General features: G+C 36.5%; 1 long non-coding RNA gene and 1 pseudogene across 1 annotated transcript; one reads left to right on the top strand and one right to left on the bottom strand.

The window, feature by feature from the left end:
* Positions 1–82,707: 82,707 nt before the first annotated feature.
* On the top strand, positions 82,708–143,880 carry LOC140160890 (sodium- and chloride-dependent glycine transporter 1-like; annotated as a pseudogene).
* LOC140160891 (uncharacterized) lies at positions 115,127–116,438 on the bottom strand. The gene is made up of 3 exons (XR_011860025.1): positions 116,238–116,438; positions 115,453–115,575; positions 115,127–115,221 (listed from the first exon to the last, which is right to left on the bottom strand). It is a non-coding gene; the product is annotated as an uncharacterized lncRNA (long non-coding RNA).
* Positions 143,881–144,179: the final 299 nt, after the last annotated feature.

Here is a 144,179-nt window from a genome sequence, read left to right as displayed (position 1 = left end):
GGCAGAGGGTGATATAATTTGATGTATAATTTTTATCATCACACTTTGAGGTGAAGATAGCTCATTGGTCACACGGGCGTATGAGTTTGAAATGCGATCTGCAACTGTGTTGGGAGTCACAACAATTAACAGATGAATTCTCGACCGATCCATCCAACCATGAACCAAACATTGTTACCGTTACCAACCAAATCCCTGTGAATTAATCAGATGTACCATTTAAAGTGACGGGTTTGGCCACCTTAGCTAAGACAAACCAATCTGTAGAGATTCGGGGTCAGCACACCATCAACCAATTCCAGGACGGCTGTGTACGAACATGTTGTATTAAACATCAATGGTTCCAACTAAATATGACGTATAAAAATGTCGGTATTGAATTTTAGTACTAAATAATGGACTTGAACTGAAATGAACTGAAATGAACTGAGAACTCCAATATTCAACTTAACTCAGGTACTCATCAAACGAATCGGTTGAATTTTGTAAATCATTGTCAAAGATATTTAATTATTTATGTGAAATCGTTATTTGTGTGTATGTTATCTATTTAATATCGAAATACACGAAAAAGTTACTCATCGAACGAAGCAGTTGAATTTTGTACATCATTGTCAAAGATATTTAATTATTTATGTGAAATAATTGTTATTCGTGTATGTAATATATTTAAGATTGAAATACATGAAAAAGTTACTCAACAAAACGAACCATTTGTATTTTGTTAATCATTGTCAAATACCTTTAATTTATTTTAAATTGTTATATGTGTGTATATTAAATATTTGATATTGAATTGCATAACATTCATTGAAAATTTGTCTTGTGTTCATAATTCTTATTTGTGTGAACAGTACCGCTGTTTTTAATTATAATCCAACACGTGGTATTTTTCTGTAGTTGCCAATAAGCAAGATGTTAAATATAGCCATGGAAATTTGATACAGAAATTGCATTATGGGTTTGTTAATTAAAACCTTATTATCAATTCAATAAAGGTTGTTTCAATTGACCGTTTGATTTGTGTATTTGTTTGTTTGTGTTTGTGTCCGGGTTTTTGTTATTTGCTTATTGTGGACTTTGAGAATTAGAAGAAGATTATGCGTTTGAACTTCTCTACGGAATACATATACATCTCGCATGTTTGTATCAAATTCAGCAATTGCTTGCCATTCACATTGCTTTATGCGGGTATAAATATGTCCTTAGTCTCTTTGCACTTTTCAACATTTTCTTTGTTATAGGGTGGCCAAATATTTTCGAGCTGTGCTCTCTTTTGACCATCCTTCCATTATATATTTATATTTATATTTTGTATGACTTAGTGGATAAATAAATTATACTGAACTGATACTGAACTGATAAAAGTAATGACAACTGCTTCATATGATTATGTCGTATGTGGCGGAGGAAGCGCTGGTTGTGTGGTAGCAGCGCGTCTTACCGAGGACAAAGACACTACTGTGTTGCTTCTAGAAGCTGGAATATCTGATCTTGATTGGCCAGCATCTGAAACACCTGCTCTATGTGGGACATTGCAAAGAACTAAGGTCGATTGGGACTATAAGGTCAGTGATGAATGTACTACGTTAGGAACCAAACGATCAACTAATAGGTCTTCACCCACAAATTTAGTATCAATCTTAAAATCAGACGCGCACACTTTTAAATCGAGATTTGCCTTTTATGGATTTTAAAAAGTGTCTATTTCACCCGCAGTATTATATTTGCAACCGGATTTCATGTGTTAAAATGGTAAATAAGAGCATTCTGCCCTTTATACCGTGTTACTTTCGTTTTTATCAAAGTATTCGTACTGGAATTAGAATTTTGGTTTACTCTGTACACGAATCTTGCTTGCTTTGATGTTTGTTTCGTTGCTTGGTTTTTGGACTGTTAGTATGTTAGTGTTTTGTTTCATCTATAGCTTTTAGATTTATCAATATAAAGACCAATATTTCATTAACTTATGAAATTATTTTGTATTCTGGTTTAGTGTGAACCACAGAAAGTTGCTTACAAGGGATATGAAGATGTCACTTGGTCAAAGGCAAAGGTAAGTTCCAAACAAGGCAATTTCAATGGGTTTTTTGAAAATGTTCATCTCTATCTGAGCAGGTGCATCTTGTGCCCTTGTAATGCTACTTTCTTGTACCAAGTGTATGAAAATGTACCTACCATACCTCACCTCTATACGTAACATTATGAAATGTGGCATACCGACATCGCCCGGTTAATAATTACATTATACAACCAGAGACACTGAAATGAATACACGGGATCGATACACGTAAATGTGCTATGCACGATTGATATTCAGACGATAAATCTTTGGATACCGGGGTAGAAAATGATGAATATCTCCCGTAAATGATTTCGTATAAAGAAACCAGATCTGGTTCCTTGCATTTGAACATATATGTTCAACAGATATTATCGTCGTTAGCTAGCGTCTTGAGAAACTAGCGTGCGTCTTGAGCTGAAAAAGTGACCAAAATTCAGATTTTAAATAGCGCAGCGTAGACCTTCGTGGAGGTAGTCTCGGGCCGGACTGTATGTGGCTATCACGAACATACAGGATCGACGAGTGTTAGACCGACTGACACAAACTGGCTGTGTAGGAGACCATCGTAGAGGCAGTCTAAAGCAGATAACAATGGCGTATGTATGCTCGCTGACCGTACAGAGGTCAGTCACAGGCTAATGTCATTAGCCTAAGTCAGATGTCCTTCAGCCTATTATGCGTTTAAAACTATTAAACAGGTGGGAACACAATACCCATGCGTGGCTGTGGATTCAACCTACCATGGCATTTTCTGCCATGATGATATCGGGGCGATGACACTGTGTGTGGCCCCTTGGCTTTTTGAATCACCATTTCACTGATCATAATAACGAGGACAACTGAGATTTGTTACTAAAATCCAAAATGTTTCACCTATTTTTCGCTACCTCCAATAGATGTAGGGTTGTAATTGTATTGCCCGCTTTACATTTAGATGCTTGGTGGCTGTTCATCTCATAACTATATGATATTCACCCGATGTGCTGCAGAAGACTACGACTCGTGGGCTGACAAAGGGTGCTCTGGGTGGAGCTGGAAGGAAGTACTGCCATATTTCTTGAAATCAGAAAACTATATATGGTAATATTATAACATCTGATTAAAGGTTGAAAAAAATTATGAACCACTTACCGCAACACAGCTGAAAATTAATTTAAAAAGGTTAATAAATGAGTTATACTTAGAAAATAATATAATAATAGCACATTTTATACAGGGTGTCCCAGAAAAGTCGAGAAGTAGACATCAGAATCAAAAGATTTAAAAAATGTAGCGCATAGCCTTTTTATTGTGCATCACGAGAATTTTATTTGATTCGGTTGACTGGTTGCGAAGAAAATAATGATTACATAATGCGCGCATCAATACAGTTCATTCCAAGTTTGATCAACAGGCGGTTTTTTCATACTCGCTCAGCGCTTCCTAAAGTTTGCGTATCTCATTAAATTTAGTCCACATTATCTATTTTATAATCCGACGGTGTTATGTTATTCATCATATGCTTTCACTGAAGATAAATAACAGTTTGTCCGAGAAAACTTTCTGCAATCATGGCAATTGGAAGCTTTCCAACGTTAATTCTTTAGGTTGTGTAAATAACTTTAATTCTTTAGGTTGTGTAAATAATATTTAAACTTTCCAAATAACATTTGAGAGAAGAATGACAATGATCAAGTCATGTGTGATTTTTGATACCTTGCAACATTAATGTTGAAGTTTTAAAAGATTTAAACTTTTTCCAAAAACATTAATGTATGTGAGAATTTTTTTAAGCCAGCTGGAATTCTTTGTGCAATAATTCTTTATGCAACATTTATATCAACATTAACGAAAAAAGATATTTACAAGTACCGAGCATCATCTTACATGCAAGCTTTCATTTTCAATATTGTGCAAGTTTTCAAATTGAAACAAAACCTAATATTAAGTGTTTTGCAAGAAACAGATTGTTTAGAAAGAACGAAAAGGATGTCACCAAACAAAATGTGAAGCACATTACGCATTGTATTGAATGATCTTTCTTTCAAACTTGGAATGAAGTGAATTGACACATGTGTTATGTAATCGCTCACTTCTTCGCAATCAGTCAACCGATTCCAGTAAAATTAGCGTATAAGATGCAAAATAAGATGGGCTACTCGATCATTTTTAGATTTTTGGATTCTGATGTCTATTTCATGACTTACGTCCAAATGTATTCGCCCGGTAATTTTTTTTGTACACCCTGTTTATTATTAACGAAAAAAGATATTTACAAGTACCGAGCATCATCTTACATGCAGCCAGAGGATGATTTAAGCACTACCCAGCAAGTCTTGCGGTTAGCATAGCTGTGTGAGTGAACATGACACCACTACCCGTCCACTGCATACACGTGCATGGTTAAATTTGAATTTTGACAGATATATTTACAATAAAAACACCTTCAAAAAGCTGGTCGATTTCACATTTTATGTTATCTACAGAAGGTGTGAATTATCCTTTATGCATACATCACTTTAGATCTGAAATCGACCAAGTAATAATGACACACACACAATTCTAAAACATCATCTTTTGCACAGAATTCAATGGGATTTGAAAAGTAAAGTGGCAGTTGAAACTCTGGTGATAACACTTTTACAGTGCATGATGGGGGCTTCCTTAAATCCTCCTCTGCATGCAAGCTTTCATTTTCAATATTGTGCAGGTTTTCAAATTTAAACAAAACCTTATATTAAGTGTTTTGCAAGAAACAGATTGTTTAGAAAGAACGAAGGGATGTCACCAAACAAAATGTGAAGCCCATTACGCATTGTATTGAATGATCTTTCTTTCAAACCTGGAATGAAGTGAAGCTCACTTCTTCGCAATCAGTCAACCGATTCCAGTAAAATTAGCGTATAAGATGCAAAATAAGATGGGCTACTCGATCATTTTTAGATTTTTGGATTCTGATGTCTATTTCTCGACTTACGTCCAAATTTATTCGCCCGGTAATTTTTCTGGGACACCCTGTATATTATTTATAAGCGTCAACAAATAGGTTATATATTAGTTTAATTGGTTTTTGTATAACGCACGAAAATTGTGATTTTTACTGCAATTTCAGCCAGTATTTAAAATGACGTATATCCACAAGCTCTTTGATAATTTTACGACCCCCAAGTTTTGACCCCCTGCTTATATATTTGGGACTCCCTTACGAAAAAAAAACGAGCCTAAATTTGTTTTCCTGTTGGCTCGTAACGAAAGACCAATATTTCGCCAATGATCCACCTATTATTTATCCGACTCAATTCAGCCGACTCAATACCTTCTATTTTGTCATTTTAGCCCAGACTTCGCCAATTCAGAATTTCACAATACAGGAGGACCATTAACGATATCCAAACCCAAACCGATGGCTACCACAAAGGCATTCGTGGAAGCAGGTATTATGATCTTGTGCACATTAGGCAACTGTAGTTTTGCAGTATTGGAAAATATTGAGAGTATTCAGAAAATGTGGAGAAGAGAAAAGTGACGCCGTGGCATTACAAATGCGGTCGAAGCACGTGAACATTTTGCCATATTGAAGCTAAACTGATGAAATATGGTGCAAAAGTGGGATAAATGTTCAGTATCGCACTAACAGGCGTCAACATATGGGGGGGGGTGATTGTATGTACAATCCGCCCTGGCAAAATATCTACGTCTATCAGATAAAACATATTGAGAAATGATACACCTTTACCTGACACCTATTGCTACTCGAGTAAACATATTATGATTTTGATATTTCTGTAGGTGGACAATACTAGTGTGATAATACAAAACTAATTTGAGTTTTGTCAGATAAATACCAGTTTATGTTTAATCTAATCAATTATTTACACAGGTAAAGAACTTGGCTTCAAACAGATTGATGCAATGTCAGGAGATTTGGTAAGTTTTATCAAGTTTTATGCCATGCTTGAACAACATAACTTTTTTTATATCACTTAAGGCGTGGGGTATGAGCGACCTTGAAGTACAGGTATCTGGAGAAGGGAAGCAACGAGTTACCCCAAATCACAGCGACAGGTAGTGACTTGGCCGTCGAGTGTTAATATATATTTATTTTGGAAGGTTCGTGTTTGTTTTAAATTTTGGGGCGTTTTTCCAAAATTTGATATTTTTGGTGATATTTCAAAAAAGCGACATGCCAAAGACAAATCTTTTTGCACATACTTTGTTATTGCCAATACAACTCTTTTCTGCATACCTACGTTACAATTCGTTTTGGTGATTTACTTAATATTATTAATTTTGTGACTGCTTTTTGGCGATTTTAGGCTTACCGTGATTTAACGGTGATATCTGGTCTTGCTCCTTTTATAATTTCACTTTGATCGTCGGCTTTTGTAAATAACAGAATGTAGATTGGCTCTGAATAAGTCTCGTAGTCCTCTTGGTGGGTTTTTTCATGATATATTTAGTTAGTATTTGCGTGTAACAACCGACCTCTGATTTCAGGGTTGAAGGCTGTTTTTGGAATAACCGTGGACTCAAACAAGTGCACGAGTGGTGACTATGGTTTTATACTTCCCGCATTAATGATTGCGTCAACGCCTAATAATAAACTTCTTTGTATAGGTTGACTGTAGCTGGCAGAACCCTGGTATACAAAGAATTGGTCACATGTCAATAACCATTAACTTCAAGGATAGACCCTTTGTAGGGCCTACGCCTTTCAATCATGCAGTATCTTTACCCGCAGACATGTGCCCGTGTCATGTGCCAATATTGCGTAACATTAAAAGTTAATATATTTTTTTGACATTGGGAAGACTGTGTGCTTCTATGGCCGAGTGGTCTAAGGCGTTGTGATGCTGAGCGTCGCTTCTTTTCTTTTCTTATGCTGCTTTATTTTTCCAGCGTAGGGCCTAGAAAAACTAATTTATAATTTCTTTTTGTATTATTTTTTTATTTATTTATTTATATTATTTATTAATTAATTAATTAATTAATTAATTAATTAATTTATTTATTTATTTATTTATTTATTTATTTATTTATTTATTTATTTATTTATTTATTTATTTATTTATTTATTTTTCGATTGATTATTTGATGATTGAGTGAGCAGATTTATCGATTGCTACCTTAGTTGTGGGATTTCTATTTGATTTTGAATGACATCGTACATTAGTATTGCTTTTTTCCGTTAAGCATTATCAAGAATTAATATCACAGGTTTTAGTGCAGATAGAAAGTTGGCTTAGTGATACTATCCGTTGATTCAGAACCGGAAGGTGCCGGGTTCGATTCCCACCTATGCCTATTTTGTTTAAGACTTGGAAAATTTCTGCAGTAAGTTTATTTGGCGCGCGATCTCAGTTATTCATTTTCTGATGGCTGTGCCTCTTACAGACACCCTCCCTCTGGAATCCAAACCACGGTTCGCTCATTACACCTCCCTTAAACAGCTCGCTTTTTAAATAACTGTTTAAAACACATTTGCAACTTTGCAGCTTATGCGTGATTTAGCGTAAATATGACAGTTATAATGCGGTGATGGTGATGATGCAGGACAAACAGTATCTACGAGATCAACAAACTACCCAAAGGGTGTAAAAATAATAAATGATAATGTTTCTCTCATCCAGATTGGGGTTGGCTATTTGCCTGTCAGTATCGATGCCGACGGGAAAAGATCCAGTACATCGCGTGCTTTCATTCACCCAATCACAGATCGAAAAAATCTCACTGTTCTATGTGAGGCGCATGTATTAAAGGTTGGTGTTATCTGGTTACACAAACACAAGTGATAATATTAATGTCTTTTTGGTAAACTCCAATCGAAGGCTACCGTAGTGACTTTCGTATATTCACATGGTATTTCAACACAAATTGACCTTTCGGTAAATCCCATAAGCCTTTGTGAATACACCTGAGATGTCGTCATTTGAAGTTGCGCCGATCAGCGCTGATGCGCACATCGTTTATCGAACATCGTTACTGCGCAATGCAAGTTGGCGTGATGTCAAATGACGACATCTTCGGTGTCCTCGGACAGGCTTATGGGATTTCACGAAAAGGACAATTTAGAGTTTCAACGGGTTCGTCATCAAGCAAGTAAAGTTAAGCTTTCTTGTCAGAATACTTGAACGACTCTTTTCAGAGCCACGAAATCTTCAGTATGTGAGGTACACTTAATACAACGGCTCGTTTCAGAGCCAGTGGCAAACTACTATATCATTGGGCAAGGATCAGTCTACAATGATACTATGTAAAGCATTCCCAAGCGTTTTGTCCTAAGAAAGTCGGTGCTAATCCTGACAAAAGCTTAAAAGTTTCATAATTGTCCAACGACGAACCCGTTGTATCATAATTGCCTGTCGTAAAAGCCTATCGTGCATGTGAGAAGAAGTTTTGATGACATTTTTATTCATTTTCAATAAGATCGAAATACAAGATGAAAAAGCCGTCGGTGTGTACTTTGTCAGAAATGGAGAAAAGAATTATGTGACCGCTAACAAGGAAATTATTATCTCTGGCGGACCAATCAACTCACCACAGGTAAATATTCCAGTATCCAGTCAACAAACATACTACTTAATTGAAAACAAAGAGTCGGAGTTTACACACTTTTATTTCTATTCTTTCAGAGCAACGTTTATCCTGACAATGAAATTTCAAAAGTAGTCATTTTATTTTATATAGTAAAGCGCGTGTCGTGCAACTCGGTTTTACTTTGATGCATATGTTATGTCCTTAGATTTTGATGCTCTCTGGTATTGGACCAAAGAAGCACTTGGATGAGTTTGGCATTGATTGCATTCGTGATTTACCGGTCGGCAAAAATCTACAGGTAAGAATGTACACAAGCGTGGATTTCAAGGCTGATTGAACAGACCCAAAAGAGTGGCGTTGCTGTTGGTGTTGTCAGACGATGACAAAGTCAAAACGCAAGGCCAATGTGCCCAGCTTGGGTCAGCTATGTACTTTAATTAATGTAGTCCATACAAAACAATTCGAAAACAATACTTACTCTGGAGGTAATTCTCTGATTCCAACAAATTACATGAATTAAGAATGAGAAAATCTTGCTTGACAACATGTTACAAATTTGGAATAATTTGATAAAGCTTTACATTTGTGTTATAAACCAACGTCAATATTTAGTGTATTTTGACCCCTTCATCTTGATGGGTTTGTTGGTGGTAGTGGTGATGCATGATCGTAGTATAAAAAACTACATGGTGATATGCCCGTATTTACCTATTTATCCGATATAAACCATGTAATATTTTGTTCCCCGGATTTGTTCAAGAATCGGCATTACAAGGATTCTGTTTTTAGACACTGAAGTGCAAATATTATTTTTCAAATCTGTCGCCAAACTTGGTTGGATTAAGGTTAAAGGGAAATAGTATACAAATGTTGAGAACTATTTCCCGAGGTGATCTTGAGACCATGAGTGTATTATTTCCCCAAGACCCTCAGGTGACAGAATAAAAAAGGATGAGGTGTATAATATGCAAATATAGACTGCTGATGAGGGAGGTGGTGAAAACTGGGTCCCCCCCCCTTGGTGATCTTGAAACCACGGTCTCGTGGAAAGAGTAGACCCACGGTCTCAAGATCACACAGGGCAAACAGTTCACACTCGGATCCCAGATAAAGGGCAGTCTATATTTGTTTTATACACCTCATACACATTTTTGGTATCTGATTGGTTAAGAGCATTTTGTATTCGGACCCTGGGGTTTGGCTTGGGAAGTATATGCCCTGATAAGTCTAGGTGGTATTGGATGCATTTTCTAGAAATTAGAAAATGCTTTGAGCATGTTTTAAACAGATTAATTGAGTAGGGTAAAGTACACTGATCAATATGCCTTTTGTTTGGAGCAAATCGGACATACGGTTTCCATAATACATCAATTTATATTTTCTTTGTATCCTATTGTTTTTATCAATAATCAATATAGTTAATGAGCTAAAAGGACTGGAAAGGCTAATTAATATGTAATTTTTGCCAATATTTTGCAAAAATCAATGCATAAATATTCAGGGTACTTTTATTTTGCATACTTTTGCCTGAAACTTGGTCAAAGTGTTTCTAATATGTTCTAATGTATTATATAGTGAAGCCGCCCTATAAAGTGCATAAATGCTAATTAATTATGTTAATATGCAAATTATGGGGTGGCTTCACTATATAATACATTAGAACATATTAGAAACACTTTCCAAGTTTCAGGGCAAAATTATGCAAAATAAAAGTACCCTGAACATTTATGCATGGATTTTTAGCAAAATATTAGCAAAAATTATATGTTAATGAGCTTCTCCAGTCATTTTAGTTCATTAACTTTATTGATTATTGATAAAAACAATAAGATACAAAGAAAATATAAATTGATATATTTTGAAAACCGTATGTCCAATTGACTCCAAATAAAAGGCATATTGATCAGTGTACTTTGCTCTACTCAATTAATCTGTTTAACACATGTTTAGAGCACTTTTATAATGCCTCCATAATCACCTTTAATTAAAAACGCAAGAGACATATGCCTAACTAGGCATCAGTAGCTTAAAGGCAAAATCAAGGCTTTGCCGGCCTTGCTTTGTTTTGTTGATACAATACACATGCATGCAGCACACTCGGTTGGGCGTCTAATGCTTTCCCACCCATTCGTGTGAAGCTTTAATCATGAAAATGTTGCATCTTCTGCAAGTCCAACAACGTCGTAAAATGAGTAACCTGTTTGCTTCCAAATATTGCTCGCCTTGAAGACCACATTTTTTTGTTTGCGAATTTGATTTGCTTTGTCTTTTCCTATAATTCCGAGATTCGAGATGCGCATTAACCATCTCTTCCATCGACTGTCCTCTTTCTCGTTATTATTTACATTACGTGACACACGAAATAATTAGACTGTAAGAGTATCCCATGAACTATCGCAGGGTGATAGTAGATTTGGAAAAGGTAGTATTCAATAAGCCCAATCATCATTGTAACTTCTGGTTTTTGAGAGCAGTTTTGGAACACTTTGACCTCTGACATATCGGGGAAATTGCTGTAATTATTCGTAAATAAATTCATCAGGATTGTCCATAATACATTATTTACAAAAGTTCTGGTGTACAAATCCAAAAGTATTTCGGTATTAAAGATGTTATAAACATACCTCAATGACGTTTCGTACTACATCGTAGTACTTTCTCAAATTGACTGATCAACTCTCACACTCCTAGTCTGTTTCCTGCTGGAACTCATTCAACCGAGACGAGGGCAACCACTGCTGGAACTCATTCAGCCGAGACGAGGGCAACCACTTCCTACCCCACATATACGACCAATTACTCCACTCCAAAACACCACCAACGTCGAGTTTAAAAATTTCATTCTTGTAAAATATTTTAGAATATATTCTGTAAACACAAAAAACAATTTATCTGAATTTTTCCAATAGTGTCCCAAAACTGCATAAACTGTCCCACAATGCATTACAAACTTCTAATGCCGATTTGGCTTATATGGGTTTATTATGTTTTGAAAACAGGAAATGCTAAATATTTAAAAAATAAATAAATTATGTAAATGGTGTTATTACGTTATTTCTCACATCAGGACCATATATGGACACAAATGAAAGTGGCTGTAAAACCGGGCACCGGTGGGTGGTGCTGTGATGAGGTAAATATCTCCTTATGGTTTGTTTACTTGAACGTATATTCCGAACATGATTATAATGATAAAGCTGATAAAAAGGCTAAACTGTTCTGTCCATCAGAAACGAGAGAAAAAATGGATTAAAGCAATACCCATATACCCGAGTTATACCTGTAGAATACTTTTGTGTTTGTTCTTGCAATAATTAGAGAATAAATGTATTGTTTTTAGCCGCTGGAGTGCATCTATCGTCTCATATAACACGGGCGACATCATTATTTTAAGTAAAACAACGAGGCGAAGCCGAGTTGTTTTACGCCAAAAATAATGATGTCGCCCGTGTTATATAAGACGATAGATGCACGACAGCGGCTAAAACAATACCTTTATTCTTAAACACTTCAATTCAAATAAAAATATCATTAAGTATTACAAATTTTTATCAAATTAAATCCCACATTTTGCAAGGAATTATACCTAGGGCTTAAAATCGATTAGTCTTGTTGTTGCTATGCGCCTCCGATTGGTTCAAATAGCAAGTACGCGTATCGCGTCGATGCACACGAGCTGACCCGTGTGATATCGTGTCATATCCAATAAGAACCAATAAGATTGCAAGAATGGTTCTCAAGTGTTTAAGAATGGTAAATAAAAAGAAATTCCAATCAATGTATTATTACTCATGAAGTCAATAGAATAAGTTCCCCCAATTAACTTAATAATATTATTGTACAATTGCAATGCTGGGGAATTTTATTTTCAGGTACCGAAGACGTCCACTTGTTGTGAGGGATCATTTTTCAACAAAAGCAGGTTTCAGGTTAGTTCAGGTGGTGATCGCCGTGCATTCTCTAAATTCAGTAAATTTTCAACGTCAACCGTGTAATTGAATGGGATTCTTTTGAAATTTTAAAACGCTTGAAATATCACAAACAAATAGACCTATGTTAATAAATAATATAAATTAGGTAAAACCGTTGGGGTTCGATAATGAACCCCACAAAACTAACCGAGTATATTGAAAATGCCATACGGCCGGGCGGTTTCACAATTTGCCGGCTCTATCATGCCACTCGCCGCCTGGGTCAGTTTGTATAATTCGCTCTGGTATCGTAATATTAGTTGATATTAACTTGAATATGAGTCAACGATAAAACATCAAAATACTAATTTACTTAATCAATAAATAAAATGAGCTATCCAGCAAACCTTGACATCAACATCACCCTGGTTTTTATAGTGCTTGTATATCATATTGAATTCTAAAGCATGGTAAGCATAGGTCAAAAAGGCCTACTGTCTCCTTTCGAGTGTGCTATTTACACTAGGATCCATAACATGTTCATCTATCAAGGCACAGTTCTTTAACACCAATACATTTGCACATTCATTGAATGGCCTTTGAAAATTTGGGTACAAAAACTCATACTCTGAAACTTGAGGTCAAATGTTGCACTATGATTGTTTAATTGATGTTATTGAACTATGCCATTGGGATGAGGCCATTGTGGTCCATAGTATTACACCACGGCAACATTACTCAATTATTATTTACACCTCAGAATAAAATCCTCACTTACTGACACTCAGAACGCTAGGCACTCGCTGGCTATTGTTAAACAAGGCTCAAGTCATTAGAATTCGGTGTTGAAATGAGCGAAATTGTTAGCTAGTCCTTTTCACTTTAAAATAAATTTTCTTGGTCAAATAAAAGCAATAATTTTCATTCATTCAGTAAATATCTGAAGAAAATAACAATGTTTGATACTATATTTTTATTTTAAATCCTGGTGTGAAATTTAGTCGTCTAGTGTAAGATTTGCGATTTTGACAAGTTTTAACTCCGCCCGTGAGCTCTTTTGGGGTCAACTGTTTTTGCTTTTCAAAGAAATATAATTCTCCAATGAAATTATTTCCCAAATTTCCAAAGGACGTCATACGGGGCTATTATATCATAGTTGTGTCATAATTCAGTTTTGATTGCATTTCACACAGTGACGTTAACTAGGCAATATCCTATACTTCTAACATGATATTCTAATGATGATATTGGCATTTTATTTTTCATTCCAACCTATTTTGTCTAGCATTGTGGTTCAATTACATGTTTCAGATTGAAAATGCCAGTCCAGACTACCAAATAACTTGTACGTCCATATTCTATCCATATGGACCCGATGAACCAAATATTCAGATATTGGCATCCGAAAGGTAATTGTTGTTTTACTTGCTTGTACGACATACTAAGAATGAACTGTGGGCCATGACTTGGATCAATTATTGCCGTCATCCCTTAATGCCAGTAGGTACTTTTCCTTGTACTACCATATGTAGTTGTCTTAAAGATGTATGGGTACTTTATAGTTGCACTTGCAGATACCCCATTAACTATAACATGATATAATATGCCTAGGTTTATTTAATGAATAACACTCATGAGATGAGAGAAAAACTTGAAGGATTTACTTTGACACCAAACCTGCTTCATTCCAAATATGTCGATATAAAGACTGCCAAACCTCTTGGTGTAAACACCCTATATTGTTCAATGCAACTAATTGCCTATTGCATAGTTTTCAATGGACAAATTGCTAATTTCGGGCAATACCAGATGAAACTAGATGATTTAGATGTCAAATGATCAAAACCCTTTCTTGTTTTAACGCACTAAATACCTTAAAATGGCAGTGCGCCCTCGACGCTGACAGTTACAATAGGTAGGGAGCATGTTCATTAAAAACCGATGATGTAAGGATGATTGTTGGTAATATGAGTATTTCAATAAAAATGTCATATAATTACAGAAAATATACCTACCATTTTGAAGTATCAGACCCAAAAATATACTCCGTTTCAGCATGATTTCAGTTATTTTAAAGCAGCCTTTTCAGATGCCACACAAACAAATAATTCCTCGTCGTATTTTCATGCATCGCCCAGACCTGGTGTATAACCTATACATTCATGATGCAGTCATGTCTACAGTAGAATTCATCTCGACCTTTGCAGGACTTAACCCCATTAAAAGCTATTAAACCAAGATAACACTCATTGAAACAGCTCAACTGATTAAATTGGATCTTCTCTGGCTGTGCACATGTGACTGTTTTCATGTGCGATATTGCAATAAAGTTTGTATTATAGCTTCAGTTGGGTAACCGATTATAAAGGAAACGAAAGGAAACAATGGTATGTGTACTTTTGTTCACGAAATGAGACAATGGCGTGCTTTTTGTAAACCAGCATTCTTGAAAATGAGCAACATAATGATTGTTGACTTAACACGGTTTGGAAATAATTTCTTCATATTTTTGGTGTTATCTGTCGTTTACATATCCTTCCTAAAACACAAAAGTACGACCTCTCCAAACACCTAAATTAGCTAAAAATTTAGGACATGTTACAAAACTATATTGTCTAGAATTTTAGAAGAGTACTTTTAATATTGGCCGGTTATTTTCACACAGCGACGTTAATTAGGCAATGTACTATTACTTATATATACAATTAACTAAAACACCAAAGTACGAATATTTCCAAACATCTAAATTAGCTAAAAATTTAGGACATGTTAAAAAACTATATTTTCTAGAACTTTAGAAGAGTACTTTTAATATTGGCCGGTTATTTTTCACACAGCGACGTTAACTAGTCATATCCCCATACTTTTAACGTAGGGCTATTTGTAGAGGTCACGCGTCAATGGGAAAGAGCACTGTGTATTGTGTATATGAAAACGGACAGTATTCCTAGGGCTATGTAATGAAAAACATGTTCTTTTCATTTTTCTTGTTATCAGATTCTATCCCTTTTTAGCTTATGATACATCACGAGAAGAAAGAGAGAAAATTGAAGGATTTACTTTGACACCAACCCTTCTTCATCCCAAAAGTGTTGGAGAAATCAGACTAAAGAGTAGCAACCCTCTAGACTCTCCTGCTATTGATCCTCATTACTTGGAGGATTATCAGGACATCCAAGTCTTGATTGAGGTAACGTCAAATAGATATTGCTCGTCAAATGGTTATTGCTAAAAAACACTGCGATGAAGGTTCTTGTAATGTTATCTTTTTCCGAAATGAAAAGTTGCATTTGTCCCCCACCCCTCAACTTCTCCTGATGCCGTGTTTTCACGTCGGAGTATTAAGGTAAAATCTCAATATTATTTTGAGTTGAAAGAGTGTTTAAATTAACACTATTGTTTAATTACCAATAAACATTTCCTTGAATAAATTTAGTTCATAAGTGATGTGACCAAAATCTAATACAAATGTGCTTTGTTATGTTTGCATTTTTACCAGGCCATTCGAATGTCCAAGAAGATTGTGGAATCTAAGTCGATGGAACAGTTTGAGTATGAATGAACAATTCATTGTTTTGATCAGATTTGTATCGCTAGTCATAAATATCTAATCATGAAGTACATTAAAGAGTATATTTGTTAATTATCGTGCAAATAAGTTTCAAGTTTATTTTTATTTGAAAGCGCTGAAACACCATTATCAGGATTTCCTTGACTTGTTTTGAAGATGCAAGCTGCTCAATTGGAAAATGCCGGAAACTAACAATGACGAATGGTCGGATGAGAATTTGGAAGAGTATCTTCGTCATTTTGCCTTTACTATGTACCATCCTGGGGGAACGTGCAAGATGGGCGCTGAGGATGATGCTACTGCGGTTGTGGACCCACATTTACGGTAAGAATAAAACACGTCTCTGCGCAAATATCGTTCTCATACATCAAAAACGGGACGATATCCTTTGGAAAGCTCCGTATTATTTGAGAAGCTCGCTTACCCTATTAAGTTGTATAATCATGCGGGAAATAAAGCTCTTTGACGGGCCTTTTATTCGTTTCTAAGGAGTGTCAAGACCCAAACGAATTCAGAACAGTACCACGCACCCGGGGGGGCTTCGAAAAAAAATTGACGGGGATGTGCCACGCAGACTTTCGGATGCTGACTTTCTCTATACCTGCTTTTTGCTGTTTTTGCCACCGATCAGTATACCAATTTTTCACAAAAAAAAACACCCAAAATACACCCAAATTTGCCCTAATTGGGTGCTTTTAGGGCACATTTGTCTCCACTGAAAACCCACCCATCGATATACCAAATTTGCTGAAAAGGTACCCCAAAACCGTGGCACATCCCCGTATACCTTCAACCAGGGAGAACCCCCTCCGGGACCACGCAATCCAGACCTGAACAAGATACCATTACTTCTGGTAATAATTTATATGGCACTGTTTATGTTACATGGAAACATTGAGCCCAAAACACAATTTTTACACGAAATGCCTTTGTGCACGCACCAATTTATGTTTTTTTTAGAGCTGATACAACAAAGACAATCAACTGATTAATGTGCATATCGTTTTGCGAAGCCGCAGCGTCTTGTGATATCAATCCCATAATCCTCTTTGGCTTTAACGAGAACTATTTTTTTTTTAATTTCGAAAACTTATTTTTCACCAAGTATTGATACTATTCAATTACTACTATTTCATATCACGGTTATCTTTATAAAGAATGTTTTGATTATAATTTATCAGCCTTGTTACCAGATATGCCAGACTCTCCCAGGAGATGCAGATACAGTGTTTAAAGTTGAAAGCTAATTTAACAAAGACAATGCTCTTTTGGATCCATATTGTATGAACTCTTAAAATTAGGTTTGGTCAATTTTGTACAAACCTGATATTTTGGCATATTTATGCTTACACATGTTCATTCTCTTTTTAAGACAACAGACCATGTTCCCCACTCTTAACTATTCTGACATATTATTTTTTTATTATGAAATTTGTCCAAAATCGTATAGTTTTAAGGGGATGTGGGCCCAATTTATTACAGAGGCCTGTATTGTTAATGGAACAAATCTGAGTAAGAAGAATTCAAAAATGCTTCACCGCCCGGTTAAGAATCCGGAGGCAACGGACGGTGTGAACCACTATGTCTTGCGATTACCGATACTGGACTATTGGCTCAATAAGTATGTTTACATTATAAACACGTGTTTAGATGTAAAAGCAGATTTTGGGCTGAAAAAACTATTGTAATCAGTCCTGGTACAAATCCTAGTAAACATTTAAACAAGACCCACCGGAACATGGACATCTGAGAAAGAAGCTTTTAACAGGTCGTGCTCAGTTGCACTTCTGAAATTTGCAAATTCAGTTGGGTAGACAGAACTTGTTAAGAGAGGGGAAAGGGGAATAAAGGGGCACGGCAACTTTGAAGGGGACATTTGACGACAAATGTCAAAAATGGGCCAAAGAGCAGTGGCGTAGCGTCATAGGGGCACGGGGGGGGGGCACGCGCCCCCAATCGATCTCAAGTTTGAAGAATCCCATAGGAAAAGTGCCGAAAACCGGCTTGTGCCCCCAATCAGACCCGGTGCCCCCAATCATGGTCGGTGCCCCCCTCCCCAGTGTCATGACCCACGCTTCGCCACTGCCAAAGAGTATATGAAAGGCCTAAAATACTAAAATATTAAGGCGGCCACCCATCAGCCCACAGGGGGCCAGAAGAAGGGACAAGACTTCTCAGAGCGGCGCAGCTGACGCTCTTGGCTACGTCATTGTTCAGATTACCTCTGTATACAACAAGTCATGTGTTTGTACTATTGCTTACAGAGTTCGAGGCATCAAAGGCCTGCGTGTGATAGATTCTTCCATCATGCCGTCTGTTACATCCGGGAATACAAATGCACCGACGATTATGATTGGCGAGAAAGGAGCCGATATGATCCGCAACTCTCCGTAGAGGACACACTATCCTATTATCATCATACTCGAACTGGTTCCGTTATGGGTCCGCATGATCCTCGACGAGCGAACTGCATGGAATTTGTTTTGTAACTAATTACCATCTGTCACTAATGACATACATATCACATGTCCAAGTACATATAACTAAACCTCAAGGTAAAGTAGTATTATCGATCTAGCCTCTACGTATAGAAAAATGACATGAACATAGAAAAACACGTTTCACAAATTTTATTATTATTTTTTGCCAATAAAATCCGCCCCTATAGCAATCAGTGGCGGCACCAGGAATTGTTTTTTTTCGGGGAAGGGGGGTGAGATGGGTGGGAAGTGAATTTCAAAATCGCCGCAAAAGGGGGAAATTTACCTAATTTTCGGGGTTTGCCTCAAAATGGGGGGGGGCAACTTGGGGGGGCAAGAAAAATATTGTGGGGGGGCACATGCCCCCCTTGCCCCGTAGCACCGCCACTGATAGCAGTTAACTAATTGCGAAGTGTGAGAAAGGAGTGACGTATTACTAATGTTGGGTAAACTGAGCTGCACGAACTGACTTGGCCATTTTATTAAACGTCATTCCTTTTGCAAAAGCTACAAGTCTGATGCGGTGTTTATAATGGACGTTCAAATGACTTTCATCTGGACCTTTGTATAAACGCCTTCCCTATACATACACCAACCTATATATTTGATAGATATTGCTTGTTCGGACTTACTGACTTTGTTGAACTTTACTAACTTTTGTTAACACACAAACCGGTCATCAAAGGTTTTCAAAATATTGATGTGACATGTCAAAAATTCTAATTTCCTAAGACTCTGGAATTAATTATGTTCCTTAAATTTGGTTCTGGTTGTTTTGTTAGAGCGTTTTAAAATATTTATCAACGAAAACGTTGACAATATAATCACAAAGTTGAACAAATCAGACAATTTTGCCGCACTGTCTCGCGTTGTTTACCGCCTTTGCATTCAATTGTATAGGAAGACTACCCACTATGTACAAAGGACACTTCGAGACCTGTCTATAAGCTGTTATGGCAGCGCGTAGGTGGTCACATGCGTATTTATAAATACGCATTTATTAATATAGTCGAAGCATACTGTTGGACGGTCATTTTCCAGATATGGCTCGAATGATCCAATCTGCCCCTGGCCTGTAATCTGCAACGAATTGCTCATTTGATTTTATCTGGCACCAATGTCTGCGATCTGAATTCCACCACATTTATATGGGAACTTTCACTGCCAATACAGCTATCATGGTCGGCCTTGGGTACCTTCGACTGAACCCGACTCTGTCCAATGTCCTGTTATAAATATGGTCATAACAACAATTTTTGTAGTGTCAACAATTATATTTTTATAACCCTAACACTTGCCTGGCTGCTTTTCTAAAGACTTTATTCTCCAGCAATAAATAAATACATTCCAGGAACAGTTCATAAGATATATCAATATGGCGGAAGGTACCATCCAAGCCGTCAGGCCGTTCTCAAAGTTATTGTAGATAAACCAGCAAATAATAAAAGGCAACCACCCGATGTAATAGCCCAAAGTTACTAGAATAACGCTCATCTCGGCTTTTCTGCTGCTTATAACTCTTGCCATGCTTGTTCTCAGTTCCACATTTCCACCTGCTACACTTCGACATTTATTACGTTGTTGTTGGGAAACGCGATAGAGCTTGATATAAATAGCAGTAATGATGAATGCAGGAGCCACACACAGTAAAATGACATGAACATAGAATATTGCCAGAGACGTTGTGTTATTGACCTCAGCATAGCACAAATGAACTTCAGGTCTGTATGTTACTGCTTCTTGATTCATTCTGTTCACGATCATACTGGCTGTCACCCATATTGCGAGTGCCGACCAGGTGGTAACACATATTGATGTAGCTCTTGTACCAGTCATAAGCAATGGATATCGCAGTGGTTTAAGGATGCTGAACAAAGCATCGATATTGACCATTAATATTGAGCATCCTGCAGTTCCATTGAAAAATGATGAAGTAAAGATATTACCGTAGCAAATGTTTGGCACATTCCACTCAAGTTCAAAATCAAGAATGGCAATAGCAATTAAACTAGCAAAAAGACCATAGAATAGGTCTGATAGCGCTAGGGATGTCATAAACACTTTAGTAGAAGCACGGATTTCTTTGGCGTGACGAAGGACAATAAGAATGAAGATGTTTATACCGACGACTAATGGGGAAAAGAAGCCGATACATGACACGTAAATAAAGTCTTCTGAAGCCAATTTCTCATTTGTTGTAGGTGTTATATTGTAATTTTCCATTCTTAACAATGCTGTTGCTACACCACACCGTTAAATAAACTGGTAACTATCAGTCTACACCATGCTTTTGAAATGCTAGTTCTCTTCACACATTTCGTCTATCGGTAGCTAACGTAAAATCCCGAAAACCCCAGGACATTTATGAAATAAGTAGGAAGTATTATAAATTGTCGTCAGGAGAATACATATCCAGGATATACATATGCTTCTATTTAGAAGAAAATATATCCAATCTACAGGTTGAGTAGCGTTTTTATCTGAGCAGTGGAAAATTATGTTTGAGTTAATGAGAAACACGTTTCACACATTTATTTGCCGATATTTTCTGATCGATATCCGCCTAGTATATGACGCACTATACCAAACTTAATATTACAACCTGGTCGCCCTATTAAACTATCGTATATAGTCAGTCTACAAATGATCTTAAGCTGATCATATATGGCAGTTTAAGATATCTAAAATAGCACCCTCTGTTGAATTAGAATGGGGTTTTTTTCGCAATAGAATAAAGCAAGTAAAAAAGCTGGATCAGGTATGGGGCTGGCCGGGGTGGCCACGGCGTGTTAGCTCAAGAACCACTAACTGCGAAATGTGGATATCCAACTATTGGCTCCCGCTAGAGGGCATAGCCTGAAGAGTGAGGGAAATTATGGGGTAAAAAGTAAGAAAAAGAAAAAATATGAAATGGGTGAAGGGAGCACACCACTAAATCAATGCACCATTTGTGCAACCCTACTGAGTTCCGATAAAATACGGAGAGTTTTTGAGGTATTATGGGCTGCTCTTGGGACTATAAATAATCAAAAAAATGAATGTGTAAAGCCTGTACATGATTTTGAATCAGCAAAAATTTTTATAATTATCGAGAAAATAGGTCCGCGTATTGAAAAATAGGCAGAAACAGGTTTGCAGTCTTGAGAGCATGTCAACACAGTGAGGGCGCTGTTTAGTAGCTCATACCGGGAAAACATACATTGAAACATATGTTAAACTTTAATCGATTTGCAATCGACTGATTATCATAAAATATCTCAAAAGCCGAAAAAGCCTCAAAACGAGCAAAGAAAATTGGTGTTTTTACACGTATTTCAATGGGGCGCTTGGTATTGCTATCTCATTGGCTAAAAAGCTAATCGCTATTATCTCAGCGATGTGATTAAATTCAGTTATGAGTTGTCTTTTAAAATACCCAACCCTATCCAATTGTTGAATGTCAAACAAATCAGCTTGTATTTACACTGTTTCTGAAAACTCAAGTGCATGCCACCACTTTTATATAGGAACTTTCACTGCCACTCCAACCTTCGCGACCGGCCTTGGGTAGCTTCGACGGAACTCTTCTGAGTCTGTTCAAGGGCCTAGCTGTTATAAATACAATACAATTATTGTAGTGTCAACAATCATGTTTTTCATAACATTAAAATCTGCTTAGCTGCTTTTTTAAAAGACTTTATTCTCCAGAAATATATTCACTATTGCGACAGGCGTCATCCAAGCCGGTAGAGCGTTCTCAAAGTCGATATGATTACAGATAAACAGGCAAATAGTAAATGGCGACCAACCAAATAATAGCCCAAACTTACTTGAATAACGCTCGTTTCGGTTTTTTTGCTGCTTTTAACTCTTGCCATGTTTGTTCTTAGTCCCACATTTTCACCTGCTGTACTTCCACATAATTTATATTACGTTGTTGTGGGAAACGCGATAGAGCTAATTATAAATAGCAGGGATGATAAATGCAGGATCCACACAAATATATTCACTATAGGCCTCAAACATGAATGCATTGTCTTTAGACTATTTCCTAGTGCATGGGCCTACAATCATATTGATCTGGGAAATTTATACAAATATTTGGTTAAATTTACAAAATTTGATGCACACATTATTTAATAACTCTGATGTTAACAGAAACAGGTCCATGTAAAAGATCTTTGCAGGAGCTTAATAGTTTGGCACCTTTTAAGACTTAAAAGTGTCCTGATAGGACATTGTATAGTGCAGCTACATGTTTTTAGTTCGTCCAATTTTCGCTAATTAAATATGCAAATTGGAGCAATTTTTGTATATTTCATTATATACCTGTTACTTTAGTCCAAGTTAGATATTTCTATGATCTTCCCACAGAAAGTGTCAATTAAACCTGTCCCACTTTAAACCCTCCTCTTCCGTCTCTGTTTTAACCTAATCAGTTCGATGCGCAAGAAATATTGTGAGGATTACAATAAGTCATGTCATGCTGCTCAATATTTACAAGCCATCGAAATGAAACAATTGCAAAAACAATGGCTTCATGTGTACAATGATAAAAAAAAACCCGCCAAAAATACTGCAATTTCTTGATCTACTTAATAGCCATACATTGCCTACACACTAACGGTTCGGTTGCCTTGGTTGCGTTTCCTGTCAAACCAACTTTAGGAGCATTAATAGACTTCCATGAGCGAGCAGAGCAATGATTGTTGACGGTGCTCTCTATACGTCTGAAACATAAACAAGAATTCACCCGCAATTATTGGCGTAACAAGGCTGAAAATTGGTGTGAAACGTATGATGGAAAAAATTTCTTTTAATAAAAGAAACTCATTTACCAGACCCTTCTATGAAACCAATAAACTACCGTATAAACGACAAAATCATTATGGTGTTTAAGTCTCTTTAGCTTTCCGATCTAGCAGAGTACCTCAATAGCCTGCAGTTACACAGGGAATAATAATCTGCAGAATAATACCACGCTTCGTCGCAGAGTCACACCTTATCTACGCGTTTCTTTGACATGTTTGAAGGTGTGATATATATATATATATAACAGTTTGTTTATAACTAATATTGGAACTACATCTGCATACCATGGAAGATTACTATACAACACCTGTTACAACTCCAACATTGACATCAGAGGATTTGATTTACGTGTCATGTATTGGCTTCTTTTCCATGTTAGTTGTTGGCATCAATATCTTCGTTCTTATTGTTCTTCGTCACGCCAAAGAAATTCGTGCTTCTACCAAAACTTTCATGACATCTTTAGCACTCTCGGACTTGTTATATGGAATGTTCGTTGGTTTATTTCCCGTTGCTACCCTGGATTTTGAACTTCGTTGGAATTTGCAAAACATTTGCTACGTTAATTTCTTTACTTACACATTTTTCATTGGAACGGCAGGTTGTTCGATATTATTACTCAATTTTGATACTCTTTTCAGCATCCTTAAACCACTGCGATATCCATTGCTAATGACTGGTAGAAAAGCCGCTTTAATCTGTGTTGCCACTTGGTTGGCACTTGCAATCTGGGTAGCAGCCTTCTTAATCGTGAGCAGAGTTAATCAAGCAGTAACATACATGCCTGATCTTCGTTCGTGCTTTGTTGACGTCAATTATTCCACAATATCTCTGGCAATCTTCTACATTCACGTCATATTTCTGTGTGTAGCTCCTGCATTCATCATCACTGCTATTTATATCAAGCTCTATCGCATTTCCCAACAACGTAAAAATAGAAGTGTAGTAGATGGAGATATGGAACTTAGAAGAAGCATTTCCAGAGTTCAAAAAAATAGAAAAGCCGAGATGAGTGTTATTTTAGTAACTTTTGGCTATTATATTGGTTGGTCGCCTTTCACTGTTGGCTTATTTATCTACAGTGAGTTTGAGAACGCGATAACGTCTTGGATGGTACCTTTCGCCTTAGTGGTATACCTGATGAACTGTTCCTGGAATGTATTTATTTATTGTTGGAGAATAAATTCTTTCAGACAGGCCGCCAAGAAAGTTTTAGGGTTATGAACAAATATATATGAGATATTTTGTGAATTAGATTGTAATGAGTAGTTGCACATTTAGAGCTTTCGTAGAAACGCTAGTAAATAAAGGTGAATTGATTTTGACTTGATCCTGTTATGTCAATATAACCCACATGCGGGCATTATTATATTATGTTACTAATATGTATAATAAAGCAAGCGCTTGGAATTCACTTTAACATTATACTAATAATGATCACATTAATATAGCGCCGACATTTAACAAAAACTATTCCGAGGCGTTGACAAAGAAAACAATATAAAAACAAACTTAAAATATTAATTATCAATATGCAATACATTATAGTCAGTTCTATCCTGGCAACAGAGACCAACGTCATTGTCTTTTATTACGAAATAATGATTAGATTGAAGACAATAATTATGTACACAAACAACATGTTATATAAATTAGTCGCTAACATTGTTTTAGGGGTACTACACCCCTCGATAAATTTGTGTCTATTTTTGCATTTTTCTCAAAAACTAATAACACAGTGGTAACAAAAGTTATGTATATTATTGGGGCAAGGAATCCAGTTACTACACTGAAATTTCAGTGACGCAAGACAAGCGGTTTGTTATTTATGATAAGAAAAGAGGTACCGCTAGGATGTACCTCATTTCCTATCATATATACTGAACCGCTTGTCTTGAATCACTGAAATTTCAGTGTAGTAATTGGATTCGTTGCCCCAATAATATACATATCTTTTGTTACCACTGTGTTATTATTTTTTGAGAAAAATGCAAAAATATTCACAAATTTACCACAGGGTGTAATACCCCCTTAAGTGATATTAAAATATAGTCTGGATCAGGATCTGGATCTGGATAAGGTTTAGTCGGCAGCTTAAACCAGCAAAAGTCGTACTATCGCCAACTTTGGTGGAATTACTTTAGGTCAGGTCGAAATGTGCGCGCGATTAATGTGCGAGCAATACCAGATGTGAGTCACAACATCTGGTATTGTAAGCATGGTAAGGCAGATCATTCCAGAGCTTTGGTGCAATAAATGAGAATGCGCGATAACATATTTTGAACAGAGCTGGCGGCTAACCAGACATCTAATGGTTTAATGTAAAGAGGAGGGGAAAATGAAACGAAAGATGAAAAGTCAATCAAACAATGTGACTACAATAAGAGAAAAGAAAGAGCAGACCAAGCCAAGCCTACAGTGGACAAATGCAGAAAATTAACACGAATTTGCCAAACAATATTTTGGAACCGATGACAGTGCTGACACTTGCTCTTGTAGGCGTTGAACCCGAGCATTTTTAGCCCGAGCACCACTTTAGTATGGACACAGTCTGTCGAAACAAATATTAAAACAATGATTTTGCATGTGTATATCAAATCATATCAAGTCCACACAAAGGCTGGTTCACACATTTAAATTTGGTATTACAACAGTGTTCCATTAAGGAACTCAGGTGCGTATCCATCATTGTCAGTCCGGGGTGTGGGGGAGGGTGGCAAACGTCAGTTTCGTTGCTTTTTCCCTCTTCTTCCCCTTCGTTCTCTCTTCCCTCATCATGTGAAATGGCATGGGATAGCACCTGCTCGTTTACCGGGCGGGTGCCTAGCCTCAAGGAGGGCATTCCATCAATAGCCCGGGCATTAGCCCCTCCCCTGGTACTACAATGCCTCTACCTATTGCAAGTGCCTAGTCCCTACCTCCAAGTAGAGCACCGAAGGCAATTGTTAACTAAGGGGGCTGGCATTTTCTTCGGAAGGGGGGGGGGGTCACAAATATGTCAGTGACCGGAGTCAATTTTTTATGACCCCCCTATCGTGGGCAAAAAATTTTTACGACCCCCCTATCGCGGGTCGAAAAATTTTATGACCCCCCCCCTTCCAACTACACAGACTCAAGAAAAATTATTCATTGCCGGAACTAATGCGCGGAGCGCGTCAAAACTTAAAAGTGAAAAAAGTGTGTGGAGCGCGTTAAAACTTTTATTGTAAGTGTAAAAAAGGCCCGCGGAGTGTGTAAACATTTTGCATAGATTGTATGCACATTTCGATTGCGAAGTTGAAGAATGCGCGCGCAGCGCGCGAAAATTTTGAGTCACCAGCCCTTAATAATTCTATAACCCCCCTATTTTGGGTGTTAAAAAATTATAACCCCCTATTTTTGGTCTGAAAATTCTATGACCCCCCCAGTATTTTTGGGACCCACCCCCCCCCCGAAGAAAATGCCAGCCCCTAAATAGCAGGCCGAGTGGAAGAGGCGACTGGAATCCATGCTCCTAGAATAAAATGCAGGCTAGAATAGACCAACTTGAAGAAGCGGCTGGTTACCACCTCAATGTTTATCATCTTAAGATATCACTAGACTGGGAAGTCACTGACCGAGAGCACAATATGTAAGCAAGTCATAACTCCTTTGAAAGATATATAAAGTTAACCCCCCCGAAAAGGTCCGTGTCCCAGTGGCTGCTACTCAGAGAGGCAGGGGTGCTACGAATCTGCCGGATGATTTATTGCTAACTTTACAGGTAAAGAAGGAGACGAGGGCAACCACATCGTGAAGAAACAAGTCATCAATCGTAAGTGAGGGAGTGTTCATAAATACTTTGGTGGGAGGAGTTGGAAAAGTTGGAACCTCGGACTTCCGTAAACAGATGCATCGGTAGGATTGTAGATCAAATTGTTTGGATTTTAGTGTGCCAAATCCAATAAATATATACTCACTGACTTGAGCTTTCGCCATCCAGGCTGATCGCTTGATCACAAGTGATCTGGTCCACTGCATTTTATATCGACATCCTAAGCCTCTGTGAGACCCACCGTTAAAATTTCGGATACGCGTTATTATTAATAATATTAAGGGTCCGGATAGCAATGTATGCACAGTATTTTTGTGAGGCATGAGCGAATTGCACTCTGAATACGAGGAATGTCCTTAGGCCTATGCTTCATAAATTCACCTAGCTCCATTTCTCTAAAAATGAAATTGTCAAAAAAGCTAGTTTGGCAGAGGTGGGCCTCGAACCCATGCCGCTTGCCGCTAGCATGACTATCGAACTAAAACGTCAGTATACGCTTCCAATGGTCACCTGCAGATTGTTAAGTTCACCAGAGAGGAGGAGGAAGGCGGGCAACTTCCTTTCCTGGACACTCTGATCGTGCGGGCTAACGATGACAGTGTGAAGGTCAAGATCTTTAGAAAACGTGATTCTGCTTTTCTAAATTAATCAATACATTTTGTAGCGATTTGTTACGCAGTCTAGCATTCAGCGTCGCCATTTTGCAATGAAAGAAATAAAAAAGTAATTGTAATCGCATAAATGTTATTTAAACCATTTCTTGAAGTATTGGCAAAGAATGGTATTCCAGTACATGATGATAAAAATCTCAAAATCCAAGTAAAGCAGGCTAATCTTTCAACAAGCGATGCTTTAAGAAAACGTTCACCAGAAGCAAGACAGACAACACTGATTGAATATATAACGCACCAAACTGCTACAAAATTCAGAACCTTGTCGATAACATCCAAGACATGGGTTGAAAATTGAAGTGGTAAAGCAATAAAGTTAATATGGCCGAACAAGCAAGATTGACCAAATCAATATAAGTTGAAGTGTAAAGAGACGTATTATGTGCTAATGTCCAGATGAACAAGGCATTGCTAAGTAATCCAAAGAGAATGAGACATGGCCAAGCAGGGTGATACAGTATCCATTTGTTTGGCCGAATTAGAACATTAAGATCCGTATGCACAAACGAGTTAGAACGGGTCTCAAGTTAGACCTGGTCTAAGTGGAATTTAGTCCCAGGAGAAAGGTAAGTTTCCTTTACATTTACTTAAATTAGTTTGCATTATTTTTGAACTTTGCATTTAAATCTTTAGAATTTGGTAGCTACTCTAAGAAGGAAATAAGAGTAAAGGACCATTCCTGATGAAACAAAATTCACTTAGTTCTAACTTTAGACCTGGTCTAACTCTTTTGTGCATATGGAGGTCTCAGAACTGTTCGTAAATTTGATGAGTAGGTAGACTTCATGTCTATTCCATGAGACATTATTACGATATGACTAGACTGGGCTGAATTTTGTCAGAAATGGTTGTCAATATAGTTGAACAAATTCATCAGGATCGGTAGAGTAAAGTCAATCAAAAGGTTCTTATTTCTGATCCAATAAATTGCACTTACTGTGTACGTTTCGATAACCACTCGGTTATCTTTATCAACACTGAATGAAGACTGCTACTGTGAACTGGTCATCCAATCAACTATTGCTACCTATTGCTCAAAGAGGCTATAGAGATCAGGAAGAGAAGGGGCGCCACCATGAACAGAGATGAAGGTCAATATCAGCTTTCTCACATTTTTGATGAACTGCTACATCCTGTGAAAAATCCACCAAAACATCCAACAGAAAAAAAATCAACTGGCAACACAGTCAACAAGTCAATCACCAAGAAATCAATAGGTGGTTGGATGACCAGTTCACAGTAGCAGTCTTCATAGCAGTCTTCATTCAGTGTTGATACGTACACAGTAAGTGCAATTTATTGGATCAGAAATAAGAACCTTTTGATTGACTGTTGTGTTGTCAATATACAATCTTAGTACAAAGGCCACTGAATCTGGGCCCACACAGAGGTATGTTACCGGCTCGGAGAAAGTTTATTCTATAATCACTGCAACAATTTCGTACGTCGTGAGCTTTGATTTTGTTCAATAACTAATTTTATCCATAAAAAAAAAAAATATTAGCTATTTGTTGCTACAAGCAATAATGGCAGGATTTGAATTTGTAATATAAAGCACAACCATGTAGATATTGATTTGAACTCTGTTTGACGGGACAAATGGCAGACTCTACAATAAAAACGGGTAAAACGTGAATTCTATTACTACGCAAAACGTGGGCGTGGTAGGCAACTGTAAGCAATTTATAAAATGAATAATGTAACACGCGCAGATAAGGCACATCCCATTCTTATTGTTTGACTTGAAATTTCTGTGGATTAAATGACCAGGTGGTGGCAGCATTGCATTCTCTAAATTCAGTAAATTTTCATCGTCAACCGTGTAATTGAATGGGATTATTTTGAAATTTTAAAACGCTTGAAATATCACAAACAAATAGGCCTATGTTGATAAATAATATAAATACAAGCTAAAACCGTTGGGGTTCGATAATGAACCCCACAAAACTAACCGAGTATATTGGAAAATGCCATACGGCCGGGCGGTTTCACTAGTTGCCGGCTCGATCATGTCATCCGCCGCCTGTGTTTGACAGGACGGAGCCCGGGGCCAGACATATGCCTAAGCACGATTTTATACGTGTTGTCACTTAAAGCTACTAATATATCGAATAATTTTTGCGTATGCATTATAATTAACACTTTGAGAAGGAGCACAAAGTACTGAACAAATCTTAGCGGGAAATCAAGCCCGAGAACCGGAACACGTGACGTGTGCCGCAATTGAAAAACGCCCACAAAAACATTGGACCATACGGTGGCTAGACCAGGTGCAACGTCTATGAGGGCGATTTTCCGTTCCGTTGCTATACTGCAGAAAATGGAAGACGCTGCAGAACTTGTAGCCGCTCCGGAAGACGCTGGCGAAAAATAAGCCGCGGGGTCTGTTGCAACGGGAAAACGCCCGCAAGACGATGGACTAGTAACAACAACAACAACAACAACAAAACTGCATTTATATAGCGCCTTACGAAACACCTCAAGGCGCTTTACAGAGAATAGACTAAAATACTTAACTTACAACTTTTAAGTTGTATTAAAATACAACTTAAATTACACAACTATATTACAAGACGCATTTTAAAATACTAGTTAAAAGACAAATGTATGAACAAAAATTACTCTTAAAAGAGATGAATATACGCATGAAAAATACATTAAAGAAACCAGATAAATAACCATGCAGGAATTCGATGTCGCTCAGTCAGGAAGGTGGAAAATTCTGGAGGCAAACACGATATGGAGAGCGCACAAAACAGAAAAGGCATGAATGAATGACATCGAATCCCCAGCAGAAAAACAGATACATTATAAAATAGTATAAACCCTTTTCCCTATTTCCCATCATGCACTATTCCAAGGGGTACTTTCGCTTGTCGGGTGTCGCAAAACGCATCATTCCCACGGGGTGTACAGTGTTCTGTTCATTACATTCCCGAATACGGACATTCCAGCTGGTGCCGTCATCGGAAAAAGGAATCAGGAATAATGCCGCACGATGACTAATGCTTTTCGGGGGAAAAACAAACAAACAAACAAACAAACAACATTTCTATGCGTTTGTATTTAATAATCGATGATCTTTACGAAAATCCACATAATAGGATTCAGTATGCCCATATTAAGACAAATGATTTACAAGACCATCGGATGCACACGATCTATGAGGTTGAAGGACTACGTCATACCCATATATCAGCCAAAATATAGTCAAAATATAGTCAGACGTGACGTTTGCCGTTCTTCGCCACGACTTTCTGTTATTCATCGCAACCTTCGGATCGTTCCGCTAAAATAGGTTTTGTTTGATTTTTGCAACGGACGACGCTCGTAAATTTGACTGCAACGGCAGACGCTGCGGTAAATTAAGCGCTACATCTGTCGCCACGGTAAAAACGTCCACATAGCTGACCATTTGAGTGGAGAAAACGAAAGGTCGCAACGAACAGTTGAAAATCGTAGCAGAAATTCATGAAAATGGAAACGCGACATCTGGCGCAGCGGCAAAACGCCTGCTAAAACGTAGGACTATATTTTGGCTTAAAAGTCAAAATATAGTCGGACGTCTTGCCGGCGATATACCGTTGCGATAAACGCAGCGGCTAATTTTCCGTCAACGTCTCCCGTAGCGGGTACAATTTCCGTTGCGTCTTCCGCTGCAAAAGACGTATATAATTATAAAACGAACAAAACTGCGATCAAAACAAATAAAATTGAAGGTCGTAGCGGAAAATCTAGCGGACAACGCGACGTCTGAAGCAACGGCAAAACGCCCGCAATTACGTCGGACTATATTTTGGTCCCCGGGTTTGTTTCGGGCTTTGTTTACCTTTATCGACGTATTTTGCAGCGGGAAACACTGCGGCCTAGCCGCTACGACTAAACGTCTGCAAGATGTCGGACAATATCTCAGCCTTTATAGGCCACCGTACACTCCAACTTCTTGAGAGTTATGTCCGCTATGTCAGTTGTCCGCTACGACCTTCACTTCTTTCCGCTTAAATGTTTAGCTTTTCAACGTCTTGTTACGACAGACAAATCGATTAATTCGTCAGCGTTGTCTGCAGTGGCTAAAATGGTCCGCTGCGTATTCCGCCCTAGAAGACATCAATAAGACGAACATATTCCCCCCCCCAACCAAGCTGATCAGTTGATTGGAACGCACAGAAGGTCGCAGAGGACAAGTGAAAATGGCAGCGGAAGACGACTGTAAACTCCCGCAAAAAGTAGTATGTGGTGGTCACGGTGTTTTACAAAGTATCCGGGTTAATTGAAATGCTGTCGGACAAGTTGCAAATAGTAACTGGTAATATCTGGGCTAACAAACAAGTTGGTGGAAAAATGTAATATGAGCTTCGATTAATAAAATATTCCATAACATATTTGAATGAGAAACAAAAACTACAGTTTTGTCTCGTTGCTTCCCCCGACACCTGCAATCTGCGGTTGTCTCCTATTTCGAGAATTTGAGTTTTTAGACCATTTCCTTGAAAACGCTTTTCTGAAAGCTTCTCGATAACGGGAATTTGTCAGACTATATACCAATGGATTAATAGAGGCGTTTAATGCTATTGACAGTTCATCACAACCAAAAAATATCAGTGTTTGATACGGTGATAATAAATTTAATCCAAACAAAGGTAGTGCCAGTAAAATTTGCCCAACCAATTTCACTGAACATAATAAATAGAATACCGTTCCGTTGGAAATCAGCATAACCAAAACTTGACGGTATTGTGATTCTAAATGGTTGGATATGTTTTGTAGCGAGCTGTTGTACAGTCTATCATTCAGAGTCGACATTATTCGATAAAAGAGATAAAAAATTTAGAAAAATAAGGAAAGGCCATGCTGTTATGTATATGAAAGTAAATATCTTCAAATATATGTTATTTGAACTATCTGTTGAGATTTCTGAGACGAACGGTACGGCAGTACATGCAGATATGAAACTGAAGATCCAAGAAAAACAAACTATTTTTATTGTTCTTTGTGATCCTTTTATAAATCGATGCTGTAAAGGGTGACATATTGCCAAAAAACGTTCTACAGAAACAAAGCAAACATTATTGATTGAACATAGAATACACCATAGTTTTATACAATTTAGAATTGCCGACATTAAACTCGTTTCATCGACATTTTGATCAAACCTTTGAAGACCGGTTTGTGCGATAATTGCAATTGTAAAGGTCAACAAAGTCAGTATGTCCGAACAAGCAAGATTTATCAAATAAATAAAGGTTGGTGTATGCAAGGAAGGCGTTTGTACAAATGTCCAGATGAAAGATATATTGTTGAGAAATCCAAAAGTGATGAGACATGGCCATACCAACTGGTATAGTATCCATTCATTTGGCATATACTCATATTCATTGGTAAATGTTTCAGAAATGTTCGTAAAGTTCGATAAATACGTAGAGTTCATATTTTATCCACAAGTAATTTGGATTATGTATCAATGCTTGTCGGACTTGTATTCGTATTGTAAATAAAATAACTGATACATTCAAGTCGTCTATAATTCCATACAACCTGGCTACTGTATTAGTTATACCAAGTACTCTGATGTCATCTTCTCTCCGAATGGTGATTGTATTTTGCAGTAAACCCACACATGACTAAGGATGTGTCGGGAACGAGATAAATTGATTCTCATGTCCACTCTCAATATAGTCTCAATATTAGCATCATCGACTTCACAAAATGGGTTTGCAGTCGTGTCAGAGTTGTAACTTAGGTAAAATGTATCTCCATAACAAATTGACAAACTGAGATTAAGCGGTATTTAAAACTGCACACGTCATTCCTTTCTCATATCCGGGAGTATACTTGAAATCACAAACACTAGTATAATAATTTATATTGATCAGGTCGGCGGATGTCAATTAGAAAATATCGGGGAAAATATAGGCAAATAAACGTGTTTCTGATAAACCCAAACAGCAACGCTGTTGCACGTCGAAACTATAAAGCAAAGTGTTTTTAAATTTAATAACCTTGTAAGATGAGTTGGTATTGTGGTCGTCGTATAACAGTAAGCTGAGTCTCTGTCGTCTATTTCATCTGATACCAAATTTGTCATTGTAGCACTTGTACTTTCAAAGTTCTGACCATTTTTCATGTTTTGAGACATGTACCTGTTGACGTGGAATCGCCCACATTAATAGTAATCATTCGTATGTTCAATATACTTGACTGTCTTTGATATATTGTAAAACGGATCAAATTTGTGCATTTTCTAAGTTGTCCGCGCGTTCATTTCGAAAGTGCCGAATCTTCAATACTGAGATTAAGCGACATCACTCCGTCACATGAGAGTGCATTTGGATAGATAAGCTGGCGTATGATCACGACATTTGGAAATCGCAACCTCTCTATTATATCCCCAAAATGCAAAATCTGGGTCAGTCGTACAACAAGTTTTTGTGATTACATCATGTACATGTATATTATTGGACACCAGCTATTTGGCTATTTTAGCTATTTGGCGCCCTAGTGGTTGCCACACCTTGCTAACTGCTCCTACTGTTTGTGATGATTTTACCTGTTTGTAGACCTTGTATCTGTCTATAATTTTAACTGTGAGCTGATTTTACAGTGCTGCTAACACTGGATGTACTGTGAACTATGTATTTGTCTTCATTTTGGACAATTTTGAGGTAAAATTTCTTGGATTTCTTGTATTCTAAAACTATACTACTAGCGTGTGTGTGGACAGCTACTCTACCTGCTCAGTCAACCTAACCTAATCTCCTGTACCAACTAGGTGTACCAGGGCTATGACACTCTATTCACGTGGTTTCTTTTCCAACGCTAAAAGATTACGAATTTTGGTGGTTTGTAAATGAAAAGTGTCCGCACTATCGATTGATTACGTAACTGTTATGAATAATTTATTAGTTTTTCAATGCAATCGCCTCGACCCATTAATACATATTATCTGTATTTATCAAAGTACTTGGAATAGCAATCTGGTGAGTTCACTGAACTACGCCCAAATACTGATGGAGTTTTAATGGCGCTAATCCTCTCCATACACAGATGAACAAATACAATAGGAGAAGGTCAACACATATGACCTCCTATATGACATGTCGTCGTCCGTATTCCATAGTGGCGTATAGTGGGGCGCCGCGAATAAACAACTTTTCGAAAAATCGGGTTTGAAGAAATGCCAATTTAAAATCGAGTTGTGTAAATCAGACATTCATTATATTTTGTAAATGATGTGAAATTTATGTAGTAAACTAAATAGATTTTATTGTTATATATTTTTCAAAAGAAATAAATACATACTATTGCTGGCAAACTGACAATAAAACTATACGTCACTATGGAAAACGAACAAAACGCAATACCCTAACCTTACGTTAACCGTACGCCACCTCGGTCGCCGTGTAATCCCTATGGCGTTACTTTTCATCGTTCGTATTCCATAGTGGCGTATAGGTCCGATACGCGTACACGCCACTATGACATACGATGTTTTTCATTTTTGCCGATTTTTCATAATTATAAAAAAAAAAAAAAAAGTGGCGTATGGTCGATACGCCACTATGGAATACAAAAAATGTCACTTTGTAACTATACGCCACATTTAATTAATTAATTACCAATTAATTAGCTAATTAAGACTTATGAGACTTCGAAAAAATGAAAGAAAACATCATTAAAAACATATGTGCCAATTTTCAAAAAAATGACCAAAAATCACTATACGCCACTATGGAATACAGCCGACGATGTTATATGAGATGTACAACAACCTGAATATCATAAAGATCAGTGTTCGTTTGTGCATATGAACTGCATATTTACAATACTAAATATTATTCGTTATATATTATGTCAAATATTGGTATTATGACAACACGGTATATACATTGTATATAAAACGACTAATAGATCCTACTATCATGGCGTCAGGTCATTGGTTCATCATATCCCGTATGTTTCTTAAAATTCATTCATATTTGAGACAAATTTCTGTGCCCATTTTATAGGCGTACAGGTGGATCCGTTTTTTTGTTGTCATTTTCATTTCTTTTTTGATGAAAGAATTAAGGTTTTCCACTGCACGGAGGCCACTATGTGATACTAATTTAATGCTATTTGTAAATGAATGCGGATTCCCGGTTGTTGTTTTTCCACAGCGTGACAACTGTCCACCCATCCAGACAACATCATCACATAATAAAACGTCTGTATTTGTACGATGAGTAAATATTAAACTGAACTTTGCCTTGGAACATTGTGTAAGACGGTGTAAGATTTTGTGGGCGCCCTCAACATTATTATCCTCTTTGTATCCGTAAATGACATGGCATAGACTGTGTGAATTCTATGAAGACTACTTATACATGGGGTCATATCCATGGACACAAGTAACGATAATTAACAACACGATACGCGACTGTATTTAGGGAGGCTAACCACTAATAATTAATAATGCCGGGTAGGGCCTACTCCTGGGCGACTCGTGTGGGCAAGGACGCTTAGGACGGTGACCAAATGAGTCTCAAATTTCACCGGGGAGGGGGGAGGGGCACTCAAGTATGATAATGAAGGCCTATACGCATGTGTGGCCAACTTTTTTAAACACCCCCCCTAAAACGAGTTTTACCCTACCAGCAAATTTAGGATCAATAGGCCTAAGCTAACTTAATACACTAAAGGAAGTTTTGGATGAGAAAACGGACATTTTGATGAGAAACGGCCAAAATGGTGAGAATTTAAATTTTCTCATTCTTTTGGATGAGAAACTTCCTGGTGTGTGTGTCAATCATTATTGTCTTATTAAAATCCGGGACTTTGGTTGACCTGTGCTAGACTCCAGCACATGTTAATGACGCAAAGACAGTTGTGGTAACACCATGGTCGCAGACCTGCAAAAAAGCTCAAAAACAGATAATAATGAAACCAGTTTTTATTTTCCTTGCTCTAGCGAGTTCACAGAGAAGGTGTTTCTAGTACAATGCAGCGTCGGACTCTAGCTGAGAGCGTAGCCTGAGTCCAAACGGACTCCAAGAAGGGCTCTCCATACACAAATGAACAAACACAAAGGAAAGTAGTCTCCTCCGTGACCAGCTTGATTTCGATGGAGCGAAACCAAATTGGCTGCAGAGGAGACGGGTAGTTTTGCCATGCAAATGAGGTGAGTGCCCTCTCAAGAATAACTACTCTCTGGGTGTACCAAGAACTTAAGGCTGGTTCAAAGTGTATATTCGAAGGCGAATATTCGGCTTCGAATACTTTTTGGTCGTCAAAATATATGCGGCTTCGAATATAAAACTATGAACCGGAGAAAGATATATTTCTACAATTCACAGCGTTGCCCGACTGTTAACAAGTATTGCCCGTTGACCTAGGTAAGCAAAAATTAGAGAATTTCTATAACGTAGTCAATACAATAATAGGTAAACTCAATATTGAACTACTGTCATGATTTAATGTCTGAAAATAAAAATTAATTAATTAATTAATAAGTTATTAAAGAAATAAATAAGTCAATAAATAAGTCAATAAGTGACCATGCGTTTTAAGTGGAGATGTAACATTTTGGGGTTCATAATATAGGCCTACCCCGGGGAGGCCTACAGCCTATGTAGTTAAATTTGGTGTCAAACTAAAGCTTGTGATGAGACCAATACAGTAAGCATAATAAATATTGTAAACATTATTAACATTTGCATAATTTGCGGGGTGCAGGATGATCAGGAGGAGCAAATTGAATATAAGTGACCCCCAGTGGTCATATAATGCAAGAGGGTCATTTCTTTTTTCACATTTTGTTTACAATTCACTTTAAACTGCATACTTTAACACCATACAATTATATTCCAGGTAATATAATTTGCTTTGAGAAGCAATTTTGCATATTTAATTTTCTGTAATTATCAAACACATGGCTAATTGTTATCTAATCAAGTATAACATTATAATTATAATTATAGGCCTAGATAGTAATGCGTTGAGTTTTTAAAAAGTAATATCCGTCCTTTTTTTCTTTCTTTTTGAAATGACATACTCGTTACAAAAACAAATCAGCATGGAAAACATTTTTTTCGTCAGAGGCAGATATTTGGTCTATTCAGTGTCATAAAGCTACAAATAGACGATCTTTTAAATTCATTTTTAAATGGCTTTTTCTTTTTCAACCTTATTGTTTGTATTTGTAATGTTCACACAATCTGACAATGTCCCAACTTATACCTAATGTGAATCGAGCCATTTAACATGTGCTTGTAGGACAACGATTTTGAATGAAACATATTAATTGTGATATTTTAATTCCCCTAGAACACCACAGTTAAGCGTCAAGTCCAAAATTGTAAGTGGGTTTTCTTTTATTTTACCTCATTATTTCGTTAAAATTACTCGAAAACCCTCCTAAGAGTTGTTACTGATATACATTTCATAATTTTGGGCAAAGAATAGCCAAATAGTTGACCGAAATCGTATATTTGCACCAATATTTGACTGAAATCGTATATTAGCATTACCGCCCCTTCGTGACTTTATTGCTGCTAAATGTGAAACGAGATTACTTGAAATATATATTTCAAGAGTTGAACAAGTTTCAACTCTACGAATATATTTCTGAAATATGTCTATCTGATTGGTTGATGGTCAAGAGGATTACGGCATCCTCAAAGTCTCTTGCTGTAATTCTCTAATCGATATCTATTATAGGACCGATCTTTTGAAATCCATATACAACCGTGTCAAATGAAATAGTCTCGGATCATAATTTGTGCACGATACAACGTTGATACTTCAGATTTCGGAATTTTATTTAAGGGGGTACTACACCCCTTGATAAATTTGTGTCTATTTTTGTATTTTTCTCAAAAACTAATAACACACTGGTAACAAAAGTTATGTATATTATTGGGGCAAGGAATCCAATTACTACACTGGAATTTCAGTGACCCAAGGCAAGCGGTTCGTTATTTATGATAAGAAATAAGGATTCCTTGTCCCATCATAATATACATAACTTTTGTTACCTGTGTGTTATTATTTTTTGAGAAAAATGCAAAAATAGTCACAAATTTACCACAGGGGTTTAGTACCCCCTTAAAATAGGCATAAATCACTTTGAACAGGTTGAATGCTGGCAAAATTTAGATAAAATAACTATGGGTCGAATTTACATTAATCAGTGTCCTGGGCCAGGATAACATGTAGGACTCCTTCGCACTCTAAAACAATACTTCACCAAATGTCCTTGCTTTCATTTTCTCATTTAATTTATTTTTATTTTTATTAATTTCTTTATTCAATGCCTATGTGGTCAATCCGGTATTGCCAAACATTTCTCGTCCATTACCCGTGTTAATCTATTTATTTATTCAAATGCACCATCTATTAAATTCCTGTAATACAATGTATAGTCCTAGTGTATTTTGATAACAAAGTTGTTTTTATTTTTGATTGGAATTTGGGGTTCCATAGATTTACAAGGGGTCAGTTTTTACACGATTTCATATATAAAATATGTTTGGGCATGGCGGAATTAATATATGATTAAAAATAGACATACTCTTAGGCCCCCTTTTTTTAATGTTTGTACATTATTAATATTAATGTACAAAATGCAAACGAATGTATATATATATATTTGACTGTTTTGTAAACATTAATTTTGATGTTTACTCATAATTATGTCTGGAAAGTCAGGGAAAAAAGGAGTATCGATATTTCCTGGGAAAGTGGATCAGATGAGCAGTGAGTTAAAACATTCGCTCTAAATGTTTATTTGATTTTTATTTTTTAAATGAATTTATTAGGCCTACTGGTAGTGAAGAAAAAAAAAAAACTCCAAACGCACTCTAGGATTTTTCATTAGCAGCAGTAGAAATTTCTCTTGCATAGATTTTCGGGTGATCTCGCTTGGATTTAGCAAACAATGAACCGTTCACTTGTACATTTGTAGGTTATGTTTGTAAGCCTAAATATCATATTATTTGCATAAAACATAACTTACCATCACTACAGCATTGGAATGCTATTGCCTGCCAGGCATTTTCCTTTTTCTGGACGTCTGTATATAGTCCCTTACTTTTATGTCATATAAAATGGGTACGCTTGTACCGCACTAATAACGTTTTCTTTCAGTTCGTTATCAGCCATTTTGGAACTATCCAGACGTATTTTGCACAACTGTGCAGGTTAATTTTCATTGGGGATTTTTGAAATCATCGTTCGTCGAACGATATTCAGGTGACCTCGAGCCTTTCATATAAATCAATACTATCTCGCTATCAGTTGCGCGATATTTAATCCGACTCAACTCGGCGTGTCATCATATTTTATTCGTTGCCGTATATATTTTGACGTCACAAAAAGTATTCGACAACGAATATTCGCCTTCGAATATTCACTATGAACCGACCCTTAGTGGAGCAAAATCAATGAATTATTGATTATGTTATCATCTTTGCAATGGGAATTATAGTAACTGATTTCAAGTATCTCTGGTTGCTTGTTTTGTTTACATGTTTGCAAGCTGATCAGAGGTTTACAACAGAGACACAACTTCAGTATAGCTATAGACCTAATGTGACTGGAAAAACTTTTAATCACAAAAAGTTCCTAACTTCCCGTGTTCAACTGTATCCAAACACCACAGCTTCATTCCAACTTGATCTGCTTATCTGTGGCGACATAGAACTGAACCCTGGTCCTTCATCATCATCTGATGAAAACAGTAAATATAGCAGATCTGAATTATTTCACATAGGCTCAAAATGTTCCAAATTGCCTGTGTCCTCTACCGTCTGGGCTACAATCAAAGGACTTGGTATTCAGGGTAAGCAGTCTACTCATCGGGGGTTCCGTGGTGGTATTAGACAAGATCAAAGTTTTTCAAATAGAACTATTAACCATCGGCGGAATGACATTCCTGAATTGGGGACCACAGATCAAGAACAGCTTGCAAGCCCTGAAGTATCAAATGATGGAAGGCACTCACCAAATTATGAAGCAGATGAAGACAAGTTTGACTGTTTTAAATCAAGGGTTTACATTTTATTCATATAAATACCCAATCACTGCTACCTAAACTTTCTGAATTGAAAATTATTGTAAACAAAACTAGAGCTTCAATAATTGCAATATCCGAAACATGGATTGATGATTCTGTTACAGACTCTGAAATTGAAATAGAAGGCTTTAATGTTCTTCGTAATGACAGAAATAGACATGGAGGGGGAGTGTGTTTGTACATTAAAGATAACATTGCCTTTAATGCAAGATTAGACCTTTGCAATGATCAGATCGAATCGATTTGGGCTGAATTATTGTTCCCCAAAACAAAACCAATTGTTGTAAGGGCTTGCTACCGCCCTCAAACTAACTCTCACTTTTTTGACATATTTGAAGACACTTTGTCTAGAATTCAATCTGATTTGGAACTCATTATACTTGGTGATTTTAATGTCGATTATGCCTTAAAAATCTTTTGTCAAAAATGAAACATGTGTTGCAAATGTTTGATTGTAAACAAGTTATTGATTCCCCAACTAGAGTGTGTAAAACAAGGTCTTCTATTCTGGACCATGTCATCTGCAATAACCTTGACACTATCACCCAATCAGGTACAGTCGGTGTAGGCATTGGCGATCATCAGTTTCTTATTTATTGCACTAGAAAGACAAAGAAGGTGAAGTTCAATAAACACAACGTGGTCAACGTGCGTTCTCTTAAGAATTACAGCAAAGATGATATGCTGGTTGCACTGGCTGATACTGACTGGTCACATGTTTATTGCAGTGATGTGGATTCTGCTTGGAATGTATTTAAAATGAACTTGTTGCGTGTCATTGACAAAATAGCTCCTGTCAAAGAGGTTCGAATAAAAAATAAAACCGAACCATGGATGAATAATGACATCTTGGATAACATCCGTACAAGAGATAAGCTTTTGCACAATTTTAAACATGATAACAATCCTGAGGTTTACACAAAGTTCTGTAAAATAAGAAATCAAATTCAACGGGATATTAAGAAGGCAAAAGCTTCATATTTTTCTAACAAAATTGAAGAAAACAAAAACAATCCTAAAGGTCTTTGGAAACAATTTAAATCTCTTGGCTACAGCTCCAAAGGTAAAGATCATTCTCAAATTGTTTTAACTGTGAATGGTGAAGAAGTGTTTTAATTCTTAAAAAGTCGCCAATTGTTTTAATGATTTTTACACTACTGTTGCTGGCAACCTAGTGAAAGATCTCCCACCATCGAAAGGTCTTTTTTCGACTGAGTCTGAAGTTTTTAAAAAATTTTATAAAGAAAAGGATGTGAAACCAAACAGTTTTAGACTCTCATCCATCACTTCTGATTTTGTTTTTAAAGAACTCTGTTCATTAAACACATCTAAAAGTACTGGGCTCGATGGTATCCCAGCAAGATTTCTTAGGGATGGAGCCTTGGTCATCAAAGATCATTTAACGCACATTATCAATTTATCTATCAGTTCAAGTTCAGTTCCAACCGAATTTAAAATGGCTCGTGTTAAACCACTTTTTAAGAAAAATGTAAGAACAGAAGTTGGTAACTATCGTCCTGTGAGCAATCTTAGTGTCACTTCCAAGATCCTTGAGAGGGCCGTCTATGTCCAGCTTGAGAACTACTTAACAAAGAATAACATCCTTTACAGCTTCCAGTCTGGATTTAGGGGGCTTTTCTCAACGGACACATGTTTGACTCACCTTACTGACTATATTCATAGTCAGACCGCTTCTGGCAATTTTACTGGTATGGTTTTGATTGATCTGCAAAAGGCTTTCGACACTGTTGACCATGTCATTCTTTTGAAAAATTAGAGGCCTTGGGAGTGTCCTCGGTTGAGTGGTTTAAATCTTATTTAACTGGTAGGAGGCAAATCGTCAATGTCAACCAGGTTGATTCTGCCCCACTTGATATTTCCTGTGGAGTTCCGCAAGGCAGTATCCTTGGTCCACTCTTCTTTCTCTGCTACCTGAATGACATGCCCACCAGTGTCGACTGCAAATCACTTTTATACGCTGATGACAGTGTCTTGCTTGTTTCTGATAAAGATCCCCAAAAGATCGCTGATAAACTGAGTCTCGAATTAGACTCTTGCAGGCAATGGATGATAGATAATAAGCTCTCCCTTCATCTTGGTAAAACTGAGGCCATCTTATTTGGTACCAAAAGGAAGCTAAATTCTGTTGATAGTTTTACTGTTGCTTGCAATGGAGAGCTAATTAATACCTCTCTGTCTGTGAAATATTTAGGGGTCACCCTCGATAACACTCTTTCAGGTGAATCAATTGCTTCTAATATTATCAAAAAAGCAAACGGGAGACTCAAATTCTTGTACAGACATGCAGACTTTTTATGCATGAAAACACGCAAGACACTGTGTTCAGCTTTAATTCTTTGTCATTTCGATTATACATGTTCTTCATGGTATACAGGGTTATCTAAAAACTACAAAAACAAATTACAAATTATGCAAAACAAGATCGTTCGTTTTATTTTGGATGTGGGGCCACGTACTCATACTGGGCAGAAAGAATTGGATTTGGTGGGTATGCTATCAAGTCAAGACAGAGTAGTTCAATTAAAACTTAGTCATGTTTTTAAAATTTTCCATAACTGTTGTCCTGAATATATGAAAATGCATTTTACTAGAGTATCATCTCTTCATAATTACAGTACCAGGGGTAGTCCATTCAACTTTAAGGTTCCTCACTCCAAGGGCCAAAATAGCCTCACTTTCTTTAATAGTGCAATTCATCATTGGAACTCACTGCCAAATGAAATCAAGAACATCAATGATTTCAAATTGTACAAACAATCTGTCAAACAGTTTTTAGCTGATCAAGGGTCCATTTGATTTTTTGAGTTTGAGCTGGTCTCACATTTCTGTTTTTTTGCGTCCTTTGTGCACGTTGTCTCTGTTCTTGTTTTTGTATGGCAGTTTGTTCCTATATTTCTCTTGCTTGTAAAGGACCCCAATGGAAATAAGCTTTTCCCAAGGCTTTTTGGGCTATCCTTGGTACTTGTGTTGATTTGTAATTTCGTTATACAATTTTGATGTGCAATATATTTTATTTTGTTATAATAATACTGTATAATTATGTAGTGTAATTTGTATGTTATTCTTATAGTACCAAATAAAATCAATCAATCAATCAATCAATCACCATATAATTATTGTTATAAAATTTATTAACTACCTAAAAGTACTTTGGTAATGTAAAATTCCACCCGCTTCACCTATAGTGATTTTTAATTTGTGTTTAACTATGCTATAATGATTATATATCTAATTAAATTATGAACCTTTTGAAATACACCTTTTTTATTATTTCCCGGTATTTGCCACTTCAGTCAAGATTTACACGGTGGTATTTACCGGTCAACTCTGACATGATTATTTTCATCCTAAAATACGTCTCAAAATGTCATCAGCTAATTTAAAAGATCTCAAAATATTGAAATAAGGTACAATCATGACAATGTTAAATGTTTTTACCTACAAAAACGAGTGGTGTGGCCGGTGATGTCATAAAGTGGTTCAATTTTGGGGCATCACTTTCAACATGAAAAAATTGTCGCTTTTTCGACTGGAATAAGTTCACTCCGTTTAAGATTTTTACCGCCCATAAACCATAGTTCACCCATTTTAAGATTATTTACACCCTAATTTTATCCAGAACATGTTTGCAAAATATAGTATGGTTCTTTCCCTGCAACGCCGGTACACACGAAATTGTAATTTGTTGACCCACAAGAGACTGTCGTGTACAGACGATATGTGATCTACCAATGGTCCATGATTTACCCAGCTCATCACCTGACCTAATGCGCCTATAAATGAACCTCTGTTCGTGCATCTTACAGATAGATCTGGATACGTTCCATAGCGCTTGGTCGGTCATTTTCCCGAGCCGGTGGGTTCAATCAATGAGCCAATCCCCCAATGTGCAACGAATTGCTTTATTTTATCTGGCACCAATGTCTGGGGTCTGCATTCCATCAATTTAATATAGGAACTTTCACTGCCACTACAACCTTCGTGGCCGGCCTCGGTTACCTTCGACGAAACTTTTCAGAGTCTGTTCAATGTCCTGTGGTAGATATGATCATAACTGCAATTATTGTAGTGTCAACAATAATGTTTTTCATAATCCTAAAACTTGCTTGGCTGATTTTCTAAAAGACTTTATTCTCCAGCAATAAATAAATACATTCCATGAACAGTTCATTAGGTATATTATTATGCCGATAGGCACCAACCAAGAGAGTACAGCGTTCTCAAACTCACTGTAGATAATCAAGCCAATAGTGAAAGGCGACCAACCAATATAATAGCCAAACGTTACTAGAATAACGCTCATCTCGGCTTTTCTGCTGCTTATTCTTGCCATACTTGTTCTTAGTTCCATATTTCCACCTGCTATATTTCGAGATCTATTACGTTGTTGTTGGGAAACGCGATAGAGCTTGATATAAATAGCAGTGATAATGAATGCAGGAGCCACCAGCAGTAATATGACATGAGAGTAGAAGATTGCCAGAGACAATGTGGAATATTTGACGTCAACATAGCATAAACGAACTTCAGGTCTGTATGTTACTGCTTGATTCATCACAGTTGCTGTCACCCAGATTGCGAGTGCCAACCAAGTGGCAACACATATGAATGTTGCTCTTGTACCAGTCATAAGCAATGGATATCGTAGTGGTTTAAGGATGCTAAATAGAGCATCGAAATTAAGCAATAATATCGAGCATCCTGCTATTCCATTGAAAAATGATAAAGAAAAGATATTAACGTGACAAATGTTTCGCACATTCCATTCAAGTTCAAAATCAAGAATGACAAAAGCAATTAAACTAGAAAAATACCATAGAACAGGTCTGATAACGCTAGGGATGTCATGAACATTTTGGTAGAAGCGCGGATTTCTTTGGCGTGACGAAGGACAATAAGAATGAAGATGTTTATACCGACGACTAACATAGAAAAGAAGCCAATACATGACACGTAAATCAAGTCTTCTGAAGACAATTTCCGATTTGTTGAAGGTGTTGTATTGTGACTTTCCATTCTTAACGAAATAGAATGTACAGATGCCGTTGTTACACCAGACCGCTAAATAGACTGGGAGCTATCTGGCTACACCATGTATTGCCGTCCAGTTGTTTTTCTATATAAAATATTTACCACATAAACCCGCACAATTTCATGAATATTTAGACGGTATTATTATTTGTCTTCAGGATAAGGAAGAACAACTGCGATGGCTTCATCTATGTTGGGAAAATAAAATCCAATCTACAGGTGGAGCAGCGTTTTTTAGCTGACGGTAACCGATATAATTATAATTATTTTAAACGTGCAGCGTAAATATTAATATGGTTGAGTTAACCAGAAACACGTTTCACACATTTATCTGCCCATATTTTCTGATTGATTTCCGCCTTATTATATGGTCTACATACATTTTATATGTATACCTAATATTCATATCGTTGTTTGTGATTTCAAGTCTGTTTTATGATTATACACTCACGGGTATGAGACAAGAATGACGTGTGTAATTTTTGATAATTATAATGTAAACTGAACTAATGCTCGATCTTAGTTTGGCAATTTCTTATCGAGATATACTTTACCGAAAACTTTGATACGAATACAAGCCAAAGTTTATAAGATGCTAATTTTTATAAGATTTTATAAGATGCTAATGTTTTATAAGATGCAAAAGATGCTTGCCTCCACCCCCTTTTAGTCTGCCAAAATATTTCCCCCTAAAATTCACCACCCGGGGTACACATAATTATTGCACCACCCCTTATGGAGTCAAACTTGCAAAGGAATAATCATGATAATCATGATAATAGGTTTGTAGATGTCGTGAAATTTAATATTACTTTTGCAACACAAATTTTGCTTGATATAAAGTAAGGATAAAATGAAAAGAACGAAACGAACACGATCCATAAAATAGGTACAGAAATTGCTGCTATGCTTGAGTAATAATGATCTAAAATTAGGTTATTATCGTAAAGGTTTGAGGTTACGAGAAACACGTTTCACAAATTATATGCCTATATAACTATCTAAGGTTCTACCCAATATTAATATCGCTAATCCAAGTTTAATTACAAAATGTAATAAAAGGAGTGACGTGTATAGCTTCAAATATTGTGTAAACATTTAAAAATACTGCTCAAAGTCAAGATACCAATTTATTATCCGCATATATTGTGTCAAAGCTACAATTCGGATACGGTAAGGTGATAAAGCTTATAATAGACATCAGAATCAACTGCATTATATCGAGACCTTCTACCTGAGCGCATGTAATGTCCGGTTCTACTGTGAAAATCGACGAGAAAGAAGGACATCAGAGTACTTTATGGAACTTTAATATTTGAAAGAATTTTAGCTCAATCACGAACGTTTATAGACTTGTCTCTAGCGTGTTAAGAAAATTGCCAGTTAGCATTGATGTAGTGCAGAAGTCTTGATTCGATAAACTAGTTTTGTATTATTATTTAAATAAATCTTGCAAAAATCGTTACATAATTATCGAAATTCTGGATAAAATATGAACTCTACGTATTTATCGAACTTTACGAACATTTCTGAAACATTTACCAATGAATATGAGTATATGCCAAATGAATGGATACTATACCAGTTGGTATGGCCATGTCTAATCACGTTTGGATTTCTCAACAATATATCTTTCATCTGGACCGTTGTACAAACGCCTTCCCTGCATACGCCAACCTATATTTATTTGATCAATCTTGCTTGTTCGGACTTACTGACTTTGTTGAACTTCAGCATTTCAGTTATCACACAAACCAGTTTTCAAAGTTATAATCGATATGTTGCTGGTGTGCCATTAATGTCGACAATTCTAACTTGCCTAAAAATCTGGAGTCAGTTATGTTCTATAAATTGGGTTTTAATTGTTTCTTTAGAGCGTTTTTTAGCTATATGCCACCCTGTAAAACATCGATTTATAAAAGGATCGAAAAGAACAACAAAAATAGTCAGTTTTTCTTGGAGCTTCAGTTTCATATCTGCATGTACAGCTATACCATTCGTCTCCGAAACCTCAGCAGATTATTTAAATGACATTTATCTGAAGATATTTGCATCCATCTATATAATAGCATGGCCTTTGTTTGTTCTCATAAATGTGTACATTTTTTATCGTATAATGTCGACTCTGAATCAAAGACTGCATAACAAATTGCTGCAAAATGTATCGGTCAATTTAGAGATGCAATATCGCCAGGTATCGGTTATGTTAATTGCCAACGGGACGGTATTCTTTCTGTTATGTTCTGTGGAACTGGCTAGTCAAATTCTTATGGTATTTCCTTTATTTGGATTAAATCCATTATCACCGTATGAAGCTTTTGTAGTTTTTAGTTGTGATGAGCTGACAATAGCGTTAAACGCATCTATAAATCCATTAGTGTATACTCTTACAAATTCCAGTTATCGACATGCTTTTAGACAATCATTTTCAAGGTGCTGGTCCCAAAAGTCACAGTGTTTAAATAAAAGACATATTAAAAAAGAATCTGTCGGAGAAAGCGACGATACAAGTACAAAACTGTAGCTCACGTTGCTTGTAAGATATGGCCGAAGCATATGTAGTAATATCAGCACGGGACACTTTACACTGAATTGCATTAGACCGAAGGAGGTGGAAACCATATTGCTCCATACCATGCAAGGCCGACGTTGAACGACAGGATATTTGAGGTCTCAACACACAGTTATTACGTTTTCACATTTTGTGGATTTCTACAAGTCAAAGTCTTGGCCAGAGACCATAAGTCAGGTTACTTATTTGTTATCCGGATATATTTTGTCAAGGCTACAATTCATGCAATTCTGATACTGTAAAGTGCCAATGTTTATAATGGACATCATGCCAGAATCAGCTGCAGTACATCTTTTTCGAGACAGCTACCTGAGCGCATGTAAAATCCGGTGTTGTGTTACTGTGAAAGCGAAGAGAAAAAGAAACATCAGAGTACTTTATGGAACCTTTGAAGGAATTTTAGCTCTAGTGTGTCTCAAAATAGTCAGTTATCATCGATAAAGTGTAGAAGTCTTGATTCAATAAACTGCTTTTGTACAATGTTGTATGTTTCAAATGACATCTTTTAAAAATCATTAAATATCCGAATTCTGGATAAAATATGAACTCTACGTATTTATCGAACACTACGAACATTTCTGAAACATTTACCATTCTTATTCAATGGGTGCGTCTTGTAAAGAATTCACGTAATTTGATTGGTTTTCTGGTGTATAATATCTCACAATAGTTGATAGTGATATTAGTCAGGGCGCGCGCCGCCACGCAACGGCGGCACGCTTGTTGCTCCTCAATGATCGCGCGATAATACGTTCGCGTTATACACGTGCGAGAACTAAGAACGCGATTCGGCGGTTAAGATGTTCGTGATGGTTTCGTTCATTTAAAACAACGGGGATGTCCTCACAAAAGTAACTTTACTTTTAACTGAATAAGAAGTGGACCTGCGCCGGCATCCACTACTCAAAATATTGGCCAGCCCATCCATTATGATAAGGATAATGAACTGAGTGCAATGCATTCGTCAAGATAATCGCACGCGCCGTGGAGTTATTGCATTTAGCTCGAGAGCCGATAGGCTCAAGAGCTAAATGCAATAACTCCATGGCAAGTGCAATTATCTTGACGAATGCATTTGCACGAGTACATTATCCGTCATACACTTTGAGTGTAGGCCTATTAAAACAATAGGCAATATTAATTGCTGCATTATTAGTTTTAATATTAGGGAAAATATCTTACATTTTAAAAACACCGTCAGGACATTGACCAGCTACGTAGCATTTAACTGGTAAAGAAAATCAATCCCTGTATAAGTTAGCTATCAATGGTATCGATTGCGCCATACGTCATACTTTAGTAACTTATTCACGCATGGTTTGTAACCAATTGACTTTATGTTGTGATCATTTAGAGCACTGAACCAGTCACCTGGAAACGATCGATTTAGATGTCCGACTAGTACATTACGGTGAATATCAACTGGACTTTATAGCTCTATAATTTGAACTTTAAAATCTACTTATATTAAAACACACGACATTGGGATTTAACAATTTGTTCAGTATTATCATAGGCCTTCAAACTCAAACACATGTGTTTGAAGGCCTATGGTATTATAAAGCATGATCATGATATTATTCGCTAGTGTGTGTTTCCCGGGCCCGGCTATGTTATTTTAGATATAGGCCTACATGTATTTCATTTGTAAAATGCTGAATATTTTGCAATGGTGTCTTCTTGTATAATTATGATCCACCTGTTTTTGGCCCTTTTTAATTAATAGAAGCTCGATTATTCTCATTTGATGTTTGATTTATTTGAGGTCATTCATCATAATTTATGACAATGATATTTGCACGAGCGATTGCCGAATAGGGTGCAACTCTACTAGTCTTATTACAAGACTACCTACCCCAACCCTAAACCCTAACCCTAAACTCCGTAAATGAGGACTGGACTCAAGTCTAGCGAGTTGCACCCTATTCGGTAATTATACCCTATTATAGAACACCGTTTGTAACTATACCATTTTAACACCACAGAATGTATATTCGTACTTTTGTGATGGTATATATATCGAACAGACAATTATATAGTTATGTGACCTCTGTGTCGAAAGCGTCACCTAACTCTACTATATGGTTAGGTGAAAGTAGTATTTCTAGTATTTGAGCGTGCACGTATTATCTAGAATCTATTGTTTAGCGTGCAGGTTTTAGATAATGCATTGTTTAGCGTGCAGGTTTATATAATTTGGGCTGTGAAGGGTAGTTCGCGAAAATAATGCACAGGAGAAGAATACATAACGATGAATAGAAACGGGCACTAGAAGTGTATGACACGATATTGGATAGGCAAAAGACAAAATCCTATATTTTATTCTCTAAATGTCTCATCACTTTTGGATTTCTCCACAAAATATCTTTCATCTGGACCTTCATACAAACGCCTTCCCTGTACACTCCAATATATCCATGTGATAAATCTTGCTTGTTCGGACTTGCTGACTTTGATAACATTTTAATTTGAGAGTGTTTTTTTAGCTATATGCCACCTCACCATGTAAAACATCAATTTACGAAGGGATCAAAAAGAGCAATTAAATTAGTTCCATTATCATCGCATGAAGCCTTTTTATTTTTATTTTTAGTTGTGAGGAGCGTTAAACGTCTATATAAAGTCATTGGTGTATACTCTTACCGATTTCAGTTACCGACAAGTTTTTAGAGAAATATTTTCAAGGTGCTGGGCGAAAAAGTCACAGTGCCATAATATAGACGAATTCAATTTCATGCATTCCTGCTCCTCAATGGCAGCCATTAGCCGCGACGGGTACCCAACTATCCCACCTAAAATGTGGGATAATGCGGCCTTGAAGGGTATTATAAACAGCATTCTATCACCCGTGTTACTCGTAGACAAAAGAATGATGACAGTTTACAACACAAAAGAATCTAACATCGAATTTTAAGCGGGTTTAATCCACTCAATTGGGTACTCACAACACCTGTTTGGTGCATGCGGGTACCCAAATATGGCCGACCAAATCCTGACCATGACATGGCTCGTTGGATTCGTCTATAAGATGGCTTCAGAAAGAGTATGTCAGAGAGAGCAATGATACAGCGCTGTTTCTATTTACGATACAAAATGGAATATTATAAAAGATTTCTTTTGAACAATACCAAAAAATGTACTCACTATTGACGGTTACAAGTTTTGAGTTGAAAATCTGTCCCTCTTCAATAAAAAATAATATACCTTCCTCTAGGTATGTTTGCAGCCGTGAGATACAAGAGCTCATATTGGGAACTGGTGATTGATTTTTCTCTTTCTTCAGTCTAGACACTAGCTCTCTCATATACCGGTGAGTGGGGTCAGAGGATAGGATAGTTGTTCATACGTTTTATCATATCACTTAACAACTCGGACAATTTTTCCTCATACCCTGACGCCTCCATGATAATAGTGGCTTTGTCTGCAGCTAGTACAAGCACCGTTAATAGCACACGTAGGTTTCATTATTATTGATATAGGACTTTTTTCCGGAGCAACGAGTATAGCAACTGCTTACATTCTACTACTACATTCTCTGACAATTTCTTTAATTGCCATCAACGGCCACACTCTCCATAGAACTACAAATAAAGTTATAGAAAAATTGCCCAAATTATGCATATGATGTAGACTCAACATCTGGAATGTTGCAAGTTGTGTCATTACTGCTCTTCTAAATTCATTTATAAAATACCCGCCCAGACCAAGATTAGTAGGTCTTTCTTCTTTAGTGAAGATTAATGTTTGATTTAGGGGGTCTAGATCTACGCTAGAAAAAAACCAGTGTTTCTCCCGTAACCAACGAAAGGGGACACACGGGAATTTCTCTCATCTCTCATGCCAGCAAGGTGCTGCTCCATTATCATTGCTGAAAGACTTAGGGTCATCTGGAAAGTGAGTTACCACCAGAGCAGACAGGTTTCAGGAGAGAAATCAGATTGGAAACTTGAGAAACCTAATGGAGAAAAACGTGAAATTCCTACAACTCCAAGCCGTTTGATTGTGTCCAGAATGAAATGTTATGGACCATAGATATGGGTTTCTTTGCACATGTGGTGGTTTTGATTAGATCTCTGTACAAAGGATAGGAAGCCACCAGTGGCTTAGATTTCTTTTTGACATTGGAGGGGATGGGGTTGGGAAAAAAATTCTTGAAGTATAGTATGAACAGAATAAGTTTATGGTACAAAGCGCGCAAAAATTTTGCATTTTTTGGGCTAAACTAGCCAAATATGATGTTAATTTGGTCAGAAACCCACATACAGGTGTCAACATTGGGGGATGATTATTATGGACCATCCCGCTGGCAAAATATTGGGGGGGGGGGGGTGATTTATTAATTAAAATAGACCTCAGAGACTGTGCAATAATTGTAAGCCCGGGGGATAAAATTTCCAAATTGCGTGCCAAAAATGGCTTACCTCCCTCCCCCCTCGGCATGCCAAAAATTATCCCCCCCCCCCTCGTTGCGCATGCCAAATTTATATGATCCCAATTTGAAAACCTTAAATGATGTAAATATATGTTGCGGTCGCAGCGAGCAGGAAAATTTGCACATTTATTTCAAATGCGCCCATGAGTATGTGCCAAAAATCGCATTCCCCCCTCTCGGCTTGCCAAAAATTGCTTGTCCCCCTCCCCCAATTTTACCCTCCAACCAGGGCTCATAGTTATTGCACAGCCCCTATAACAATTATAATATTAATAGCGAATGCTACATATCTGGGCATAATGATGCGTAGCCTCGGTTCTAGGCTTCTGGGGATGGTGATTTTTTTTTTATATTTTTCACCCTTTTTTTTTTGCTTCTCGATTTATTGCCTAGGGCAACAAGAAAGAATTAGAGCCTATAATACACTGAGAACTTTACAGTGTTGTGAGTAAGACATAAAAACTGATTGGAATCAGCAATTTTCTCTGGTTATTTCTCAGAACCATGACAACTAAGAGAGGTAGTAATCTGATATTATCATGTACAGATCAGAGGTGGGTGGACAGGATATGAAGACACATGACTAAAAAATAAATCGAGAAGCAAAAAAAAAAAAGAAAGAAAAAAAAAATCACCATCCCCAGAGCCCAGATGCGAGGACTAACACCACTGCACGTGATGGTATAGAAACACAACACAAAAAGAAACTACGCACTTTTGTAACCCATCAGAAAGCTAAACCTGCTTATGTTGTGACGATGTGATTGCAAAGAAATATGACATTTGGTGCATCAATCAATTTATAACATGAGCAGGTGCCTTGTGACGACAATAGGCAAATGCTACAATGTCCGTAGGTTTTTCCAAGCTGTGTTTTTTTGGTTTTTTATTGCTGGATCTGGATACGTTCCATCATAGACTGTAAAAAGAACCTATTTAATTACCCAATTTGCCCATGGCCTGCAGTCTGCAACAAATTGCTTTATTTTACCTGACACCAATGTCTGCAGTTTGCATTCACCATTTTACATAGGTACTTTTCGCTGCCACTACGACGGAACTCTGCAGAGCTTGTTCAAGGTTATGTTTTAAATACAATCATGACTACATTGTAGTGTCAACAATTGTGACGACAATAGGCAAATGCTACAATGTCCGTAGGTTTTTCCAAGCTGTGTTTTTGGTTTTTTATTGCTGGATCTGGATACGTTCCATCATAGACTGTAAAAGAACCTATTTAATTACCCAATTTGCCCATGGCCTGCAGTCTGCAACAAATTGCTTTATTTTACCTGACACCAATGTCTGCAGTTTCCATTCACCATTTTACATAGGTACTTTTCGCTGCCACTACGACGGAACTCTGCAGAGCTTGTTCAAGGTTATGTTTTAAATACAATCATGACTACAATTATTGTAGTGTCAACAATTATGCGTTTCATATCCCTAAAACTTGCTTGGCTGCTTTTCTAAAAGACTTTATTCTCCAGCAATAAATTAATACATTCCAAGAACAGTTCATCAGATATATCACTATGCCAATAGACACCATCCAAGACAGTAAAGCGTTTTCAAACTCACTGTAGATAATCAAGCCAATAGTGAAAGGCGACCAACCAATATAATAGCCAAACGTTACTAGAATAACGCTCATCTCGGCTTTTCTGCTGCTTATAACCCTTGCCATGCTTGTTCTTAGTTCCACATTTCCACCTGCTACATTTCGACATTTATTACGTTGTTGTTGGGAAACGCGATAGAGCTTAATATAAATAGCAGTGATAATGAATGCAGGAGCCACATACAGTAATATGACATGAGAGTAGAAGATTGCCAGAGACAATGTGGAATATTTGACGTCAACATAGCACAAACGAACATCATGTCTGTATGTTACTGCTTGATTCATTCTGTTCATGATCATATTGGCTGTCACCCAGATTGCGAGTGCCAACCAGGTGGCAGCACATATTAATGTGGCTTTTGTTCCAGTCATAAGCAATGGATATCGCAGTGGTTTAAGGATACTGAATAGAGCATCGATATTGAGAAATAATATTGAGCATCCTGCACTTCCTGTGAAAAATGCAAAAGTGAATAAATTAACGTAGCAAATGTTTTGCATATGCCACTCAAGTTCAAAATCAAGAATGGCAATAGCAATTAAACTAGCAAAAATACCATAGAACAGGTCTGATAGCGCTAGGGATGTCATGAACATTTTGGTGGAAGCGCGGATTTCTTTGGCGTGACGAAGGACAATAAGAATGAAGATGTTAATACCGACGACTAACATGGAAAAGAAGCCAATACATGACACGTAAATCAAATCTTCTGAAGACAATTCCTGATTTGTTGTAGGTGTTGTATTGTGACTTTCCATTCTTAACGAAATAAAATGTACAGATGCTGCTGCTACACCACACCAATAAATAAACTGGTAGCTATCAGGCTACACCATGCTTTGCTGTCCAGTTGTTTTTCTATATGAAATATTTGCTCAGTACATCCGCATCTACCGAAAGCTAAAGTACCTTCCGGTCCAGATCACCCAAGACCATTTCTTGGATATGTAGGCGGTATTAATATTTGTCTTCAGAATAAGGAAGACAAACTGCGCAGGCTGCATCTATTTAGAGAAAATAAAACCCAATCTACAGGTTGAGCAGGGGTTTAACCGTGCAGCGGAAAATTATGTTTGAGTTAATGAAAAACACGTTTTACATCGATATCCGTCTTATATGGTCTATATACCTAATATTCATATCATTCATATAAGTCGTGTTTATAATAACACAGTGGGTATGAGATAAGAATGACATTTGTAGGTTTCGAAATAATAGAGAATTTGTGACATGAGGTTTGAAAATTTTCTTTAACTTCCACGGCAACTTCCAATATATCGATTGAATTTCTTGATCAGATTTACTTCAACGCGAACGTCTGATTGTGTCATGTTAATTTGTGACATGAAAACTTGAGATGAGAGGGTTGGTGGTAACCTAGACAAAAGATGAGTCTAAATTTTACGGTCTTAAATTCGCCATAAGTTGTACGGCTTCGATTGACTTGCGTTCGGTGTATAGGCACTTCCGCCTAGGCGGGATTGGCTCGTAAAAATAGCCTAGCATCGAAATACTAGAATACACTAATCAGTGTTGCCAAGAGGTATTAGGAAGTTTAGACATATAGGTATTCTTTTCGTCCCAAAATATACCTCAAAACTTGCGTGTGTGGTAATATGCAACACCAAAGAATTGCTTTAGGAAAAATTGCAAGACTCAAATCCATTCTAAATGTATATTATTTTTCATTCATTGACCAGCTTGTTAAACATATTAAAGATTGCAAATTGTGAAGTAGGGGAGAGGCGAGAGTGGGGATGATTATATATGACACAATTCAGTTTCAACAATTCCAAGACGCAGCCACAGAATCACTAGCGAAAACAGATTTCACATTGCAGCCAATACGGCATGGAATTCACTACCCGTGGACATAAAATCTGCTGCGACCACATCCGCGTTCAAGTCTATGCTAAAGACTCATTTGTTTTCTTGATCTGTTCTCTTGTTATTTGACTTTTTGAGTATATTTTTGTAAGCGCCATGGTATCATTGTGAATGGCGCCACAAATACCTGTAAATGTAAATGTAAAACTCAATGTTGCATGGAATCAAAAATCACATGTAAAGCTGTAACCACTTGATCATTGTTATTCTTGGCTCAAATGTTCTTTGGAAAGTTAAAATCTAACAGATTTGCACAACATGTAAGAATTAAAGTTGGAAAGCTTTTTGCGTGGAAAATAATAGCAAATTGCGCGGAGATTGCGCGAAACTTTTTTTCAGTGCAAATCATGTATCCCTGCCCATAGGGAAAAAAAAGCCAATTGCGCGGGATTGCGCGGAAAAAAAGTTCCGCGCAAATCGCTTGTCCCTGGTTATAGGTATATGGGCATTGCCTAGTTAACGCCACTGTGTGCAAAGTAACCGGCCAATATTTAAAGTACTCTCTGAAATTCTAGAAAATATAGTTTTGTAACATGTCCTAAATTTTTAGCTAATTTAGGTGTTTGGAAATATTCGCACTTTGGTGTTTTAGTGTATGTTATAGGTAATATGGCATTGCCTAGTTAACGTCACTGTGTGAAAAATAACCGGCCAATATTTAAAGTTCTCTCTGAAATTCTAGAAAATATAGTTTTGTAACATGTCCTAAATTTTTAGCTAATTTCGGTGTTTGGAAATATTCGCACTTTAGTGTTTTAGGAAGGATATGTAAACGACAGATAACACCAAAAAATATGAAGAAATTATTTCCAAACCGTGTTAAGTCTGCAACCATTATGTTTCTCATTTTCAAGAATGCTGGTTAACAATATGCACACTATTGTCTCATTTCGTAAACAAAGGCTCACACAGTATTGTTACCTTTCGTTTGCTTTAAAATCGTTCACCCAACTGAAACTATAATACCAGCTCATTGCTCATTGCACAGGTAAAACAGAAACAAGTGTAGTGTGGATTTAACCAGAGAAGATCTGATTTAACATAGTTGAGCTGTTTTCAATGAGTGTTATCTTGGTTTAATAGCTTTTAATGGGGTTTAAGTCCTGCAAAGGTCGTGGTGAATTCTACTGTAGACATGACTGCATCATGTTATGGGGATTATTTACGGGTTGCACGTTTTGACCGCGGAATCTTATGGTGGTGTGCCCCCTCTATAAACTATGGTCTCGTCAGTCACAGCCTTCATCTTCTTATTTTTATATGATACAAATCACTTGAGCAATTTTATCTAAAGTTACATATCAGTGGCGTAGCGTCATAGGGGTGGGGGCACGTACCCCCCAATCGATTGCAAAATTTAGAAAATCCTATGGGAAAATTGCCGAAAACGGTCTGTGCCCCCCCCCCTCCCCATCAGACCCAGTGCCCCCCCCATATCACGCCACTGCTACTTATGACATCCTTGATCTTCGAGTTTTTATAGAATATCAATGACAAATAAATGATAATTTCATCCGTCACATCCTTGATCTTGTCGTTTTATATGACACAATTCACTTTCAAAAAATTTCATGATATTCCCATCCTTGACCTTCACGTTTTTATAGAACATCAATGACAAATAAAATGAAAATCTCATTCGCCACATCCTTGATCTTCATCTTTTTACATGATACGATTCACTTTAAAGAATTTTCTAATATTCCCATTACATCCTTGATCTTCGAGCTCTTGTAGAACATCAATGAGAAATAAATGATAATCTCAGTCCGTCATATCCGTGATCTTCATCTTTTTATAATTTATGAAACGTTTACTGATTTGACACCCCACGTTTGAAACAGCCCTGTAACAGACTAAATCGGCCAATTGTGGCGATCGATTTGGGGTCCCTAGCTGGGCCAGGCCAAAAAGCTCCAAAATTTGGAGGCCCATAAACTCATGCGAGGAAAGCAAGTAAGTGGCCAGGTTTTGGTTTGCGTAGCCCTATACCATAAGGTCGACATCCGGGATCGACAGTGATGGCGAAAGCATAAATTAAAATTTAGAGTGAGACAATGAGACCTCGGGAAGGAGACAAGCATGTTTTGTTACAACCTCGTCTTACTTTGTGAATATATCACAATCGTAATTGTAAATATAGCCTGAATATAATCACAAATTAGTATAGTGCCCTCTATTGAATACAGTTTAATGCTGTTAAATTTTGTCAAATTACATCAAGGTTACTGTTAACATTTAAGTTACTCTTTAAGGGATCTGGAATGAGCGTTTTAAGCGTTACGACAGTATTTTTTGTGGGACATGAGAGCACATCAGACATATCGAATTGCATTCTGAATACGCAGAATGTCTATCTGATATCAAATAATTTTCATTTTTTGAAATTCACGCTATAATTCAAATTTTATGACAAATTATTAAAATTTGATATTTTTCACATTTTTGATAAATAACAGTCCTCGAAGTAAATTTTATAAATCTAATGATATATTCTTAAAGTGTATGTAGCTGGAAGGAAAAGCCGACGATCAATTGAAAATTTTGACCTTTCATATTGAAGGTATGGATTTTTTCCCAAAAAGGCCTAATTTTTGTTGGTGTTTTGTGAAAAAAATCCATATCTTCAATACGAAAGGTCAAAATTTTCAATTGATCGTCGGCTTTTCATCCCACCTACATACACTTCAAGTATAAATCATCAGATTTATAAAGTTAACTTCGAGAACTGTTAAAATCAAAAATATCAATTTTAATGATTTGCCATAAAATGTGTATTACATTGCGAATTTCAAAAATCAAAATTATTTGATATCAGAAGGACATTCTTCGTATTCAGAATGCAATTCGATATGTCTGATGTGCTCTAATGTCCCACAATAAATACTGTCCAAACGTTCATACCCCAGCCCTTAATCAACCTTTGAAAAGCACCCTAAACAATGATTTAACCCTTTGCTAAAACGATACCCTAAACAGGTAACACCCGCCTGTTTTCACACCCTAAACAGGGATTTTACTCCTTGCATCAAATTTCATACCCTAAATTTAATTTCCGCGTAATAGCAATATTGCAATTTTGCTACCCTTTTTTCCAATTTTTCATGTTTTTGACACCCTAAACATGATACGCGCGTATCGTGCCTACCCACGAAAAACTATCCTTTTTACGCGTTTTCATTATCGCGGATGGTGTACAGGCCACAATGGGAGTGACCCCCCTGGGAGCACACTTCAACAATTATTCCGCTGCCATTATAGGATATATCAGAATTTCCGCTTCCACCATATTGCAGTTACTGTCCATTTTCCAATACACAGTCATGCGCGTATTTGAAGGGGGGCTTTGGGGCGTGAGCCCCCCCCCCCCCGGGGTAAACGCCATCATGCAGTTATTGTTAACTACATTGTATGTACACAACACAGGGGCACTCATAATAGGCAATTGAACCCTACTGGTAGCGCAGTGTTGTAGCTATAGGGGATGAACTAGTTAGCATCATATATCAAAAAGTATAAAAGCTATGATTTTAGTACTTGCTCTATGTTTCAATTACTTATTCTTTTCCAAATATCTGAATCTTCAACCCGGTACAAGCTTTAATAACGGGGGAACATACATTTTTATTAAAAAGAAATCCTACCATCTATCCAAACTCGCCGTGTTATTCCAATGCACATTTTGCTTCACCGGGCAGCCGTAGCTTGGTCGTATTTGGAAGATTGGTGTCATAAAACCGTAATAGGTACAAATTTAGTACTTTCTGTCAATCAAGTATGGCTTATTCTCTACATGTCAATCTTTAAATAATTGGCATAGTCCTTATAATAACGGTGGTCCGCCTTGATGAGTAAATGACAGCAAACAGCTGCAAACCAGTGAAAAATACCCCAAAACTCGGTCAGTGGAGCTCCGCTCGTACATGTCAATAGCATCATTATCATTATTTTATGTGTTACGCTCACACCTCGGTTGACCATTATTTAATTTTGTGCATACATTCCCCTCGTATCAAGGATTCCACCATTTTATAAGTAGGTAAAGAAAATCACACAATATTCACCGCGTGGTGTTAAAGTAAAGCACAAATAAACCAACAAATGTTTGACTGAGTTCACACAGGTTACAGTGACGTGTCTGGGACTGAAAAGCACGTCACTGCAACTTGTGACGTGTGCCAGTCTGCAGCATATTTTACGATTGGCATCTGGTTTACATGTATATAGTTAAAGCCATATTATAATATTTGCTGAGGATGACGCCCTCAATATTTTTCAATATTCTGTTTTTACACGATTGTTATGTAGCCTATACTTTAGCCTAAACTAACATACTCTGCAACAATCAAGACTTGATGTTTGGGTCCAAATTAACTGAGACGTCCGACATATACCAAAAAAATACAATTCTATTTCTTATGGAAATGTTATGATATGGCTTTAATTGTTCTGTGTATACTCGATTGTTTATCTTGTTCAGTTAAGGGATGAGGTATGAACGTTTGGACAGTATTTATTGTGGGACATTAGAGCACATCAGACATTATTGAATCGCATTCGAAGAATGTCCTTCTGATATCAAATAATTTTGATTTTTTGAAATTCGCAATGTAATACACATTTTATGGCAAATTATTAAAAATTGATATATTTGATATTTGCAGTAGGCCTACTCGAAGTAAACTTTATAAATCTGATGATTTATACTTAAAGTGTATGTAGGCCTAGGTGGGATGAAATTTTGACCTTTCGTATTGAAGATATGGATTTTTCCCAAAAAAACACCAAAAAAAAGGTCAACATTTTCGCCAGCCCATTCGGGGCTGGTACCTGTTTCAGGTTTGGGGTCAGTTTACTCAAGAGATTATATTTTAGTGGTATTGGAATGATTTTTTTTTTAAACTTTTTGTGGTTAATTTTTTTAAAAAATATTTTAATTCGATTTGTTAGGAAAAGTAAGTATGTTTTGCCGTTTCAACGAACGAAAACGAGTGAGTATTACCAAAGTTATGTTTGAACTAATTAATATGACTTTAAAAGTTTAAAGGCCTAAATGTAACAATAATAGTTAATATATATAGCATCATATGGTCAGCAGAAGAAAATCTGACATCACCTATGATGTCATATCAGTGTCCTTGACCGGGGTCCTTACTCCTTGAGCGTGTTTCTACAGAGCCAAATACCGTTTTGGAAACGGTATGGAACCGTTAATCACTCCTGTGGAAACAGCCTCCAACGCCTTTTTGTAACGCCTTTTCATCGCCAACGGAAACCTCGTTGGAGTAGGTTTTTGCCGTTGACGAAGCGGGTAGATTTTCTGTGGAAACAGACCTTAGCGGTAACTTGCCGATAATTGAGCAAAATCAAACAAAATGGCTGTTAATCAACATGTTAATTGGACAGACGACATGACAAAAATGTTATTAACAGCCTGGGCAACATAACAAGTCCAAACTATTATGTAAAGCCACAACTTCTCCGTGATACGGAAAAACAGAAAACTCACAGAATTCGGGGTTTGGTCACGGAAATTTGTAAATGCTACAAAATAGTGAAAAACTGTGTAAAATGTAAAACTTTTCTGTTGATTTGCAAAATATAACAAAAAAAAGTGATTATTTAGCAACCATTAAACAATCCATTCTAACATTTACATTAATTCTAGGCCTACGATGCAAGATTTTGGCCATACTACCGTATTAAACATTAAACGGTATGAACACGCCAACGGCAAAAACCTGTCTGTGGAAACAGCAGGTTAAACGGTAAGATAACGGTAAGATAGCGTTATCCATATAGCGGTAACTTAGCGGTGCGCCTGTAGAAACACGCTCCTTGACCACTGAACAGCGTGATATCATGTTGATAACAGATCTATAGAATCAAAATCTTCATCATATCCCCGGATCATATCACAGATTCTCAACAATATGTGATCATATGGGCCATATTGATGTGAAAGTAGTTATCTATCATATCCTGTGTCGTTTTATGGATAAAAATGACTCAAAATGTTATTGATGAAATGGTTGCTATCATAAACATCAGTTTTGTCTTTTCAACGGGAAAAATCCGATGCAAAATAAAGTTTTTAGGGCCTAGCTATAATATGGGCATAATTTATGCATATAGTATTGAACAATGTACCCCATTTGACATGCACTTATAGATAAATAAATTGTCTTACTTTATTAATTTAATAACTTCTTTATTATAAATAAAATGACACATAACTATTTGATTCATAAAATTACATTCAACAAAATGATTGAAGAGAAAACACACAAGGCACTAGGCAGACTGTTATAGAATGGAGTATGTAAGATGCCATGTCCATAGCTTCGCAGGAGTTTCCGACTAGCAATCAACGTGATCAGCACATTCAGAAAAACACAGTTTAAGAGTGAAGATTGTAGTGAGTAACCAGTCCTTTATAAATGTGCTGGCCACTATCTATTATATAGTTAGGGGAAAAAGTTCACTTTGGTGACCACTCTCTGGCTAGTAAGGTTTGACGATTGATTCGACTTCTATGGACCATTTAGAAAAATAATAGCCACCATGTCCCTCGCGAAAATCCCGGCATTTTTCGCTAGAGGCCAAAATCCAAAATGGCCGCCACCACCATTTTGAAAATTTAAGTTTTGAGCCAGAGCACCTATAATCATGCACAAAGACACTTTTTCGGATATGTCGAGTACAAGGAAGGATTCCGATTCTGACATTAGTTTGACATTACGGCATCATTTTCACCCAGAAATCCAAGATGGTGGCCGGCACCATCTTGAAAAATTTAGTTTTGAACAAGAGGACCTTAAATCGTGTACAAAGACACTTTTTTGGATAAGTCGACCACAAGGATTTCAAATTTGACATTACTTTGACATTACGAACTCATATTTACCCAGAAATCCAAGATGGTGGCCGCCGGCGCCATCTTGAAAAAAATAAGTTTTCAACCAGATTACCTAAAATCGTGTACAAAGACACTTTTTCCGGTAAGTCGACCCCAAGAAATCCGAATCTGACATTAATTTGACGTTACAAAATAATTTTTGCCCAGAAATCCAAGATGGCCCCCATTTGGTAGAGCGTAAATGTGACTAAAATTATTACAATGGAAATATAACACATATGCGATGTTCATAACACATGACATGCACAGCACAGCCAATGGAGTGATGCATGTATACACTGTAAAATACAGGTACCTACAGTTATGTTCAGGTAATGGTACCTCCACCTATAGGTGCAATAATATATTACTGTAAAAGTGTTTAAAAACTGCAATTATAGATATATATATATATTTACAAAGCTAAAAACTGCAATTATACTATAGATATATACAAAGCTTTAAGGGATCTAAAATGAGCGTTTATTGCGTTTCGACAGTATTTTTTGTGGGACATGAGAGCACCTCAGACCTATCGAATTGCATTCTGAATACTGAAGCATGTCTTTCTGATATCAAATAATTTTCATTTTTGAAAATTACAATATAATACAAATTTTATGACAAATTATAAAAATTTGATATTTTTCAAATTTTTGATATATAACAGTCCTCGAAGTAAATTATATAAATCTAATGATATATTCTTAAAGTGTATGTAGCAGGAAGGAAAAGCCGACGGTCAATTGAAAATTTTGACCTTTCATAATTGAAGATATGGATTTTTTCCCAAAAAGACCTAATTTTTTTTTTGTGTTTTGGGAAAAAAATCCATATCTTCAATACTGAAAAGGTCAAAATTTTCAATTGATCGTCGGCTTTTCATCCCACCTACATACACTTTAAGTATAAATCATCAGATTTATAAAGTTTACTTCAAGTACTGTTAAATATTAAAAATATCAATTTTAATGATTTGCCATAAAATGTGTATAAAATTGCAATTTCAAAAAATCAAAATTATTTGATATCAGAATGACATTCTTCGTATTCAGAATGCAATTCGATATGTCTGATGTGCTCTAATGTCCCAAAATAAATACTGTCCAAACGTTCATACCCCAGCCCTTAAATATGTTAAGCACATTATTATATTGTACATTTATTTATTATTCAAATAAATTTTAAAAAATTATTCAAATTTATTATATTACCGGTATATAAATAATTCTATATACAAATTATAATGAGTTCCATGGGAAACGCAAGTTATTATTGCCAATTTTGCCATTAATTTAGATGGCACCTTCCATGCCCAGGTTCCATGCCTATATACACCTGCACCAACAACTATTGCCCAAACAATTTTTAGAAGTCACACATTTGAAAGATTTATATGTCTTGTGTGTTGGGTTGTATAACAATACAGTAGGCTGGACTGCCTTAACCGAATTGATCATGTCTCACACAGGTCTCTTTTTTCAGACAAATCAAGTGTAAATGAGCTGTCAACATTTGACCACAAATTGCATTAAGTTGTGAAAACTCATGAACACACTGTGTCATACACTGTACTGCTCTAACTATGAAAGCTGGATGCTCTGGACACCTCGGAGAGATAGGTTGGAGTGAATTCAGTTGTGATCAATCCTGTTAAGATAGTGGAACCTATAATGTCAACAAATTTGTGGTGGTTTTTTTTTCATAATCATATTCAAAAAGAATAATTAAGTAATTGAATGACAGGTTAGCTTTAACAGGTGTAAGTAACAGGTCAGTCAGGATTAAAGATTTACCATTGAAAACTATGTGGATTTTCCTACACTCTTAAATTTTCAAAAATATCTCTGGTCCCCAGATATTATTGGAACCTTTGTTTGGGCACAGAGCCAATTTTTGTGCATAATATTTTTGCAAAAGAGTTTTGATAATAGTTTCTTCATTGAAAACCACAGACTACCAAAACCTGGAGGTGAGGAAATGGTGTGTAGGGGAGACCGGGGTAAAGTAGACCCAGGGGCAAAGCGAAACACCCCATTAATTTCTTTATAATGCTGCCCTCAATCTCCAAGCTCATGTATTTAGAACACGGCATGGATCCAGCATTGTTTGTGATAAGGGGCAATTGAATGAGTCGGGTATGTGTGATTTTTTTCAGAAAATGTCTGTTTTGATATATTTAACCCGATAATTTATAGAAATATTATTATCTGCCAAAGCACTGTGCTTTTGCTGAATTACTTTGATAGCCATATTAATGATAGATGGGCTTAAGCCTATTCATGCATGGTGACAGGAATAGTATACTGATATACCCGGGGTGATATACCAAGAGGTAGGCCCTAAGTGGTGTTAACAATGAAGACACACCTCAAGGGGGTACATTTCTGTAATCCCCCTCCACGTTTCACTTGTGACTCTACCCTAGTCCAATGAACTTTGGGCCAAGCGGAACGACCTTTTTCAAATTCACACCATTTAATAAAGCTGCATTTTTGATCAACTTCATTAATATCATTTGTTGGTTGCAGTCCTAAGGTAAGATTGTAAACCTTAAGTTTTGCCTTGCCTTGCTTCGTAATCCTGTTTGGGCTAGACAACAAAAATTTGGTCCACTTTGCCCCGGTCTCCCCTACTCGGTACAAATGACCATATGGGGATGTGCCACAAATAGTGCATTTTAGGCACTCTGGTACCTATATCAATGGCCCCTTTTTCTATATATATAAATATAAATAAAAATAGCCCAATTTTGTGTGATTGTAGGCAGAAGTTTTGAAATTTCCTCAAATTTGGGGGAAAAAGTTGTCAAAATTAAGACTATTGTGTTAAATTAGGCCGAAAGTTTTGAAATTTGGTATATAAATGACAATGGGTCCAAATTTCTTTAGAGGCAACAACACTGCAAGCATTCAAATGTATGAACTTAACCTGCTGGTGTGGGATAGCCCAATCACATTTAACCAGTCTGTTTGATAACTCACATGGTGCAATTAGTGTATAACAGTCATCAAAACAGTCATATGTTTTGCAAGTGTATAAAAGGTAATTTAGATTTTTGGTATAATTCAAACATATAAACATACATATGTGCAATAATATGTTACTGTATGATATACCCGTTTATATTGGGTAAAAGTCGTAATTGAATTCACTAAAGTCGTAATCAACTTAATTCGTATCATAAGTAAAACAGGTACAAGACGTTAGTGAATTTGAATAAGTCGTCATCAATTACGACTTTTCGCTAATGTAAACGAACACATTGTTGAATTCGTATTTACCTGATGTATCCATTAGTAACAAACAAATGCGATATTTGTGAATGCGAATTTGGACTCGAATTCAGCCGATGTGGTGTAAACACCCACCAAACGAATTAATCTGCTGTCGTAAATACAGCTTAAGTCGATTACGACTTTTGCCCAATGTAAACGGGGTATTAGTGTTTAAAAGCTGCAATTATAGATATAATATACAAATCTATATACGTAAGCACATCATTATATTATACATGTATTTTATGCATACAAATAAATCTATGTACAGAATGAAACTGAACAATCCTCATGTGAGATTATTCCAAGTTACATATTTGGTGTACTGTATAGTATTGTATGACCCATAAACCAGAGGCGGGTTAACCAGAGGGCATGATGAGCAAGTTACAAATGTTGGGGCAAAATGAATGTCCTTCTGATATCAAATAATTTTGATTGTTTGAAATTCACAATATAAATACACATTTTATGGCAACTGATTGATATTTTAGAAATTTTAACAGTCCTCAAAAGTAAATTGTATAAATCAAATGATATGTACCGGGTAATTAAAGTGTATGTAGCTGGCATAAAAAGCCATCCATCATATGAAAATTTTGACCTTTTGTATTGAAAATATTCATTTTTTTCCCAAAAACACCAAAAAAATGTAGACCATTTTGAGATGAAAATATATATCTTCAAAAAGAAAGGTCAAAATTTTAAATTGATGTTCAGCTTTTCATTCCAGCTACATACACTTTACATTTCATTAGATATGTAAAGTTTATTTTGAGGACTGTTAAATATCAAAAATATCAAATCTTCCTATAAATAGGGAAATGTGGTATCTATCTATATATGCGAGTACATCAAATGCTCTGTCAGTTTCAATCCAAATGTCGCCAAATTCATAAGGGAGATCGATGAATATACCAAGACGGCAGGGACAAAATTTGGTTGAAAACGGTCAAGAATTTGCCTTAAAATCAGTAAAGAAGTGAGTTTTTCAGGCAAATATATAGACCCCTATTAGCAGTTGTTTGCTTAAGGGCTATGCCAACCAACACATCCACTTGGCTTGCTGAAAAAGCACAGCAGCAGATGACAGACAGGTCATACATTGATTGCTGCTATTTTCTGTAATTGTTGCTATCTTCTGTAGATAGCAGGAAAGGCATGCATTGGAAATTATTACACTCAAAAACTTGACTATCTCTTGAAGACGAGAGAGATCATGCATTAACTGTTGCTATCTTCAGTAGATAGCAGTAAGAGTATTTGAAACTGATTTAAGAGATTAATTGAAAGTTGAAATGGTGGATTTTGTGTACATTTTCAATGGCATGTGTAGTTATACTACTGTACTGCAAAGCATAATGGGTTACTCCTTTAGATATATGGTGGGTCAAAGGTCATACAGAGATCAAATTCAAACTGCTCAAAAGCTGTTGAAAAGTGTGCTAAATTATTCCTCTGTCATGACAATCCAGAAAAAGTATTATCATGCTTTGCAAAGTGGAACATACAGTGGCGGGGGGATTTTCCCCCAGTCAGAACCCTTGCCCCACCCCCCACTAAAAACCCAAAAATTACATAAAATACTACTTTTTGCGGCAATTTTGCACAAAATTTGATGATTTTGCCCCCCCCCCCATGTTCCACGAAAAAAAAATTCCTGGCTCCGCCACTGGGAACATAGCTAAATCATAGTCCTTTATATTTCTAACTCATGAACTGGCAATGAATGTCAAATTATTTGGTCAATGTTTGACATAGGCCACAACCGTGCATTTAGGGCATTTGTCATATATTGTGACAATCAAGCCCAAAGACTTGTACAAAGAATAATTTCAAGTTATGCATTCAAGTTTTTTAAGACACATACTCTTCATACTCTTTTCCATAACCAATTATCAAAATAACACAAAATATTCAAAATACAAGCTAACTCTTGGCCTATACTGAAAATTTTGAATATTGACTCATCATGCCAAGTCTGAGAAATTTGCGACAATTGTAAGAAAACATGCAAAATTGTATTTTATAGCCAGTTAGAACTAATTAAAGGATTAGGATTTAGCTACGCTTCATTTGGCAGAACTTGAAAATATTTTTTTTAATCCCCCTAAAATAGTGCAGTATTTTTATGGACTGGGGAGTAGTCCTTGACAAACTTGTAATATGACTGGTTCGATTCTCATTCATGTGTGCTGCCAGTTTGAGACTCTCCTCGCACATTGCGCATATTAGCAGAACCATGCGAGTAGTGAATACAGACCAAAAGGCCCCACTCAGATAACATATAATATTCAACAGCAAAATTAGCTGGCTAGATATAATTCTATGAATTAACTGTAGCTAGTGGAATGCGTGAGGGGTTGCTTGTATTCTTAAGCATTGGAAGAATTGATTTAATAAAGAACTTACGAAGAGTAGTTTCAGAGGTTTTAAACCACTCCTGGTTTCTTCTTTCTTTTGTGATGAGACAGCACCCTGGATTCCATATAAAAAAAAAAAAAAAATCTCTCTCACATATGTTCATTTGCATTTGAATTTGTGTGTAGTATGGATGGTCAGTTTTTATATTAGAATTGGAATCAAGGTACATGTTTTTCATAATGTTGACATTTGTTGTATACCTAAGTGAGTATGGGCACTTAACTTCCACCAAGGATGTACCGTGACAATCACATGAAATTAATCTATCCGTGATGCACCCAAGTATGGGTATTGTGTGTGCACATAAAGACCACATTTGGAAATATTTACATTTACATGACCATCACCATGAAGGTGCTGAAGTAGCCTTTCTGCTCCATCCTCTTCGTGACATCTTCCCCACTTAATTGGAGGTATATTTAGTAATGACATGTTATAACTGGTCTGACAAATATTGTTTAGTATTGATTTTGCAGGCGGATCTTTTGTGCGAAGGACACTGTGCACCTTTGAGGCAGTGACCCTCCCCACCCTTTGCTCATGCCAGATAGTGCTGTCTGCTTGGTTCCTAGTTGATTTCTCTAAATACGCTGATTCGTCTGAAGTAATAACTAATTTTTGATAAAGTTCTTCTAATTCAAGTGATTCATGATTATGTTCGCATACTTGTTCTTTTAGTGATTTGGGCAGGTGAGGAGGTGCTTTGAATTGGGGTGGCACAAAATCAATATAAAAATCATCATGAGCGGACAAAACAGCACTATTTGTGTTGTTTTCTGATAAAGTCTGAAAAAAAATTCTTGCTCTTCTACTGTCGGCTCACTGGGTTCATAATTTGGCCTTTTAATTTTGGTACCTGTAGGCCTTACATCATTTGCTCGCTTCTTCACAAAGTTTATGTCAACAATTCTTGATGGTTCAATCTGAAAAAATAAGAAATAACACAAATTTTTTAACATCTAAAAAGCAACATCTATTTGGAAGCGACAGTTAGGCCAATCGATGGCATGATTTTGCTGACTTTGTTACTCAGGTCCACGACCCTATTATTACAGCAAGTACTATGCTCTCTACAGGCCAAAGTTCGTCATTGAAGATGTTGGGTCAAAGTTCAACACTGAAGAAGAATGTTAGCCAAAGACATTAGAAACTGTCAGGTCAGTTAAATTTGGACTTATTGGTTTTGAAAAATGAACATTATAATCTGATTTCCTGCCTGATGAATCTATTTACCAGTGACTTCAAAAAAATGAATCAACAAATGTACATTCAGCACTATCCTATTCCTAGCCATTGACTTGTAAATCAATTATTCATGTACATAATTTTTATTTGATTAGCAACTAATAAAAGAGTTAACTCTTTCTGTGAAACGTGTGCTGACTGAAAACTTTCCATTTGAAATATTTAGAAGAGTTCTTTAGTACCTACATTACATTCACCTGTTAATGTTACTATGAACCATACAACATCCATTACAATTGAATTATGTTTGTTTTTGCCCACCCCTTCCTTTTTTTTTACTGTTTCACTGCTCATTATTCAGTGCAGTAGACACAATAAGCATCACAATTGCACCAGTAGTGGAGTTGAACCACCAAACCCAATAAGGGATGCAACCACCATGCACTAGTGTTAGTATAGCATCATGTCACCTGCTCAGTGCTGGGCATGCAAAGAGCAGCAAAGATAAAAACAGCAAAATACAAAGTAATATAACATAATCAATGTGTGTTATGGTCCATAATGATTATAGGACAAAAATTAATACTTACATTTTACAGAGAATACCCCAACACCAGATGGTATTTATAAAGTTGACTATTTCCACCTTCGTTTGCCTATGGGCCGATTATCTCGAAGAATTTAGGGCAGGGAGAGAATATGGCTATGATAGCCCATTTCATTTGAATACTTTTGGCTAAAATGGGTGTAAAGTCCTTTGCACAATAATGAATTATTATACAGATATATGTAGGGGTGCAGATTTTTTTCAATTTTTATTGTTTATGTGCAACAACCACTTTCAGAGAGATAACACTTGTATAATTATAGGTTTTTAACTCTGTATCATTTATTTGGAGGGCGTTCCGAGGTTCAAAGCAAAATCTTAAGATTTTTCGCACAACGTCTGACATATACCTGATGCAAAGATATTAAGCAAATTCATAACCATAATTTTTCACTCGTCACTCAACCAAATCTCAAGATTTTATTCTCTGAAATTTGTTGAAATAAACAATTTTAACACAACTTATATTTTTCGCCCTTCAAAAAGTCGAACTGGCTAAAATGGACTTAATAATGACAGCACTGTGCAATCACAGCATGTGCAAATATGGTAGTTGCTTGTACATGAAGTGTTGCGGCGCAACAGATGCACACACGCATAAGTTATTGTACCGAGTAAGTACAATGACTAAAAATCAAGAAATTACAATGCTTGGAGAACTGGAGTGCAAAATTTTCTCTGCTGATGACCATGCCAGCCAGTATTTGCAAGAACCAAATTATCTCATTAAATCAATTTCATTGTACAACCATTTCGTCCCGGCTTGCTTTATGCAACAGATACTGCACATCTCTCTGTACCAAAATTCAACCCTAAAGGTCCGCAATCAGCTTTTGACAAGAGTGTTTTTCTTACCGCACCTGCACTTTGGAACTCGCTTCCATCTGAACTCCGTACTGCTGTTTCTCTGCCAAGTTTCAAGAAAGGTCTCAAAACCTTCCTGTTCCCACAATAATCTGGTGGTTTTGTTTCAGTTTGCTGATTTGTTTTACCTTTCAAATGTTTTGTTTTCCATAATGGTGCCCTATAAATGCCTTGCATGTATGGATGTGATGTATGTATGTACATGTTGAGGACATTGATGGATATCAATAATGTCCGTGTCGGTGTGCATATATCATCTAACGAGCAATTTGATTGGGACGCACATACACAGATGTTATGAATGTGAATTTAACTTATTTTGACTCCTGTTTAAAAAGAAAAAAAAAAAAAAATTAATTACTGCATCATTCAGATTTTTTTGTGTAATCAATATCATGACCAGTGTCGGGTAGCAACAGAGGTTGAAATGTGGAGATTGGTGTATCGATCAGTTCATCCTCCACTTAATTGGCTGCTTCACGCATCAGGGCCAGGGGCGAACATATCATGTCTGTACTTTTCGTAATTAGGGGTTTTACTAGGGAAAACAGGGAAAGAGTTGTGACTGGGGCATCCCCCTCCCCAATGGCACCGTCACTAGACCTGATTTTAATTAATCTATACAAATGTTGCCAAATTAAATTCAATACCTAGCAAGTTTATACCATCATTGGGCTGGTGGTGGTAAACTTGCTGGGTATTAAATTTAACTTGCACCCAGAATTGAATCACGGATCATACACTATTTGCACCTGATGCAAGTACTAGGGCACTGCTGTCTCAGAGTCTCTCCCACATACATACTGCATACACCAGATACCGGTACTCTGAAAGAAATAAGACATCAGAAGAGATGTAATTGTGCATGAGATGTTCAATAACTCCTAGCTGATCCTGTGATGAAGAATGTCCTTCTTTCAACACACCTGTTTGGATGGAGAAGATAACACACCTGTTTGGATGGAGAAGTAGTATTAGAAAGAAGGGCCTTTTCTCCTACATGTATCTCCCCCTCTCCATGGCATTAGTGATCAGTGTTCTGATATGACAATCACCATGTACTAAATACTTCAGCCTGTCTATAACAAACATTAATATCTTGATAACCATCCTGGCTTATTGGTAACATAGCTATGGCTATACATGGATATACATAGCTATACATGTGGAAGGAGCATAACCAAACTGGCTGCGTAGGAGACTAACTCTGAGGCTGCACTCTGTGTCCTAATTCAAAAAGTGCAAGATATTTCGAGTGATAGAGGTGAAGTTTATGATGTTGTTTCTTTGCAAATTTCCAATGTTTTTCAAGCGTCTAAATGTAATATGTATTGGGAACTTTAATAACGATTGCATATTATCATTTCGGAAGAAAAAAAAAGAAAAATCTAAAATTTAAAAAGATTGTACACTTTGTAATGATTTTCCTGTCTGTACGAGGGGGTATCCAAAAGTTTTTGACATCACCCAGAAGGAAAAGAGCTATATTGATGAAATTTTGTCAGTGTAATCACTGGTCCTTATGGTCCAAAAATGGTCTCATAAATATGTTTTGTTTTTTACAGGTGGCGCTATGATGGGCAATAGGCGCATAACCTTTTCATGATAAGATCCTCCACTTTTTTGAGATTCTTCACTGTGGCCGCATCATCCGTAAATGATTGACGTCCACTTCTTGGCTCATCTGTATGGGACATGCGGCCAGTTTGGAAATTCCTTTTTCAAAAAGCAACAGTGCCATATGATGGGCAATCATCACCGCAGATAGCTTTGCAATTCATCATAGATTTTCTGAGCATTGTAGGCCTAACCCTCCAAATGCAGGAACTTAATCAATCTGCGTGCCTCAATTTTCCCCATCTTACAGGTTATGTGCCTACTGCCCATCTAGCACCACCTGTAAAGAAAGTAAACACACTTAGGAGACCATTTTTGGACCATAATGTACATAAGGACCAGTGACTGACAAAATTTCATCAATATAGCTCTTTTCCTTCTGGGTGATGTCAAAACTTTTGGATACCCCCTCGTATAATTTGTTTTTGTATTCTAATGATCTTGCCAAATAAAAAACAAACAAACAAACATTCCTAGAAGCATCCCTTATAAAAAAAAAGAAGAAAAAAAAACCAAAACACACACAGCTAATGTACAATATACACATGCATACATCCAGTGAGGGGAGGGTTTTTGATTTTGATTACCGGTAATTCCAATTTTATGTTTTATTTGTATAAACTTGGTCCAGAAAACTATCTGTAACAAGAAACTATGCATTGAAAATATTCTATAATTTCTAACAAAATCCAAGAAGGTGGAAAATCAGGTTCTTTTTATCATCTTTAGGCCTATGCATGCACTGATTGATGATCCAAAGCTAGGATAAATCAATTTCAAGTGCTTCATCTCTGTAAATCTGGTAAGATTTGAAGAAATTTGAAATATTTATTTTGCTGTATTAATGATTTTCACACATTTTGGTAGTCAGCTTTATTCATGGGCTTTGTTTCAGTATTAATAATCTCACTTTTTGCATGTGGGTGGGAACTGGGAATTAAACCAATCAAAAACCTATAATCTCCTGACATGGTGTATACATGATTGTAGACACATTAACAAAAATGAAGAACACATCAAAAATACTGCAAAACTACTATTTTTCAGGAATTGAGAATTTTTCACACATATTTGAAAGAGAAAATAAAGTAGTTTTACAGTACTTGTATCAAGCAACAAAAATCGAACATAGTTGTCACATTTTGAAATGTGTATAAGGTGGTTCAGTGGTGGTTAAATTGTCCACATACATGGTGAGTTAAAAAAAAAAGTGTAACAGTGCAAAGAATCCATGATCTTTATTTTGGTCATTTTTGGAACCAGCTTTTTAGGTTTTTAAATATCATTAATACCCTTGTGTGAAAAAGGGAAGTCATTAGCATTTACCATTCTTATTATTATTTATATATTAGCACTAGAAAAACTGGAGTTGGAGTCGAGTGAGGTATTAAGGACTTAAGTAATGTTAAAAAGTTTGTTTGAACCGTAAAAAAAATTGAAAGAGCGTAAAAAATCAACCTTGCTTTTTAAAAGTTAAAGTCAGTTTCTGATCTGGTGTCTTTATTGCACATTGTGTGCTCTCATTCAAAATGTCTTGTGGACGAAAAAAAAGATTGGTTATCTCATTAAAAAGACTCATAAAATGATAAAATATTATATGTTGGCTGCAATTTACTTCCAAAAGGTGACCATTGAGTGTGAAATTTAGAAAAACTTTCAATAGTACGAAAGTTTAACTTATTTCTCACGTAAATATCGATTCTATGCCTTATTGCATTTTTTTTTTTTTATTACTCACCGCAAGGGATTCACACATAATTATAATTATTGAATCACCCTATTTGTACAGCTTAGCATAATTATAACCTTTTTGGTAAAAGACTGGTTCCATTTGCATGGCTCTGATGTACAAGAAGTCTGGTTGTATCCAAGTCTAACACAAGCCTCAAGTTTGAATAATACAGCACCAATATGAGAGCACACTTCACTCAACCTGTTACAAATTTAATACAATGAAGATGTACATAAATGTTAATAACAGTAATTAACTAGATTTCGCAGTTCTCGTGATAGGCCTATCTCTAATTAATTACCCAACACCCATATAGGGTCCACAACTTATAAGTTCCCCCCCCCCTAAACTTCTGAAAATAAATCAAAAAATATTTGACGAAATGCAAACTTCTAAAAGGGTATTGATAGCCTTATTTGATTTACACATATGGACCAAATTATAGCATCACACGTCATTGCGTTCAGTCACAATGGCTCATTATGTAAAAAAGAGACTGTTTTAAAGAGTGTTAAAAGTTGCACCTGAGTCCATAGCAGTCAGGTTTTCTTTAACAAAAGCATGACTAGACCTGGCTGGCCTACTGTATTGTGTGAGAGTTGACTCCTTAGATTCAGATGCAACTTTCAAAAGGGCCTCTTTTCTTACACAATTAAGCATTATGACTAAACGCAATGATGTGTGACATTATAAATTGGTTCACATGTGCAAAACAAATAGGGCTATACATATCTTTTTACATTTCATTAAATATTTTTCGACTTATTTAAAAAAGTATTAGGGGGAACTTATAAGTTGTGGACCCTATACATACCCGGGGGCAGTCACTCGAATATGAAAGTGCCCACCAGCGTACGAAACTAGGGGTCTATCACTATCAGTGTAGAAATTTTCAGAAAAAGGAGTCAACAGTGTCGGTAATGTCAAAATGGGGTGATTTTGTATGGGAGTGCCCAAAATGTCACAAATACAGGGTATTTTAGTCAGTGTATGAAATAGGTATGCATAACACTTATTGCTCGAGAAATTGTACAAAATAATGCACTTGTACTGAGATGTTGATGCGTCTAATGCACTCCCCCGAACGCGTGCCTTATTTTGTACAATTTCATTCCCAATAAGTGATACACGTAATATTAACCTATAAAAAGCACTGATGAGAGTGCCTCGAATAATATGTGTTCAATGGGACCCGACTCAATACCATTAGTTTAGGTACCGGTACTTTGTGTGTACCAGTCATCAGGTAGGCCCCCTACCTTATTAAACTTGTGATGGTGGCGGTAATAGGAATCTTGTAGTGTACTATGTACCCGTAGTACAATATTTGGAACTGGTTGAAAATAATTATCAATGGGATATTTTGCTTCAAAATTGTCACGCCCACTGCCCAGTATCAGTCTTGGTCCTGCTGATCTGGGTCTTGCTTAAAGGCAGAAGCCCTGTCTGGTTTCTGGATCTCCTAGCCCGGTCTCTGTCCTGCTGGTCATGGTCTTAAGTCTTCTTCTGGTCTCTGTCTTAGACATTAAGCCGTCTCAGTCTCAAATAGGCCGGTCGGGACTAGCAATGTACATGATGGATGGGTAAATGAAACTGGTCCTGATGCTTAGAAGTTAGAGCTATGAAAGTTCTCTGTGAAAATAAGACTAAAATACAAACCTCTGCACAAATTATTGCTGCACTGCTGTCTGCAAATTGATTAATAGCATAAATAGTTAAATGTGATGCGATCAAGCAAAATCAGTCGGAACTCCGAAATATCAAAATTTCAGTTTCTTATAGGTCAGTAAAAGCTGGATTTTGCAGAAAGCCCCATTGAAATTGAACATACAGTTCCAAAGATATGAGCAATTAAAGAGCTTACAAAATAACAGGAAACAAAAGGAAATATTACCTTTGTTTGGCTACGCAAAATCAATATTTCGAAGTTCGACTGATTTTGCTTGATCGCATATATATCAAAAATGTAGGTTACATGACTGCCAGGCCAGGGTTTACTTTAAAGCAAAAATTGTGCATATGGCCAATTCCACCGTTACGGACGTTACAAACTGCAGTGTCAAGGTAATTCCTCAGATTTTTTTCTTAATTATCTTGCAGTAGGTCTGACATCAATCTATGGAGGCATGATTAGCTAGTTTGAAATAAATGCTCCTGTTTTGAGCAATAATGTTCCAAAATTTTGTTAAAAATTTCCAAAAGGCACTTTTGGCATGGAATTGGCCATATAATACGTATTCCGGCACATTAATACATTCTTAATCCTAAAGTGAAAAGTTTGTTAGGGTTATATATAAGGCGAAAATTATTCGGCTTTTATTTAATACTGCACAGTGCATGCTTCAATAAACATGATAAAGTCCCAACTCACGCTCGGATAAATTCACGAAATTGGGTGTAGTACCCTAGTTCACCACGTAAACTTGTATGGCTCAAAATTCGGACCGCTCACCATTAAGTTTACTGCTTTCTGTGTTTTGAAATTTGTTGACGTTTTAACGATCCCCGATTCCCGGTCGATTATTTTAGCTGTGTCACGTCACATGCATGACGCTGGTGGGTACCAACCAAACTTCTCGATCGCCGATAACGATGTGATATGGAACTTACATAGGATTACACAGAGATATTTCTTGCCAAAATTTGACCATTTCTAGGCAAGTTGGCCCTACTTTGTCTGCGTTATGTGAAAAAGGACAGTCTTAAGTATAAGTGCAACGCTTTTGATGTTTTGATGTTTCGGGAGACTGGGAGGGATCATAATAAAAAAATGATGGAGCCTATTCTTGACTGTGTAATATTCCTTCACCACATTGCCGTACGGTAACAGTCTTATACGATGGACAGATAGTATCAGTTTGTGAATGAGGACATCGTTTAAGTTCCTTGTACTAGTCATGCTAGTAGTACCCCCTTAAATTAAACATATCAAAGACAAAATCAATGGACACAAGTTTACAATTTACTTAAAAATTACTACTTTCTTACCCTGCCATACAAGTGCAATGTGTTGCGATGATGTCACCTGAGGCCTGGGTGACCACCCACACTTCACAAGGCTTTTCTGATGCCTTTTGACTGTGTGCCACTTTTGATTTAAAAATTATTCTGCTGCCTGGAAGTTCATGATGTAAAACTGTGTGGACAAAGCCGGATTCAAAGTATCGGTAGCTCTCAAGGCTTTTGTATGCCTTCATAGACTGCTTACTATGTAAGCCCGGTTGGTCAATTAAATAAAACGATATTTGTGGAAATGTAATATCCGGCCATTTTCTAACATCGTCAATCCAGTGATTACATGGTATTTGATATGGACACTTGATATCAAGCAATTTTAACTTGTCCTCGTATCTGTTCTTAGAAACGATGTCCAAATTACGTATAATTTCCGCCATGATTGATATTATGATAAAAAAATACTATACAAATATATATATATTAACATTCGAAAACAAAATCTGATATCTATTTGGATGACTTTTCGTAGAAAATGAGATGATAACCTGAGCTGAGCTGAAAGCTTACACCGCGATCGTGTCGTCTGCAGAGGTAAACAACAACATTACGTCACTAGGTTACAAGCTGCAGGTAGCCAGACCCCAATATCGATTAATCGATGACGTAGTAGAAAAAGGTGGCCTATGGAGCAGTGTAATACACATAATCATGCATAACTCGCAAACGCAAAATCAGAATCAACTGAAATTTTGCGAATAGGCTTTTTTCGTGGATATGTACTGAAAAATGTCATAAAAAGAGGATGCTAGGATCACGAAATCCTCCTTTAAGAGCGGTCAGACCATCATTTTAATTAGTCCGAATAATCAGACCCAGAACAAAATATTAATTTCTGACATGATCGTGTACATTTTTAATAACAATTGCAATATGCTATTAACATAAGAATTGGACAAATACAAGTTACCAAGTGTCACATCCTGATTTAATAATCCTTGCAGCGTGCCAACAAACCACACACAGACAACAGAGTGGCTAACATGTTGAGCTGGGTTTACTCCAAGCTAATAAAATTCCCGGGATAAAATTATAGATATTTTAACAACGTCAGCCACATTGAGCACGCACGTAAAGGAATACTCGGCGGCATACACGGTAAGATATCATTGATTTTCATACTAAAGCCTATAGTAAAGCATTTATATAAAACCTTGGCTTCTTCATTCGATGACAGAATAAAAGTCAAGTCATTTATCACTTTTGAAAGTTATCATGGTAGGACTACCTGTGCTCCCTGGCTATATGCATACACAGTCCGGTACACACCAGGCCAGGGCTGTCAACTCTCACGCATTGACCGTGAGTAACACGCATTGGGTCAAGTTTCTCACGGTCTCATAATCTCAGTCACGCCTATAGCAGGCTATGTAGTAAATCTCACGCAAAAAGCTTAATAATGAGTAAAATCTCACGCATCATCAAAATAATTTGTTGTCCCTCCCCCCGCCCCCTCCCCCTCCCCCTCCCCCGCTTTTCAGATTCTCGAGGGCCCAGTGGCGTAGCTGGCGGGGGCAGGGGGAAATTGCCCCCCCCCTGGCAAAAATTGTCTATTTGGGTCCCCGCCCCCTAGCGGAAGGAAAAAAGAGGAAAAAGGAGAGAGAGAGGAAAAACGGGAGAGAGGAGAGGAAGGAAGAAATGGTAAAAGTGGTGCTTTTAGGGCGCAAGCTAGCGCTTGTAGGCATACTTTTTTTTTTTTGCTCTTCACTTTTTCAAACCACCGAAAAAAAAATTTGGTCAACCTTTTCGGGCTGTTGAGGAAGGGGTGGCAAAATTTTTGTTTGGTGGATTTGGGCCCCTGCCCCATACAGGCTTCCCCCCCCCCCTGGAAAAAATCCCAGCTACCCCACTGCGAGGGCCGTGGCTCAAATAATCACGGGTCAAAATGAACATTGTAGTCGGCAAATCCCAGTACGCCTCTGTCTTACCAAAGCAATTCTAAAAAGTTGACAGCCCTGGTACACACCTGGTCATAAAGTCGATAAATATGGGGGGTGGGGGAAATTATGGCTTTGAATGGTTTATTAATAACTATATCGGTGAGTGGTGGTGGTGGTGGGGGGGGGGGGAGGGGGAGTGCTGTCTGCTGTGTGTGCCTGTAGACCTAATGTCATGGTTTGGTCCTAGTCTGTTCCTGTTGCCATTTGACTATCATGGGAGGGGGGGATGCAGTGGCGTGCACGCAAAGGGGGGCAGGGGCCATACCCCCACTTTTGTTGGTCATTCGGGGAAAAGCGTTAAAAACATCAAAATTTGCTCCTAACCAGACTCCATTCGGGAACTGAACAACCTGCCCCGACTCCCCAGCTCCCCCACTTTCAATGTGCTGCACACACCACTGGGGGGATGCAAGAGTACATGGGTTGCAAGAGGTGGGGTGCTGTGAAAGGGAAGGATGTTTCTGTAAAAGTGTGAGCTTTAAATTTTGCTGAAAAATAGATTTGATGCCTCCTACATAAGAATTTTATATTATTTACACCAGAAAGTGGGACTTACAAGGGAAATCTTTTTCTTTTTTTTTTTTTTTTTTTTTTTGAGGGGGGGGGCGGAATCTGAATTTTTTTACTTGAACCACAAGGGGAAAACATTGTGTGAATCTGAAAATGTTGAGCGGACACGCGGGGAACATGAAATTTTTTGTCAAAACTTGCACCCTCCGCCGGCGTACATATTGAAATGAACGGTCCATAATATATATTAATTTCTATTCTATTATACTAGTGTCGGGCTCATATCTATTTTAAGGTCAGTTCTTTTTGTTTATCTCTGCTCATTTATATATTTGATATTTGTAGGTTTAAGGTCAAAGCTTTTTGTTATATTGTCTGCTCATTTATAATAAAAGAATTCTTTTTGTTATATGCAATGCTGTTATTTAAGACCTGTTCGACTTTGCTGAACCAGAACAAAATATAAAATTCATATAAATTGTAGATTTTTGTGTGATAGATGTGCTTGAAGCGGACAAATGGCAACTGTAAAAGACAAAATCAGACATTAAAATGAGAATAAAATAAAGATATATTTTTCATACTTTTGTTACTTCTGATTTTCTTACTGTTCAGTCAATGCTGTCGAAATGGCCATAGTTTAGTGTCAGGAGTAGAGAATAGCTAGCAGTTCACACTTTATATTGGGTTATTTGTATTTTTGTAACATGTCTTCAATAGATGACATGCTGTATTATTGTGATCAAATAGGAGGGTTGTAGCTAGGATATTTTTAGCACTGGGTGGCATTTGATGAAAATTTTGCATATTTGGCAATATTTTGCCAAAATGGTCCAAATTCTTGACTAATGGTGCAATTGGGCTCCAGTGCTAAAATTGCAGCCCACTGTTATACAGTAGCTACAATCCTGTTGGTCCCGGGTGTTGGTCAGTGCTATTACTAGGCCAAATAAATATTCTTTTTTGGCCTTTAATAAACAAATGGTTGGCAATTAGTATACAAAAAAGTGACATCTGCCAGTGCCATTTAATTTTGCCCTCAAATTGACTGGGATGTGCTCAGCCTGGATATGATAGGGGTTATTGGTGAGAGATTTTATGCCAAAAAAGGGGTCATTTTGTGAGAGGTCCCTTAAAACAGGGATTATTATGTTTTATGGATCCAAGTGTGTGAAAATATTGGATCCAAAACATAATAATGATAAAATTGGATGCTTTATGCCCAATATTTATTGGCTCAACCGATCCAATTTTATATCATAATTGGATGAGAAGACCCTAAAAATGGTGCTCATTCAGTATTAAGGCCTTTGGACACTCACAGCAGTGGCGAAATGCAAAAATCAACAAAAACAAGAGTCTAAATTATGTTTTCTAAATTGAATAAACTTTGAAAATATTTTTGCCATACGACAAAATTCTGGTCATGTTAGAAAAAGGGTCATTCTGCTATTGACAGCTATCTAAAATATGTTCAGAACAATTTGACAAACAGTGACGGCACTAGGAATTTTTTATTGAGGGAAAAAGGGAATGGGGGAACCAACAAATTTTGCATAAAATAGCCCTAAAAAGTGGACATTTTCATAATTGTGAGGGGGTAAATGGGGGGAAGAGTTCTAACTGGGATGTATTTTCCCCCCTACCTCCCTTGGCACCGCCACTGTTGAAACAGGGTCATTTGGTGAGAGTGTATAAAAACAAGCGTGACACATGGTAACTACCAGATATATTTGAGCAATAATTAATAAATTGTCGTTCACCAATTAATTTTTTCATGGGAATTACAGTTCTTAAAACTTAGTTGGTTGACTTAAAGCCTTAATGTACGATCTTATTAAATATGAAATTGGTTAATTTTTTTCAAAACTGATTTTTTTGCATATTTGTAATGTTTACTCATGTCCCAACTTGCACCTAAATGGAATCGGCCAAATTTGTTGTGTTTGTAGGTAAATAGAGCAAAGTTCGACATAAAGTCATAATTCAAGAAATTATGACTTTATGTCCATATAGAACTGCATGTTAAATGGCCAAAATAACCAGTGGCGTTTCTTTCATTTTACCTTGTTATTTCAACTTAAAAATGGACAGCAACCCTTCCCGGCAGTTATTACTAATATTATTTCAACATTTTGAATAAAGAATAAAAAAATTAAAATTTGACGGAAATCGTACATTAAGGCTTTAAGTCTTCTTTTGTTTTTCTCTCCAGCTCATTGCATGCTAGCGACCATCAGCATACTACTGCACCCCCGGACTGCACCATGGCAGAGAAGAAGCAGTACGTGAGAGAAACCTGGGGTGGCAAGGTAGAATTCATCCTATCAACAATGGGCTATTCGATAGGCCTTGGCAATGTCTGGCGATTCCCCTATTTGTGCTACCAAAATGGCGGAGGTATGTATAGTAGACAACTATAGTTTTATCACTTCACAATATTTGCGGAAGGGGAGTGATCACCCAAATATAAAAATGCTATACCCATATGTTAGGAAATGTAATCAATTCTCAAAACAGACTAAATGGTAAACGGTATAGGCACGGGTACGTCATTTTCATACTTGAGGTCCCCTCCCCTCCCTTCAGAGAATTCCTTAATAGCGATTTTTTAGCAAAAATGAGTGGCGATATAGCCAAAAATGGACCTAAATCCAACTTATATTTATTAACATGAATGCTTAGCACCTTTATATTCAAGTATCCCCTCACTCGGGATGCATATGCTGCTTTGTGTTATTTCGATTCAGAAAATGAATTTCAATTCAATTTAATTCAGATTCAATTCTTATTTTATATATAAAATCATTTTGATGCAATTTCAATTCAATTCTTCTCTGGTTTAAATCATTTAGATTCAATTTCAATTCAATGCATTGAAATTAACTGCTGGGCTATTTCATTATAAATGACAACATTGAGTCCCAAAAGGGGTCAAAATTCAAACTCATTTATTTCATGCAAATTCATTATCATTTCAAAGTTCAGATGGTGTGTCAATAATTCTCAAAATATTAGAGCGTCAAACCCTCAGGAACCATTAAAAAATTAAATTGAATTTTTGCTGTGTAAAACATAGCTGCCGTCTGGAGGGGACATTTTTTAAACAATTTAATACACAACTTTGAAAGAGTATATGTAACCAACATTGGGTTCATACTTATTCATATTTAGTCTGTAATAATTGATTATTGTTGTATGTTCCTTTACACTTCAGTGTCTTAAATATGCCAGTTTCAATATAAAACAATTAGTAAATTGATACTAATCCAGATAAATGGTGCAAAATTACTACATATTTTAAGGATAAACTTTATCTTCACATGAAAAATTCATGAAATAGTCATTTTGTCCTGCCCAATAGCTACACTGATGCATAAGTGAGTATTCTGCGTCAATCTGTTGTACTAGTCATGGAAAACCTAAAATAAAAGACCCTCCTGTGTCATTTGTTCTGGATAGGACACATTTTTTAACACATAATAAAGCATACTTTAACTTTAGAAATAGCTGCATCAATATTATTGCATCAATATTATTGCATAAAAGATCCCCAGCATTTAAAATCCACTACAAACAGGGTTAATATTCTGGTTAAATTAGGAATATCGCAATTTTTAGCTAACCGAAGTTCAATGCAGAATAATATCATATGTGTTCTCAAAAACTGGACAATAATTTGAACACTAAAGTGGTTTGTAAGCATAATTTGCAATAAAATGCAAACATTTCTTGTGGGTTTGGCTCTTTGAAATTTTTATTTTTTAGTTTGTTTACCAATTCATGGAAATGACATAATTGTGCTGGAGAGGACATTTGTTAAATTGCAAACAGAATCGTGGATACAGGCTTGCAAAAATGCAACAAATACCAAATCATGTGCCACCTTGGTAGAAGGAAGACCACTCTTCCTCTACAAATTTCACATTCTATGATATAATCCTTCTTATTTCAACAATTAGTAATTAACTTCAGTTCTGGAGAGGACAAATTTTTAACGCGGAACTGTGGTATCAAGAACAAGTGGTCTACTGTATGTAAAATAAATGAATTCCTCAATCAGTGCCCTGTCCCATCAATTGGTAATATAACACAGATTATACAGGTAGGGTAAGGGTTTATATTTCCTCTTTAATGTTAACAAAAATGGAGGCATGAATTGGAGAGGACACTCATTTTTTTTTTTTTTTTATTTAACATAAAATGCCAATTTTGCAAGAATCTACTGAATTTTAACATTTTGCACCAATTTTCACCATTCAACTTGCATGATGTTCCACACATATCATATTTTCATTGCAACAAGCACATTGCCATAGAATGTACCTAATTTTTCAAAGAATTTATTCAGAATACATGGGCAAAATGAAATGGGACTCCAAAATTGGGTTAAAAATGTACCTTTTGGCAATTTTTTTATACAAAAAATAGACAGAATTCTGTAAAAATGCTCATGTAGCTTGTAGTTTGTGGCATACTTAGAATTGAGTTAATAACACTGCATTATCACCCTAATTATATCAACCAGATATGATAAAAGCCATTTTTGTGAATGTGTCATTTATAATGAAATAGCCCTGCTAACCAATTTTAATTCCAATTCACTGCATTTGAATTCAATTATATTCAAATTCAATTCTTATTACCAACACTGATACATTTTACTAAAACTTTGGCATTTGGCTAAAAGCAGTTTAGGGAGAAAGTTTATTGTAACACTTGATAAGCGGACAATACTGGTGAAATGGCAGAATCAAAATACATGTATGCATTTTCGATTCAATGAATTGAATCAAGTTGAAATGAAAAAAGGCCAAAATCAAATTCAGTTCAATTCCTATTCCAATGCATTGAAATAACACTAATATGAACCAATCCAAATTGTCTCTGGAAATGAGCCCCATTTATATCCATATGGAATTATGTGTACCCCGGGTGGTGAATTATAGGGGGCAAAGATTTTTGGCAGGCCAAAAGGGGGGGGCAAACATTTTTGGCAGGTCGAGAGGGCGTCAGCGTTTATTTTTTTGGCAGGTCGAAGGGGGGGCAAGCGATTTTTGGCACAGATACTTGGCACCGCTTATATATATTACGCCCTAAAAGGTGTAGGAAAACGTTAGGAACTCGTTCAAATGTACACAATTTACTGCCCGCTGCGCTCGCAAATATATGATAAGACAATTCAAGGTTTTAAATTCAGCATAACAAGTTCACCGTGATATTAAAACCAAAAGATCTAGGTTTATATCTGATGCCAGGGCTGGGAACTTGGACCATAGAATACCCGGGGTTTGCATCATATCGGTTTGTATCGGATATTTGTTACACCAGAACGAAATTCAACTTGTGTCCCAGAACGTAATTCAACTTTGGCGATATTTTGCTGAACGAATTAATCTGCAAGAACATTATTTAGGTACAGGTTCCGGTAACTCAATCTTATACTGAGAAAAGTTGTGGGGTGCGGCTGTGGAACACAAATTGCACTTTAATAATTAAAATATCAAGAAAAATTAACTATATTTATCAATGTTTATCATCAATTAAAGAGTGACATGATGAAATCAACTATTTTTTATTTATTTATTTATTTATTTATTAAACTATGATCACATCTGACAGTTCTCTAACCATTTGTTGTGTCAAATGAATTGAAAATGAATCGGATATTAAAGTTGAACTTGTTTAATAAGCCTATGTGTATAACATGTCCTTCCTTCTCATATCAACTGGTACTAAAATTACTCTCTACATAGACTTCCATGGGAGAGAGAAATGCAAATTCTTCTTTTCAACTTTATCTTTTCTATTCAGACGACTTTGCCAATGCTTTCCTCTCTACATAGACTTCAATGGGAGAGAGAAATGCAAACCCTTCTATTCAGCTTTATCTATTCAGAAGACTTGGCCAATGTTTGCCTATTAGCCCTAAAGGTTACCACAATTTCTAAAGATTTAATCAATCATCAATCAATTTATTGGATGGAATCACTTGGAATCACTGTTTGCATACTTAACACACCTACTCATACATAACTTAAAGATATACCAGCATGCATACGCACCCCCCACACAGTGTCATCGCCCCGATATCTTCATGGCAGAAATCGCCATGGTAGGTTTAATCCACCGCCACGCATGGGCATTTTGTTCCGACCTGTTTAATAGTTTTGAGACGCATAATGGGCCGAAGGACATCTGAGTAAGGCTACTGACCTCGCTGTGTGTGAGCATATATTATCAAAAATCTATGGTGTGAGTTAGCATGGTACGCCATAGGTCACTGCTTTTAGACTACTTCCACGATTGGCCTATACACTGCGCTATATAATTCGGCACATATAAGTCAGAATTATTGTCAGTTTTTTGAGTTCAAGACGCAAGCTTCTTCCTCAAGACGCTAGCTAACGACTATCATATCTGTTCAGCATGTATATGCAAGGGCAAGGAACCACATCTGGCTTCTTTATACGAAATCATTTACGGGAGATATTCATCATTTTCTACCCCGGTATCCAAAGATTTTCGTCTGCATATCAACATCGTGCATAGCTCATTCACGTGTATCGATCCCGGGTATTTATTTTTGTACCTCTGCTGTACCAAGTAATTATTAAAACTGGAATTGGCTTAAGTAAACACAATCTGTTTGGATGTCAGTGGTGTATTCTAAGAATAGGGTTGTTACTTTGGAGCCCAAATATATACGACGCACCCCCAACAAAAAGAAAGTGTACTTTCAAAGAAAAGTACACATTCAAATATATCAAAGAAAAATTATTTAAAAAAAAGAAAATAATTTGGCAATACAGTGGCCCAAGAGAGAAAATGGTAAAGCAAAGTGAAGCAAATCGGTTTAAGTCTCTGTTGTCCTCGAATGGTCTTTTTCAGCACATCACAGAGCCCACACATAGACAAGGCCATTGTCTTGATTTGCTTATTACTCGTGAAAATGCACAATTAGTATCCGATATTTATCTTCATCCTGGTTTGTCATGGCATTATGCAATTATGTGTACATTAAATCTTCAAAGACCTCAAGCTCCTTCTGTGTCTATCACCACACGTCGTCTCAAAGCAATTGACATCAATGCCTTTCGCGCTGACTTAAGTTCGTCCTTAGCTGAGATTGATTTTGCAACTATGGATATTGAATCTTGTGTTGAAAATTATAGTCTTGCCCTTAGTGGCCTCCTGGACAAACATGCCCCATCGCGAACGCGAACTGTTAGGTTGAGACCAAATAGTCCATGGTTTCATGAGGGCATCCGGATAGAAAAAAAAAAAAGGAGACGGCTTGAGCGCAAGTGGAGAAGTACAAAGCTTGAAGTTGATTTACAAATGTACTGTGAACAAAAGAACACTGTAAATAAGTTAATTGAACAGGCTAAAATAGAGTACTACTCAGGTCAAATCAATGAGAAAGCAGGTGATCAAAAACAGTTGTATAAGGTTGTAAATGATTTGTTGCAAAAAAGCACAAAACCTGTGCTTCCACAGTGTGAGTCTGATGATGCTCTTGCCGAGCAATTCTCTGAGTTCTTCAGTAAAAAGATAGTGGATATACGTAATACTTTTCCTAGCAAATGTACTGATCCATTTTCATGTGAGAATGAATCAAACACCACTGTTTATCTTACTAGCTTTAAACCTGCCAGTGAAGTTGAAGTCCGGGATATTATTTGTAAGTCACCATGTAAAACCTGTGAGTTGGACCCTGTCCCAACATCACTGGTCAAAGAGTGTATTGATGACTTTGTTCCTCACATTACCTACATCGTAAATAAATCTTTTGCTGAAGGTATTTTTCCAACCACTCTCAAGACTGCATACATTAGACCCTGTTAAAGAAAACTGGTTTGGACAAGGAAGTCCTAAAAATTATAGGCCTGTAGCCAATCTGGAGTTCTTAGGAAAGACAATCGAGCGTGTTGTATCGGCTAGACTGAGTTTGGTTATAAATGAAAATAATCTTTCCGATGGGTTTCAGAGTGCTTACAGGCCAAAACACAGCATTGAGACCGCTCTATTGCGCGTTGAAAATGATATTTTGGCTGCTATGGATGAGGGAAACGTAACCGCTCTCATCCTTTTTAGATTTAAGCGCTGCATTCGATACCGTGGACCACAACATTTTGCTAAGCAGACTTCGTGATTTTATTGGCTTGAGAGGTAATGCGCTTGCATGGTGTCAATCATATCTGAGTAACAGGCCAGAGTATGTTCGCGTTGGGAACTCCTCCTCCACTCCAGTTGTTCATGATTATGCAGTCCCGCAAGGGTCAGTCCTTGGACCCCAATGGTTCACCATTTATACCTATCCAGTTCATAAGATAATCCTCAAATACAAATTACAGTATCATGTATATGCTGACGATACGCAGTTGTACATGTCTTTCAAACCAACCCAAGAATGTGCTGATCAAACCATTGAGTGTATTGAATCATGCATTTGTGAGATCCGTAAGTGGATGCAGGAGAATTTTCTAAAATTGAACGATGAAAAGACTGAATTTGTTTTAATTGGTTCTCGACAACAGCTGTCAAAAGTTAATGTCCCACATATTACAATAGGAGATTCTGACATCACTCCTTCATTGAGTGCACGTAATATTTTGGACTCGTCAATGTCTCTTAATACTCATGTATCAAGTATTGTACGTTCAGCATCATTCCATATCAGAAACATTGGTAGAATAAGAAAGTACTTAAGTCCTCATGCTACTGAACAAATTGTTCACAGTTTTGTAACCTCCCGGCTTGATATGGGCAACTCCCTCTTGTTTGGCCTTCCTCAAGATCAGATTGCACGTCTACAGCGTATTCAGAACACTGCTGCGCCGCTTGGTCACTTTAACTAGAAAGAGATCTCACATCACTCCAGTTTTAAGAGAGTTACATTGGCTGCCGGTTGGTTACAGAATTGTTTACAAACTGTTGCTCATTGTTTTTAAATCACTAAATGATCTTGCACCAGAATATATCAAATGTCTCCTCCAACCATATAACCCTCCTCGTATGCTCCGTTCTGGTGACAAATCGCTTCTCTGCGAACCCCGTTCAAAACATTCATGGGGGGATAGGGCTTTTTCAATTGCTTCACCACGCCTCTGGAATACTCTGCCAACCCACATTAAACTAAGTACATCTTTAACACAGTTTAAAAGTTCTTTAAAAACTCACTTAATGAAAGAAGCATTTTACTGATGTGCATCACCATATTTTGTTCACCTATTGATTGTTGTTCATGTGTAGATTAAGTTGTAATGAAAATTAATTTTTATTTTGTAGTTTAAGTTAATCTTTGTATCGCGCCTTTGAGCGCCATTGATTTGGTGGAGATGTGCGCATTAGAAATTCACATTATTATTATTATTATTATTAAACTGGGTTATTACTTTTTCAAAGAAAAATTTGTTTTTTTATTAGTGATTTGGTCTTAATAGAAATGAATTTTGGCCATAACTCTTGCAAATTTCCTGATCAAAGTGCGCAGGAAGCGCGCTAAAAAAATTCCAATTTCAGACAATTTTAGCCCAAAATGAAGGTAAATTTATGTAAGGCCAGTGCGCGCAAAGCGCGCAAAATTTTGCAATGTTACCATATTTTGGTCCAAAACATGGTGTTTTGGGAGAACATACCCCTATTTTAGGGGCCTGGACCCGTACCCATGTACCCATCTGGTCTAATGGTAAATCCGGCCCTAAGTTTGAAATAGCTCAATGGTAAATGACTTAATCGGCCAATTTTGTGTCGATACTGAACAAAACAAAATTTTCGGTTGGGGCATGCAATACAAGAATCATGTCGGACACAGCCTTATTGACCACCTTTTTCGACTTTTCTTTTTGGGTTGGCCCTTTTATTGTTTGATTTGTTTTAGTAAATATACTGCTCCTATAGGTGCCTTTGTGCACTTAGCATTTCAAAAGATTTCCCTCTTTCTCTTTCCCCATCTTTTTCCTCTTTCTCCCTCCTTTCTCTTTTTTCCCTGCACTAGGAGGGTGGGCCCAAATAGACAATTTTTGCCAGGCTTATTGACAATAATCGCATGGTATTGCATATCGTATGGATTCCCCATCTCTTTTCCTCCTCCCTCTCCCCCTCTCTTTTTTCTTCTCTCTCTCCTTTTTCCTCTTTTTTTCCTTGCGCTAGGGGGCCCAAATAGCACTAGGGGCTGGGGCCCAAATAGGCAATTTTTGCCAGGGGGGCAATTTCCCCCCCTGCCCCCGGCAGCTACGCCACTGATTACAAGCTATACCTTCATGTACTTAACTAGCACCAAAAATTAATTAAACTGCAGCAAATAATTGAACTTACTCTCTAAATGTGAAAGAGTGAAAAACTGCTCAAAAAGAGTGGTTTTTCCACTCCTCCTTGGAGCTGTATGAGTGACCACTCCTTTTAGAGTGAAATTCACTCTTCAAAAGAGTGAGGAAATTCACTCGAAAAAAAGAGTGAATAAAATCACTCTTTAGTGAGAGTGAATTTCACTCCAAAAGGAGTGGTCACTCATACAGCTCCAAAGAGGAGTGGAAAAACCACTCTTTTAGAGTTAATAGCTCTGAAATAAAAAAGTGAATGAGACTGACAAAAAATAATCACAGAAATAGGCACAAAATGTTCATTCATTCATGTATTTTTGTGAGCAAAGGAATTACAACACAAGTGTTATTACATGTTAATTAAGATTAAAATGGTAATTTTGGCATGATTAAAAGCTTAGTGACGTAGGACTATGGGCTTAGCATCACACATGCAGATAGACGTGCTGCAGTATATAAACATGATAAATTAGAGACTGGTCAGAGATAACAGGCCTATGCTTTGGTCTGACCCTATAGCCTAAGCCTAGCTAGGTATGGCCTGGCCTTGCTGCATGTGATCCAGTGGCTACTGGTATGTATAGCATGACTAGCGCATCGGACTCGGAGATGTGATCGGGTACATACTATAAAAAGGCTGACGCAGTATAACAAACATTACAATTATTACACAAGTACACTCAATCATTTACAGGTTTATGAAGTAATACATGTACCAGGTATGCATAGCAGTGCAGAGTGTGCTACCGTAATGCCGGACCGACAATGTGAATCAATGTGTTCAACAAACGAAGAAGCTTCATGGGTACAATTATCACCTTTGAGACAGTAACATCATATTTTTAGTTGTCGATTACAATCTGCAATGATTCAACATATAAATAAAATAGTTCAAAGTATACTCTCTAAATGTGAAAGAGTGAAAAACAGCTCAAAAAGAGTGGTTTTTCCACTCCTCCTTGGAGCTGTATGAGTGACCACTCCTTTTAGAGTGAAATTCACTCTTCAAAAAGAGTGAGGAAATTCAAAAAAAAAAAAAGAGTGAATAAAATCACTCTTTAGGGAGAGTGAATTTCACTCCAAAAGGAGTGGTCACTCATACAGCTCCAAAGAGGAGTGGAAAACCACTCTTTTTGAGTTAATAGCTCTGAAATAAAGAAGTGAATGAGACTGACAAAAAATAATCACAGAAATAGGCACAAAATGTTCATTCATTCATGTATTTTTGTGAGCAAAGGAATTGCCACAATAAGTATTCCCTTACCAAAGTGTCAGGCCTGAATTAAACCTGAATTCAGCTAGAAATCAGGCCTGAAATAATGACTAAATTCAGGCCTGATTCTAACCTGAAAAAGGGCCGAAATATTTAAATGAGATAAGCCAGAAATTTAATGTCAGGCCTGAAATTTTAGCCAGAAAAATTTAACCAGAAATAATAAGCCAGAATTTTAGCTAGAATTATTAAACAGAATTATTAACCAGAAATATTAACCAGAAATGAAATCAGGCCTGATTCTAACCTGAAAAAGGGCCGAAATATTTAAATGAGATTAGCCAGAAATGTTAGGGCAGAAATTTTAGCCAGAAAGATTTATACAGAAAAAATTAGCCAGAATTTTAGCTAGAATTATTAAACAGAATTATTAGCCAGAAATATTAACCAGAAATGAAATCAGGCCTGATTCTAACCTGAAAAAGGGCCGAAATATTTAAATGAGATTAGCCAGAAATTTTATAAGGCCTGAAATTTTAGCCAGAATTTTAGCTAGAATTATTAAACAGAATATTAGCCAGAAATATTAACCAGACTTCACTCTTCTCAACTTCAGCCTCATACATGTGTAGATTGAAATTCCCACAATTGCCATGATCAGAATGCACCAGTGGCATAGCTTCATAGGGGCATGGGGGGCATGTGCCCCCAATTGATTGCAAAATTTAGAAAATCCGATAGGAAAATTGCCAAAAAAACAGCTTGTGCCCCCCAATCAGACCCGGTGCCCCCAATCATGGTTGGTGCCCCCCATCGGATGACCCATGCTTCGCCACCGGAATACACCTTTTATAGGATTGTGTTATCAGAACTTGCTGGATAACATCAGTTTATTTGAACTCCAAACCTGAAAGAAGTTTGATATTCATACTGTGCACTTGACCCTCTTTACAAAATATTAATGCTCTCCTTTCTCAAATGTTGGTCACAACCTTGTCAGTTTTGTTTTCAGTCTTTAACCCAGGTGAAAAGTGTTACTGATGTTCTTGGGGTGTTATGAAGTGGGGAAGGGTTATTTGGAGAGTTCAAATATGGTGAGTTGTCATTTGGAGAGTTCTGAACTTCTGATATGGCGAGTTGTCAATTGCAGAGTTCAGCTATGGTGAGTCGTCATTTGGAGAGTTCCAAAGTGGCAATTTGTCACCTTGAGCATATTGGAAAAGTTTTGTTTGTATAGTTGGGATGTGGTGTGCTATGTTAATGTAATGGGAAGTTTCTATTTTGAAGTGAGGAGGGTAATTTAGAGAGTTCAAATATTCAGAGCTACCTTTGGCATATTGGAAGAGTTTATGTTTACAAAGCACATCCTAACGGTACTACACAACTCTCCCAATATGCAGAAGGTGACAACTCACCATATTTGAACTCTCCAAATGACCCTTCCCACACATTAAAGTACAAACATCCCCAAGACATCAACATGACATACCACACTGCAACTTTTACAAAATATAACTCCCGGATATAACTCTTTCAATTCGGTGTAGGTGATAACTTGCTCATCCTGGTGCATTGAATTCTCCAAATGACCCTCCTCCCACTTCAGAGTACAAACACTCCCAATTTATGCATCAACAGAACACACCACACCCCAAGTTTACCAAATACAACACTTCAAATTTGGTGAAGGTGAAAACTCACCACATTTAAACTCTCCAATGACCCTCCCCCCCCACTTCAAAGTAGAAACATCCCAATATATCAACATTGCCCACCAAATCATCCTAACTTTAAAACCAATACAAACGTACCACTATGATGTGACAACCTTATTTGAACTCTCCCAATGACAACTCGCCATATTTGAACTCGCTAAATACCCCCCCCCCTCTTCAAAGTACAACCTCCCCAAGACATGAGCATAATTAACACCCCAACAACATCAGTAACACATTTCACCTGGGTCAGCCAGCATCAACCTGCAGTATACCCACATAATTATTCATTGTATTATAAATAAATGATACATGCATGCATGTCTGCTGAATTCAACAACCTTTCTAGGCAATGTTTCCTGGGGAAAAAGAATGACAAAATTCAGGCTTTGAAACTTACGAACAGCTGATCTTCCTTCCACAGACATAGCTGGTATGTTCCCTATCAACTACACAATGTTAAAGGACCCTAAAATACCCTTTAAACTGTTAATTTTTCAAAAAGTTGTGGCAGTTTCTGCAGCCTTATCAGTAGTCATGCTTCCTTACAGTTGGTGACCTCTGACCTAATATCATGTGACCATAATTAGCCTGAAAAATAATTAGCCAGAATACCAAATCTGGCTAATATATAGCCATATTTTTGATTCTGGTTATGATTTCTGTTTATTAAATAACCAGAATTGATATTCTGGTTAATTTGTTAACCAGAAATTGATATTCTGGTTAATTTATTGGTCTTAGAATAATTTCTGTTTAGATTCAGGCTAAATTAACCAGAATGTTTGGTAAGGGTTTTTACATGTTAATTAAGATTAAAATGGTAATTTTGGCATGCTTAAAAGCTTAGTGATGTAGGACTATAGGCCTAGCATCACACATGCAGGTAGACGTGCTGTACTATAGTAAAGCCTTTTGGAGACTGGTCAGACATAGAGGCCTATAGTCCTCTGTGACTTTTGGCATCACACATGCAGATATAACATGCTGCAGTATATAAACATGATAAATTAGAGACTGGTCAGAGATAACATGCCTGGCCCTATGGCCTAAGCCTAGCTAGGTATGGCCTGGCCTTGCTGCATGTGATCCTGTGGCTATGGCCTAAGCCTAGCTAGGTATGGCCTGGCCTTGCTGCATGTGATCCTGTGGCTACTGGTATGTATAGCATGACTAGCGCATCGGACTCGGAGATGTGATCGGGTACATACTAACAATAAAAAGGCTGACGCAGTATAACAAACATTACAATTATTACACAAATACACTCAATCATTTACAGGTTTATGAAGTAATACATGTACCAGGTATGCATAGCAGTCCATGAGTGTGCCACCGTAATGCCGGACGGACAATGTGAATCAATGTGTTCAACAAATGAAGAAGCTTCATGGGTACAATTATCACCTTTGAGACAGTAACATCAGATTTTTAGTTGTCGATTTCAATCTGCAATGATTCAACATATAAATAAAATAGTTCAAAGTATACTTACCAACGAAAATATTGGCTATTTCTTCGCCAAACTGCCTCGCCCATTCCTGACTACTGACAACTCCACCGCCATTGCTGCAACGATTAATTAGCGAATGAATAATCACAATTTTTTCGATGCGAAAATCCGCTTTCTGATTGGCTGTACGAACTGTGGATTCACTCCGCAAAGAGTGATTCTGATTTCACTCTGAATTTGAGCGGTAATTTTGGATCACTCTGTAAGGAGTGAATCTAGATTGACCGAGTAGAAGCTTTTTTTCACTCTAAAAGAACGACTAACCGCTCGAATAGAGTGAGAATGAAATCACTCCAAGTTCCGAGTGAAATTTTCACTCTTTTACATTTAGAGAGTACTTACCAACGAAAATATTGGCTATTTCTTCGCCAAACTGCTACTGACAACTCCACCGCCATTGCTGCAACGACTATTCGCCGCATGAATAATCACTATTTTTTCGGCTCTCAGCGTGAAAATCCGGCTTTCTGATTGGCTGTACGAACTGTGGATTCACTCCAAAAGAGTGATTGTAATTTCACTCTGAAATTGAGCGGTAATTTTGGATCACTCTGTAAGGAGTGAATCTACATTGACCGAGTAGAAGCTTTTTTTCACTCTAAAAGAACGACTAGAACCGCTCGAATAGAGTGAGAATGAAATCACTCCAAGTTCTGAGTGAAATTTTCACTCTTTTACATTTAGAGAGTAGGGAGCAAGCAAACCTAATGCAATTTAGTTATAGTTATATACACCCAGGGTGTACTTTCAATTTCTTTTTTTTAAATATTTGTTTCAACAGAAAATAACATAGGCCTACACAAAACAGGTTTTCCACTATCCTATACCTTTTTGTGCTGACCAAGCACTGCAAGCAGTATAAAAAAGGTTTGTCTCAAACCTGAGCTAAACCAGTGTGTATAAGCCATAGCACGTATGCTCTGGGCCTTCTTCAGGCTTTTTTTAAAGTTACATAATTTATATAAAAAAAGTGGCCGCATCAAGTTGTGACAAAAAGAAAGACAAAGTGGTATAAAAACATTTTTTTAAATCCTGCTAGCACTTAGCATGTTCTAAAAAAGGGGGGAAAAGCAAAGCACATTTCTCCTTTAAAAAAAAATAAATAAAAAAAATAAATAAGCAAAGCATATAAAATAGCTTTTTGGTAAAATGTTTGAGAGATATACCTTTTTTACTACAACTTTTTATTCCAATATATGGCAATATGTTTGACTAAAATCATTGCCAGCTTCATTTTGTATGTTGAACATTTTGCTATATTCAAAGTACATTGTAAATCATTATTTCTTGTAAGATTTCCTTTGACAATGCAAAAGCTTGGGGGTGAAAAGGGCTCATATTTGCCCAGCAATGGATCTCGATTTGGCATCTACTCCCCATTCCAGAAAAATACAGCACTAATTTTTTGGGATTAAAAAACATTATCAAGTTCTGTCAAATGAAACATAGCTCAATCCTCAGCATTCATTTAGTCCTAACTGGAGATAAAAGAAAAAGTTCACTATTTTACTAATTTCTTGAAAAAAGAGCCAAAAACATGCATTTCGGCATGTTTTCTGAGAATCAAGTAACAAAAATCACGGACTTAGTAGTACCCCCTTAATTGCTCTAGTTAGGACGAAATTTTTTGACCAAGAACTTAAAAAGTTGTTTTTTTTTCTCTCGTTAAGCTCGCAAGTAAAAAAAAATAAAAATTCTCCACCCAAATCTGTATAAAGGTATACATTAAAATTTTAAAAAACTCCCATGCCCCCGAGAATCGAATGGTGTGTCCCTTACAGAACTGTTTCGTAAGGTTGAAGGGCCTCACTCCTCCGAAGCACATATAACCATATGAGGTAATCACAAAAATATACACACTGCCTATCATGGTGTCACATGATATAACTTAAAATCAAAATGATTGCATAAAGTTACATAATAACAATATAACCAGTGTACTAGACCATAATATTTTGAATGGACATACTTGACATAATATTTTGAATATCTATAGGCCTACTTGACATTGCAGACATACTTGACATTGCAGACAACGAGTCAATACTCGGTATAATAGTGACCATTACGAAACATGCAGTTCTGTAAAGCAATGTAGCTGTATCAAGTCCAATTAATTATTTAGCTCCCATTTTGGTTGAGACCTTTGGATGATTTCAACCATCTTGGATGTATATCTTAGATTTATCTGTTGATATTGAATCCCATATTTAATACTTATATGTCAAAAATGTCTTGCCCATCCCACTTTAGTAGTGGCACCATGGGGCATTGCGGACATTTACCCCTAAACTTGGGCCACTTCCTCCACTCAGAATAAAAATTCACTTAAAATCCTTCCACTTTAGGCAAAATATAACATCATTCAAAATGTGCCCCAGTTTCACTTTCACCACCACACAGAAATATTCTTGGTGTTGTCAATGTCACCCTCCCATTTTAACAATTTAAACATGTTTACAAACAAATTACAGGAAAGTTTTTTTTTCCTTCTCTGGATGCTATTTTTGCAGTGTAGGGCTATTGCACCTCCCTATATTTTTCCCAAGTGAGTAACAAGGATTGTTGTTCAGGGGACGCCAAGGGGGAGGGGGAAATGGGACAAGGTGACTTTCAGGGGCAAAAGGTGACTGAAAATGGCCAAAAAGGCCTCAAATCAAACATTTATAGCATCGGGTCGGGGAATTTTTGAGGGAAATTTTGCAGTGGTAACAGAACAAAGACAAAGAAAAGTAGAAAAAAAGGAAAAGAAGGGAAAATAAGGAGAGGAAAACCCGAAGAGAGAAAATGGAAAGAAAGAGCTTAACGGGAAAGAAAGCCAAGAGAAAGGAATCAAGGGTAAATAGAAAAAAAGTGCACTGAATAAGGCCTAAAATAATTGTTTGATTGGCGTAACCCGACCAACCCTAGAAATAGGCCCGACCCTAGACCTTTTTACTTATATTTTTGCAAAAAATAAATAAATAAATAAATAAAATTTAAGAAAAAAGAAACAAAAAAGTTCCAAGGCCTTTATCATACATAATTTACAGCTTAAAATGTGTGTGTAGAAAATAATAATAAAAAAAAGATGCCGACCGACCTACTTGTACCCTAATTTTTATGTCTAATGTTTATGCCTAAAGAGGGATGATGGCGAAGGAAAATAAAGAAGGGGAACAAAAGAAGGGAAAAGACAACTTGAGTAAAAAAACCCACACATTTAGTTTATGATAAAGGGGAAGCAATTCAAGGAAATTGGAAGAACTGGAACAAAATATGAACAAGAAGGAAAGAAGACCAGGCAAGGAATGGAAAGATGAAAGTAGAAAGGAAAAAGAACAAGAGAAAAGGGAAATAGGGAATAGGAATAAAAGGAGATGGGAAGGGAAGGAAAAACAAACAAAAATGACAATGAAAGAAGAAAAGAATATGAATCATATAAAAGGGAAGCCAGAACATGCTGGATAGATCATCATACAGGGTAGTGCTGTTAGGTCTCCAGACCTGGGTTTGCAGGTCTCTGTCTCAGTCTTGGATATCATCAAGGTCTCAGTCTGGGACCTCAAAAGTCTTGGTCTTGGTCTTGAAAGTTTTTTAGTTTGAGACTTGTCGAGACTAGTCCCGAGGTGCTCTGACGATAACACTCCGATCGCTAGGCAATCTACGTAGGCCAGTGGGACAATGAAACCGCTATGTGAACGAGCTATGCCGAGACCTGAAGAAAAATAAGATTTTCTGTTGTTATTTCTGTTGTTTATTACTTACATGTATTTCTTACCCTCAATTTCAATGAATGTATGTACCTGTATATAATTTAATAATAATTGTTATTTTTTTCACAGGTGCATTTTTGATACCATATTGTATAACCCTAGCAGTAGCAGCTATTCCTGTTATGTTTCTTGAGGTGTCATTTGGTCAATTTACAAGTCTGGGATGCATCAGCTGTTGGAACATTACTCCTTTGTTCAAAGGTAAGTTTCAATAGTAGTACCATCTATGGTACTCTCCATCTATGGTACTCTCGATTGAAGTCTAGGGTAGTACTGGGGGAGGGGGCACTCAACTTAAATTTTGATAGGGGTGTGCGGCGCAAAGCGCCAAACTTTGAGAACTAAGAACTGATTTGGGGGAAAAATCCGGGGACAAAATATGGGCTTGATGAACTGAAATTTCACATTTTTGTGGATATCTGTGAACTAAAATTGAGCCAAATTGTAGGCTTTGGAGCTAAAAAAATTCAAATTTTTCCAAATTTGAGCTCAAGAGCTCAAATTTTCAGAGTTTGAGGCTCAATGAACTGGAGCACGATGCAAATGAGGGTCTTGAAGAACTGCCAGAGAGCCTGAAAAAGGGACCCTTGACCGCCGCACATACCTGTACCATCTTTACATGTGAGTCCCCCCCCCCCCTTCCCGGGTAGTACCATCAACCATGTCACAGACTTCAAGTATTTGGGTTACAAGATGGGCTCTAGTGTTGGAGACCTAAAAAGAAGAAAGGCACTAGCCTGGGCAGCTTTCTGAAAACTGGAACGCCTCTGGAGAAGCCCATCCCTGCCCCGGATCCATGTCAATCGAAACAAAAATCAAGCTGGTGGTGGACCGTTTTGACACTATTATTGTGTAAAATTTGAGTTTGAAAGACCGGAAAATTTGTAAAATGACCATGATGGCTCATTTCCCATTCATGGACAAGTTTCCAATATTATTGTATAAAATCAATTGTTTGCACGACACAGGGGTGTCTGAAGGGGATGTGCGCCCTCAGTAGTGAGAAACTTTTGCAAAATGAAGACCTAATTGAAGCCATTTGGTGGACCATTTTGACGCTATTATTGTGTAAAATTTGAGTTTGAAAGAGCAGAAAATTTGTGAAACAAAACTCTGACAAAAAGGGGCGGATGATGCACCCTAATATGGATAGGTCCACTTTCACATTCTCTTGAGGCATGCACATCCCTACCCAAACCAAACTTGAGAACATCTGAATTCAGTACTTGTTTTGTGTATTTTTTGCATCAATATTTTTTATTTTATGAAAGCCTAGGATGTAAAGAGATACCTTTTTAACGGACAACCTGTTACGAAGATGGCAAATTACTGAACTGTTCATTTGTAATTATTATAAACATGAATCTGTAATATGCCGTCTCATTTCAGTGGATACTTACAAGATATGAACCACCCAGGTCCGTATGAACCACCCAGGTGCTGATTTTGAAAAATGGACCTTTTTCAGTGGGGGGGGTAATTTTGTGAAAAGTGGACTTTCTTCCCAAAATTTGGACCTTTTTTGACCCAAAAAGAGTAAAAAAAAACCAAACCCTGTGTATGGGCCTGGAACCACCATTCCAAGGAAACTTGCAAATGTCTTCTTTCTTGTTTTTGTTTTAGGTGTTGGGATCGCCATGGCCCTTGTATCTGCTTACTTCTGCATGTACTACAATCTAATCATTGCCTATACTCTACACTACATGTTCTCATCCTTCAGCAATCCCTTGCCATGGGTGGGTTGTAATCACACATGGAACACAGAAAACTGTTATGAGAGACCCTCCATCTCCGAGGGTATATTTAACCTAAACACCACTGGTAATTCATCTGTGATGTCCATGACAACCCCAGCCATGGAGAATGAAGGAACAACAATGGCCAACCTTGTTACGTATGTTGTTAATGGCACGCTGGGAACGAGACATTTTTGAACTCAACGATGGAACCCATGAAACGAGTTCGAGCTAGTGAAGAATATTGGCTGTAAGTATGTACTTTCCATTATTTGTTTAACCCCATGAGAACTACCTGCCGATTGGCTAAAAAGAAGTTTTCATTATCAATAGGCCCAATCAGCAACATTGTTAGAATAATTTCACCACGCAAAAAAAATTGGGGTGAATTATTTGCAAAGCTCCATTCTGATTGGTGATTAAAGTAAAGATATCATGTAATTGACCAATCAGAGGCAATGTTAGATCGGCAGGTAGTGCTCAGGGGTTAAAAAGATTTTTGGGTCAGTTTAAAAGGGAAATACAATATGTCTTAGGCTAAACACAAAAAAAATCATGTCTCAAAGTGCCCACATGCATTCGGTTTTCTTAGCGCGTAAATTTCAGTTGAAACTGCAAATTCATTTTTTTGCTGTAAAATAATGAAATTCTGAGAAATATTTTGAAGAAAATTAACCTGATTCGATTATAGGTAAAAAACAATTGATACTTGAATTGTGTAAATTAACCACAATTTTATGCTGCCTACTTTTGAACACTCGGAAATGACATCTTAATTCAAAATTAAGTTTAAAAAAATATTTAAAAAAAACAACAGCAAAGTTCTGCATTGCGTATTTGTTTTTGAATTTGTCAAGTGCTTTGAGACAACATTCGTTTAGCCTTATCATGCTTATGATGCATATTGAATTTAGGTGGGTATTAAAACATTTCTGGCTTCCAGTTTTGCACATTAATCAGATTCCATATTGGTGTAGTTAATATGGGTATATGGGGTGTGTCCAAAGCCAGGAAGTGCAGGGGGTGTGATGAACCCCTCAAAGCTGTAGTCAAGGGTTGCAACACACTCATCCATCAAATAAAATGCCAATCCAAATAAAGAGGTCTTCTTTGAGTTCAAGTATTGAAAATCATCCTTTTAAAGGGGCATTTCGTGATCCACAGCCCGGATCCACAGCATCATCCCCCACTTTTCTCAAAAAAAGTTGAGATTTTTATATCACTGGAAACATCGGTCTACATAATGTTTATGTAACAAAAAATTCTTGCAGATTAATTCGTTTAGCAAAGATATCGTGAAATTTGAATTTTGTTCTGGTATACCAGAACGAAATTACAACACATTGTCTATGGAGTAGTGTAATACACATAATCATGCATAACTCGCAAACGCAAAATCGGAATCAACTGAAATTTTGGGAATGAGCTTTTTCGTGGATATCTACTGAAAAATGTCATAAAAAGAGGATGCTAGGATCACGAAATCCTCCTTTAAGTAAAAATTCACAAAAGGTCTACTTATATTTCAGAAAAAAAGTTGAAATCTCACAAGTATACAGGGATGTGCCGCTTCAATCAGGGTTATAGCTAGCAGTTTTTGAGTGTCGGGCGGCAATTTACAGAACAAAAATTTGGTAAAAATACACATTGTTTATTAGTTTGAGTGGTATGCTCTAGCATCAAAATGAACCTTCAGTGGTGGGCTCCAGAAGTGAGTGGTGGGCTGCTTCACTGCTGGCGTAGCTACAACCCTGGCTCTAATGGGTCGCTTATTTGCAAGAAATTCCTAATAAAAATTCCCTTTAAAAGGGAAAGCCAGCCTCAATGTAGAAGAGGTCTTGTAATTAGTTTTGGTCAATGTGAAAGGCATTTTTAGGATCACGCTTACATCTACATGACAGTCCACCAAACCATCAACGATGAGAACATGCACACTGAAACAGCAGAAAACATTAATTCCTAATCTCATGTCAACTCTTTTAATTGATTACATGTACTCCAAATTGTTCTGGTCTGTTTGTTTTGTTGTTGTTGTTGTTGTTGTTGTCGTTGTTTTTTTTTGTCTTTTCAGCTTTTTACCCACGATATCTCAATTTCCAATTTTGTAATACCAGAACTTACGAACTCAATATCTTCGCTTAGGAATGTCCGATTTCACTGCTTTCGATATATACACTGCCGGTTTGAGTTAACTTACATGTACATTTTATTTTAAAATAACTTAATTAATTCGCAATGTATAGTTTAAGCCTACTATATTATAATAGATAGTGGCCAGCACATTTATAAAGGACTGGTTACTCACTACAATCTTCACTCTTAAACTGTGTTTTTCTGAATGTGCTGATCATGTTGATTGCTAGTCGGAAACTCCTGCGAAGCTATGGACATAACATCTTACATACTCCATTCTATAACAGTCTGCCTAGTGCCTTGTGTGTTTTCTCTTCAATCATTTTGTTGAATGTAATTTTATGAATCAAATAGTTATGTGTCATTTTATTTATAATAAAGAAGTTATTAAATTAATAAAGTAAGACAATTTATTTATCTATAAGTGCATGTCAAATGGGGTACATTGTTCAATACTATATGCATAAATTATGCCCATATTATAGCTAGGCCCTAAAAACTATATTTTGCATCGGATTTTCCCGTTGAAAAGACAAAACTGATGTTTATGATAGCAACCATTTCATCAATAACATTTTGAGTCATTTTTATCCATAAAACGACACAGGATATGATAGATAACTACTTTCACATCAATATGGTCCATATGATCACAGATTGTTGAGAATCTGTGATATGATCCGAGGATATGATGAAGATTTTGATTCTATAGATCTGTTATCAACATGATATCACGCTGTTCAGTGGTCAAGGAGTAAGGACCCCGGTCAAGGACACTGATATGACATCATAGGTGATGTCAGATTTTCTTCTGCTGACCATATGATGCCAGAGGATGATTTAAGGAAGCCCCATCATGCACTGTAAAAGTGTTATCACTAGAGTTTCAACTGCCACTTTACTTTTCAAATCCCATTGAACTCTGTGCAAAAGATGTTGTTTTAGAATTGCCCGTGTGTCATTATTACTTGGTCGATTTCAGATCTAAAGTGATGTATGCATGAAGGATAATTCACACCTTCTGTAGATAACATAAAATGTGAAATCGACTGGCATTTTGAATGTGTATTTATTGTAAATATATCAGTCCAAATTCAAATTTAACCATGCACGTGTGTATGCAGTGGGCGGGCAGTGGTGTCATGCTCACTCACACAGCTGTGCTAACCGCAAGACTTGCTGGGAAGTGCTTAAATCATCCTCTGATATGATGCTATATATATTAACTATTATTGTTACATTTAGGCCTTTAAACTTTTAAAGTCATAATTAATTAGTTCAAACATAACTTTGGTAATACTCACTCGTTTTGTTCGTTGAAACGGCAAAACATACTTACTTTTCCTAACAAATCAATTAAAATATTTAAAAAAATTTAACCACAAAAAGTAAAAAAAAAAATCATTCCAATACCACTAAAATATAATCTCTTGAGTAAACTGACCCCAAACCTGAAACAGGTACCAGCCCGAATGGGCTGGCGAAAAGCTAAACAGGGGTCCTGATTTAAGGAAAATAAATACCCTAAACATGGGTCGTGATTTGAGTCCCTTCACAATTGATTCTTAGTTTACTGTTTAAGATTTTTAAAAAGGTACTTTTAATTAATAATTAATAATTAATAATTAATAATTAATAATTAATAATTAATAATTAATAATTATTGATTATTGATTATTGATTATTAATTATTATTGTTTTGAAACAAGTGGTCACAGCCCAATTTAACAGAGAAAATGTGAAATAAAATTCAAATAATTATTTGCAATTCTCAATTTTGGATGCAGGAAGGAAACAGTAAACTCAAAATCAATTAAGAACGGCCTTTATTTAAGTTAAAAAAATCAAACATGGGTTCTGGTTTCAGAAATAAATTGGACAAAAACTGTCAAATCAGCTGGTTGTTTGTTTTTTGTTTGTTCGTTGTTGTTTGTTTTTATTTTGGTTTTTTTTTAGGGGGGGAGTTAAAAATCCCTAAATATGCATGGTTTCAGAGTTCCAGTGACACCCCTGTCAAAATATAATTCAAGTAGCCCCCCCAAAAAAAAAAAAAAAAGTAAATCCTGGTTATGGGTCTGGAACCTCTCATCCACCAAGTCTACTTTGTTGTGAAAATATTAAAATAATATATCCCACAGAGTCTCAATGAATAGGATACTCGGATTGGTATATTCAGTACTTCCACTGGTCAATCATGCTGGTATATTAAAATCATGGTAGCTAAAGGATTTTTATTATGTGGTAAAATATGCATGCACAAAATTCATCTGTTGCAGAAATATTCATAGTGTCATAAAATTTAATATAGTAGAGTATTTAATATAGTCCTATTTCAACATGCAATTAAAAATATTTACTGGTATGCCTAACCACCTGGTTACAGTCATACCGTAAAAACTTGACATGTGGTCAGCATGTAAATATGAGCACTTTTGAAAATATGAAATTGTACCAAAGTCCTGCGCTTTACCAACTGAGCTAATGGGGTTGAGACACAAATTTGTAGGTTTACTTGTTCGTAGATAACTCTAGACTATGCCATAGTCGATTTTTGATAAATAAAAATATGTTATTAATCATGATGAACACATTCAGTTGAACTCGAAATTATACTGATATTTATTACATCAAAATACTAGTATAAAATGGTTATGAAAAAGTTTATATAATTATATTTGTGACAGTAAAAGTAAAGTATCGTGAGGCTTATATTATTGAATGCAACATATCATAATGGCATAACTATAATGGAACTTCAATACTGAGCAATTCTAATTTTAGAATCTGCCAGTTTATTATGAGTTTAAAATCAACTATGGACTTTCACTTTTAAGCAGAACTTTACCCAGGGACTTCGTTCTCTAAAACACACTGTCAATCATACTTGTTTATCAATCAAATCTAACCACAAGACTAAGCATGGTGGTACAATACACGCTAGATGCGTATACGTTCATCCACCAACTTTCGCGCCAGCACAAAAGCGCCGCATTCCAAAGATAGATGTGTACCATGTATAGTTAATGAGGATTTAAACAATAACGAGATCTGGGCGACCAATGCAAGCCAGATTCATTTAAAGATGCATTACATGATTTACATCATGACCAATTTTAGTTAGGCCAGAAATTGACCTAACTCTCCATAGAGTCCCATGTTAAAAATGTTAACCGCAATCCAAAGACAGTAGTCCACTTGGGAAGCTAACATACAGAGGGAGTACGGTGACTGAAAAGATGATCAGTTGTGAAAATCTATCAATTGTGCACAAATTAATTAAATCAGAGTTTTAAGCTTAAATGCAATATCCAGAGTATGCACAATCATGACAATGGGCAAGTGGACGGCTATGGAGTAGTCTAAGATAACTCCTGTCAAGTTTTTATGGTCTCCGGCAAAATTCTCCAAACACTTCAGATGTATGACCTTGTAAACATGCGCGGATTTAGAGGGGGGCACAGCTGGCCCGTGCCCCCCCTTTTGGCGGATCCCAAAAAATAAAAAAAGAAGAAAAGAAAGAGAAGGGAAGGAGGGAAAGAAAAGAGGAAAAGAAAAGAAAGGGAAAAAAGAAAAGAAAAGAAAGAAAAAAGAAAACCGGGAACAACATAAAAAGAAAGAAAGAAAATCTTCGGGCTTATAGCCTAATAAATCTGTAGTGAGTATCATACACCGGGTGGCACTCTCCAGGCGCCAGATTCAGGGGGCGGGCCCCTTCCTCCCCTCTCCAAAAAAAAAAGAGGAAAAGAGAGAAGAGAAGAGAAAGAAAAAAGGAGAAAAGAGAAGAGAAAGGAGAAGGGAAAAGTTAAATTGCACGTAATTAGTAGGCCCATGCCAAATAAACCGCACAGTAGCTCACAAATTTTTCGCGCGCATTTGTACCATAAACTGATTTTGTTGCCAAAAGGTGCCCCCTTAAAATTTGTCTTGCCCCCGTTTGCCCCCCCCCCTCTGAAAAAGTGCTGGCTACGCCACTGCAGTCTTAGGTCTATTAAAGTGTCAGTGTAACCTTTTACAAATTGAGTTTGCGAAGGTCCAATTGAAGCCATTTGGTGCATCTGTAAAAACATGATATACTCTCGTATAGTGTCAAACAGATGCACCAAATGGCTTCAATTGGACCTTCATTTTGCAAACTTTCCAAATTTCGGAGGGGGAACATCAGACACCCCATGTAAACAACTGCCCGTTTTCGCTTCTGTATTTCACACCCAGCACTCTGAATTTAGAATACTTTGCAATAACAGTGAAAAAAGGTGGCTTCAATTGGCCTGTCATTTCGCAAATTTTATATTTTCGGCTTTTTCAAACTCAAATTTTACACCATAATAGTGCCAAAATGGTCCACCAAATGGCTTCAATTAGGTTTTTATTTTGCAAATGTTTCTCATTTCTGAGGGGCATCCTCAGACACCCCCCATGTCGCATAGCGTTACGGGTACATATAAAACAATAATTTTACAAAAGAGGTCAAAACTTGTCCACGAATGGCTTCAATTGGGCCATCTTTTTGCAAATTTTAGGCTTTTTCAAACTAAAATTTTACACAATAATGTTGACAAAATGGTCCACCAAATGGCTTCACTTGGGTCTTCATTTTCCAAAAGTTTCTCACTTCTCAGGGGGCACATCCCCCTCAGACACCCCTGCGTCGCAGAAGCCTCCGGCATGCCGCCAAGGCCATTTCTTACATTTTTTAATTTTCAGGAGTGTGCCCCCCCCTTTCTCGAAATCCTGTATCCGCCCCTGCTTGTAAATGTGTCCAAATGTTTCATTAAAAAAATTGAAATGTTGGTCTATATAAAGGGTAAATAAATGGTATAAATCATTTAAATAATATTCTACATTTTCTAACATATTTTTGAAAACTTGCTGCAAAACATTTTTGCAATAAAAATATATTTTACAATAACATGTTGCCAACATTTTCTATATGTTTTTTCTGTTCAAATCATTTTAAAATGATTTCATTACCTTTTTAGCCAGCCCAACATATGAGGGTATCAGAACCAGAAAGTCATGAAAGTTGTAATTCAATATGACCAGCTTTCACAAAATGAGCATAAAGTTGGCTCCTTGCTTGGTCTTCAAAAATCAATATTTCCTCCACAAAGTCTTTTGTTTTCTATTGAATTTTGTCATGAGTAATGGACTGTATCTTCCATAGTGACCTGGTGATTTTATGCTCATTTTGTGGGAGCAGATGAGTGTGAGTTGAGGCTTTTTGGCTCTCAACCCTCGATGTCATTTAAGGGCAGAGTAATGGGAGAGAACATGGACCTTTTCGAGCATCATTATTTTTGAATTGTATGTCCAAAGTATATAAAACTATACATTTTTGGAAAGGAAATGAGTCAAGGAATCCCATGGTGACGTCAGATTTGTTCAAAAATATCGAGTTTTTGAGAAAATCACAAAAATACACTTTTTACCCCAATTTTTTGTGACAACTTTAAAAAAATCTGTTCGAGTAAAAATATTTTAGTTAGTTTTTCATGGAGAAGAGACATGAACTTAGGGAAGGTTTTTTATTTTTTTGAAATTCGTCTTTTTTTCGAAATATTGAAAAAAACATGTGAAAAAAGCCACTTTGTCACTCTATTAAGCAAAAAATTGCACATAATGGTGTATATTTTTGTTCAAAAAAAAAAAAAAAAAAAAATGAGAAAACCTTCCCCAGACTTTGATATGCTCTAAGCGATAGTGCAAAAAGTTTACCTTTTGCTTGCATATTTTTCTAGTTATCTTGTCACAAAAATCGTGCAATATTGTCAAAAATGAACTCTGAGAAATCGGACGTTTTAGTAAAAAATGTCAAAATAATACACAAAACGTCCGTTATATTTTAAAAGCGGTAAGACTTTCACGCTTGTAAAAGCTGTATCTGGTGCATGGTCTAAATATGCATCTTTTTGCACCAATGAATCTATAATGTCTGGTTTTAGTGCGCCAAAATCCAAAATTATTAAAAAATCTAAGTGGCTTTTTCACTACAAATTTTTGTTTTGTTTACATCACATTTGCTGGCGTTAACAACATACCGAATGCACCTTGACTGCGTTGGATATACGCGCAGAGTTGCGCCGCGTCACGCGACGAGAATCGCGCGAGTAATCACAATATTTCGCATTCGCGCATTTCTGACTCATTATTTCCCGCCAATTTACTAAGCTGTCTTGAGCCATGTGACTTTTTAGAGTTGAAAAGAGTGAAATCAATCAAGCAAAAATACGAATAAATATTGGCAAGTTGTATTTTATCAGTTTCGAGTGAAAGAATACATCTTAGTGTTGATAAATATCAAAAAATCTCAAATTCGGTCGTGGACGAATGTGTCTTCCATTACTCTGGCCTTAAATATTAAAACATTTTGTTGTGATCCTATCAATCATGATTATATGCTGGCGAAGTTACGTAATTAATCAGATTAATTACCATAGCAATAGGTGAAAACAATTTTGAACATATCGCGCTACACTACAAGCAGGTTACACTCATCACCTGTGTATGTCTGCAACTATAGATTGAATACAATACTGGTCTTGTCAAAGATACTAATCTTACAGGTGCAAGTGATCAGCATGATATGGTTCAATGCAGATGTACCGTGTGAACGTATCAGTGCAGCGCAGTATGTTCAAAAATTGTTTTCACTTATTGCTATGGTAGTTAATCTGATTATTACGTAACTTCGCCAGCGTATATTGAGCCCTTATATAGTCACACACAGTTATAGTTTTGTTCACATGAGCCTTACCAGTCCGGTTCGACTGCCTGATCAGGAAGTACTGCCGAATCAGGCAGTATGTTGCCGAGTCAGGCAGCATGGTATCCCACAATGCAATGCTCTATTTCAAATAGAGCATCTTTTAATATACCGTTCTTTCTTGGTTTAGAGTAAAGAAGTAGGTAAAATATATATAATTATCAATGGATGTACAATTAGTAGTATTTTTTCATCAAATTTAGTTAAAATAAAGTTAATTTGCATATTTAAATCAAATTTTTAAAAAACCGTTAGAAATTGTTTTGTTATTTAAATTATTTTCCTCCCGGTGGAATTTTTTACGCCCGATCAAAAATTGTCAACTTACATGTAGCTCATGTGTGTCAAAGTAAAATTTCCACCGATCTTTTATAAAATCACCATTCACCATGAACAATTTAGTCCTTAGTCTGTCAAATTCGGAAGGGTTACCAAAGCCTGTGTCGCCTGACTCGGCAACATACTGCCTGATTCGGCAGTACTTCCTGATCAGGCAGTCGGACCGGACTGCTTACTTTTGAAAGTAACTTGTTACATGTTAAAAGTAACTTGCAAGTCCTGCAAGTAGCTACTTGTACACTGCAAAAACTCTGGTGTTAAATTAGCAACATTGAGCTGGTACTTCAGATTTTGGTGTTGATCACAGTGTTATTTTAATCATGTCAAAACCACTGGCACCCCCCCCCTTCTGGTTACGCCACTGCTATTGATAAACAGTCTATGGTAGAAGCCTATTGAGAGAAGGAACTGTGCCCTGAACTGTGCCCTGAACTGTGCCCAAACTAAAATTTATTCGGCAAATTGGTCCATTTTGATGTGTCACTAATTTAATGTTCACCCAACCATTTTTCTCGGGCATAGCAGGGGGGAGGGGTATGATGGGGGAATGTGAACACTTGCCTAACAAAGATGATATAAAATTAAAACAAGCAGCCAATACCAGTACATTTAGCACTGATGTAAAACCTCATTCATTGAAATTGGTTGAGAATTAAAGAAACGGTGATCTCAAACCTGAGGAAGGAACAAAATGAAAAGTTGCACTTTTATGTTCTTATTTTATTTTATTTTATTTTATTTTATTAGATCTTATTTTGCCTGGGGAACAAACTCAGTGGTCCACACTGATTTCCAGTCTGGCCCAGGGATCAAACAAAATACATCAAAAATACAAATGAAATACATACAAAAGAATTACATACCATGGAATTAACAAATAACATCATAAATGAACACACCAAGGAAGCACATCTGTGCTGGTCGGCTGCAGTGCAGCAATGTCGGCAGGCTTCTAAGACAACCCGCAGACAGAGTCCGCACTCAATTAATTCTTATCAATTAAAGCCTTAATGTACAATCTTTTTTTTTCAGAATATACCTTTATTTTTTTCAAAACCGATTTTGGCATATTTGTAATACTTAAACATGTTCCACTTTGAGCAAACTGTCAAAGTCGCCCTATTTGTAGTAAAACAGGATGATTTTCTGTTGGTCCGACATATCATAATTTTTAGATTATGATAATATGTCAGAACGATCAGTAAATCATAGTCTCCTAAAGCCAGTTTGAGTTACGCTCCCTCCACATGTGGAGGGGCGTTATAAACTGAGTGGGTAGGAGACTAACTCTTGAGGCAGCACTCGCCGTCCTGATCCAAATAGTGCGAGATATTTCGAGAAGTTTATGATGTTGTTTCATTGCAAATTCCCAATGTTTTTCGTGTCCAAATGTATTTGGAACTTTCATAATGATGCATATTATCATTTTGGAAGAAAAAAGAAAAATCTAAAAATTTAAAAAGATCGTACAGGGTGTCCCAAAAAAAGAGGCCCCTCATTGCGCCCTCTTTTTCTCCTATTTATGAAAAGTTGATTAAATATATTTTGGTATGTAAAGAAACCTTTAATCGTTAGCTTTAATAAACCAAAACAATTATTTCAATCGGCTCACAACTTTTGAAGATATGCGCTTTTGATTAAAAGTACCCGTTTTTCACTCTGTCCACGGATAGCAAACAGAGTGGTTGGGATGGCTCATGCTGTGGAGTGGCCTGCACGATCACCTGACCTCACACCACTTGATTTTTTTCCTTTGTGGCAAAATCCAAGATCTTTGCAAACGTATTATTGAATGCATTACATGAAGTATCCGGCGCACAAGGATGGATGCAAGCATAATTGATGCAATGAGGACCAGGGCTGAAACCTGTAGTCGCCAAGGAGGCAACCAGTTAGAGGGCAGAGCAGCAGAGTAAACTCACTTCAGAAGAACTAAAGACAAACCAAACAGCCTTTTAGGGCTACCTTTTATCCTAAAAAGAGAAATGACTTATGTTGTAAATAAATAAAAAGAAAGCAAGAAACAACAAAGTAAGAAAGTAAGAAACATAATAAAACCAAAAGGCATAAATAACCAAGAAAAAATAAGTAATTGCAAGTAAAGCAAAAGAAGTCCCATTTGGCATCCATTTTACCCACAAATTAATGACACTATTAACAAAATCCATTGCCCATAAACCCAACGGTAAAGCCCATTCCAATAAAGTTATTTTATCAAGTTATCATTGAGGAATGTTTGATATTCATGCATGGTATGTGTACTCCTTTTCAATCTTTGAAGTAGGCAAACCTTTTCGTGGACATTTCTTTAAAAGAGCATATCTTCAAAAGTTGTGAGCCGATTGATACAATTGTTTTGGTTTATTAAAGCTAACGACTCACGGTTTCTTTACATACCAAATTATATTTGATCAACTTTTCAAAAATAGGAGAAAAAGAGGGCGCAATGAGGGGCCTCTTTTTTTTGGGACACCCTGTATATTAATTGATCATGCCGGAGAAAGCCAGGCAGTGGCAGGAACATCAAGGTTGTCCGAATTTGCCCATATTTGGTGTAGTAGGGGTGTTTGATGAAACATTCTCACTGAAACTTTTTCAGGATTCTGACCCCCTTGTTAAGGGTTTATAGCCCTTATTTGTTTTGGTACAATCTACCCCTTAAAATGGATGAATTTTTCCTGAATTTAAGCCAATTTTGTATTCTCATTTTTTCACAAGTGGTTGAAGTTATTTAAGTAAATTAAGTATTTGTAGGAAGCATCTACCCCGGGCATTACAGAGAACAATTGACATTCAACCAACCCCTATCATTTAGCTCTGGGGAGTGTCTAAACATACCCCCCCTCAAAATGTCTTAAAAATTGAATTTTTATTTGATGAATTCAAATGCAAATATAAAAAATATACATCAAAATTTTGAATTTTTGTTGGTGTGATTAGAGTGACCCAACATGTGGCTGTGGGAAACAAATTAGAATATCTTGGGGCGGTGTTGCTTTTTTTAGAAAATACAGTGTTTCTATATGGTATTTAAGCAATATTACAAAGCTGAAAATATTGTAATATTAACGAAATACGTGATTATTTCATCTAAATACTTTATTTAGAGCTGGTTATTAAGTTGAGTAAGGTTAGTAATTAGAATATCTTGGGGCGGTGTTGCTTTTTTTTATAGAAAATACAGTGTTTCTATATGGTATTTAAGCACTATTACAAAGCTGAAAATATTGTAATATTAACGAAATACGTGATTATTTCAACTAAATACTTTATTTAGAGCTGGTTATTAAATTGAGTAAGGTTAGTAATTAGAATATCTTGGGGCGGTGTTGCTTTTTTTTATAGAAAATACAGTGTTTCTATATGGTATTTAAGCACTATTACAAAGCTGAAAATATTGTAATATTAACGAAATACGTGATTATTTCAACTACATACTTTATTTAGAGCTGGTTATTAAGTTGAGTAAGGTTTTAAACTTTAATAACATGGATAACAAAAGCAAAATGTTACTAAAATTTAAGTGTTTCTAGATTTGTTTCGATCTAAAATGAGAAAAACCTAAAATACTGATCAAACACTCAGAATTTTAAAGAACAGTTTGATTAAACAAACCGTTTATGAACAGATTCAAACAAAAGTACAAAATAAACAATTATCTGGTAACAAAAGTAAGAAATAAACAATTATTTGTTAAGCAGCACTCCCTTAAGATTTAAATTATGATCATACAACATTACTTAGCATCAACATATAAATATGAGTTATTATAGACCTAGCAATTCAGTTATTTATAGTGCATAATCATGATGACACTTTGCATGTTACCGTTCTTTTCGTCGCCTAATTTTACTACATGGTGTCGCATTATGTTTTATACCATGTTTGAACAAAATATCAAAAATATGTAGTCAACACTGTATCTAATTTTAATATGTGCAATACAATGACACATAATGTCTCCTACTTATTCTGTAACTTCTATTAGAAATGTCCAATTTCTAAAATCTAAAATTCCTAAGAAAGCTAAATATATGTTAATTTTAGAATTTAAAAAATACAACCGATAGTAATGCCCTTCATACCTAAAAAAATACAACTTTCTTGGTATAAATAATTTTGGGACACCCTGTAGTTGAGGACAGGCAAGTGTCAAAATGATATTCTAGCTTACACATAAGAAGTTGTATGGAACTGAAAGTTCAAGGTGTCCCAAATAAAAGAGGCCCCTCATTGCGCCCTCTTTTTCTCCTATTTCTAAAAAAGTTGATTAAATACTCGTATATTTCGGTATGAAAAGAAACCTTTAATCGTTAGCTTTAATAAACCAAAACAATTATTTCAATCGGCTCACAACTTTTGAAGATATGCTCTTTTGAATAAAAGTACCTGTTTTTCACTCTGTCCACGATAGCAAACAGAGTGGTTGGGATGGCTCATGCTGTGGAGTGGCCTGCACGATCACCAGACCTCACACCACTTTATTTGTTTCCTTTGTGGCAAAATCCAAGATCTTCGCATAAGCGTATTACTGAATGCATTCGCAGAAGTATCTGGCAGCAGACAGGGATGATGCATAGCGCAATTGATGCAATGAGAACCAGGGCTGAAACCTGTATTCGCCTAGGAGGCAACCAGGTAGAGGGCAGAGCAGCACAGTAAACTCACTTCAGAAGAACCAAAGACAAATTAAACAGCCTTTTAGGGCTACCTTTTATCCTAAAAAGAGAAATGACTTATGTTGTAAAGAAAAAAAACCTGAAAAAAACCCCAACAAAGTAAGGAACATAATAAAACAAACAAGATTCTTGATATTTCTGATCCTGATAATCCTGATAATATAGAACAACTCATCCCAACTTACCCAATATTTTATTGAAAAGTATACCATTTTATAACTCAAATATTTCAAGCACAATCTAAGTATTCCAGCCAGAATAGATACTTTGATTCAATCATATACATCAAACATGTTTTACTTCTCAAGTATTTATTATATCTTGCTGTAATGTTATTTCCAGTTCAAAGATGCATGCAAAAGCATTCAAAGGTCACTTTATGACTGTGCAAGTTATCTAGGTTATGTCTGATATCATGGTGTGCCAAGAAGTTTGCTTTTTAATAAACAAAATATGGATTGGTACCAATCGTTTTTATACAGCCTGTATATCTCGCATGTAAATGTAGGCCTATGAATTACATTCCAGACAGATGTCCAAAAAATACATTTCTAAAATTTGACCTCTGCATTTGATTTCTTCCCTGGTCATGAGATTTGTTGTCACTGTGTTTGAGCCCCATACCCCTTACAGATGTCCAGAAAAAGAAATTATAAGATTTGACCCCAGATAACCTTTGACCTGACCCCTGCAAAGTGTTCCAAAATATTTCCCTGGTCATTAAGTTTTTTGTCACAGAGTTTGAGTCCCGTACCCCTTACAGATGTACAGAAAATGCATTTCTAAATATTGACCTCTGCATGACCTTTGACCTGACACCTGTAAAATGTTCCCCTGGTCATGAGATTTGTTGTCACCGAGTTTGAGCCCCATACCCCTTACGGATGTCGAGATAATGCAATTGTAAGATTTTACCCCTTAAGGGATCCAAAATGGGCGTTTATTATGCGTTTCGACAGTATTTTTTGTGGGACATGAGAGCACCTCAGACCTGTCGAATTGCATTCTGAATCTGAAGCATGTCTTTCTGATATCAAATAATTTTCATTTTTTAAAATTACAATATAATACAAATTTTATGACAAATTATAAAAATTTGATATTTTTCAAATTTTGATATATAACAGTCCAAAAGTAAATTATATAAATCTAATGATATATTCTTAAAGTGTATGTAGCAGGAGGAAAAAGCCGACGGTCAATTGAAAATTTTGACCTTTCATATTGAAGATATGGATTTTTTCCCAAAAAGACCTAATTTTTCTTGGTGTTTTGGGAAAAAAATCCATATCTTCAATACGAAAGGTCAAAATTTTCAATTGATCGTCGGCTTTTCATCCCATCTACATACACTTTAAGTATAAATCATCAGATTTATAAAGTTTACTTCAAGTACTGTTAAATATCAAAAATATCAATTTTAATGATTTGCCATAAAATGTGTATTAAATTGCGAATTTCAAAAAATCAAAATTATTTGATATCAGAATAACATTCTTCGTATTCAGAATGCAATTCGATATGTCTGATGTGCTCTAATGTCCCACAATAAATACTGTCCAAACGTTCATACCCCAACCCTTAATGACCAATTCTTTGTACAACTTATAGACATTGGCTAAAGCCGATGCAGGTATGCAAGTCACATCATTGTGTTATGTAATTTGGAAGAAGAAGCATTTTTAGTGAAAATCACATTTTGGCCATAATGACCTTTGGATGACCTTTGACCCCGAGTTGGTCATGTAACATTTGTGCCCCCACCCATTGGTCCTTGTGACCAAATAATTTATGGTTACAGGGTCCTAGAGCATATGGCTACGATGGCTCGTTACAAGTTTGACAGAAGAAAGAAAGAAGAACTGACCAAAAATAGTACAATCGCAAATTGGAAATTTGCGATTGTAATTGAATAAAATCCTGATTTGATTTAGTGAATACTTCAGTATTTATAAGGCAGTTACAGTTCAAGCAGCATAGCATGAAATTGACGATCATAAAAGACCATACCGGTATCTGCCCCAGCTACTAGAAGGCCTACTGGAACTACATCCTATGGCTAAGATTATTGGGCACTTGCAGTATAGTGTTTCTAGAATAATTATTTGTGAATGTAAACTGTGATCCAATTTATTTGAAATGATTAACTTACTCCTTTATAAACTTTTGTGATTTATGTTAGTTATCAGCTATTATCACAGTAGCCAACTAATATCTTAGTTTCTTACTCATAACATTGAGGGCTTTTAGGCATAATTTTTATTAATATATAAAAACAATATATATATGATATACTTTAAAAAAAGCATAAACAGTAGGCCTACATAATGGACCTACATTTATATTGCAATTTTGTTCATCATGGTTTATCACAAGGTAGTCTTGTATTCAGTATTTCTGTTTTGCATTTTACTCAGATAGCTAAATATGAATTGTTTTGTATTTAGAAACACTTCTGCAGACTTGACATGATTCTGTTTAGAAAAATCTAAAACAATGTCACCATATGAAAACATTTTAAGCATTTTAAGACTAAAAATAGAATTGTCACATTCAGTTTCCTCCAATTTTTAGACTTACAATATCATTTTCAAGAAATTTATTAGGCGAAAATACTGTCTAGAAACACCAATTTTATGCAAATTCTTTACATCGCCCCAATCTACCATTTATTGTTTGGAGTAGACCAATATAGCCTCAAAATGTTGACATTAAAAAAAATCAATATTTAAGATGTATATTTTCATAAAAGGGCTTTAAAAATTACCCTTTTTTTACATTTTTTAAAAATGCTAAAGAGGGGTAACATTGATGACCCCCTCCTGAAAACCCAAGACCCCAATCATTGCAATTTCAAGTTCTATATTACAAATAAACTATGCTCTTGACAAATATTTCAAAATAAAATCCAATCGAGAAGTTGCTGATAGAAAAAAAACTTCATAAACTTTGCCATTTTTCAACTGTTTTCACTGCAATTTTCCTGTGTCAAAAGCCCCAAATTAGGGGGTACCCATATCTCCCTACCCAGGGGGGTTAGGTGGGTCTAGTCTGGCATGTGAAAATATGTCATCCAGTACATCAATCTTACAAAGTATGAACCGATTTGGCCAACCTTCATGTTCCCAGATTTTGTCATATCACCTGGATCTCTCTGGCATGGACAATTAAGGCTTTAAAGCATACTGTGCAAATTATACAATACTGGTAATTCCACATTCACTTGAAACTAAGAATTATAAGAAGTGTTGTCTCAATTTTCCTCCCTACCTTTCCCTTCCCCAGCACCCTCCATGTTGGGGGAACATAATGATGATGATGAGCATATTGTGCATTACTATGGGGTTAGGAGGGGGACAGATCATTTTCCATAGCCTTAAAAGTGTTCCAGCATAAAGTGCTGTTCTGTGAAATAACTCTACCATGTCTACTATGCATGATTTATTTATTATACTAGTATAGAAAAATCTACAGTAAGTTCATGAACAATTAAAACTTGATTGACCTTGAAGTTGAATGTCAAATCTTTTCACTGTAAACAATATAAGCTAGACCTTTTGTGTATAGGTTATGCTTTGATGTAATGTGGCATAAGAAGCTAGTTGGTTATTCATGCTTTCCGTACATGCCTATGGAACACTGATACCAATCCAGGTGTAAAATGGTGATGCTCATGACATACCCAAAGGCCTGTGAACCAATAAGGGGTTGTGCAATAATTATGTGTATCCCGGGGTGGTGAATTCTCAAAATGGTCTGCCAAAAATTGCTTTCCCCAGTTTGACCGTGCCAAAAAATCTTTTGCCCCCTTTGACGTGCCAAAAATCTTTCCCCCTTTTGATGTGCCAAAAATCTTTGCCCCCCTTTTGACGTGCCAAAAATCTTTGGGGAACCCGAATATGTCAACCGTGCTAGCATGGTCAACCATGGTCAACCATGGTCAAAACATGGTTGACCATGGTTAACTATGGTCAGCGATGATCAGCCATGGTGGCTTGACCATGGTCAACCATGGTTGCCATGGTCACCATGGTATACCATGGTCGACCATGCTTTAGCATGGCCGAGCATGGTCAGCCATGGTCTTCACCTCACTTGACCATGGTTGACCATGGTCACTTTTAAGTATACCATGGTCAACCATGCTTTATCATGGGTGAGCATGGTCAGCCATGTTCATCACCTCACTTGACCATGGTTGACCATGGTCACTTCAAGTATACCATGGTCAATCATGCTTTAGCATGGGTGAGCATGGTCAGCCATGGTCATCACCTCACCTGACCATGGTCACTTCAAGTATACCATGGTCAACCATGCTTTAGCATGTGTGAGCATGGTCAGCCATGGTCATCACCTCACCTGACCATGGTTGACCATGGTTACTTCAAGTATACCATGGTCAACCATGCTTTAGCATGGCTGAGCATTGTCAGCCATGGTCATCACCTCACCTGACCATGGTTGACTCTGGGTAGTGAATGAGAAAAAGCGCCCTCTGTTGTTATTAATCGTATTTAATGCGTATTTACAACGTTGTGAATAAATATTTGACACCATAGAATATAAAAACTAGTAATTTGATAAGTTAAAATAAGATTTTTAACGGAATAAATCTAAATAATATGATTATGCAGTTTATTCCGTTAAATATTTACCCCATAATTTCCCTCATTCTTCAGGCCCTGCCCTCTATCGGGTGCTAATTTAAAGTTTAAGCTTGATTGCTATTGTTTCTTTCTATTGTTTCTTCCTTGATTGCTATTGTTTCTTAACCATGGTCAAACATGCAAATTTTTGACCATGGTTGACCATGGTCACTTTAGATAGACCATGGTTGACCATGGTCTCTGGCCGTGGTGCCATTTTTCAAAAGCATGGTTGACCATGGTTTGACCATGGTCAAAACCCATGGTTGAACCATGGTTGACCATGGTTAACCATAGTTCAACCATGCCTTTTTCGCATAGGGAGCGCAGCGAGCAGTAAATTTTGAATATTTAAACGTGTTCCTAACGTTTTCCTACACCTTTTTTACGTTTTATAGAAACGGTGCCCAAAATATCTGTGCCAAAAATTGCTTGCCCCCCCTTTCGGCCTGCCAAAAATCGCTTGACCCCCCCTTTCGACCTGCCAAAAATGCTTGCCCCCCCACTTTTGGCCTGCCAAAATATCTTTGCCCCCCCCCTATAATTCACCACCCCGGGGTACACATAATTATTGCACCACCCCTAAACAGCCTCATCCCCTCAGCGGTGTAGGGTGGGTCATCACATTGGGGGGGGCACCAACCATGATCATCTGAAGAAAATTGACATATTGAAGTTAATGAAATAAGTATTGAAAAATGAGGTGTATGCAGTGTGTTTGCTGCCGCTATTACACCAGAACAGATACAATTTGAAATGTCAACCCTCTGCAATCAATAACTGTTGCTTTACATTACACCCAGGGGGGCACTCACATAAACGGTTTGTACGCATCGCATGTGTGACCAAAAAATAAGTAGAAAGGGGTGATTTTTTTAGGCAAGGCAAGTTATGTGTGTGTGACGCATTTAGGGTCTAAAAAACACTGATTTTCAAGAATAAGGGTAGTTTTCTGAATATGAACAACTTGTTTAGGGCAAATTTTTGGTAAATTACGAGTACAAAAAGGGTACATTTGTTACATCTTTACTAGCCAAAAAACTCATTGGGGGTAAATTCTATATTAAATTACCTTATTAAGGTTGGTCTGAACCCTGGAATTATGGAAACTTTCGGGCCTCATAACTGCTAAATTGTTAGTCTAAATTATATTAAAAAAAATATAAAAATATAAAAATATCTAGGAGCCGTTTTTCACCAAAAATATTTGAAATTTGGGCTTTTTATGATTTTTTGAAAATTCAGCATTTTTTACCATTTTGGTGCAAATTTCTCGAAGTTGGTCGAAATTTAAAAAAATTAAAAAACGGCTCCTGGATATTTTTAAATAAAATTGTCTGATATTTAATTTTTTTTCGCGCACAAATGTTCTAGTAAAATATATCATATAGTATCCCCCCTATTTGAAAACCAAAACTTGGCTACTTGAGTGCACATGCCTTCCTCACGATGGGTTTGGGGCCTCCCAATTTTGGCCTGGCCCAGGGCCCCCAAAAGAGTAATTTTTTTATCCAGCCCTGCATTTTAATACAGATTTTGTAGTGTTTTTTCATGTAAAACATTTTAAAACCTGGGCTTTAATAACCAGACATTTAGGCTAAATGTTATCAAAACATTTGACTAAAACCAAAGCATGTTTAATATACAAGTTTATAATGTTTCAAAAACATTTTTGTGTTTGCTGGGTAAGTGCAATTTCTTGAAATATCAAATTAATTAAATCATGAAAATGGCTTAATGCAATAAAAGTTATACCACTACCAAGGGAAATTGGTCTTGTTTGAGCTCCACTTGTATAACACTGTTTAAGGTGGTACTACACCTTGATAAATTTGTGACTATTTATGCATTTTTCTCAAAGAATAATAACACACTGAATGTACCTCATTTCTTAACACATATGTGATGCGATCAAGCAAAATCAGTCGGAACTCGGAAATATTAAATTTTCAGTTTCTTATAAGATAGTAACAAGCATTTAAAAAGCTGCATTTTGCAGAAAACCCCATTAAAATTGAACATGCAGTTCTAAAGATATGAGCAATTAAAGAGTTTCCAAAACAAGAGGAAACAAAAGGAAACTTTACCTTTGTTTGGCTATATCTCAAAATCAATATTTCCAAGTTCCGACTGATTTTGCTTGATCGCATCACATATATCCTACACATTTGCTGCCTTGAGATTCCAGTGGTTGAAAATATGAGCGATTTCGAACGTTTCAAATTTTTCGGTAAAATTACCCTTGGAAATGGGTAAGGGTTCGAGAGCTCGGGCCGCACACCCCCGTCGCTAATACCCGCAGTTGAAGTAGGACTTCCAGTGTAATAATTATTATTAGGCCAATAAAAAAATAAAAAAATTAAACATGTTTCTTGTCCCCTCCCACTTCCTTTTTTGAGGCTGCTTCAGATTTATGTATATGTTCTTAAATTTTGTTATAACTTTTGAAAAAAAATGTCTAGGAAGTTGAGATATTTTCTGTAGCAAGAAACACATTGTTAAAAATTTTATAAACATGTTGTCAACATGTTTAATAGTTTGGGTCAAAATGTTTTAATAACGTTAAAATGTGAAGTTACATTTGTATATAGGTCATCAATGTATTTTTAAATTTGAGTTTTGTGTTTTTTACATGACAAATACACTATGTTTTATTTTAATTTTATTTTATTAGATCTTATTTTGCCAGGGGAACAAACTCAGTGGTCCACACTGATTTCCAGTCTGGCCCAGGGGTCAAACAAAATACATCAAAAATACAAATGAAATACATACAAAAGAATTACATACCATGGATTTAACAAATAACATCATATATGAACACACCAAGGAAGCACATCTGTGCTGGTCGGCTGCAGTGCAGCAGTGGCGTAACTAGACATTTTCATTTGGGGGGGGGGGGCAAGCGGGGGCAAACATAATAAATGAGGGGCAGGAATCCAGCACCTTTTGGCGACAAAAGAAGTGTATGGTACAAATGCGCACGAAAATTTTTGGCATATTGAAGCTAAACTGGTGACATATGGTAAAAAAGTGGAATACGCGCGCAAAAATTTGTGTTTTTTAAGGTTAATATGACCAGATATGAGGTTAATTAATAACTCTCAGAAGTAGGCCTACTTTAACTTTTTTTCATTTGGGGGGCAAACAGGGGGCAAGGGTTCAAAATGGGGGGCTCCCCGCTGGTTACGTCACTGCAGTGCAGCAATGTCGGCAGGCTTCTAAGACAGTCCGCAGACAGAGTCCGCACTGCAGCCGACCATCATGCAACCATTGGCGTACGCAGGGGGGGGGGTGTTACGTGTGTGAAACACCCCCCTTGGATCTGTCAAAAAAATAAAATGAGGGAAAAGAAAAGGCAAAGAAAGAGAGAGGGGGGGAAGAGAGAAAGAGAGGGAGAGGGAGGGAGGGAGATAGGGGGAGGAGAGGTGGGAGATGAGCAAGGCATAGGGGACATATTATCACAATAATATCATAGGCCTATAGCCTTAACAACCCCCACACAAATTATATCACCCCATAACCGGTATTGACCAGTAACATTATGTAAATGTGTTAATTGTTGATACATGTCAACCCCCCCCATCATCATCACACCCCTGGCAACGTACGTATACGTTAAGGTTAAAACTTACGTTGCTGGGGTGTTGGTGTAAACATGTATGTCATTTAACAATTAAAATTGTTAATTGACAGTATTAATTGTCAACCCCATCATCACGCTTTTACATCTCTTACACCGCATTGCGCCATGTTATCGCGCCATGCTGAAAACCGTTGGCAAGCAATAGATGATTAAATTTGTAATCGAAATCTAATCGCTTTTCAAAAGAATAAGTTAAAATAAAGCATATTTAGACAGTAATTTGCATTGAAATAGTGAGAAAATTATGCATCGAATGGCTTCAATTGGACCTTCATTTTGCAACATCAGAGGGAAAACTTGTTCACGAAAAGGCTTCATAGACCATGTAGACCGTCATTTCAAAAGTTTTCGGCTTTTTGAAACTAATATTTTACACACTAATCAGTGCCAAAATGGTCCACCAAATCGCTTCAATTAGGTCTTTACTTTGCAAAAGTTTCTTACTTCTCAGGGGGGCACATCCCCCCTCAGACACCCCCTGCATAGTGGATAAACATGTGGCCATATTCGCTTTCGACATTTACCAATTTGTGTTTAACATAAATCATAGGCCTACAATTAAAGGGAAAACTTGTTCACAAAAGGCTTTGTGGACTGTCATTTCACAATTTTTCGGCTTTTTCAGACTAAAATTGTACACACTAATAGTACCAAAATGATCCACCAAATCACTTCAATTAGGTATTCATTTTGCAAAATTTCCTACTTCTGAGGGGGGGCACATCCCCTCAGACACCCTACCGTCGCGCATAAGCCTTGACGCGATGTCCTTCTGTGCCATTTTTAAATGTTATTACTTTTTTTTATCATCACACCCCCCTTGAAAAATTCCTGCGTACGCTACTGCATGCAACAACCTGAATAATTAAATAATTTAATTGCACATCGCTTTGAAACAGCCTAGTGTATGAGGTAATGGTACTTTAACCTGGGTTGGCAATGAATTAAAAGAGACCACGCCTCTGGATGTGAATTTTCGCTTAGCCGACTCGCTCTTACTATGTGGGATGACCAGATTACCTTGTGACCCTGCTCTAGTCAGGTGGTTGTGACTCGAAGCAACTGTGTGGAATATATTGCACTATGTCAAAATGTAATTTTAAAATATTTGTGGCAACCATTTTTGAAAAATATTTTTGTTTTACATAATGTTTTTTGAATGTTATGAAAAGTTTTATACATTTTATATCTTTATATAACCAGTGGCGTAGATTTCTTTTTGACATAGGGAGGGATTAGGGATTTGGGGTTCGAAATATTTTATTATACAGTGAATCCATGTTAATTTGGTCAGAAACCCACATGCAGGTATTAACATTGGTGGGATGATTGTATGGACCATGCCCCTGTCAAAATATTGGGGATTTATCCTCCTTCCCCCCCTTACGCCTATTTATATAACCCAGCATTAAAGTTTTCAGTAAAACGTTTTGTGTTTCCTGGGTATGCAATAATAATCAAGGTTTGGAGAAAAAAAAAGTTAAACAATAATTTTTTTTATGTTTTCTACTGAACAAAGGCTTTATGCCTTCATGGTAGAATGCAAGCAGGTATTGTACTGTTATTCATGCATGGAAAGTTGAACAGACAGTTTATGGTCCTGATTTCTTATCTTAAACCATGGACAATAGAGTAGGGTCAATGATGTGGAAGGGTACAATATGTCTTTCTTTGAACAAGTTCATTAGGAATTTGAATTTCAACTGTGGCTTTGTTAATTTTGAACAAAATTTAAAAGAAAAATGGTCAATGTTTAACTCGCAATTTATTGATGTTTCACCGCCAAACAAAATCCAGATGGGTGCACATATGCACCAACAACTAACAAATAAATGTCCCATTGAAATACACATAAAGGTATTATTGATTTCTTTGCGGTGTTTATCACAATAAATTGAACACAATCCAGTGCAAATCGATGAACATTTAACCCATGTATTTCAACAGCAATTTTTGACCTTTTTGCAAACCTGTTTCTGACGTGACATGCATACTCTTACATTTCAGCCCATTACCTAATCAGCTCTAATCACAGATTACAGAAGGAATTTGTATAGGCCTAATTGCGAGCAGATATAAATCCCGGGATATAAATACATTTTCATATCATTTTATTTTGCAATCATAACTTGACATCTTTAAAGTTAATTATTAATATGAAAATATCACGCCACCAGCTTTTTGGGTTTCTCAGCTTAACAGTCAGAATTATAGGTAAATTTTCACAGGAAACTTTTCTGGACACATGACACCCATGGGCGCGGCGCAGACATATTAGTATTATGGAATGTGACCCCGAGCACAGCGGGTGCTCTACCAATGTATTTGAATAGGAAGAATTCCTCCTTTGATGCAAAATAAGTTACACTTGTCACAAGTTAATAATATTATTATTAATTAGCGTTTCCATAGATAAATATTTTTTTCTGTAGATAGATATTTTTGATACTGTGAAGAAATTAAGATTGCATAATATTCAATACATTTGCAATACACAAATTTCTATCAAAATTGCAGCCAAGAATACTATTCCAATTCAAAATGACTAAGACTTGAATAGCGAGGTCACCGCCCGCAGGGATCAAGCTCGACGTTACACTCACATTGATACGCATTGGTCACATGTCCAGAAAATTTTCCCGTGAAAATTTACCTATTAATAGGCATGTCACAGTGGCTGCACAATACTTCTGCCACACTGTGCATGCAAGCATAACAGTAAATTGAAAAGCGCGCGCATGAAAGTTGTTCAATTTTGACAAACATCCATGCCGAAAAATTAATTTCCTCATATGTGCTATTTATCACAATTGTTTGAATTTTTGATATATGGTATGTGAAACCTTTCTGTGACTACCATCGGTTTAAAAAAAAATAAATATTGCTTCGTTTAAGAGCTACTACCTGTTTTTATGGATTGTTGAAGATCCCTCATAAATCAATAAATATAGGAATTTTGAAAAATCAAGATCTACCACCATTTAGCTGAAATACTAATCTTTCTAAGCATGTAAATTATTTCCGTCGACAACTAATGGCACACTTGAGGAAAAGCGATTTGAAACAAAACATTTTCTAAGTGAGTTTAAAGGAGTAATATTCCAAACCACAATAGCTCTAAGTTATTGTGTGTGTCCAAGGCCACACCATTTTTGTATACACGCTATAGTAGAGGGGCTGTTCCTTTTACCGTTTCTATTCCCTTGTTAATCCAGATAACAAAATGTTAATTTAAAGTCTCATTGCAAATGAAGTTTTAGTTTTACTTTTCGGATTTGGCTTTGAGCAATGGTGGCACATACCATATTTACAGAAAAATTTAAAATTCTATTCCAGACACAATCAAAATGTCAAAGTTTGTATTTTTGTATTATATTAAAGTAATTAACTGCAGATTCTTTACTCAACATCATAACAGGTTCATACTTGACAAATTCATGATGAATGAAAAGACTTTCATTAAATATTGAAAAAAAAAAATTACTCATGCCTAATTTACATAATAATATCATGAATACATAATTAGCTGTAATAAGCTAATTTGCATAATTGATTACTTTTTGTGTATTTTTTGTTATCAATTGAAAGAACTTTGTATACATATGTTTGTGAAAAAACCGCACCCTGATATCATGTACGGTTTTCTTTTGGCATCAATTTTGCATATTAATTAGCTGAACTTAGTCATTTTTTTCAACTTTTATTTGTCTGCAGATTGGCGAATTGCTAAAATAGTATATTTGGTTAATTTATTATAATTATTTAATGATAGATTTTTTAATTTTGTTTTCTTTGGCGAATTTAAAAAGATAGGCAATTAACCTGTGATACTTAAATTAACGTTGCTTTTTCAAGCAAGTGTCCAAATAAACCTTCAAAATCTCGAAATGTGTCAATTTTGTAATTATAGCAATTTGTGGCAGATTTGCATTCCATTTATGAGCATCTTAAAATTGAGACTACGTCACAATGCATTGACCGATTTCAATTCGGTTTTTTGATTTTTGATGCTTTAATAAAGGTCATTCATGTAGAAACATTAAATAATGTGTTTCTGCTGCCCTTATTTTTGAGGTGATATACCTACTATTAATGTTGACTGCAAGGAAGAAAAAAAGAAGGAGAAGGAAAATCCTCTTGAAATCCTGGCTACACCGCTGCTCTCAGATGGCGCTGTTATAGAAAAAATATTTTGTTTATAGAATATCTCTAATTGCCCCCTTCATGTAGTCTGACAAGTATAAGACCTTTTTTCTTAGTTACCAGACTATATACAGTTAAGACTATGATCACTATCTCACATGGCGCAAGAAAGATGAATCGCGAAAGTTCCAGTGACCGTGCCGCCCAAACATTTTTTCGGGCAGTTAGTGGACTTTTGTGTTTAATCTTTCTTGAGCAATCAGAGTCTGAGCATAGTTTGGCAACTAAGAGAAAAAAAAAAACAGGTCTTACTTGTCAGACTAGGATCATGGTGCAAGAAGTGCCTCCATTGTATATTGTAACATTTGCTGATATCACAGAGTTTGTTTTCAGGAGTTTTGGAACAGCAACCCAGCAAATACGAAACGTTTTTGCAACATTCACAAAACATAGGCTTAGGAACTGGGGGTGGGCTCAGCCCCTTAATAATTTTTGTGAAGTGACAAAATGTCATTAAAAACTAGGAAATATTGCTGTTCTTGATATATTTTTTGCCAAATTTTGCCCCCTTGAGCACACCCCTTAATGGTCATCAACAAATGTTAATTTTATCAGCCCACATGTCTGAAATCTTCCTAAACCACTACAAAATATTAGAAAAGGTTGCCTGAAGGTGTTTAAATGTTAGTTTATATATTAAAGGTATAAAATGTTTTAATATTAACAATCTAAAACATTTTTGAAAACTTTTTGCAAAGCATTCTAACATACTAGTTTTGAAGTTTTTACACAATATTTTGCAAAAACGATTGTAAATAAAATATTTTACAACAACGGTTTACAGCACAACATTTTTGTATTTCCCCCCTATAAAACGTTTTCATGGCCTTTTTAAATGAAAAGAGCATATTTTTAAACCCAGTTGACACAAAAATGTTTTGAAAACGTTTTGGTCAAAACTGTTTAATAATATGTTAAGATCATGAAACATTTTAAAAATGTGTTAAATGAAAAAACACCACCACAACATTTTTAAAATGTTCTTGAAATGTTATTGTGAAATATTTGTTAATACTTTATAAGATTATGTTAGAATATTTTGCAATCAGTTTTCAAAAATGTTTTCTGTAAATTGCAGGGAAACTAATGGGTTACTGCCGTTACTCCTTCGTGTAATTTTACGCAGAATTAGGGTTAGGATTAGGGTTTGTTTAGCATTAGGGTTAGGACTAGCTTACATAAAATAATTACATGAAGGATCCACCAACGAATGTAACATTTTGTGATAAAAAAGATGATTTTTTTTTCAGAAACCTTACAATATTGCTTTGAAATGAGTGTTGTCATATTTTTTATTGCCCACTTTACAGACATGGTGTACTAGATGCTACAGATGGACTGCATGATCTGGGATACATCAGGTGGCAGCTGTTGCTCTTTCTTCTTGCAGCATGGATGCTGGTGTATTTTTGTATCATCAAAGGGGTCAAATCATCTGGAAAAGTTAGTAAAAAAATCCGCCCAACCCAAACTCCAATGTCCCTTGAAAATCAAATGGTGTATTCCTAACAATTTCCTTTGCACCATACACTCAAATCAAATAATTTTATTTCAGGGTATTCCACAGTGCTAATTGTACTGATAATGAGCTCCTCAAAAAGATTGACACAACTTCTCTGGGAACTGATTCTCCCAACGACTTCTATGTGTACCGTCGTTTTATCTTTTCTGTTTCGGTTTCAGTTTTCGGTTTCGGATCTCATTGTTATTTTGAAGTGTTAGCATGGTACATGTGAACAATCTTTTTATTCTATAGTCTTTTGTTGCCTACAGAAAAGTTGAACGAAGATAACTTCTGTTTTTGGTTTCGGGAGTAATGTTAATTTCTGACATGAAAAACGTGAGATGAGAGGGTTGATGCTAATCTAGACAAAAGAAGTGTCTACATTTTACGGTCGTAAATTCACGATAAATTGTACGGCTTCAATTGCCTTGCGTTGGGTGTATAGGTACTTCCACCTAGGCGGGAGTGGCTCGTGAAAAAAGCCCAGCGTAGAAATATACATTAATCACTAGCAATCACGCAAAAATCGGTCATATGATTATGCAGAGATGAAACGGGGAATTATTTTTGTCCCAAATACACCTTAAAACTTGGTAATATGCAACAGCAGAGAAGTGCATTGAAGTGAAACTAATTGGATTTCTTTCATTGGAATTGGTAATCTGATAATTACTTCAGGCAAAATTGCCAGACTCATATCTATTTTAAATGTTTATTATTTGTCATTCATTGACCAGGTTAAACATGTTAAAGATTGCAAATTGTGAAGTAGGGGAAATGAGAGTGGGGATGATGAGACGAGGAGATGTTCGGGTGGAGGAGAGGAGAGGAGAGGAGATCGAGAGAAGAGAGGAGGGCGAGTAGAGCAGGGAGGAGTTTATTCCGTTTATTTTAATTTTTCCACGTTGATCATAGGCCTACTGCTAAAACAGTGAGGGGGGAGAAGGGTAGTTCATCCAATATAATTAAGATATCCACATAATTCAAAAGATGACACAGGTGAGAGTTGGGGAGGGGGAGAGACAGACAGACTAGAAAGAGAAGAAAGCGAGAGGAGAAGAGGCAGTGGTCCTTTTTTTAAATGTCACATTAATATAGACCAGAATAACATCAAATTTGCGTTCGGACCTGATGTAGGCCTATCCTGCCTAGTTAAATGAGAGACATGAGTAAGATTGTCCACTTGAAGCAACAGTGTTGCTTGACTTATCCAACCTTTATTGACAGACATAAGTGTGATTTACAGCACCTATTATTACCTCTTGAAATGAGAAGCATGATGCCCCAAATGTAACAATGAGGTCAAATTACACACCATCTCACTTAATCCCTTGTGTTTTCGTTTCTGAACAATAGAGCTCCCGAAACAGAAAAGATAAAATGACAGTTTGTATAACAGGTCCACTAACCTTTGCTCTTTGTGAATGCACTATAACCACTCCTCTTTAGGAAGAGCTCTGTCATTTTCATTTAGGCCTAATGTTAAAACCAAGGCAAATCTCACTTTTTCTATATTTTGAATTACAAATAAGTAGTGCATGGAACTTTGCATTCACAAATTGTTAATTACTGCACACGACCAGTTTAAAAGGACATTTCGTGATCCACAGTATCATCCCCCTAATTTTCTCAAAAAAGTTGAGATTTTCATACCACTGGAACCTCTGGCTACATAATCTTTATGTACAAAATATTTCTTGCAGAAATATCGTGAAATTTGAATTAAGTTCTTGTACACCATAACGAAATAACAACACATTGTGTTAAAAAAACCTTTCTCAGAAACAACACATTGTCTATGGTAATGTAATAGTCCACATAATCATGCGTAACTCACAAGCGCAAAATTGGAATCTCTGAAATTTTGGGAATAAGCTTTGTTCGTGGATATCTACTGATAAATGTCATAAAAAGAGGATGCTAGGATCACAAAATACTAGAGTTCTTTCTTGTTATGATGAGAAGTAGAAATAAACACTGATGGATGAAGTTGCTGGTATCGCCTACATGTTTTGTCCTATAGGTTACAATCAATAAATCTGGTTTGTTCCAATAATATCTTTTTTAAACAATTACAAGTGCATAAGTTTGATTTCGAGAATAAAAGTATTGTTTTGAAAAATGAAAACTGTTTAAGAATTAACTTGAAGCAATGCTAGTTTCTAGAAAATGTCTCATAGTTGTTTTTTTGTTATTTTTGTTATCTTTTTTAACAGGTAGTGTACTTCACAGCAACATTTCCATACCTTGTACTTTTTGTGCTCTTTATACGAGGTGTCACCTTACCAGGCTCTGCAGATGGCATATTATGGTTTATTAGACCACAATGGCATAAGCTCAAATCAGCTAATGTAAGTAGACAAGGGGTATCAAGACGGTTTTTATGGGGGCCAAATTTGCATGCATCACAAAATGTATAAATATTGTATCCGCAATACAGGGGTGTGTGTGGGGGCAGTATTTAGGGAAAATATTAAAAATGAAGGCCCAATTGGAGCCACTTGAAGACCATTTTTGCACTATTATGTAACATTTCAGCTGGAACAAGTTGGAAATTAAAAAAAAGGCTCAATTAAAGCCATTTTGTGGATCATTGTACACAAGTATTATTGAGCGTATTTCTACTGATCAAACGGTTGACGGTGAATTTGAGTGAATGGGGTTGATGCGAAGAATATGCGGTAACGGCCCCAATAGAACATGAATGCGGTGTGATGCGAGTGAATCTCAGTCATCCATCAACCACCTTTTGATGTGGTTACTAGTGTTGAATACGCGGTAATGCTCATAGTAGAAACAGTTCGGATGACAATTTTGTGGGTAACACAGGAAGTTAGCCTACTACAATACAGCGGGAGCATTCAAAATCTGACCTTGAAGGTCACAAAAAACTATTTCCTGGACTTCTGCCCTCCCCACTAAATAAGTGGGAAGTGAATTGTTACCTTGCATTTACAATTGAGTAGAAACAACCTGATGATGGTGATGGGATTAAAAGTGCGGGTGAAGGTGAAAGCATGGTAATGCGAAGTGCTCAGTATTAGCATGATTAGGCCTAAACATGCTGAGCCTACTCATGATCGACCAAGCTCAAAAAATTAGTGCTGTATTTTTCTGGAATGGGGAGTAGAACCAGCTTGCTCATAGTCGCCAGGTAATTGCAAACTTTGTCCTGCTTGGAGGGGAAACAGAAGAGGGGTAATCAGTCAGAATTAATAGGTAAATTTTCACTGGAAAATTTTCTGGACACGTGACACCCATGGGCACAGAGATATTAGCATTATGGAATGTGACCCGAGCACAGCGGGTGTTCTTGAATATATGTATTTGAATAGGAAGAATTCTTCCTTTGAGGCAAAATAAGTTACTTGTCGCAAGTTAATAATGTTATGGTAAGAGTTTCCGTAGATAAATATTTTTTTTCCGTAGATAGATATTTTTGAAATTACGTTTTGATGATATTGTGAAAAAATTAAGATAACATAATATTCAATAAATTTGCAATGTACAAATTTCTATCAAAATTGCGGTCAAAAATACTATTCCAATTCAAAATTACTAAGACTTGAATAGCGAGGTCACCGCCGGGGTCAGAGATCAGGATCGAGGTTACACTCACATTGATACGCATTGGTCACATGTCCAGAAAATTTTCCTGTGAAAATTTACCTTTTAATGTTGACTGGTAATGTAAAGTCCACTGTAATGGTTTTGTTTGTAATATTATTTTGAAGGTATGGAAGTCAGCTGCTAACCAGGTCTTTATTTCCTTTGGTGCTGGATGGGGAGGAATTCACACACTAGCCAGTTACAATAAATTCCACAATAACTGCTATAGGTGAGTAGACATTATTTGTTGGATTTGTTGACATGGTTTTCATAATAAGGCATTTTATTATTTTTTGTTTTTATGCATTTATTTATGCATTTATGTAAATTAGGTCTCTATTATTAACATGATTAATCTGTATAAAATACACTCAGACAATTTCCTAATGATCCACCTTAACACCAGGCCTTATTAAACAAAAGTGCAATTATTGGGTGTTTACTTATATAAAACAGGTAAAACACATACCAACTTTAAAAAGTTGCCATATCAAACTATTTGATTTTATTTTACAGGAATTACAAATTAATGAAACCCAATCAAAATATCTTTCTTTTCCCCTTTTTTTCTCTCCCCATGCATTCTAGAGATGTTTTGCTGGTTTCTATATCCTGTGCTATGACAAGTATATTTGCGGGTTTTGTCATCTTTTCTGTCATAGGATTTATGGCTCACGATTCAAATCTCAAAATAGAAGATGTCGTTGCTGGAGGTAGTAATAATAATAATGATAATAATAATAATAATAACAATAGCTGGAGGTAGTAATAATAATAATAATAATAACAACAATAACAATAACATTAACAATAATAACAATAACATTAACAATAATAATATGGTATTTTGTTAATGCGCCAAAATCTACCTATGGGATGGTGCTCACTGCAAACATAATGCCTCTAAACGAGGGGTTTGTTTTGATGAAAGAAGACAAGAGGCAGATACTCTTCACCAAAACATTATTTTGAGTTTGAGCAAGTATATCTGATACAGGCAGCTGTACAATAAATACCATATTAAATATTGTAAGATCAATCTATTGGAATGCTATTGTGGAGGGTTTGGCTTTAGTATCTTTTGTCAAAAAACCCTTGTTTAAAGGCCTATATGCTTAAAGACAGAATTCTACGGTATGTGATGTCTACTCTTTAATCCAATCACAGATAATAAATATTAATTATGTGGACTGCAAATGCACTGAAATTACAATTGCACTAGAATTACAGCAATTCGGACAGAGGTCAAAAGTTAATGTATTTCATTGTCATCTGGTATAAGCATTTCTGGTCATTCATTTTGTTTGATCCAAGTTAGTTTTGGTTGTCAGGCTGGTCACTACTCGATTTGTTTCGATTTGTTTCTTTTCATGCTTGCTTTGCTGATTTTTTTTTGGATATTCTTAGGGTCCAAACAAGACAAGCAATTTAGATCATTATTTTTAATATCATGTAGAAATTTATTTCACAGATATTGTTGGCTTACTTCAATAGTGATCTGTGCAAAGTTTCACTCAGTTTTATCTTTGATGTGGATAAATTTGCTTAGGCCAAAAAAAAAGGTTTGTCTCAAAGCTTGCGCGCGCGTTTGTAAAATCGCACAAATTTGACAATTTTTTTAGTTTTTTTCGGAAAAATTGGGCAAGAATCAAGACTTTTTCTCAAAATACCATGAAAAAGTCGGAATAAAAAAATAAAAAATCGCATTTAGCATTTGTTTTTAAATTTCTCGTGAGCTTTGAGACAAACCTTTTTTTTTTGCCCTTATATGCATGTTCACTTTGTGATAACAGGTTTTTTAGCTTGGTGCAATTAGACTTTTCTGTAATAACTGCCCATACACATTGGATCATTTCTACATTCTATTATTTTACACATGTAAAATATGACACCTGGCAGCTATTGCTGATAGGGCATTCTTGTCTGTTATTGTATTATCTGAGTCATTAGAAGTGAACCAATCTGCCGCAATTACAGCCATAATTGTAACATTCCCATAAGATATAGAATTGTATTTCTTTCCACAAAATGTTACTTTAAATTTCACATTCAGATGTGTCCCAATTTCATTAGGAAATGAATTTGGAGAAAACCTTCTGTTAATAAAATACTATGCTGAGCCACCAGCCTCGGTGGCTCACGCTCCAGTAATTTCAGATGATTGAGCTCAGTATAATACATCAAAGAATGTCTTCCAATTCATAAAAACAAATAGATAATCAGCTTATCAGATTAAAAGCTTAGAGGGAAGGTCTTGCTGCTCAGCGAGTGTTTGTAATTATCAGAAGGTTTTCTCCAAATTCATTCTCTAATGTGATTTTGGCCTGAACAGATGAGGCCATACAAACAAAATCGCTATATTTTCATACCAGGGCATATGTTGCCAATATCGAACTGATATTTTGATTGTAATAATTAAACATCTTATTCAGGCATTTTATTCAAAATCTCAGATTTTGTCAAAATGACAGCACCTAAGATTTTTGCACGGTATGTTATTTTACTAAAGTACAATACAATCGTGTAGAAATCAGAATTGTGAAAAATATTGAGGGGGTCCTCCACAGCAAATGTTACAAAATTGCTTTAAATGAATTATAAAGTTAACATGCATGAACATTTCATGAATATCGTGAGTGACACAGATTCACAAATTTTCATGTTCACCTATATTACTTTTTCCTATAGCCCTTTTAAATTTCATGCCACAAAAGTAAGGTTTTTTAAAGTACAAAAATTTGGTGCTATTTCCTATTTTGTGTGTGTTTTTTTCCAGGTCCAGGTCTAGCATTTATAGCCTATCCAGAAGCCATTTCTAGGATATGGTGCCCGCAACTGTGGGCATTTTTATTCTTCTTTATGCTGCTAACTCTTGGACTAGATAGTCAGGTACGTTTCATGTTCCCACTATAACGGGAGTCAAGAAGTAGTTGATTTATTAGTCTGGTCTTGTTTTGAGTTCACAGAACTTATTTAACTTTTTTTTTAGAATTCAGCATCTGTCAAAGATATTAATCTTGCCTGTCCCAGGAGCAAAGTAGGCCTACCCATCCAAAAAGATGTGTGGTTGAGTGCAGGGTCTTAGCTAGAAATTGGGGGTTGCCCGTCATTTGAATAAAATTGCTTGTCCTAATTTGACCTTTAAAACATTTACCAGATGTCTATAGCCCATTGGGGGTTCAAAGAGTAAAAATATGTGCTGATATGGCCTTGTTCTACAAATTGGGCCTATTAAAAAGGTCAATTAGCTTCTCAACACATACAATTTATAATAGCATCTGCCATAGGCATTAATTTTGCCCATCCCAGGAGCAAACTCCCCGTCTAAAATGACGGCCAGACGGGTGGCTAGCTAAGACCCTGGTTGAGTGGCTAGCTAAGACACTGATGGACTTTAAAAGCTGACCCTTTAAACAGGTATTTTCTCAGGGCTTCCATAATGCCCTAATTACATTAGTCATGTTAGTACCACTAAAACAGTGAAGTACAATCATGTATTTTGCAATTTTTTGATGCTTCAAACACCTATTTTTACGGTTTTTTAACATTTTTGATGTCAAGATCCTGTCAAAAAATAAAATAAATAAATAAATAAATAAATAAAAAAAAACCCAAAAAACACAGGTAGTAGTATGAGGGTCAGTAGCGGGACTATGTGTTAAGTCTATGGGGGGTCATTATAGGAAATCGATTTTTTTTCCGGTAGATCGTGGGTCATTATAGGAACTCTAATTAATAAAAGATAGAATGGTTGAACATTTTTCCTATACATGAACTAATGAAGATCGTGGGTCAGTATAGGAAATCAAGTGAATATGTGTCTGCAGTGAAGTTTGATGATAAGAATTAATTCTATAAACAAAAGTTAATAAGCCCTGGGGTTTAGGTCTGGAAAGAGGTAAACAGTGGATGAGGCGTATGTATGGGAGAGGAGTGAAGTAAAGGTACACATGTTTGCCCAGAAGTGATCAATGATGTCTTTGGTGGTGTATGTATAGCCTGGGGGGTCACTCCCATTGTGGCCTGTACACCATTCGCGATAATCAACTTTTGAAAAGCACCCTAAACAAGGATTTGACCCTTGGCTAAAGCGATACCTTACGCGACTGCTTTCACACCCTAAACGGGATTTTATTCCTTGCATCAAATTTCATACCCTAAATTTCATTTCAGCAGATAGCAATTGCAATTTGGCTACCCTTTTTTCTAATTTTTCATGTTTTTGACAACCTAAACACGATACACACGTATCGTGCCTACCCACGAAAAACTACACTTTTTCCTCGTTTTTATTATCGCGGATGGTGTACAGGCCACAATGGGAGTGAACCCCCCGGGATGTATTGTATAGTAGGAATGAAGAGGCCCAGATTTAAGAAGAGGGAATGTTTTATTTCAAATGAATAATAATATCAAAAACCTTTATAATTACTTTAAAAAGAATAATAATTATGAACAACATTTATATGTTAGTCGAATAACTATAATGATCCAGTTGAAAAGTAGGGTATGGTGTGATCGTTGTCCAACTTATTTAAAGTATCACGTTTTAAGCTGGGAAAACGTGGGGGAAAACCAAAATATCCTCCTATTATAGGGGTGATAGCGACGCAATAAGTGACGTCCAGTTTCTATTTGTAGATCAATGTGGGAAAAGTCAGAGATTAAGACAAGTAAAATTTGTTCCTATATCTTATATCGTTCAAATATAATCGATATGACGCAATAAGTAACATTAGTACAAATAAAAATGATGTAATACAAATGATGACGACATGGGCAAGTCTGAACAAGTATGAATGACATAATACAAATGACGTCATGGAAATGTGTGAGGAAATGGCATATGCATAATAATACATCTCTAGATGGACCCGCCTCAATCTCCTCATCTTCCTCTTGTTGGAAAAGTCCGTCAAATTTGGTTTAATATATGTTTAACCAACACCCTTTTGATTGCTTTGTGTATGTTCATGCCTTTATCTGTCTTCTCTTCGACGTCATCTACAATTTCTTGATGAGTGTCGTCATCTTGTAGGTGCACGTCGTATGACAAATATGTCAAGTAGCAGTCAAAAGAGTTGTGTTTAACTGCCCACAATGCGCCGGTGACGGGAAACTCAAATTCAACTTTCATTCTCGAAATTACGGAAATTTCCACTTTTTGCAGCAACTTTGCGCAAAAATTGTTGATTTTCCTCCTTGAAATTCATTTTGCCCCCCTGAAAAAATTCTTGGCACTGCCACTGCCCATGTGAAGCCCACCCTTCACCTCCCAGGGGACTGTACCCAGGGGACTGTGTGAAGAACTTTGTTGATCAGGGAAGGTGAGCTAAGGCAAATTATATTAGTATAAATTCTTATATTAACTTTGGTCTCTTGATATTCCTACCACAGTTTGTTACCTTGGAAACACTTATCACTGCAGTCATTGATGAAATTGATGCCCACAAACCAGGAGTGAGGAGATACAAACAGTGGGTCATCCTTGTCACATGTTTAATAATGGCATTACTTGGTTTACCAATGGTTACTCAGGTAAGGCAATTTTACCAGGGCCCTGACTGTGAAACTTTATAACTTCATACTGGTTAATTAAACTTTATACTGGTTATTGTTAAACTTTATACTGTTTATTAATTGTTTGTACTGGTTATGTTTTGTATCGAGGACACGGTGGCTCAGTGGTTACGGCCTTGGACTCATAATCTGAGAGCATGCTCAACGTGTGTGGGTTCGAGTCCCCGTCCCAGCACCGTGTTGCGCCCTTGGGTAAGGCACTTTGCCTCACTTGCCTCACCCCACCCAGGTGCAATGGGAAGCTGGTATAGGAGGGGTAGTGCCATTGTAGGCAGCAAACGTGGTTCTGACATATTCTAATGACAGCGGAATAAATGTAAAGTGCTTTGAGGCTGTTTACGGCACTGATAAAGTGCTATATAAATATCTACATTTATTTATGGTATGAAGCCTGAAAACAAAACACCAGGTGCCAAAAATTGATACATTCTTGCAGGCTGCCATTGGGATGTTAGCTATGGTTGCTAGCGATTGTCACCAACTTGCCCATTTTGCATACTCTGGCTATTACATTTAAGCATAAAACACTGATTTGTATTAATTTGTGTGCAATTGATAGATTTTCACATCTGATATTTTCAGTCACCATACTCCCTCTGTTTGTTATCTCCCCAAGTGGACTACTTACTTTGGGTTGCGGTTAAGATTCTTAACAAAGGACTCTATGGCCTAACTAAAATTGGCCATGATGTAATGCACCTTTAAATGGTTCTGGCTTGTGATTGGTCGCCCAGATCTCACTATTGTTTAAATCCTCCAGGCACGTGCCATTACCATTAACTACATCGCACCAGTACACAACAATCTATGGAATTTTATGCACGTTTGTGGTGGCATGAAAGTTGAACCATGGTGCATGGACGTACATTTAGCATATCATGCACTACCGTGCTTAGTACCTGTGGTTAAATTGGATTGATAAACAAGTATGAGTGACAGTGTGTTTTAGAGACCAAAGTCCCAGGGTTAAGTTCTGCTTAACATCCAATGTACATAGTCAGATTTTTTACTCGGGCTTTCGCAATCAATAAACTGCTAGATTCCAAAATCAGAATTGTTTAGTATTGAAGTGAGCCATTATAATTATGCAAGATATGTTGCATTCGATAACTTTTATTGTCACTAATCATCTAATTATATAAACTCTTTATGACCATTTTACTATTGAACACTTTAATTTTAACACGTTTAATAAACATCAGTATAATTTTGAGTTCAACGGAATGCGTTCATCATAATTAAATAATAATAACATATTTTTATCAAAATTCGACCATGGCATAGTCTAGCACCCACGAAACATAGTTGAGGAGACAAATTATTATAATGACCACAAAACTTCGTAAAATATGTTGCTTTTTAAGGGCTGGGGTATGAACGTTTGGACAGTATTTATTTTGGGACATTAGAGCACATCAGACATGTCGATTGCATGCTGAATACTGAAGAATGTCATTCTGATATCAAATAATTTTGAATTTTGAAATTCGCAATTTAATACACATTTTATGGCAAATCATTAAAATTGATATTTTTGATATTTAACAGTACTTGAAGTAAACTTTATAAATCTGATGATTTATACTTAAAGTGTATGTAGGTGGGTTGAAAAGTCGACGATCAATTGAAAATTTTGACCTTTCAGTATTGAAGATATGGATTTTTTTCCCAAAACACCAAAAAAAAATTAGGCCTTTTGGGGGAAAAAATCCCATATCTTCAATATGAAAGCTCAAAATTTTCAATTGACCGTCGGCTTTTCCTCCCCTGCTACATACACTTTAAGAATATATCATTAGATTTATATAATTTACTTCGAGGACTGTTATATATCAAAATTCGGAAAATATCAAATTTTTATAATTTGTCATAAAATTTGTATTATATTGTGATTTTCAAAAATGAAAATTATTTGATATCAGAAAGACATGCTTCAGTATTCAGAATACAATTCGATAGGTCTGAGGTGCTCTCATGTGCCACAAAAAATACTATCGAAACGCAATAAACGCTCATTTTAGATCCCTTAAATAACTGTAGTTGTAAAATTGTACATAACAACTTTTTCTTTGTTTTTCTTTTTCCAGGGTGGTATCTATGTAATGACATTATTTGACTGGTATTCAGCAGGCTTCAGTCCAATGCTTCTTGCATTGATTGAAATTCTTATCATTTCTTATGCATATGGTAAGTCAGACTGTGTATAGTTTGTCTTGTCTTGTAACGCCATGTTGGATTTCACAGTGGCAGTTTTGAATCCGTGCACCAGTCTAATCCTGTGGTGCGATACATATGCGTAGAAATGCGATTTGTTAATATGCTGGCGGCGTAACTGTGAAAACGCTCTGATAAGAATCCGCTATTGCAAAATCCAAGATGGAGTTACTCTCAACTTGAGACGAGGTAGACTACAGACTCTCATTCATCTGGGTATGTTGAAATTAAGATTGAATTCCAACCAGACGTTGGTTTGATGGACAAACCAACGTTGTGACTGAATGCATCTATAACAAAAGTTACCGGTTCTCAAGGTTTTTTGATTTGATTTGATTTGTTCGGGTTTTGACAACCCTGGATAACCCAAGAAAGCCTCTATTGAAGCTTATTTCCATTGGGGTCCATTTGAACACTGGGACGGGTTGGGAACAGTCAGGGGTTAACACCCTACCCTTTTCGTAACTGACTGCGATATACATGTACAGGTATAGCTCTTTGTACACGGGACCGACGGCTTAACATCCCCTCCGAAGGACGGAGTACTTTCATGATTCATTTACCCAATTCTAAATTAATCATGGGGAGAACGGATGTCTGAATTTAATCTACAGATGTTGCCAATTAATTTCAGACATTTTTTTTCCAAGTCAATATCCCAGCAAATCTCAACCGCCGGGAATTGAACCCGGGACCTCGTGAACTAAAGGCAAGTACCCTAACCGTTAGACCATGCTCTCCCTCTTTGCATCACAACCCAGCTGAAGAACATTTTAAACCATCTACACTGTAAATCCCTAGCTGTATCACTTTTAAACACATTAGGCATTTAGCCAAATTGTTATTATTATCTACATGTACCTTTTTCAGAAAAAGGTTTCATATTTTGAAAATTATTCTCCAACGCATCACAAATCCAATATAAACTCAATACTGTCTCTTTGGTTTACAAGTTATCAGACTATGGGGGCGTTTCCCTCCCACAAACTTGAAGTTTGACTCTCACTGGTTACCTCCGGTCCCAGGGGGTTCACATGGGATATTATTTGGTATGCATGCTCATCACAAAAACGTTGGAAAAACAACAATTTTTGCGCCAAATTGCTGCAAAAAGTGGAAATTTCCGTAATTTCGAGTTTTTACTGGGTGGAAACTGGAGGGTCAAGAGGGTTGAATTTTGAACTGCTTGCATCGAGACAATGTCTTCAGGAAAAGGGGTACTTTTTAAGGGTAATCATGTTCAGATATTTACCCCCATTTCACTTCCATTCTCCCTGTCGCCACTGATGATTATGATGATTGTCACTACTAATTTGCAGGTACCAAGAGGTTTATGCAAGATGTCCATTCAATGTTGGGTTTCACACCATCAAGTTACTGGAGGTATTGCTGGATGGCTATAACTCCATTGGTGGTTGGTGTAAGTATTGGATTGTCTTAAAACTAGAGAGTAAAACAGTGACTTAAAGCATAGAAAAAAAATATTGATTGGCGTATTAGACCGCGTGTTAAATCTGACGGACCCTAAAAAGATGCCAACCCCAACCTTTTCATTACATACTCAGAAAAAAATCATAGTATGTGCATTTTTTGCACATCTTTTATAGAACACATTGATACCTTTAGAAACAAGCAGTTTAAAAAAAAGAAGAACAGGCAGTTTTGTTTTGTCCTGTTGCGCCAATCAAACAAAATTTGTTTTTATGCCCAAACTATTTTTCTGTGTTTTGATACATATTGGTATCAAAGAAAGTTTGAAACCAGTCTTGAAGACAGCCAACTAAACTGCCTACTAATGGTAGAGAACAGTTTATCTGAAATTTCAATTAATACATTACAAACAGTAATTACCGCCCCGCCCCATATTACAATAACTAAAAAATCTATGCATCTAGTCTTAGTGTAACTTGCAAATATGAAGCCATTTTAGTTCTGCCAATTTTGATACCTCATTTAGATAGATAGCTCAAAATTTGTAGCCACAGTGACTGTTTGAAGAAAGATTCAAAAGTTGCACTGAAAAGCTACTAATGCCAGTGTACCATTGCATTCTTTGCAAAACTGGTTTAAAATGATCTGCAGTGACCAGTGATGACCAGGCACTTAAGCAATAAAAACAATATTTTCAATGGGTTTAGGTACAACTTTTGAAAATGTATCTTCTTTATTCAAAGGGTCACCATGGCAAAAATTTTTTGGGCAATTAAGACAAATGAGGCATCAAAATTTGCATCACAAAAGTGGAATTTATTTCGCTATCTCAGTATTAAAATATGATGCATTTATTATTGTCTCGCAATAAAGGGGAGGGGGGATAAAAAACCACACACACACAAAGAGATTTGGGGTTTAAACATCTTTCTTTTATGCATTATTTATATATTTTGTTGATAATTCTGTGAGCATTTGGAATTTTTCAACTTGGAAATTTATCAGATTTCTTGTTGCAGATAATTTTAGTTAAATGTGTTCTGATTCTTGTTTTTCCCAGGTTATAATCATCTTCAGTTTTGTTGACTATTCTGCAGCTACTATGGGCAGCTATACGTACCCTCCCTGGGCTGAGGGTATAGGCTGGACTCTCACAATGACATCAATTCTTACTGTTATTGTATATGCAATTATTTACCTCATAAAAGTACCGAGTGGTAGTTTAACACAGGTATGTAGTATTCAGTGTCAATTACAAGGGGGTGTAAACCCGGGGGTGTAAACCATGGGTGTAAACCCGGGGGTGTAAACCCGGGGGTGTAAACCCGGGGGTGTAAACCCGGGGGTGTAAACTAAGATTTTTAAAAGTTTTTTACATGCCAAAATATATCTGATCAACTTTTCTTAAGTAGGAGAAAAAGAGGGTGCAATGATGGTTCTGGTTTTTTTGGACATCATGTATTGTGAACAAAAACAATACTTCCACCCTTGAGTAAGGCACTTTATCTCGATTACTCCTATAGTGATCCCCCTATAGCAACATTACATGGAGGAGTCTGGCCCCCCACTGATATCAAGTAAAGTTGAATTTGAAAATTTGAAACAGAAGTTGATATTTATTTGTTGTTTTGTGCTTTCAGCGTCTACGTCAATCTCTTAAACCAAGCTCAGCATGGGGTCCTGCTTTAAATGAGAATCGCATCACTGCCGGGTATGCCATACTTGCTGGGCAAAGTGATCCTGGTCTTGCAGATGAAGAAAAAACTAAGGAAACAAAGGAACAAATTGCACTGAATACAATGAACAAAGTGTAGGTCTGAAATCATAATTCTAACATATTATATTCATTATCAGGGGTTGAGCCAGGGGTCACATTCTTGCAGGTCTGGGCATCCTTTTTTGTTTTGGATGGTTTGGACTTTGGACCCTCTGGTTTGGACCCATTAAATTACAAGTTGAAAATGACCAATGGGTCCGATCAAAACTGCATGGAGCCCTTAAATTGTATGATACACAGAAGCTTACATTATATAAATCTTTTGCCAAGTTGAATGCTTTAAATTTTTGAACTTACGCTATACCTGGGTTATAAAACCCAGATAAAGTGACAAGCCGGGGGGACTCAAGTATTGTTTGTGTAGGGATGTGCCTTGAAAGTTGACCCATATTTGTACCAATTTTTCAAATTAGACCAATTTTTATACACAAGGCCCACATTTTGGCTAAATTTGACACAATTGTACAACATTTTTACCAAATTTGTTTTGAAATTTGCGCTCCAGTTCTGATAATATTGGGGTAATTTGTTTCGAAACATTTACCAATATTTAGTCCAAAATATATAATAAAAAACCAGTCAAAAAATAGGGACCCATTTGTATTGAGTACCCCCAGTGTGAGGGGAGTGGAAAGGTGATGAAATAAGGGTGAAAATGCATGAAATGTTAATAAATCTACTAGAAAAAGGTATACTATATTTATGCACTTTGGTAATGAAGGGATGAGCCAGGATGATACAGCACTATAAAACTGTATATCATGTAACACACACAATATATTGGTCTACATCCACTAGGCCCAAAGTTAGAGTCCAAAGTGTCCCAGTTTGAAAGTTTGCTATTGCCCTAAATCTAAACCTAACCCTAACTCTACACTCTAAGAAATTAAGGTTCTGAATAGAACCTT

Source organism: Amphiura filiformis, chromosome 9, assembly GCF_039555335.1.
Source record: "Amphiura filiformis chromosome 9, Afil_fr2py, whole genome shotgun sequence".
Taxonomy (NCBI): domain Eukaryota; kingdom Metazoa; phylum Echinodermata; class Ophiuroidea; order Amphilepidida; family Amphiuridae; genus Amphiura; species Amphiura filiformis.
Note: the sequence above shows the minus strand (reverse complement) of the source record. Positions and strands in the feature narration are given on the sequence as shown.